General features: G+C 38.7%; 3 protein-coding genes across 3 annotated transcripts; 2 read left to right on the forward strand and 1 right to left on the reverse strand.

The window, feature by feature from the left end:
* The first annotated feature begins 9,337 nt into the window (after window positions 1-9,337).
* LOC117291493 (coatomer subunit beta-like) lies at window positions 9,338-34,255 on the forward strand. The gene is made up of 22 exons (XM_033773235.1): window positions 9,338-9,430; window positions 11,106-11,221; window positions 11,491-11,609; window positions 12,431-12,711; window positions 14,112-14,319; window positions 15,540-15,677; window positions 18,277-18,396; window positions 19,089-19,196; window positions 19,782-19,928; window positions 20,824-20,969; window positions 21,520-21,668; window positions 22,342-22,450; window positions 23,319-23,439; window positions 23,582-23,653; window positions 26,249-26,404; window positions 28,238-28,327; window positions 29,030-29,119; window positions 29,816-29,960; window positions 30,689-30,808; window positions 31,291-31,436; window positions 32,099-32,188; window positions 33,711-34,255. Exons 2-22 carry the CDS (start codon window positions 11,131-11,133, stop codon window positions 33,933-33,935), a joined length of 2,871 nt encoding a protein of 956 aa, XP_033629126.1. The 5' UTR covers window positions 9,338-9,430; window positions 11,106-11,130; the 3' UTR covers window positions 33,936-34,255.
* Window positions 34,256-38,053: 3,798 nt separating this feature from the next.
* Window positions 38,054-66,448, forward strand: LOC117291546 (inner centromere protein-like). The gene is made up of 14 exons (XM_033773337.1): window positions 38,054-38,361; window positions 41,776-41,929; window positions 42,195-42,314; window positions 43,045-44,958; window positions 45,101-45,271; window positions 45,703-45,760; window positions 46,227-46,352; window positions 48,590-48,699; window positions 52,463-52,706; window positions 56,611-56,816; window positions 57,747-57,873; window positions 58,285-58,484; window positions 59,591-59,700; window positions 65,530-66,448. The coding sequence occupies exons 1-14, from the start codon at window positions 38,355-38,357 to the stop codon at window positions 65,703-65,705; spliced, it is 3,723 nt and encodes a 1,240-aa protein (XP_033629228.1). The 5' UTR covers window positions 38,054-38,354; the 3' UTR covers window positions 65,706-66,448.
* A 7,930-nt stretch (window positions 66,449-74,378) lies between these two features.
* On the reverse strand, window positions 74,379-87,807 carry LOC117291494 (ras-related protein R-Ras2-like). The gene is made up of 6 exons (XM_033773236.1): window positions 87,463-87,807; window positions 84,197-84,284; window positions 80,416-80,518; window positions 78,437-78,545; window positions 77,063-77,181; window positions 74,379-76,176 (listed from the first exon to the last, which is right to left on the reverse strand). The coding sequence occupies exons 1-6, from the start codon at window positions 87,565-87,567 to the stop codon at window positions 76,089-76,091; spliced, it is 612 nt and encodes a 203-aa protein (XP_033629127.1). The 5' UTR covers window positions 87,568-87,807; the 3' UTR covers window positions 74,379-76,088.
* Between the last annotated feature and the right edge of the window lie 56,372 nt (window positions 87,808-144,179).

Below are 144,179 nucleotides of genomic sequence, written 5' to 3' on the forward strand. Positions count from 1 at the left end.
AGAAAACATGTCCTGCTAATGTTCGATTGTAATCATGAAAAATAGATGAGTAATAAATAGATTCAAAAATCTATATAAAAGAAAGTGATTGTCAGTATTTTTGTTAATTCACTTACAAAAGAAAAATAGGTAATACTATAAAAAGGATTTCGAAAAATATCCTCGCGGTCTCCCCTCATTACCAGTTTGTTGACGCATTTTTTTAACCAATTCTAAGTTTGTTTTTTTCTTAATGTTGGTCAACTACCCTGTCTGCCCTGATTAAACTACGAACATAAAACCCAGCCGTATTACACCATACTCGTAAGACTGGTAACGATTTAATTTACTGTGAAGTCTACAGTGTTGGAGAGTCACTGAATGGGACAGCAATATCATTTATCATGCAAGTAGTTCAATAGGTTCGGATTACAAAAGGGTTGGCGTGGAAATTGTTGAAATTAGCAGACCCGTAATGTAGATTTATTACTTAAATTTTCGGACGTACATTGTCGTCAATTAAACTTTGCCGAAAGTTGGCGAAAGTTTCATAAGTTTGTTACTTAAACGTTTCATTATATGCTGTATAAGAGAACCAAGTTAACATATATACTGGGTTGTCTTTTCCAGACCCATATTTTATATATTGTTGCATCAAACTTCTTCACCGCCATCAAGGTTTTACCGAACCCTATGAATAAAGGTCCACCTTAATTTCATTCATCGTGACCGCTCGGCAGCATTCCTTTCGAAGAACCTTTTATCATTTCCTCCAATGCCGTGGTCGATACTGAACAAATAATGACTGAACAAGCAACCTGTTCTCAAATTGATCCGTAATTGATTAATCCATTCATTTACAAGGACTAGTCATAGTGATGCATGAATAATCAACCATGTGCTCTTCTTGTTGTCTGTGTATAGCAGCCACCTTAGAGTAGGTTTCTAACAAGTTCTTGTCAAAGGAGTAAAGTAGCCTCATGTAATAACGAACAAAGTGGGCCTTGAATTATTTAAAGTTCATTGAATATAAGTGTCATGAAAGAATAATGCCAGTGGCAACGTTACTGTTGCGTGCATAATATTATAAGATACAACTGAAGAATGTCTGTTTCGGTTTGCGAGGCCATCAACGCAACGTAATGAGATTAAAGAGTCAAACATAATGGATTACTAAATTTCAAAACAAGAAAACTTTGTGTAAACTATTTGTTTCTAATAATATTGGAACAATATTGCGCCATGTTACCACTAGGTAACAAACTAATAAAACGTAGGCTTATACTTGGTGTATAAATCACCCAGGATCACATGTGGAGGACATCGTAATTTGAAGACGGTTGTAAAACTGTTGTACCCCTGGACTAATCCTGGTCATTGCAAGATGTTCTTACTCTCCGAAGATTAAAACAAAAACAAACTGTTGCTTGTTTACTTAAAACTGCTGCAAACAATCAATACAACGATCACAAAACCATCACATTAAGTCAAACGGTAAAAAAAAATGCTTGTAGTGAAAAAGTTCTCGTAGATTGATGCTTCAATAAGCTGGTAGAATATTTCCCAAACAATTTGATACTATCCCTGATTCCCTGTAGAAACGGAACTTAAAAACAAAATCATATCCTAATTTGCCCACCCAAGTCAGCTGTATTTATTTTGATTAGCTGCTGTGAATCACATTGCTGAACTTCTATTGAATTGATTTGCTGTAGGCTACGTCATTCGTAAAATAATATTTTCTAATGATGTTTCAGACTTTGCCCTACGAAGATTATCTTTTAATAATTACAGCCAACAAAAACTAATCCTCGTCCATCCTGTTCAATTCACCAATCACCCCCACCAGGATTTAAGCCTACCGGGTTAACGATTTGATTTATCATTGATTTTACTTTGTTTCTCTCTTTGATGTAATTTTGGTGCGTTTTAAACTCATATCTTAAGTTTGTAGGTATAGGGTTCCCGGTAAAAAGTCTACTGCAACCCTCGGAAGGTCCCCGCCGTTGTCCAGTGGCGGCCGCAACGGGTGACTGGTCCACTACTCGTGTTCTGTGGCTATGCTGAACAGTACGATATGTCATGATCACATTTTTAGACACCAGCGATCAGCAAACAAACCCACCACGAACTTTTGTGTTTTTGTAATCGATTTCAGCCAGGGGCATTTGATCTATAAAGTCACTGTGTATCGATGACACTAGTAAGCCGGTATGGGATGTGGCCTGTATCCTGGCCATGAAATGTTCATCTACGCTATAATGATTGGAGAAAATGAAGTTGTGTTAGTCTTTTTGTGAACTTATAAATATAAGAGCTGTGAGAAGTTTTGTGATAAGGACGGCATCTTCTGAGCAAGAGAACATCATGGATGAGGCATCTCCAGAACCCGGTCACCTACCCCCTGACAGGTAAATACGCAACATTATAGTAACGTCATTTATAGCGACAAAAATACTCCGTTATTTTACATAATCTATCTAGTTTTTGTTCGCTTAGGCCAAGTAAGTTTTTGCAAAATAAGGTGTTTAGCTTTTGGTAACTTTATTGAAGCAATCAAAAGGAAAAACGCTGTTATAGTAGTTATTGAATTAAACGTTGTGGATTAAACGTTGTGGATTATCCACAACGTTTAATGCAATACCTACCATAACAACGTTTTATCTTTTAAAACAAAATAACAATGTATATTACTTTATAAAGCACTTGGTATAGGATTAAAGGAACAAGCTCAGGGTTAAAAAAATGAAACAAATAGATAGAAAACAATTGCCACCCAGTAGTGGTATACATCGAGAGCATATAATATATAACTTTTCTTGGGCTAATGCTATTAACAGCTACCTAAACGCTGCATTATGGTCAGATACATTTAAACACATTTAAACACATTTAAAAAATAATGTATATGGAGGCTAATGACGAAGATATGAAATGAAACGACTTTGGCAAAGTGTTGATTGGCGAAAGATCAAAAAAGTAAATAATACTAAAAACAATGCATAATGTCAGCATTATTTTCACACAAACCAGATAAATGAAAAAAAGTGAACGTCCTTTAAACTTGGGAATTCTATATCAAGTTATAATGTTATTATAGCTGATTACAAAAATCATCTGAAATCGAAGGGGTTTATGAAGTTTATGTCTCTGAATATGTGAATTCAGGTATCTTGACCAAAATGCAGAATGAAACGATGTTGTAGAATTGACAAACACCTCATGTTTCTTAATATTCATTTTTTTCCCACAGCATTCAGGAGACGATTTCCAGACAGTGGCTAAGCAATCTCCGAGACGAACCGTCTTTCCAAAGGGGACTTGAGACAGGGTTGTTTCTTCAACAATTTACCAACAGTGTCAACCGCGCCCTCCACAAACAAAACTGTACATGTGCCGGGAAGACATACACAACAGATGAGCTACGAACATTGAGCAACCCCGCCCTCTTTGCTTCAAACACTGGTCTGTCTAACACAGGGAGACATACAACAACACTTCCCCCCATTGATGATGTGGCAGGCGTTAAAAATGCAGCCATCGAAATACAGTCTGCAAGCAATTCCCCTTTAAAGGTTCACCTTGAACGTGAGAGCAAGAAACTTACTGGGGTAACTCTGAAACAGCGACCCCAGGTATCGAAGCCTCTTGGAGGACTTCGAGCTTCAGAGAAAGAAAAAAAGGAATTGAAACTGCCGAATATCATGGACATCATGGACATCAGTGGAAATAACTGGAAGATTATACAGGACGGCTCCAAAAACAGGCACCCCAGTAGAGCTGCTCGATTTGACAGTAAACTTTTTGAAGAGCAAAGTGCGATGGGAAATCGGTCCCCTCCAAAGACGCCTGGGGCTTCAGTAATGGGGCATGCTGGGGAGGGAAGTCACCAAGGAGGTAGGGCTAACGGGACAGCTTTGAACACACCTCTTGCTGTTACGGTGCCTGTCGCAGAGCCGTTCAATTATACAGAAATTGATAATAGGCCCACTTCAAAGGAAACATCAGATTCTCCAGCTTCGCTTAAATTGGACGAGCAACCAAAATCCCCCGGTGATTATTTACCAGAACTTGAACCAACTTGTACCCTAGCGCATATAAAACAGTCCCCACGTCTCACTGCCGAATCAATCCAGTCTTCATACGACGAGGCTGAGCGGAAAGCATTGCTTTGCCAACTGAACTCAGCAGTGCGAACAGGTAGAATTCCTTATTCTGAGTTCTTGAAAAGGGTATCTCTTCTTGCCCCGAGTTTTAAACTTGACAAAGTTCGGGATAAACGGGTTCGAACCTCAAGTATGGAACAGGCGATACCTGAGCTAAAGAGGCAGGCTACTCGACACAATGGAGACCAGTGGACACAAGAGCAGAATATCCTCAACACAGATTCAAACGGCACAGTTGCAAACACTCTAGCGAGCTCAAGCTACACTGGAATCTATGCCAAAGAGCCAAATACAAGGTTTCCACCAGAGTTGCAAAAGCTGTATGCTCGAGGTGGGCTCAAAGTAACTACCTTAAAAATTGACGTTGGAGAGTCACTGCCGGAAAATTTCCTCACCAAAGATAAAGAAGAGCTTCGAATCTTGTATCCGATGTATGACTCACGTGTTGAACTAGAAAGGGAAAAAAATGTCGCAAGAATAAACTCATTACAGTCAAGAGACAAACCTCAGGGCATCTACCCTATGAGAAACAAAAATGGCATTTCAAGTGATATGTTTTTATTCCCGTCCAATAGCACCTTTCCCGCGCAAAGTGGTGCTGACGATTTCAGACTTAAATTTAAGGTGAAAAGGGGCTCTGATGCTGGGCGAGACCGAGACGGTAAGATCTATTTTATTCACGGGAAACAATCTATATCAAAAGAAGGGGAGGTAATTGATCTTCCTCCGACGAGTTCATTGAGACGCATCAGCGGTTCAGACAGTCGAGATGGCTTAAACCCATCTAGAAACTTTCCAAGGCAGCCACCGACAACACCTGCCGATGAACGTCGTCAAAGCCATGATTTAGGTAGCGAATTAACCACCAGGCCGATCCCCACCACCATCATTGTCAGCTCTGCTGCTGACGAGAACTTTTCAGAACACGGAAAACAACTTGAGAATTCGACAACCAAAAGTCTGGGTAGAATTCAGGAGGATCCGCTTGATGCCGTCTCTCATGCAAACACTTACGGAACTGACCTTCATTCCAAGAGATTCGCAGATATATTTGAGGAGAGTCCGCACGAAGGTCCGACACCTATTGAAGACCCCATCAATGTTATTTTCCCAACTGGAACATCTAGTAGGAATCGTAAGCGAGTCTCGTTCCATCAAGAGAGGGCTGGGGAGACAGATGGGGATGACACCGACTTCACAAAGTCTCGCGAGACCTTGCAATCTATTGCCACCAACGAAAAGCCCTCAACGCCAGATCGTCTCCAAGTGGCATACACCATAAGTGATGATCGTATTACGCTATCGGACGGCCAATCAGCTAGTCGAGGCGACGAACTCAAACCAGCAGTTAAATTATTAGAAATTGACGACAGTATAAGTGTAGGAACTTTTGAGTCTCTGACAAGAAGACCGGTTTTATATCAAGATTTGCATATCTGGAACCGGGACACTAATGGCGTTCATCAGACTGCTGTTAATAATACATCACTCAGTGAAATTCAAAATCACGGTCCAGTCTCTGTTAGTACAAAGCAAGTTGTGTTTGTAAGTCCTGCCCATAATATACAAGAAAAATAAGTACATAATACTATAGTATAATGATAATAATAATAATGTAAACCATGTGGTCAGTTGCCATTCTGGTATGCTCCTTACTCTATGCTTAGAACATTATTATTAAAGACACTGGACACTATTGGTAATTGTCAAAGACAAGTCTTCTCACTTGGTGTTTCTCAACGTACGCATAAAATAACAAACTTGTGAAAATGTTAGCTCAATTTATTGGTTGACGAAGTTGCGAGATAATAATGAAAGAAAAAACACCCTGGTCACACGAAGTTGTGTGCTTTCAGATGCCTGACAGGGCACACTGAAAAGTGAAGTATCTTTGAGAGAGGATGATAGTGCTCCTCGATTGATCCAAAAAGCAAATTAATGTATGGGTAAAAGCCAGAATTAACATTTTTTTTCTCCGATGCAAATTTAACATAATTATTATATCGTTTTGGTACCCGCTGCCAACACATAGAATTCAAACTGCCTCTAGCTACCGGGCAACCTCTGTAGTCTAGTTGGTAAGACACTGCTCTAGAATTGCAAGGGTCGTGGGTTCGAATCCCACCCCGGTAATATGCCTGTGATATTCTTGTCCACAGGACTCGGGAAAGTACTGAGTATACAGTGCTAACACACATCGGTCTATGGGTACAGGACTCGGGAAAGTACTGAGTATACAGTGCTAACACACATCGGTCTATGGGTACAGGACTCGGGAAAGTACTGAGTATACAGTGCTAACACACATCGGTCTATGGGTACAGGACTCGGGAAAGTACTGAGTATACAGTGCTAACACACATCGGTCTATGGGTACAGGACTCGGGAAAGTACTGAGTATACAGTGCTAACACACATCGGTCTATGGGTACAGGACTCGGGAAAGTACTGAGTATACAGTGCTAACACACATCGGTCTATGGGTACAGGACTCGGGAAAGTACTGAGTATACAGTGCTAACACACATCGGTCTATGGGTACAGGACTCGGGAAAGTACTGAGTATACAGTGCTAACACACATCGGTGTAAGGGGAAAGTACTGAGTATACAGTGCTAACACACATCGGTGTAAGGGGAAAGTACTGAGTATACAGTGCTAACACACATCGGTCTATGGGTAAAAAAAAAAAATTAAAGGGGCACACCGGCTCACCGTTTACGCAATTTAGTGGTGTAGATTCATAACTAATGTTTTTTATAGATGGTTGCTGTACAAAAAAATCATCAAAACGGCACGTTATTAGCGAAAGATGGTTTTAAAAATTTAACATCTAAACAAAAAAAATACACATTAAAGGAACAAGTTGCCTTGGATCGGTCGAGTTGGTCTTTGAAAAGCGTTTGTAACCGTTTGTTATAAAATGCATAATATTATGATTAGAAAGATATTATGATCCACACAAGTATTACTCGAAATTGCGTGGTTTTCCTTTTAACTCGTCGACGAACACGGCCGACCGTGTTAGTTCGCAAAGTTAAAGGAAACCCACGCAATTTAGAGGCAAATGTGTGTGGATCATCGTATTCTACTTTTACAACATCTTTTTAACCATATGCATTTTATAACAAACGGTTACAAACGCTTTTCAAAGACCAACTCGACCGATCCAAGGCAACGTGTTCCTGTAATTTAGTCCTGCACTTTTTAGCATGCTGAGGCAGTGCACCCAACGTTTTTTTATAGTCTTTCTTCGCAGTCGTGCACAACTTGTGCCACACTATATGCATAAAAAGGGAATGTATTAGTGTGGTGATCACTCTTAGAATGATGGCAATATCAACTATTGGTTATAGAAACCTACAGCAGTTTTAGACAATAGGCCTATAAATCATTATAAGAATGTTTTTGTCTTCGAAGTAATTTTGGTTATGTAAACACCAGTGGTAAAAACATAATAAGTTTGTATGCACCTACCTTTAATCTGAGTAACGCTTCTCAGATTGTGTATTCCTGTTTGGGATTATTCTTCCAGGTAAACATTCGCTCCAGATTTTGGCGATATCTCAAAAAGACGACTATCTTTTGAAATGAAAATTTCACATGATTGCATGCGTCATCAAAGGTATACATTGCCTTTACAATAATGCAGTAGACTTAAATACTCACTATTATAAACTCGTACGAATGAATTTTGTAAAAAATGTTCAATTATTTTGGGATGTTTTCATGAACTTATAATTTTCATTGTGAATAAATTAATTATGCAATCAACCCATTGTATCCATAGAGTTGAACATAGTAAACCATTCCAATTTTTACGGAAAAAATGCCTGGTCGGGGCAGAGGGTGTTGGGGTGGGCACGGGACAGGGGTGGTCAGCCGAAACATTTGCAACTAATTGCCTTTGTGTTAAAACTTTAAAAGTGGAGGAGCAGATATGGGTGACATGCTGTGAAGTGGGTGCGGCGGACGAGCCCAGCTCCTTATAATCGCCCGCTGGGAGATGGATAGCAATAAGAAACTAAGACCAAAGATGCTTGTCGGAGGGAGGTATTGCCCCAGAAAATCTGTTAACAGGAATTTGCTGTAACTGTAAGGCAGTGCCAAACGATGAAATGTAGCTGTATGAAGGCTGGCATGTCATGTGTGTCTGCATGTGAGTGTGCTGTGGACATTGCTCCAATGGAGCAGAAGTAGAAGAGGAAACTGAATTCAAGCCGATTGTTTTGGCCAAATTTATTGACCTGTAAGTTCCCGGTAGTTTTACTGATCAAAGCATTGCACTTCCACTTAACGTGTCTTGAACCAAACTGAGCCTTAAAATAGTGTGATACACTTTAATAGATACATAGTAACGTGTAATGATAGTTTACAAAAATTACATTGAAATTTGTGTAATGACCTCTTTGATCGCCTGTAAACAAGCGCCATGTCTTCAGTCATGCTTAACTTTTCACAGGATGATAAAATGACAAAATAAACAAGCACATACAGAATTTAAAATTAAATGTCCTTTCATTTGATACCAAACACAACATACTTTAGGCAAATTTGGGGGTAATTAACCTCCAGGTTTTAAACCCCCGGGGAAACACCCATACCTACCAAATATCAGTTGAAACCAGCTTCTTTCCAATTTTTTCCCCAGATTTGCTGGAAATGTTGCTAATTTTGGGTTACTTACTGAAGAAAAGTGAATTAAAGACCATAGACACTATTGGTATTGTCGAAGACCAGTCTTCTCACTTGGTGTATCTCAACATATGCATAAAATAACATCCTGTTAAAATTTGAGCTCAATCGGTGGACGAAGTTGCGAGATAATAATAAAAGAAAAAACACCCTTGTCACGCGAAGTTGTGTGCTTTCAGATGCTTGATTTCGAGACCTCAAATAAACTTGAGGTCTCGAAATCAAACTCGTGGAAAATTTCTTCTTTCTCAAAAACTACGTCACTTCAGAGGGAGCCGTTTCTCACAATGTTTTATACTATCAACCTCTCCCCATTACTCGTTACCGTAAGTGTAGCTGCCAAGGCAATTGTTATCCGACGTATTCGTTTTGTTTACTGGACCTCACCGCTCACCGCGGCATCAAGCAGCTGACTACCAACCCCACTCGCTGTATGACCCCGCTCCCTCGGGCGCCCCACCCACTCTAAAATTATATGCGCCCTCTATTGACATTTACAAAAATATTGTTCGCCAACGTGTCATCGCGTACAAAAACAGGATATTCGCAAGACTGAGGGGCTTTTTATTCAACATAAATACTCATTTTTGGTAAGTTCTTTTTATTTTTCTTGTTTGTTTTTAAACAACTATTTTGTGATGAAACGTCATCTGGCCAGGGCAGTTCTGTTTGATGAGTGATACTTAGCGAATACACCCCATCCAAAAAGCCGACAGTGCCACCGACAGGCGACGCACACACTCGGCTCAGACTCAGACTCGGAGATCTGAGAGAGAGGCAGTGGTGGGCCAGTTTACGGACAATGTTAAACCATGGGCTAACTGCGCCAAAATAGCAAAATGGGCAAATTTAATAGATTACTTTAACAAAAATCCATGATCTTATGTTTGTATGTTTCCAATGGTTTAGTTTAGAGGTTTGTTGTACAAAATAATTAATATAACAACACTAACTACACTACAGCAACACATCTTAGTTTAAATTTAATTAATATTTATAATTAGGCAGATCCACTAATTTTGAAATAATCTGATGAAATTAATTTTGGCATAGGCATAGCTGGATATGTCTCTTGTAAACATTCAATTTGACGCCTCATTTGTTCGGGTCGGGTCATGCCAGGTCAAAGTTCAAAAACTTTGCAATTGTTTTCATTGTGTTTTGTTTGGTAATTAAGTTCAAGCATACCTGTTGGCCAAACACTATATCAACACACGCATAGCGCGACCCCAACCCGTTTGGAAAATCCCAGCTGTATCACTGTCTTGAAAAGGCAATCGCGACAGACCACAATGACCAAACCTTTTGAAAAAACAATCATTTGATAGCTTAATTTCAACTATTTTGAATTGTCATTCAGACAACAATTGTCTCCATTATAATTCCAATTTTGCACTTTTCCATAAAATCAATGTACAAATGTGCACATAGGCTTACCAGTCTTTCTTCTCCACCAAAAAATTTTGTCTGATTTCTCTGCGATGGGCATAAAAGGTATCAGAAAAAGGCCATAGGCCTAATTGAAAGTATATCTGGTTATTCTCGACTCATGAATGAACTGTGTAACATCAAATAAAACAAAGGGCATCCTCTATTGGTAGTGACCGTCCCTACTTTAATTCATTTAAATTTATACTAAAAAAACGGGTTTGTGCCTTTTCCAGTCAACTTGCCCCCCCATTACTCCTAATGAACCTCATAGTTCTAGGAGTACCCCCCATCATCCCATGCCCCCCCCCCCCGACTTCAATATGCTACATTATGCTATTCATTTTTATAGGTCATATAAAATTATGTTTGGCGCACAAGATTGTAGACGCGAGTCAACGTTTTAAGCTTAAGCATTTAATAAACAGTATTGAAACACTCGAAACTCAAAACTAATCAATCAATGGAAAGGTCAATAACGCCTTTAAATGCATGTGTAACAATTACCTCCGCCCCAACAATTGACAAGTTTATTTTCTATAAAACCCCCACCTCGGACAAAGATATTGATAAAATGGGGACACCGCCAACATAAGGCCAGAAAGCTAAGTTACAGGCCACGTTAATCCGGTAGTCAATGGTTCAAATCCTACTCGGGTCAATTGGTCTTTGTTCAACCCCAAAACAGTATGCTGAAAACAAGATCAAATGTTTGTCCTGACCTGTGTGTAGGTTTTTCATTGTTGGACTGTCAGTACATTGGCTTAAGCTTTGACAGTCAAATTTTTGCATAACAGTAATGCCTTTGATTTTCTTTTCTTAATTTACAAATTGTAGACTTGCAGTCACCACCAGAGTCAAGATGGCGTCATCGGAGCACCCCTCTTATACATTGATCAACATTAGCATGGATGTAGAGCCTCCCAATGAAATAGCCCTCAAAGGAATCATTGGTGAGTTTGGAAACGACTTTTTGTTAATTTTGTTTTGAAAGTATGACATACATGTAAATATCTAGATCTGAAACTAAGTTTTTATTATGTGAAAGCTTTGAAAGCTTTTTGTGGAAAGATGTTGGTTTATTGAATATAATTTTAAAGAAAATTCTTCTTTAAAAAAGGAACAAATAAGCTATACCACATTGTATTATTTGGGCATAGAGACATTATCCAAAAAGTATATTCAATGATTTCACTGAAATATTTGATGGTTTGTTCCTCAGAGAATGGTGACACAAAGGCAAGGACTGATGCATTGAAGAATCTGATTTACATGATATTGAATGGAGAGAAGATGCCAGGCATGCTAATGTCTGTTATTAGATTCCTCCTCCCTATGCAGGTAGGATTGATGTCCAAATCTCATTCCTAGCCCCAAGCAGCCATAAGTTAGCTGGATTGCCATTTCCAGAAGGTGTACCTTTGACGCCCAGTCAGAACACCTGTGTCCATTAGCAAGACACGTAACTGTTGCTTTGTCCTTCGGATGGGACATAAAGCCGTTGGTCCAGTGTGTTGTGTAATGCACGTAAAAGAACCCAGTGCACTTTATCAAAAAGAGAAAGGGTTTGCTCGGTGTTCTTGGTTTGATTTGCAGCATATTGCGCCACAGCACCTTGTAAACCATAACATGATGCTAAGTAAAATGGGTAGGTCTCATAATTCAAACGTAGTCCCACACAGTCCCTGGCTGTGCACTCTGTAGAATAACAGATTTTGGGGATGAGTGTACATATACACCTAAAATCTAAGCACAGAGTAAGATTATTTATTAGCAACAACCAATATGAATTGATATGGAATAGAATGTAGTCATGGTAGCGGTCAACATGATTTATAAACCACAGTGCACTTGACATGTATGTAATAAACTTGTGCGGCGCATCTTTTAGGGGATGGCTAGGGGGTTAGAGTGCCGGGGTTGAAGGGAAAGCATTTGGGGTGATGGTTGTCTTGAAAGTAGAACTCTCAGTACTACTCACAGTCAAAACCTTGCAATCTTACATTCACCTGTTTTTCTGTGTAAACAACAATGCATAATCCCCCCAAAACATGTTATGCCAAACAAACTGTAGGATTGTTGCTATTCAAAATTTACCTGTAGTTTACACATACTTTGGCTGTAGTGGAATCAACCCCTGTATTGAACTGTTTGTTATTCAGGACCACACCATTAAGAAGCTTCTCCTGATATTCTGGGAGATTGTTCCCAAGACACACCCAGATGGCAAACTCCTACAGGAGATGATCTTAGTATGTGATGCCTACAGGAAGGATCTTCAGCATCCTAATGAGTTCATCCGAGGATCAACTCTTCGTTTCCTGTGTAAGCTGAAGGAAGCTGAGCTTCTAGAGCCTCTAATGCCAGCCATTCGACTCTGCTTGGAGCATCGTCACAGCTATGTGAGACGGAATGCTGTCATGGCCATCTTCACCATTTACAAGTAAGATATTGTTGCAACAAAGTGTCACATAGAGTAAAGTTGGAATATTCAGTGACTGGAATGAGTCCCAGTTCTAGTTGAGATTGACTTGTATATAACCAGTGTTCACCATTAACATTGGTCTGCTGGCCAAATGCACGATAAAACACCCATGGACCAGTCAGAATTCTCTTCTGGTGGTCAAGCTGGCTAGTTCAGTGTTAAAAAGCATCACTATTTTATTTGAAAGATTAACCAGTGAAAGAAAACTAACGGACTAGTGAATAATGACAAGCTAACTGGTCCTGCTGGCCAGTCACTAAAAACATTAGTGCAAGCCCTGAAAACTGAATGTTAATCAGTTGTAATAAATACAATCAGATATAGATCTATGTTGAGTTGCAATAGACCGATCCAGTAGGCTCCGCCCACGACGCGCGTGTGAGCAAAAACACGTGGGGCTCTCCAATGCCTTTCTGCACAACTCTGTCGCGCGTGTCAAGATACGCGCACGCATGTCGGACCTTACTTGTTGGACCTTCGTTGCGTTGTGATTGGTCAACACGCAATGGGGCGGAGCTTAGTGGATCGGTCTATTATCTTTGCTGATGTGTAGCAAACAAAGTCCGAAGTCTCTGACACTGTCCTTGTCCTTGAGTCTATCCAAAGACGGTGATTAATATCAACATACCGGCCTTGTGGATGATATTGAATGGTCAGATAGTAGGAGGGTTGACTGTTTGCAGTCCACACAATATCATATTTTATGCTGCCATATGTTATCTACCATTCAAAACCTCAGTGGTTGATATTTGGAGAGTTAATTTATTTGTAGAAATAGAAGATTGGAAATCAATCTCATTTAAAGGGAAGGTAATCGCCCTTTAATCTAATGGCAATACAAACTGACTTGGTTATAAGTACATCAGCCTTTAAACTAATGGCAATACAAACTGACTTGGTTATAAGTACATCAGCCTTTAAACTAATGGCAATACAAACTGACTTGGTTATAAGTACATCAGCCTTCGATTGTATAAACCATTTTGAGAATCATTTCACTTTGAGTAAATGTGGTTTTGGAACCAGAAACCAGTTTTACTTATAAATTCCCTAAAATTTGAATCTCAGATAAGTTTCTCGGATTGTGTATTCAAATTACGGATTATTCTTCCTACGTTTTCATAACTGCTCCGAATTTGCAGCGATATTTAATAACACGACCACCTTTTGAATTGAAATTTTCACTGTTTAGTTTTACTATATATCAACATTAATATAGGTTTACAACAATCAAATGGTTTCAAAACCAAAAGTATATTTTCCCGAATTCTGTTTACACATATGTAGTGTCACAGGACCATGTGGCCATGACAAACAAAATATTTGATCTAAATTTCATTACATGTATTCTTTTGCAGGAACTTTGACTTCCTTATCCCGGATGCTCCAGAATTGATCCACACCTTCCTAGAGCAGGAACAAGATGCTTCTTGCAAACGGAATGCCTTTATGATGTTAATCCATGTTGATCAAGATCGTGCACTGGATTACCTAAGTACTTGCATTGATCAGATTCATTCCTTTGGAGATATTCTACAGCTGGTGATTGTAGAGCTGGTATACAAGGTGTGTATAACGGGGGCAGGGGGTGCTGATTGTAGAGCTGGTATACAAGGTGTGTATAAAGGGGGCGGGGGGGGGGGGGGGGGGGGGGCTGATTGTAGAGCTGGTATACAAGGTGTGTATAAAGGGGGCAGGGGGTGCTGATTGTAGAGCTGGTATACAAGGTGTGTATAAAGGGGGCGGGGGGGGGGGCTGATTGTAGAGCTGGTATACAAGGTGTGTATAAAGGGGGCAGGGGGTGCTGATTGTAGAGCTGGTATACAAGGTGTGTATAAAGAGGGCAGGGGGTGCTGATTGTAGAGCTGGTATACAAGGTGTGTATAAAGGGGGCAGGGGGTGCTGATTGTAGAGCTGGTATACAAGGTGTGTATAAAGGGGGCAGGGGGGTGCCGATTGTAGAGCTGGTATACAAGGTGTGTATAAAGGGGGCAGGGGGTGCTGATTGTAGAGCTGGTATACAAGGTGTGTATAAAGAGGGCAGGGGGTGCTGATTGTAGAGCTGGTATACAAGGTGTGTATAAAGGGGGCAGGGGGTGCTGATTGTAGAGCTGGTATACAAGGTGTGTATAAAGGGGGCAGGGGGTGCTGATTGTAGAGCTGGTATACAAGGTGTGTATAAAGGGGGCAGGGGGTGCTGATTGTAGAGCTGGTATACAAGGTGTGTATAAAGGGGGCAGGGGGTGCTGATTGTAGAGCTGGTATACAAGGTGTGTATAAAGGGGCAGGGGTGCTGATTGTAGAGCTGGTATACAAGGTGTGTATAAAGGGGGTGGGGGGCTGATTGTAGAGCTGGTATACAAGGTGTGTATAAAGGGGGCAGGGGGTGCTGATTGTAGAGCTGGTATACAAGGTGTGTATAAAGGGGCGGGGGGGGGGGGGCTGGGCTGATTGTAGAGCTGGTGTACAAGGTGTGTAGAAATAAGTTCAGAGTGATGGAATAACACTTAGCAGGTATAACAATAATTAGCGTGCATGCAGCACAGCCATAATATCTAAAATGCCATTTCTGAAGGTCACCAATTTTAGTTTAAGAATTTGGCTCTTGTACACAAGAAAAAGGTACCGTTATTGTTGAATTGTTTTCCTTTGGGACATCTGACTGCAGGTAAAATAAGTTTTGTCAGTTTTCTAACGTCTTATGTTTGGGCTTTCTAGCATAATTATTGCATGCACAGATGTGTAGAGATTCTATTATATTATTATGACTTTGTAATTGTGTGTAGGTATGCCATACCAATCCATCGGAGAGAGCCAGATTCATTCGATGTATCTATAACCTGCTTCAATCATCAAGCCCTGCTGTACGCTATGAAGCAGCTGGAACACTAGTCACACTCTCCAGTGCACCTACAGCTATTAAGGTCTGTGTCTATGCTGTGCAGGATATTTTCCCACTTCAGTCTGTTTTCCGATTTTGTTTCCCCGCATAAAAATCATTAATACTGTTATGAGTAATGCATGATAAGTCTATTAGAATCTACACCATGTGTACATATACAGGTCAGCCCTTGTACTTCGAAAACTATTCCTACTTCAGACATGCCAACTAGTACGTTTTTCCCGTATTTCGTACGGGTTTTTGTAAAAAATACGGGTATACGAGTTTTGCAAAAAAAAATAAGGTTTTGAGCATCGCCACCGCAAAAATACAATTTTATCCCAGTTGGCCGTCGTGCCCTTTTTTAACTCAAGTTCAATATTTTTTATTGACACAAAGTTTTCGGCCGACTACTTGCGGCCGATAATGATTATCCAGTGAACTATATTATTCCACGGGGGTATTCCTTATTCAACTTTCACCACACATCGAGCGAGCACAACGGAGATTCCAATTTATCTGACGTCCCGATTTCACAGGGAACCAGTCTAACACAATTCATTGAACAACAGAGGGCGCTGTTGTCAAATGCCCTTATATGGTATCGGTCGTTTTGTGAACGGACGAATCGTGTTTGCAAAAGAATTAAAGATATAGAGCGCCTGAAGCGAGATTTTTATAAGATAAATTTAAGAACTATGCCCCCAAATACAACAAACGAAACTTTTTGGGATGATTTTTTTTTGTTTTTCGTCTTCTTTATTGAAATTAAATTGGTTTCGTTTTGTACTTGTCTTCTTTTGACAAAGAAAATGATATTTAATTAATTGACAAGGGTTTCTATATGAAATAGGATATGATTAATCAATGTCTTTAAGACATAATTTATCATTATCTTTTTTTTCATACAAAACCTGTTCCATTGGGTTAACCACCCGTAGGGAAACCTCTTTTAAATTTTTTAAATTTTTTAAATTTTTGTATTTTATTTTTATTTTTATTTTTATTTTTATTTATTTTTCGTCAAGTTTTAATTAACTGGTTTAATTAGGCTGTTTGATAACTAAATGCCTGTCTCGGGGCTTAAAACTACGTTTACGCGTGTTTAAAAAAAATACAGGTTTTTGATGCAAAATACAGGTTTTGGGGTTTCAGAATACAGTTTTGTGATCCCAGAGGTTGGCATGTCTGCTACTTTTTTCCAAGGACCAAATACCATGCCTGCTATGCTTGTATACTTTGTCCAAGGACCAAATACCATGCCTGCTATGCTTGTATACTTTGTTCAAGGACCAAATACACTGTACCATGCCTGCTATGCTTGTATACTTTGTCCAAGGACCAAATACTATGCCTGCTATGCCTGTATACTTTGTCCAAGGACCAAATACTATGCCTGCTATGCTTGTATACTTTGTTCAAGGACCAAATACACTGTACCATGCCTGCTATGCCTGTATACTTTGTCCAAGGACCAAATACTATGCCTGCTATGCCTGTATACTTTGTCCAAGGACCAAATACTATGCCTGCTATGCTTGTATACTTTGTTCAAGGACCAAATACCATGCCTGCTATGCTTGTATACTTTGTTCAAGGACCAAATACCATGCCTGCTATGCTTGTATACTTTGTTCAAGGACCAAATACCATGCCTGCTATGCTTGTATACTTTGTCCAAGGACCAAATACCATGCCTGCTATGCTTGTATACTTTGTCCAAGGACCAAATACCATGCCTGCTATGCTTGTATACTTTGTTCAAGGACCAAATACCATGCCTGCTATGCTTGTATACTTTGTTCAAGGAACAAATACCATGCCTGCTATGCTTGTATACTTTGTTCAAGGACCAAATACCATGCCTGCTATGCTTGTATACTTTGTTCATTTACAACAATGGTACATAATCCTTTGCATAAGAAAACATGTTATTATGTTAACAACTTCTTTTCTGTTACGTTGGATTTGACAATTTTATTGTGAGATATGTCCTTCCGTCCTGGCCAGTCAAACTGCAGCGGTAACGAAAACGTTAAAGATTACGACGCAAAGCGAACACACTCTTTTGGTTGAATTGCTTTGCGCAGAATACGCGCACGCTTATTCATCCAATCGAGGGTGGCACTGTTAATGTGATCGTTATTGTTTTTGTTATTTCTGCAGTGTGACTTGCCATTAAGTCTGAGTTAAAGAAGAGAACACATGGAGTGATCTATTAAAGTGTCTGTGTAGTTCATTGATAAAGGGTATCATTGCAAGCGTCTTCTAACTGACATCAGAATTGAAGTAAATCTATCATAGTCTTCATTAGTGGGCGCAGATCTTATCCTAGTAACAACTGCATTTGTGAAAAGCCAATCGGTAAACAAAACAAAAGTTCTCGATAATTCAGTTGTCCAAACTCTTTATTCTGCCAAATTTTACTTCTTGATTTGCTTTTGTGTTGATGAAAAGTACTTTTGGTTTTCAGTTGCCCTTCACCCTCTAAAAAAATAATAATAATAATAATTAAACCGAAAGTTGCAGTTAGGAAATTGTAAAGCATTGTTAAAAACTTGACATTGAGGTATATTATTAAGTACATGTAGGCTTAGTTTCATGATCAATAATTGCAGATACACTTTCTATCCTTATTGCAGGCAGCAGCTACCTGTTATATTGACCTGATCATTAAGGAGAGTGACAACAATGTCAAACTCATCGTACTGGATCGACTCATTGCTCTCAAGGAAGACCCTGCTCATGAGAAAGTTCTTCAGGTAAAAACATCTCCTTGATTAGTTAGAAGGTGCTTTATGGTTCCTTCCACTGAGACACTGACTCCATAGTTCTTGGAGATGGAGACTTGTAAAATGGGAAACAACTATGAGTATTTAGGGATGTTATGTTCGGCTAGAAATGCCAATGACAGTGGTGAAACTCTGTTAACTTTGTCAGATGTTCCTAAATTTTAAGTTTGGATAATTACCTTATTCCTAATCTTTATTACGTTATTTGTTTTGCTGATGGTTGTTGTTTGAGTTACATGTGCATAACATAAGAAATTGTCTTAATTTTTGTTGACTTTCAGAATACACAATACTTCAATTATCGACAACAAAATAAACAATCAATGCTATTGACGTTTTCTCAAATTCTTTACTGTTGATTGTACTACGGTTTGTTGAAGCTTTTTGTCTGTAAGTTGTGTAGTATAAGAGACATACTAAATTCAACAAATTGCCAACTCTCCCTGATTCTGCAGAAAGTTCCCTGAAAATAAACCAATCTTTCCATGTTCTGAAGAACAAATTTGAAAATCTCCCTGATTGTGGAAACTTCTTATCTATTATGCTGAAACAAGTCTCTGACTATCGTGCAAATCTCCCTGGTTGCAAGATGTAAATGTTGGGCGCTCTGGTTATACAGGTTGCAAAACTCATTGTTGACTTTATCCTGTTTTGTATACTAGGATCTTGTAATGGACATCCTACGTGTTATCTCCGCCTCTGATCTGGAGGTTCGTCGTAAGACCTTGGACCTTGCTATGGATCTGGTGTCATCTAGGAACGTTGAAGAGGTAATAGAAATTAAATCATGTTTTTATCTGAATAAACTAAATAGTGATGTGTTATTTATTTTTGTGTCAAATAAACAGGGCAGCATTAATAGCTAAAATATGGATTTGACTGCAAAATATTTGTCAGCTCATCAAGTTTGTACTCTGGTTGGATTTTGAAAAGAATCCAACTAGCGTGTCTAGCTGAGTTGATAAGAGCACTCGACTCAAGCTCTGGTGTTTCTGTTGAACTGAGTGTGGGTTTGAGTCCCATTTGTGTCCTTTAGCAAGACACTTGACCATAATTGCAGCGCCCTTCAAATTTGAAGTAAAGTCGTAGGTCCTGTGTGTCGTGTAATGCACGTAAAATAACCCAGTGCACTTATCCTACTGACAAGGTCCTCGCTCCGGTGTTCCTTGTCGCAGCATAATGTGCCACAGCACCTTGTAAACTATTACATGGTGCTACAAAGGAGGTCTCATAATTCAATACATACTGTAACTCCACATACCTTGCAGTGCTTTGATACACCCTTAGTGTGTGAAAAAGCGCTATAAGAACCTATTATTATTATGAACTACTTGTAACACGCTCTTATTGTGCAGATGGTCCTTGTGATGAAGAAAGAAGTCAGTAAGACACATAATGTTGGTGAGCATGAGGACACTGGTAAATATCGTCAGCTCCTTGTTAGAACACTCCACTCTTGCAGTGTCAAGTTCCCTGATGTTGCTGCTCAAGTTATTCCATTGGTATGTAAACAGTTCATGTGTAGTCATCCCACATCTACCAGTTCATGTTCTACTACGCCATTTGTTGGTAGCATAGTTTTTGCATAAATGTGTGAATTGATTGAATATTTTGAAGGCACTGGACACCTTTGTCAAAGACCAGTCTTCTCACTGGGTGTATCTCAACATATGCATAAAATAAGCCTGTGAAAATTTGAACTCAATTATTTGTTGAAGCTGCGAGAGAACAATGAAAGAAAAAATCCATCCTTGTTGCACCAGTTGTGTGCTTTCAGATGCTTGAATTTGAGAATTCGAAACCTTAGCTGAAGTCTCGAAATCAATTCAACTATTTTTGTGAGAAATGACTTCTTTCTAAAAAGCTACGTCCCTTCATAGGGAGCCGTTTCTCACCAATGTTTTATACAACTCTCCATTGCTTGTTACCAAGTCAGTTTTTAAGCTAACAATTATTTTGACAATATTTTAGTAATTTCAAATAATGTCCATACCTTTAACATCATGAAATACAACTTTCTAAGTAGATAGACAATTTACAGTACAATTTGAAATTTTTGTTAGAGGTCTCTTTTACTGCCGGTTTTGTTGTGAATCTGAATACATGTATCTAGTAAAAGAAAAAAAGAAGAAGCCATAGATGTTAATTGAAAATCATAGTTTTTGTGGTGAAGTCTACCACATCTAATTCAACCAAGAGGACACCAAGGCACATAATAATAATAATAATAACAATAATAATAATAATAATAATAATTATTTTGCTGCGCTTAGCTAATTTTGGTGCTTAAGCAGCTCTGTCGTGTCTGTGAAGTTTGGCCCATGCCTTTGTTCAGCAAACAATAATGTTCTACACAGTATTTAACTAACAGTCAATTGACCTCCTTTTGTTTGATAGTTGATGGAGTTTCTTAGTGATACTAATGAGTTAGCAGCAGCTGATGTCCTTGTCTTTGTCCGTGAGGCAATCCAACGCTTTGAGCAACTCAAACCATTGATTGTCAATAAACTCCTAGAAGTCTTCCCTTCAATCAGGACTGTCAGGTAACTACTCTCAAACCATTCAATACCAATGTAGTTTCTAATCAATTGTTTTATTTAGTTAACGGCCTGACGTTTCGCCCCTCGCAGAGTCTTTCTCAAAGACTACATGTAAATGTCGCCTTCGAGAAAGACTCTGCTAGGGTTGAAATGTCAGGCCATTAAGTAATTTTGAAACTGCTTACCATCGGTCCTTTTGGTTGGTAAGCAGTTTGCAACAGCTAATTCTATTTTCACACATATCCTTGTAATTTGATGCGTGAAACACTCTTCACGTGTCATCCTTTATTTTGGTATTATAGGGGTGCTCTTACCTCAAGGCAAACAAATACATTGGAAATGGAACATCTGCTTGAAATGGTTCGACCAGCTTTCACCAAGGGACAATGCATGAACTCGATGTGTCATGTAACTCACACAATAAACACAATATATACACAGAGACTCATCCAGCCCTGCTCTGGTAACAGTGATGATGGACAAGTTATTACCCAATTAGGTTGTTACTGGGTTGAGATTGAGGTGATAGGGCATTCTGATATCTGTCTTGCAGGATTCACCGTGCAGCCTTGTGGATTCTTGGGGAGTATTGCACTACGGCTGAAGAGATTCAGAGTCTAATGAATGAGATTCGGAACTCCCTGGGTGAGATTCCCATCGTGGAAGATGAAATGAGGAAAGCTGCAGGAGAAGACACTGAAGGTATCCAACATAACATTCAATGCTTTATGAATGTTGCTTTGGAAAAATCAGACAAACAAAGATTAGAAAATGGTAGCATTTCATAAATAGTAGTTTTAAGGTAAACCATTGTATTAAGTGATAGTTTTTGAAGGGAGTAGGTGTTTTGGAATGGAGGAGTGGATCCTAATATTATAAGCAAATGTTTACAATAAATACAATTTATAGGATTTGAGGCAATGCATGGTGAGGTATTAATATATATTTGGTGTGCGGTAACAACATATGTGTATCTACTTGCCAGGTAGATGATGGTCTATTGAGAACTTGTCTAGCTTTATATTCTTCTACCGCTGAGTAGATTTTTGGAATTCGGGAGATTTCTCACTTCTGATAAGAAATGTCCTGATTTTTAACTACTACCTGGGCGGAAGGTAGAAAATCAACTGGGACTACTACTTTAGCTTAAGTGGATCGAGGGGACTTCTCATTTAATATGAACTTCACTACCGCGGAGTGAGGTCTTAATTGGTCTCATTGTCTTGACTAGCTAAGTCTAGTCATCGTCTGGATTTAATTATGATGCACAACTCTATGGAAATCAAACTGTTGTCTCCAGTCTCCACAAAAGACTGGTAGTTTCAATCGTTGTCCAAGTTATTACAGAAGGATCAATATTTGTATTTGTTAACAGAGGAGACTGTCACCATCTCAAGTCAGAAGCGTCAATTGACTGAGATGGGAACGTATGCTACTCAAAGTGCCCTCAGTGCAACAGCACCCAAGAAAGAAGCTGAATCCAGGTACACAAGCATTTTGCTTTTAAAGGCAGTGGACACTATTGGTAATTGTCAAAGACTAGCCTTCACAGTTGGTGTATGTCAACATATGCATCAAATAACAAACCTGTGAAAATTTGAGCTCAATCGGTCATCGAACTTGCGAGATAATAATGTAAGAAAAAACCACCCTTGTCACACAAACTTGTGTGCTTTTAGATGGTTGATTTCGAGACCTCAAGTTCTAAATCTGAGGTCTTGAAATCAAATTCGTGGAAAATTACTTCTTTCTCAAAAACTATGGCACTTCAGAGGGTGCTGTTTCTCACAATGTTTTATACCATCAACCTCTCCCCATTACGCGTTACCAAGTAAGGTTTTATGCTAATAATTATTTTGAGTAATTACCAATAGTGTCCACTGCCTTTAAGTAATACATACTAAATAATACATACTATTCATATATAACGCTATATCACACCCCATGGGCTTATCAAAACGCTCAGTATGTTTTTTCCTGCAAGGTATGTGGAGCACGTTTTGTATGAGAAATTTCTTTATTAGGTGCTGTGGTGCAATATGCTGCCAGACAGGCGAGGAACACTGGGGCGATACTCCTTCTCTTTTCGATAAGTTCACTGGGTTCTTTTATGTGCCTGACACAACACACAGGACCAACAGCTTTATTTCCCATCTGAAGGAGGAAGCAATAATGGTTAAGTGTCTTGCTTATAGACACAAGTGTCTACAGACACGCTTGAGCTTGAATACCAGATTGCAGTTGACTTACTAAGGCTGGAAGAATACATCATGGACTCAATTGTAATGTACTATTTTATCCCCAGCTATCACATTATCCCAAAATAATATCTTTTTGTTTTCCTGTGTTCAGGCCTCCATTGCGTGGTTTTCTTATGGATGGTGAATTCTTTGTTGGAGCATCCTTAGCCACAGTGTTGACCAAGCTGGCTCTACGATTCATTGAACTCAACAAAGACACAAAGAAACAAAATGTATGTATAGAAAGTGAATACAGTGCAAAGTTATTTTTGTTGGTCTGCATTAGCATATTAAATGAAAATGTAATTAGATATATCCCAGACTGCTTGTTTGAGTATTGCTAACTTGTATAACTTTGTTGTTTGCTAATTGTAGGCATTCCTAGCCGAGGCTATGCTGATCATGGCAACTGTCATCCATCTTGGAAAGTCTGGACTTGCCAAAAAAGTAAGTTGAGTGGAAATGTTATGTTTGTAATGCATGCGCACTCATATTCGCTACAGCATGTAAAGCGGTAACTGCTTCGCATAATTTTACGGTTTTTATATCAACCGACATCAAGGTGATTTTCACCCATATTTTTGTTTAACTGTCTAAGAACGATTACCGTATTTTCCTGCGGATAAGACGCGTCTTATCTGACTTTTTAGACCCCAAAAACATTGATGCGTCTTATCTTTCGGTGCGCCTTGTCTGCTGACGATTGATTTTTTTTGGGATGATCACTGCGTGAAATAAAAAATACCTTCATGTCCAGTTCAAATCAACGATCTTTGTGTGAAGCAATAATGCGGTCGAACAAGGCTATTCAGACACTGAGACCGTATTTTCGTTCGAACAATGCCGCAATCCCCCAGACGGTCCAATTATTCCAACAATGCTGCAACGTGTTTATTTCCCATGACCGTGCTTTCATTCCATTAATGCCGCAATGCGTCTAGCTTTCGGTCCAACAGACGTCGGCGGTGGACAAACGTTTTTCTGTGTGGCCGGGTATTCGTTCCGAAAACGAATGACAGTCAATAACTTCATACAAACGTCATTCACCCAACCGCTATTGTGTGGTAAACTTCGAGGGTTTTTATTGTAGAGAACAACGATCTCTGAAGTGTGCTTTAGGCTGAACATATTTTAAAAGGATGGGGGTAATAATTTATTTTTGTATTTGCCTCTTTTTAGAACTTTGTGATTGATAAGTGCTTTGGGAACTTAACTGTCATCTTTGGTAGGACAAGAGTTTTATATTATTGTTACAATAAACGTTCAAATCGTATTAATATTTATTGCCTCTTTTTAGACGTTTGCTTTTAAAAAGTATTATGGGAACGTAGCATTATCTTACTAGGATATGATTTGTATTTGGTTGTAAGGCCAAATAAAATAATACAACACTAGCCAAACAAATTAGGGAAGAAACCACATTTTATTTTATTGAATTATTTTATTGCTTCAAAACTTCGGGTAGGAACGGTTGTTAAAATCATGTTTGCCCTTGCATGAAACTTGCCTGTAAAATCAACGATGTCCAAGTTCAGACACGAAAATCTCTCAAAATGACACAGATAATTATCCCAAAAACACAACCGTTCCGAGGTCTGTAAATTCAATCACGCAACACAAAAGCAGATATCATGCCTAATAGTCGTTGTTACTGTGCGTGTGACAATAAATACAAGAAACATTGAACGCTAAAGGGCGTTTGGAACAATGTAATAGCGTGAGGTTAAACGCCCTCTATTGGTAAAAATTACGCGAACCAGCAATAAACGCATTGAGACAAGACTAGACGTGTCTGGGCATGCTTGGGATCCGCACAGTCACGTGGGAATTTTGGCGCATTTCCAGGCAGCACAAATGCGATGGCGCAGTGCAACCTGTCGGCGAACATCGCTCAATACGGTGCCCACATGTCTCCAACATCTGTTGTGCAATCTCGAGATTGAGCAGCGCAATCCACAGTGTACATGTGCATATTAATGTGCATGCAGCGACATCCCGGCCGGAGGATACATTACTACACACACACGCTACGTCCGTATGTCGTTGCAATGTATCTGTGATCAGCAAGGATCCTCGTTGTGGGACGTCGGATGTCCAGGGAGGCATTGTGTTCATGTTGCAAATAAAATTAACTTCAGACAGTGCGTGGACCATGGTTTCTGCCCGCCGATAATTGGGCCGAACTTTATGTTACTTACAATATACAGCGTTGGCTGATTGGATAAAAGTCGGTATACGTAGGTTCTCAAAGGCAACAAATTACGTCTTTGTGTCAATGTACCGACACCGGGTGGCGCCAGGTGTTCTTTTGTGTGCGGTTAAACGTGCGCCTTGTGCGGCGGTGCGCCTTGTCTGCTGACGTTTGAATTTTTTTGGGTCATTTTAGCGTCCTGCGCCTTGTCCGCCGAGCGTCTTATCTGCAGGAAAATACGGTACTTGAAAACCATGGATACGGCTGTAACAGCCGATGGTGTTGAAAACAAGTCAAAAAGTGGTAGAATACAAGATCGAATACGATCATCGCATCATCTATTCTTGCATGTACTAATACTAAACCCAATGGTTCTCATTTAATCCTTTCATTTAGATGAAATTGATAATCAATTAATGAGTTGGCCATGCTGTTTACATGGCTTCCTAATTGGGAAATGTAGCAGCTTCCAAAGCATGGTCCTTACACAACACACAGGACCAGCAGCTTTACAGCCCAAAAGGCCTTAACGTGAGATGCTTTAAACACCAAGGACCTGATTTACATAGAACCACAAGCCTGTTTCTTACACAGTGGAATACAAATGGTGTTTCGATCTGGGAATATTTATGATGAGCAAGTTGAGTCACGGTGTAACGGCAGCGTCTCATCTCTGTAATTAATCAACTTTAAAAAAACATTGTTTTTCAAGTTTGTTTGATTGTTTTGAAAAATGGTGCCTAATGTGTTTGTTTTATGTGGTTTAATAGGAGCATAATGCAATAATCCTAAGCTACTTCACTTGTCCATTTTGATGGATTGATATAAAGGAGATTTTATATTGATATCAGAACATTACAGATGATGATTTGGACCGCATTGCAACCTGTCTTCGAGTCCTGGCTGAACGTCATTCCCTGATGTCAGAGATTTTCAGTAAAGAATGTCGCAACTCATTGCAAACATTGATTCTAACCAAACAGGCTGAGGAGAAAGAGCAACAGAAGGTGAGAACCTTAAACAGACATCAAAGACTGAGAATCCCACACAAACATCATGCATTTAGCATGTTTGTCTAGTGGAGACAGAGACTTTCAATCACACATGCATTATGTGTTGCTGGTCAAGACATGATGGATTGTTGAACCAACCTAAGAACAGATCACAAGCAATAAGCCAATCTGCAATAATAATATAACAATAGTAAACAGTTCTATGGATTGTTGAACCAACCTAAGAACAGATCACAAGCAATAAGCCAATCTGCAATAATAATATAACAATAGTAAACAGTTCTATGGATTGTTGAACCAACCTAAGAACAGATCACAAGCAATAATATAACAATAGTAAACAGTTCTATGGATTGTTGAACCAACCTAAGAACAGATCACACGCAATAAGCCAATCTGCAATAATAATATAACAATAGTAAACAGTTCTATGGATTGTTGAACCAACCTAAGAACAGATCACAAGCAATAAGCCAATCTGCAATAATAATATAACAATAGTAAATAGTTCTATGGATTGTTGAACCAACCTAAGAACAGATCACAAGCAATAAGCCAATCTGCAATAATAATATAACAATAGTAAACAGTTCTATGGCGCTCTGCAATGAACGCAGCGCCTCACAAGAAAAACAAAATGGCATAAGTAGAAAACATTGCAAAAGAAAAATACTAGTTGCTCTCAGTGGGACACAAAACGTTTTGAGAGACCACTTGAAGACCGAAGTTGACACCGCTTCTCTGACGTCACAATCTTCCACAGTTTACATTAGATGACTACTAATCCTACTTGATGTCTAGGGGCCAGTTTGACCCATCTTATGTAGTATTATGTACTTCAATCTGGATTAAAATGATCTAACTCTTGTACCTTAGAAAAGATCATTATCTTCAAGCTGACTTGAAAAGTTGATTCTGATTGGTCAATCCATAGCAACAAGGAGTGCGATATATAAACTTATATTGAGCGGCCCATATCACACCCTGTGTATTGTGTGTTCTAACTCTGTGTTTTGCACTTTTAAGCCCGGTTCATACTTCCTACGAATGCGAATGACGTGAATTTGACGTCATAACCCTCATTTCGCAGCGATATTCACAAGTGAGTTGAATTGAACTCAACTCAGTGCGAATTTCGTTGCGAATTTGTGGCGTCAACATTCGTATCGCATTTGCATTCGCAGGAAGTATGAATCGAGCTTTAAAGCTATACGCAAAATGCAGCATTTGTCTATTCGTGTGTACACAGAGCAGTGCGTCATTACTCTTTACTACGTCAAGTTTGCTTGAAGATAAATTTGTTATCACACTTGCACTTGTTGAATATGAAAAATATAGTGCTTCAGTGTCCAATATTATCCAACAAGACTGAAGGCCAAGTTTGATATGGGACACCGAAGCGCTTTATATTTTCCGTATACATCTGGCGCTTGTGTGATATTAGCTACATGTACCACCATTTTTGTTTTTGACATTTCTCTTTGTATTTTGAAGTGAATACCTCCCCTATTTTTTCTTACATCTATCTCCTTTTCAGATCTTTGACTCTAATCTTCAGTTTGTTCAATACTTTCTTGATGATGAATACTAAAATAAAGTAAACCTTGAACAGAAAAACCAAAATAAGAGGAGGTTTGCATTGCCACTGTGTGATAAGATCTGAAGAGATTTGTATGCTCTGAAAAGAGCCAATGATGAAACACTGTCCAGTACGTCTTTGAAATACTTTAATATCTGATTCCATGTTATCTTTACTAAACCCCTTTTAAAGTTACTGCCCAAGTCAAGAAGGTGAATTGTTTAAATTCTGTTTTGTTTCCTGTGTAGGGATCTGATAAGAAACAAGTCTCAGTTCAAGCGGATGATCCAATAAATTTCCTTCAGTTGATTGCTAAGGCAGACAATGGGAGTACAGAGGTATGTATCCTTCATTATATACCTCATATATAGAATCCTCTAATCTGATTGGTTAAAAATGGATTCATGGAAATAGCTATGCCGGCTTTTCGATCAAGATGACGTCATAGTTGACTTTGCCCGGAGCATACATGTAGTCAATTGACTGTGCTCGCTCTGAAAATAACTGTCACAAATAGGTTGCTCCGTGTCACCATGGCGCAACCTTTCTTCGCAGACGACCTTTCACGTAGCCAGTGTTGTTGATTAAAAGAATCTTTATTAGGTATTATAAATTAAATATCGACTGCTTAATAATCGGGAAACAGTTAAAATTATAGGCCCTCGGTGATGTCAAACCATGGCTATGCTCTCAGCATTGACATCACCTTGGGCCTATGATTTTAACTGTGCCCCTCATAGCAGTCAATATTTCCATATTATAACCTAAAGAATTAGATTTGAAGTGACAAATGGCATGATATTCTTTCTTTACTTCCACTTCATGTAGGGTTACTTACGATATTTGAAAGTAAGAAAGTATTTTATTTGTGATAAGAGTTTGTAAACTCTCTGTGAATAGAAAGTTTTATTCAAAAGTTTCCCCAAAACTACTTTGGGTTACCATTTTATGTTGGGTTACACCTAGTGTTTGTGATAACACAAAGACTGAATTTCTAGTACTATTTGTTATTAACATGTAAATGTACTTGATGTTAACAGGACCAGTTGACTATGAGTCTGTCTCTGGCAACTATGGGGGCTTCTGCCAAAAAGGAGATGCATGATATCAGTGCATCCAAGTTGAGTAAGGTAAGATATTATGAAGATTTCAAGTTGCTACTTCCAAGACGTAACAGTTGAAATGCATTCAAGAGAATCCTTGGCGTGTGATGGCCTAGCGGTTAAAAGCACCGGAAATAAGCTCTGGTGTTTCTGATCAGCAGAGTGTTGGTTCGAATCCAAGTTGTGACACCTTAAGCAAGACGCTTAACCATGATGGTTAGTCCTTCAGATGGGACATAAAGCCATTGGTCCTGTGTGTTGTGTGACGCACGTACAAGAACCCAGTGGACTTGTTCAAAAGAGAAGGGGTTCGCCCCTGTGTTCTTTGTTAGATTGGCTGCATATTGCGCCACAGCACCTTGCAAACCATTACATGGTGCTATGTAAATGGGGTAGGTCTCATAACTCAATCGCGCCTTGATGGATATGCTCGCTACATACTATTACTATTATTATTATTGAGCCCCATGTGAGACCTTTCATTCATTTGATTTCCCTTGGGTTTTGTAGATTTGAATGTATTCGACAGGCCTGATAAATCACGACATGTTAAACTATTTGCATTTTTTGGAATTTGTTTGATAATACTTATTGAGGAAGGTTTGTAAGCTTCTGCTGGTCAGAAATTGACTATTTGGTTTGTTTGATCACAGCTTGCACACTGACATTCAATTATATAACACCATATATTCTATCTTGTTTTGTTTGTTTCCACTTGATCAGGTCACCCAACTGACTGGTTTCTCAGACCCAGTGTATGCAGAAGCTTACATTAATATCAATCAGTATGACATTGTGTTAGATGTACTGGTTGTCAATCAAACTGCCGATACACTTCAAGCTTGCTCATTGGAACTAGCTACTCTGGGTAAGTACAGCACTTAATATTGGTTTGCAAATTCAGTCTTGAGGAATAGGGCAAACATAATGCTTGGAATATTGCAGTAGCAAGAATAGAGCCCAATCAAAGAGCAGAAAATGTATATACAAATTCAGTTTGCTCTGCAGAAAGAAGGCAAAGCCAAATACAATCACCATCAAGACTTGTTGTTTTGGCTGATAATCTGTCTTTGGAAATGTTAATTTTGCATTGGGGATTAAGTATATAATTTCTGTTTGAAACCACCTTTACCTTTTATTAAGCACTACGTGCTGCGTACTTTCCCTGAAATCTATGAACAAAATCCACACAGGCAAATCACTTGTGTGGGATTGGAATCCACAACCTTTGCCTTGGTAGAGCAAGTGTCTTGCCATTAGACCACCGAGCTAGTCCGGTGGATAGAGGCAGTTTGAATTGTATGTGTTAGGAGCATGTTCTGCAACAATGTTAATAGATGTTTATTTTGCATTGGGGATAACGAATTTGTTTTTACCCTTACATCTTTTACCTTTACCCTTACATGAGTAGGGCAAAAAACAAATGACATATATGTTTTTGCTTTAAGTTAGTCTTTATTTTTTGAGCATGAAAGTTGACCCAGGAGGTGTTCTGTAAAGTGACTTGGTTGCTTTTGTCCGAAAGGCAATATAATCATGAGTTATACTATAATTTTAGTGAAGCAGTTTATCTGGAAGGTTTATTTTCCCGCTCAGGTGATTTGAAACTTGTGGAGAAGCCTCAGCCCTTGACGCTTGCACCTCATGATTTCTGCAACATCAAAGCAAATGTCAAAGTAGCCTCCACAGAGAATGGAATCATCTTTGGAAACATTGGTAAGGCTTAAAAATTAACTGAACCTAATACCTTGAATTTTTGTTCTTGAAGGGGCACAGCAATTTTTCTTCTGGTAGGGGCCACTTCTATGAGGAAAAAATCAATTGAATTGGAACATTGAAACAAAAAGCACAGGCACTACGGTTATTGTCGTGTCTGCCGTGGGTTATTTCGGCGCCTGGAACCTAATAAGTGTACATTTACATATTACAAACAATGTGAAATCTCTCCAACATCATTGAAGTCCTCATTGATTGGATGGGTTCTTTTATTGTTAATTATTTTTGACGAGTTTATGAAGCAATTTTTTTTATTTAGTTCATTATATTGTTTGCATTTTTAAGTTGCAAGATGACATATTTTATGTTTCTCTGTTGATTATTTAGTTGGTAAGCTTACTCTCTTTCTCTGCATAAAGTGAGGTTAAAAAGACGGCTTTGAGACTTCTATTAACAAGACTTGATGTGATTTCTTTATTCAGTGTATGATGTGTCTGGTGCTGCTAATGATCGTAATGTTGTCGTCTTGAATGATATTCACATTGATATTATGGATTACATCATCCCTGCTTCCTGTACGGACCAAGAATTCCGCAGTATGTGGGCTGAGTTTGAGTGGGAAAATAAGGTAGCAACTATGCATATGTGATAACTTTTCTGTCATTTGTTAATTTAATTTTGTTTATGAGAGATCGCAGTACAGCATTAGGCCAAAGGCCACTACAAAGTGATGGCTACACTTTACCAATATGGACTATTTAACCCCAATCAATTACCACCTACTCCTGGTGCTGAAACAGGGTTATTTACCCTTTTTACAGTCTGTAAGGATGTAGGCATTGGTATCATCCACTAGGAGCCTATCTGGTAGAGCAGAATGCAGAGCTTGGGTCCAGTGAACTAGACGTCGCGGCCATGACATGCCATCACAATGTCTGGATGTAATTATTAACTGACATGATCGACCAAACCATAGAGGGACATTACAAACAAATTCTGAAACAGATATAAAGAAATTGTCCACCATTTCTCAGTTTGAAATCGTTTGTTCAGTGAGATATCATCCTGTATCAAATGTTTAAAGGCCTTGATTAGCATTGTAAAATGTATTTTTTTTTATTATTATGAAATGTTACAATATAAATAACTTTGAATGCCAAGTTAGTCTTGCCATTAAGTTGGTCTAAAGTGATATTGAATAATAGCCTCATCCTCCACTCTTTGTCCATTTATACGTTTCTCTGTAGATATTTTGGGTTAATTCTTGTATCATATCTTTCATTTGTTAAGGTTACCGTCAACACCAACATCAATGATCTGAATGAATACTTGAAACATGTCCTGCGATCAACCAATATGCGCTGCTTGACTCCAGAAAAGGTAAGAACTCCTATCAAATATAGGTAACTGGGCAATCTCGGTGGTCTAGTTGCTAAGATACTGCTCCACAGTGCAAGGTTGTGGGTTCACATGCTACCGGAGTAATATGCCTGTGATTTTTTTGGCAGAGCTCTGGTAAGTACCGAGTATACAGTGCTAAGACACATACGGTTTGTATGAGTAAAAACCAAAATTAATATTCTTTGTCCCCAATGCAAATTTCCACCTATTAACTCGTATCAAGTTTTATATTAACAAAATCCAGGATCTTGAGTAGTGAGATTTTAGATGGATGTTCAAGGCAGTGTTTCAAAACGGCTTGTTAGGGTTTTATTTTGATTACCAATCGTTAATGGAACCATTCCCCTGGGGATTGGGGTTGGAGTTTTTAAAATCTTTTTTTACAAAAAATTGTCCCAATGATTTAAAATTTTTGGTAAAAATCAGACAAGGTACTGACTAAAGTTTAATACGTGCTACCGTGCAATCATCGATATTACTCCAAAGGACCACAGTGATTTACACTTTTGAAGAGTTGGTTGATAGTTGGAGTATCAGGCGCGTTGCTAACGGCATGGTAAATAACATCACTCTAATTCTTATATGACATAATAATTGCACCTTTTTTGAGATGGCATACAAAGATATGAGATGGATATAATAAATAGATAGAGATGGAGATTATTTTTTTCTTTACAATCCGAGGAGGTGTCCTTGGTCGGGATCAGAGATGGATCGGAAAGCCACAACAGGCAAGGCTCAAACCTACCAAGTCTCACGCATTAGGTGTGAGACTCATGCATTAGGGGTCTGTCTCACGCTCACACGCACAGCAACCATTTTCTCACGCATTGGGGCCAGACCGGAAAAAATAAAAATAAAATACGACCGTATGCGTTGCCATATTGCGCACATGTACACAAAAAACGCAATGTACAAGGTTTGCACAGTCTTCAGATTGCACGCAGTTTATCAGAATCATCAACTTGAGCTGCCGTACAAACATAGCGCAAATTTGTTGATTGCGCACGCTTTTGCTCTCCCAGCAGATTCAGCAGACAATTCGGCAGAGTGCAAAACACACATTGCACACATAAGCTTGGGCGATATCGATTTATTTTATTCACGATATATCGCCGACAATATATCGCGATATTTGATATAATCGCGATTAATTAAATTTGACATCATCAGTCTTCCAACTCCAAGTGAAAGTTGTAGAAGAGACAGTCATAGCATAAGAGAGGTGTTCTAATGACCTATTCTTCTGGTTTTACTCCAAACCTATGGGGTGCAAGATGTCTCAGGTAGCAAATACATCGCGATATTTAATCGATATCGCGGTATATCGCGATTATCGCGATATATCGCGATTATCGCGATATATCGATATTTCGATTAAAACCGATATCGAAATCGTTTCCAAATTAATATCGCAATATTCGATAATATCGTGATATCGCCCAAGTGACTGAGATGCCCATTTTCCTTCAGTGACAGTTGTTTCCTTTTTGTATTGCAGGCCATTTCAGGAGAATGTGGTTTCATGGCAGCCAACCTGTACGCTCGTTCCATCTTTGGTGAGGATGCCCTTGCTAATGTGAGCATTGAGAAGCCTAGTAACTCGTCCCCTGAGACTGCAGTATGTGGACATATCCGCATCCGAGCTAAGAGTCAAGGGATGGCATTGAGTCTTGGGGATAAGATCAACCTTAGTCAGAAGAAGGATAAAGGATCTCGATCCTAAAGCTGGTCACACCTAGCTGGATTCACTGCACTTGCATTGACACAGAAGCATGTGATTGTTATTACACGTCTGATCTAACCTGAGTAATTATCAACAAACATTGAAACTTTTTTTCAAACTATTATTTTTATTTTATGTTTTTTTGAATAGTTTGTAAATGATTTGCAAAATTTTGTGATTTTAAAAAATTGGTCACTTAATGGTATGAGCGGCCTAATTATAACATCTTTTTTCTAAAATATCTACAAGCAAAAATTTATGAAAGTCAAATTAGCCATGATGCCTAATGAAGTGAGAAAGAAAATACTATTCGAGAAGTGAATATTTGGGAACCCCAAAACACTCGATGTTGACCCTTCCCCCAACAAGTAACTCAAGGAAGGAATCGTGATAATAGAATGTGTAGTCTTGGTGTTTAGAGGACAAGACATGTGCAGGACTGTGCCATAGGGTTTAGTCCGGTTCATACTTCTGCGAATGCAAAGTGAATTTCGACGCCACAGCCCTGTTTCGCTGCGAATGTTTCGCAGGAGTTGAGCACATTTCAACTCTTTCTAATTATTCTTTTGCGAATTTGTGACGTCAAAGTTCATATCGCATCTGCATTGGCAGGAGTATGAACCAGGCTTTATTGAGGGGGTTTATGGGGTAAGGTTGGCTATTTCATGCAACATTGAAGCCAAAATCTGGGTTTATTTACCATTTTCTAGTCATAATGTCTCCTTGGTTTGTCAGTATAACCAACTGAGCCATTTTGTTTCAATTTAGTATGCTTTGGGTTTAGGGGATAAAGAGTTTGGGTGGTGGAAATGGAGGTGAGGTTTTCTTAAAAGACTTGAATTTGGTTTGAGAAACCAACATGCATTGTGCCTGTGGTTGGTGTATTGTGTTGTGTATGTATCAACTGTTGTAGTTTAATTAACCTGTACTCTAGTTAAGTATTTGAATCCTGCAAAGTGTGTTTACTTGAAACATTCTCATATTTATTTTGAGAAATATATTCAACTAGCATATGGGCAACTTTTAACATACAATTGAAACTACATGTATAAACCTCATACTGTTTTCACAAAATCATGTGCAGCCGTGTAGTTTATTTCAGTTTTGTTCTAATTATATTACAACATTAAACAACTTTCCAACCAGTAGACCTATTGTTTCTTCCTTTTAAAGATTTTGGGGGTCAATTTTGCCCTTCTGGTGCGTCTTCTTGGCATGGTTATCCTGTGATATTTGATTCTTTCTTTTTATAGTTTTATGCTCACTGTCTTTTCCTGTCTTGAAGTAAAAACGTCCGATAATGTTTCAAGTCCATTACCTGTCATAACCAATAGCATTGAACAATCTCATATTTACCTCTAAAATAAAGAATGTCATTATTAAATGTACTGAGCTAGTTGTACTCTGAAAGGAAATAAATAAAATATAGGAAAAATTACACAAAATAAAACCTAGGTGATATGGTGTATTTTTCTTTTGATGTTTTGTTAGCACTGTTGTATTTAGTGGCCTACAGTATATACAGGTATTTACCTGTGCAGGCTGAGCTAGTAGTTCGGAGTCTGTTGGAGTCCAACCAGGTACACACAACTGGCAAACACACCTCTTTGTTAAGGCACTTGATACCTTTGGTAATTGTCAAAGACCAGTATTTTCATTTGGTTTATCCTAACACATGCACAGAATAACAAACTTGTGAACATTTTGACTCGGTTGGTTTGAAGTTGCAAGAGAGTAATGTCAGATAAAACATGTCCTTCTTTCTAAAGTCTTTAAATATTGCTTGGCACTTTTCAACATATGTAAATGACATGGTACTTAATTGTTTGGCTAGTACCTTGTTAATGGTAATTATCAAAAATAATTATTAGCATAAAACCTTACTTGGTAACGAGTAATGGGGAGAGGTTGGTAGTATAAAATGGTGTGAGAATTTGCTCCCTCTGAAATGACGTAGTTTTCGAGAAAGAAGTCATCCACGAATTTGATTTCGAGACCTCAGAATTTGAATTTGAGGTCACGAAATCAAGCATCCAAATGCACGCAACTTCGTGTGACAAGGGTGTTTTTTCTTTCATTATTATCTTGTAACTTTGACGACCAATTGAGCTCAAATTTTCACAGGTTTGTTATTTTATGCATATGTTGAGATATGCAGTCAGGAGACTGGTCTTTGACAATTACCAATAGTGTCCAATGTCTTTGCAAATGTGAGTATGGTCTAGCTACCTTACCAGGGCAAAATTTCATAGAATTGTAGGTGCGTTTATATGCAGAAAGGATGCGACTTAGCAAATGGGAGGAAGTATGGTATTTGGCCGGTAACTTTATTCTACTTAACACATTGTTGTTCAGCAACCTTTTGAGCTTAAAAATAAAAAGCTGCTCTGTGAAATTAAGCCCACAATGACATGACCAAATCACCAAAGCCTACAACAGCCTAGACTTGATGACAAGTCGTTAGGCGCTGCCTATTTGTCTGCCTTTCATGCAACAGTCACAGTGCGATGTTACACATGCAACAGTTGTAGGAATTGCGACTGACTCACACACACATACTGGGATCGAGGGTGTGTGTATCGTCCCCGCAGCTACACCGTGCTGTAACTACACACCGCGCTTAACAATTACGGTCTTGACTTCAAGACTAACAACAGCCTGGGAGAAAGTTTTCTCTAATTTTTCTCAATGGCTCTAGTGTAGAAGGAGGCCCGGTTGCAAGTAAGTTTCTGTAGTATGAAATTATTGGCATCCTAAGTAAAACATTTTCCTGATTTTTCCAAGGATTTACTTTTTGAATCGATTTAAAAGCAGCACTCCATTGGCAATTATGGGGCTTCGTGTGTACAAAAAAACAAAATTGTGTGCGGCCCCCCCCCCCAAAAAAAAAAAGTAGGGACTTTTCGTTTTCTACGACGGGTAAGATGACATTTGGCGTCATCTGCGCATGCGTCGGCTTTGAGGACGCGACGGTCGTCCCTCAATTTCTACGACAGTACTGCTTTGAATGAATCTAAAACGACAACGAACGTTTAGCTGAACATTAATAACAAATGAAATAAAGCCCCATTCAGACTAGACTTTTGGACAAGTCGTAAAATCGGCCCCACGCGCTGAGATAGTGGTCTCGCGAGATCACTGCTCTCGCGCGAACTGATGGCTCCCCGATTTCGACTCCTCAACGACTGGTACAAGCTGACAGCGGTACGTATTTCATGTATTCCAAGTACTCAAGTAAAAACGCGGTATACCTTCACTGTTGCCGCGGAGACAATCGTGCAGACGAGTCCATTTTTATAAGAGGGTAAAAATAGTTTCTAATACTGTAAAGCTTGAACCGGAGGGCATCTGTGAATCTTTTTTATTTTGATTCAACTACTTTATTAGTTGATTAGGGCCTAACTTTACAAAGTCATTTTCAAATGCATTACTATTTATCTGTTTAATATCCGTGAGCTGCCTCATGCAAATAAATAATGCCCACGATCAATGGTAATGGTCCAATGCAGTCCTTTAACCCGATGTGTTCTGCTCGGACTGTGTATAAATTAAACTTGCTATAAGTCCCTAGACAGTACGTTACGTCAAATTACCAATCAAAATGTGTTTTAAATATGACACCTGGACAAGTTGCAACATAAAATATAGTTTGTATTACTACCAGTCCCAAAATTCATTATTTATTTACAGACAAATGTTTTTTTATTTTAAGTTTTCATCTAAAAAGCGATTTTGAAAACCATGGTCGACATGTGGAAGTTTGATATGTGAGTCTTGTGGACAAGTTTCACAGGGCAGTCGTGTGCGGATCGCAGAGATTCCGGAAAATTTTCAGTAACTCTTTTCAGATGTCGATGTATATGCTCTATGGTTTGATAGCATATACATGTTGAATATTCATTAATTTAACGACATCGACCAATCAGATGCGTCCGTAAGATTTCGGCTGAAGTGCCCATAGGCTGTGCACAAACTGCTGTCAGCTTGTCCAAGTCGTTAATGAGGAGTCCAAATCGGGGAGCCATCAGTTCGCGCGAGAGCAGTGATCTCGCGAGACCACTATCTCAGCGCGTGGGGCCGATTTAACGACTTGTCCACAAGTCTATATTCAGACCGGTGCGCAGTGACTGAACCGTCGCAGAACCATCCGTCAAATAGAAATCGAGCTCCCGGAGGTTTGACAACCTTTATCGATTGTGGCGTGCACAGTATATCGGCGTACGTGCGACAAAGGAGATCGAACATCTTGGGTACGAAACGCTGTACTGGCTTTGGAAACCTGACACCAACTACACGGGCATAACAAATCTGACGAATACGTCATAGGAACAGCACAATCTGATTGGTTGGTACTCTTCATGCCGAATTTTGAAAGGACACACAAGACGTCCCCGTCGACCATCGACGTTTTTCTTTGCGATGACAGGTAAGTTTTTAGCAAAAATTCCTTTATTTTGAAACAATTTCTTCTTATTGTGTAGTAATACTATATCCCATGACAAAATCATATACGCTGTGACATTATTTTTGTAGTATATTTAGCATATACTTAGCGCGATTGATTAGATTTTAATTTAAGAACGTACGGCGGACAATCAGATTCAGAATCAGCAGAGGCCGTTTTATTTTTAAAACTTAGTGCATCTACTTTTTTGGAATGGAAGAAATTTATGGGTAAGCAAATGGAAAAGTTTCCGTATGGGGAAAAGTTTCCGTATGACGCCACCACTTTTTCATTCGATATGAAATAATATAGTATCTAATTTACCTCAATGATTGATAATGATATATCCCTTTTTGTTTGTAAAAATGAGTGAAAAAGTGGTGGCGCCGTACGGAAAGTTATCCAAATAAAATAATATAATGTAGTATCTAATGTACCTGATTGATATATCCCTTTTTGTAAAAATTAGTGAAAAAGTGGTGGCGCCATACGGAACTTGAAAGTTATCTGGTTGGCATGGTTGGTGGATAAGCCTATTCGCTATTGCAGCTGCGCATGTCCGTTACTGCTGACAACGCAATTTGTTTATCTCCTACTTGACCTTTTTACAATAAACCCGGGTATTGTCAAAAGGTCACGGGAGATAAACAAATTGCGTTGTCAGCAGTAACGGACATGCGCAGTTGTAATAGTGAATCGGCTTATTGATGACTCGATAAATATATCAATTTTAATAGGATTTTAAAAAGTGCTTTTGTTTCTTTGCAAATATTCATGCACCAAAACATGTTTTGAGTACATACATAATGAACTGTGGGTGTCCTTTTTAAAAGTTAAATAAAAACTAACCCGCAATGTTGATGAAATAAATGAGTTAATTTTGAGGATCATTATTCATACAGGTTTACACTATCGATCAGGCTAATAGACCTTATGCATTGCATCATCCAGCCGCCATCTTTGAGGTCAAACGGTGACGAAACAATCAAAACGCACATAGATTGACCAATGAACAATCTCCTTTTGACCTCAATGCGGGGGCGCCGTACTGAAATGACGTCATGTGCATAAGGTCTATTGTTTATTAATTAAAAAAAATATTTCGAGAGGGTTTTGATGAAAATTTTTATGTTTTTGTACTAAAATTGAAATCTCCGAAAATGTATATTTTTGTTATTTTATTGAATCCCCGCAGTAGATTTGAAATATGTGGAAAGGTTATTTTTTTCTTTATGCAAATCACTTATTTATGTTTTATGATGTTACGGGAAACAGTCAGGGTTACGGCACACGTACGGCGTGTGCCATATCCGTTGTTAAGGAAACTCATTTTGTGGAATATGGTATGCTGTTTAGTGTAGCCTGTTCGTCGGTACGCAGAAGAATCAAAACAAAAGCACCCGCTTAGCGCGTTAGCACCGCTGAACTACTTCGTGTATGTCATGTAATCCTGACGTCATATCAATTCCATAATGAATTTGACAAAAATTTTAAAGTTTGCCCCTTTTTTGACACCGAAAAAAATGTGTTCCCCAGTTTCCCGCAGTAAAAATTAAAAAACCTAACAACTGCAAAATTCTTCAATATACTAAAAATATCCTGTTTTGTTGATTAACTGCAGAACTGTAATAAAATCTGATAAACGTAATAAATAATATGTCAGATTTGTTTCTTATTTCCCAAAACCAAACATTGCTGGTCTGAAGTGGGGGATAAGATTGTTATTTATGAAGTATTTGTGCGTCAAAGGGGGTGTGGTGTTTTACTGTCATGCCTTGTGATATCTCCGGATTATAATCTAACTAGTTCTAGTAGCCACTATTATGTCTTAGGACAAAAATGTAATTAAATTTGTTTAATATTATTTAATGAGATTTTTGATTTATTTTGCACGTCATACTAGCATCTAAATATTCAATAAAATACCAACCAATGAAAGTAATAAAAACATGAATCGCTCCAATGTCGTGCATGCATTAGCAGTGTATAAAATGGCGGACTATCTTTCGCAAAGTAAAGCTTAAACTTTTTAAGGTTTCAACACCTGATGAAGTGCAAGTGTCATTGTAAAAAGGTTGGATAGATATATTTTTTTAAATCAGTTATTTTTTATTGTAAACAATTTTCTTGTTATAATGCTACTGAAAACCCATGGCACCAGGATAATTAGAAACAAAACCCACAAACTTGCAGGTGACAGGGCCTTTTCTATTGCTGTTCCCCTTGATTATGGAATTCTTTACCCAAAACCTAACCAGAAACTCCCAACAGTATCCCAGCCTTCAAACATGCTCTCAAAATCCACCTTTTTCCCTCTTCGTAGCTGGTCGTCTTTGTCTTTGTCGTGCACATCATCTCCTTATATAAAGGAGTAAGTTGTTTACCCTGAGGGCATTACAAAATTTCATAGCTGGAGGGGTGTTTTGTTGAAAGAAATTATTGAAGAATTATAATTTTTGCATTTATTTTACCTTTTGACCAAGAAGTGTTGATGTTTTTTGACCGAAAAGGTATTTATGAATGGGAATTAAAGTGTGTTGAATCGGTTCTCAACTAGTGGTTATTATTAATCTGATGAATTGTGTGTTAACCGGGCAACTAGCCTTACCTTTTAAAGACAGGCTTGGAGACAGGCGCTTTTAAAAAGGGTCTACATGTATGTACTTTTTCCTAACACAAAACACAATGTCTACAGATTTACGTTAAACTTACACAGTTTGAAGATTATTATAGTAGAAAGCTTCCCTTGAAATTTTACTTACTGAGGTGCTGTAGTTTTTGAGAAATGAGTCAAACAAATAATTTTCGTCTCAGTTTAAGCATGTAAAAACGTACTAACCAGTTATGCGATGGTTTTGGTATTGGTTAATGGGATTTTACATGCTAAAATAGTTTTCGTCTTCCTGAGACGAAAATTATTTTGTGACTTATTTTACTCATAATTATCTCAAAAACTACACAACCTCAGTTAGTTATATTTGAAGGGAAGCTTTCAACTATCATTATCTTCAAACCCTGTTAGTTTTTTAAATGTAAATCTGTGGACATTTTGAAAAAGTTCCCGAATCCTTTAGTTTGTTAGTGGCTCTAACTACAGAAATACACTGCACAACATGTGGATGCTGGGAGGTTTAAACCCTGTCCAAGCCTTCCTTCCTGCTATGATCCATATCTACACGAACGGTGTGCACCTGACTTTTTTTAGCAAGCAGCAAGGCATCAGGAAATAGCTTGCAAAAGTTTGTCTAAGAATCACCATGTATTATTAATAATTTGTGTCAATCATTGTGTTTGTCCTACATTGTTGCCAAAAGGATCTGAAGTCTGGAAAGTAATTTTTTGTATCATTGACATTTATATCAACTATTCATACCAATGTTCTCTGTTTTTTTATAGCAATGCTACCATCAGCACTTACCATGGACGAACTACCAGGGTTCTCCCTCCACTTGATGGCGTCAGCAAAAATACTTAAATTTGAAGAGAGTTGGAACGCTAATATGAAATGGTTGGCTGATGTTTTAGAGGATGCAAAACATCAATTTGGCAGGTAAATTTAGATCACCTTTTTAGGAAACGGTTTCCTGGTTGGAGTAAAGATTTTTAACATTTTTTATTCTGCTTACAATAAAGAAGAAATCCTCAAAGTCAAAAACATTGTTTTAAAATTGGTTTCCTTATAAATTTTATGTGGATAATGATGCTTGTTATTTGAGCATGTGAGGCGAGCAGTGTGATGCATAAATGTTCTCTTTAATCATTGCTGTTCAGAAGTTCACATATTTCTGTGTCTTTTCAAATTTCTTTAAAAACAGAGAAGAGGTAGCCATCTTCCCTAAGACACCGGCTATGAAAAGGAGACGACAGCGAATCAAGAGGGTGTCTACTATACACCCAGATAATGTAGAGAATCAGCTTCCAGTCAGAAACAAGAGGTAAGTAATCAGTATGCTGAGTTTATTGCATACGTAAATTTTTTAACGTTTGGAGCTGCATTATTTCCCAAAAATGACAGATTTGTGAAGAAAATATGCTGACCAAAACCCTCCTCAGAAAACTGTTTGCTGCCATGGAGTGTGAATCTGTTGAAATGAGTGGCTTCTTGCTGGTAAGATTTGAGTTATAAAGCCTTGAAAATTGTCTGCCCCAGAAATGGACCCTGATATCCAGGACATCACTGTAGTACACAAAATGTAAGGCCCCCAGTGCTAACTGACATGCTCTTGTTTTGGTATGATTTTCAATTATTACTTTTTTGCCCTTGTAATATATTATTTAAAACAAATAAATAGCCTGAAAGTCTATTAATGTAAAGCCGGCCTACACTGCACCATATACATGTACAGGTGAGCTTTTCTACTCAATCAAATGTTCCTACCTTTTAACAAATATCACGCCTCCTAACTTTTCAATGACTGGCCAGCAGATCCAGTTTGCTGGTCATTTTGCTGGTCAGACAGATTTGTCATTAGTCCACTATTTCAAGGTTTCTTTTTAAAGTTAATCATGTGACGTGTATTTTGAACTTGTACGATGTACAAACAATCATGTCCCTGCTAGGTGATTTAACTGGCAATTGGACCACTGTTAAGAGAGAACCCTGATGTGTAGATAGACTGTACATGTATCTAATTTATTTTGTCTTTCCTGTAATTATTCTAACAGAAGCTGCAGAGCATCTATTCTGTCTAAGGATCTTCAATCCATTGCTCCAGTACGAAGGAGCGCCCGTGCCTCTCGCACAACAATCACCACACAGAACAATGTCAAACGCACGACCCGTTCAAGATCCACACGCGCCTCCAAGAAAGTCACTATGTTGGAACACCAGGGCAGCTCAGAACAGATACCAGTTGCACATTCAACCGACACAGGAAGTTGCACAGATGACACAGAGGATGCAGAGAGTGTCTCTTCAAGCAGTGAGGTCAAACCAAAGCGTTCAGAGAAGATGTCAACAAATGCTCCCATGGAAACTGATGAATGCAAAACGAAAGTAACATCTGGAGATGACGCTATTGGTGTCCTCAACTCCCCAAACCAGAAGATTTTAAAGCGTAGCTCCGGAATGAGGGCAAAACAACAAGCAAAGAAATTGAGACTAAACAGTGGAGAAGGCATCTCAACTATTTCCGATACATCTGATGATTGTGATGCTGGCAAACATCGACAGAGCATTCCCTCAAGTGGTCAATCACAACCTGACTTAGTTGGTCCTACTGAGAGTTCCCCCTCAAAACGCCCTAAACGAAAGAATGCTGCGTCTCGCTACAAAGACCATGTTAAGCGGCTCATCAACCGCCATGAGCACCTCATCTCAGAGGTGAGCGCAAGCTCGGATGAGGAATTTCAGTCCCCAAACATCCCAAAACGTACATGTAAAAATGGCAGAAAACCCAAACAAACAGCAAAGAGTGTGGAGAGGCATTTGAAATCACAAACACAAGAAAAGGAGGAAATAGTTACAGAGCAATCAAATGATAAAGCTGTCTCACAAATTAAAAAGACACATCTATCAGAAAACAACTGCCCTAAACAGTCCATCCAAACCAACAATGAAGGTGAAATAATTGAGATACAAGACAAGCCGTTTGAGACTGTATCCCAAAGCAAAAGAGGCTCATCAGTAAAAATCATGGAAAGTACATCTTACCCCCCAAAAGAGCCAGAAGTTAGCCAAGATTCAGAATTGAAACCATCCATAGATTCGATCTCTGAAGATGAAGAAGAGACGCACATGGAAGAAGATAGTCTAAATCTGCCGAGTGTTGCTAAAGATAGCCTGGAGCAGCCTCGTATTGCTAAAGATAGCATAGAGCAGCCTTGTATTGCTAAAGATAGCATAGAACAGCCTAGTGCTGCTAAATCAAGCTTAGAACAGCCTAGTATTGCTAAAGATAGCTTAGAGGAGCCTAGTATTGCTATAGATAGTCTAGAACAGCCTAGTATTGCTAAAGATAGTCTAGAACAGCCTAGTATTGTTGTTGATAGCTTGGAGCAGCATAGTATTGCTATTGATCGCTTGGAGCAGCATAGTATTGCTATTAATAGCTTGGAGCAGCATAGTATTGCTAAAGATAGCTTAGAGCCTGATCCCATCAAGGAAGAAAATGAGAAAGAGATCCAAAAGAACAATGTCAATCAAGATGACCATTTCCAGAACCAAGGCAACATGACCATAGACAGTCTCGATCAACAGAACATATCTGAGGATAGTCTGTGCCATAGTAATATCTCCCATGACAGTCTAAACCAGTCGTCTTTGCATCAAGGCTACCAGAAGAACCTTCGTCGCTCCACACGTCGTTCCTCAGCAGTGGTGAGTCATTCCAAGAAGCGTTCATCTATGTATAACCATCGTACCTCTATAAGAAAGTCAGTGCGAAAGTCTTCAAGGTGTCTTCACAGCACACGTGCAAGCACTCGATTAAGTAGACGACCTCATCTTGAGGAGTTGCCCCAGGATCCCAAGTATAGAGACAATAACAGTGATGTTGTCTTAGTGGATGCTTTCATGGAAGAGGATCCTGAGAGTGGAACCCCAGAGATGAATCCTACATGTACCACTCCATCTAGGAGGTTAGTATGTTTAGCCAGATCACTATTATATTAATGTTGGACTGATACACAACTAATTCGCTGTCGTGCTTAGAGTTGAGTTTGCTGTAATACATTGCATTGTCAGAATGTTTTAATATAAGAGTCATAATGTTTGTTTCAGAATGTCAATGCGCCATTCTTCGGACAACCAAGGAACACAGAGAATTACCCGTGCTACATCCAGGATGGCAGACCATGTTGACCTTCCAAACTCCATTGATTCAACATCATTGTCTCAGACACCTGATTCTGACAGGGAATCCCCAAGCCGGAAATCTCCTGGTGCATCTTGGTGAGTCTATTTTCAGTCCAAGTTTGAATCATTCACCTTGGAACCACCCATGGTTATTTACTTTTAAGTTATAAACCACAGGGGAACTGAAAGTATTGACAAAATAAAGGGATGGATTGCCCAGAGTGCTGGCAAGTTGAATCGGAGGTTGTTGGTTCAATTCCTGCTCTAACGCCAATTTATTTAATTTTGACAAAGCACTACTTACTTAATCATAGTATGAAATGACTTTCATACCTGTACAAGATGGGGGGGGGGGGGGTGAATAACAAGTACTTATGTTGAATGATACATTAAGGACAGTTCATACCACTTGTTTAAACGCAATCTCTAATTTGAGATATCATCATTGGTGATTCAAGACAAATTGTATTTTTTACATCAACTAGGTTTTTGATTTGTAATTGTTTGTTTGTAAATTGTTCCTACAGTTCTTCAGATGAAGATGTAATCAGCAACACACCCTCCCCGCGTTGCCCGAAAGATAAGGTAAACCAAATATAGCAAATACTTGCATGACATTGCTTCCCTAGTTCTTTTAGTTTCCTCTGTTATCTTATTTCCGGGATGTTAAATAGCAAAATGTAGATACTAAAAACACAAAACAACTCGACCTATACTTCTGCTCAAAAACAAACATTCATAATTCACAAGCGAGCATTTTTACATACATGTATCCTCAGTATTTTTGAGGGCCTTTGATCATGCCCTGCAACAAACAAGTTAAAAATTACAAAATCGAGGAGAAAAATATCTAATACTAATTTTCGAACCAAAAACTTTTGATAAATGCACAGAATGCAAAACAGGGCGTTCTCTCAATCAGAAAAAAAAATCAATGCTATTCGCAGTTGAGTATCTGCTAGTTTATCATTTAAACTTGTATCAACTTTTTATGTTTTTTGATACTCAAAGAGAATACATTTCTTGTGTCCTTTGTTTTTGTCTGATTTAGATTGTACGACCACGAGGAACCTTTTTGTCTTCTACCAAGAAAGAATCTAGCAAGTACATGAACAATCTGCATGGCATGGTATCATCCTTTATCAAGAGAAACACTCCTCAGAAACTCACAGCAACGGTAACAGCACCTAAATCGCATTTACAGTGTGCTTAAACTAAATCCCCAAAAAGTGAAGAGGGCGATTCCATGAAAAGGTGGAATTTTCTTAGAAAAATGAAATTGCTCCCAGAATTGAATTTTTATCTTTATATCATTCCAAACATGTCCAAGTGTCAGAGGATTTTTTTTTATTCTGTTCGGATATTGTTAACTGTGAACAAATTACTTTTCCAATAGTGCACTTTGGTTGGAAAAAAAGTAATGTTTTTTTATGGTTTTATCAATTTGACCTATTTTTATAGTCAGTATCAATTTTCTTTAAAAAAGTATAAATGAGAGCAAGTATGGGCAGTATTCTTTCAGAAAAAATATGTTAAATTTCAATATAACTCAATGTACACTTGTGTCAACACTTGGTTTGAGGTACTCTCAGAGAGCGTAATGCGTGTTACCAAAACACACCCTTTTAAATATAATTACTAAACAACCTGGTTTCAAATGCTGCAACTTTTTATTTTCTTCCTACTCATGTAAAAACAGTAAAAACTTAGATGAATTCTTAACCACCGCTTCACAATGAGCCTCCGAAAACTGTAACGCGTGTTACCATGTAACGCGTGTTACCAATGTAACGCGTGTTACCAAGCCCAATACACTGTATACAATGGTCAGATATATTCCTAAAATATTCCTGCCACGTTCCATGGCCTGGTACGCAAGCACAATGTGAATGAGGTGGAATTACTCTTCAACGTCCCACGGCAAAGGACATGTCGATAGAATGGGGGGGTCAAATTAACGATTATAAGCGTGGGGAGTTGTTTTTTGTGGTTAATGATTGGGATTATTTCCGTGGTGAAGTAATGCAAGTAAGTGAAGAAAATGACTTCAGTGTTTTAGGTATGCCCCCTGCTTGAAGGAATTGGAAGTTGGCAAGTTCTAAAGATGACAAAACATTTTATTTTAGGAATCATATTACAAATGAACTACAAATTTTGGGATATGTAGAGCAACTGAAAAAATAAATAGATAAAAAGGTCTATAGCTACTATTTTGCTCTTCAAATATAATGTGCAACTGATATTGGTTGATAAGTTTGAGAAATTGTAACTCAACAATTGAAATAACATCAATAATGTAGCAAGACAAATTGTAACGCGTGTTACCGTAATGCGTGTTACCTTAAATTTTGTGATATGTAGAGCAAAACGTTAAGAAAAAGGTCTATTTAATTTTTTGCTCATTAAATATGATGTGCTACTGATATTGGTTGATATTTTTTGAAGATTTGTAACTTAACAATTGGAATAACATAAACATGTAGCTTGGAAAAATTGTAACGCGTGTTACCGTAACGCGTGCTACCGACTATTTTGCAATTTACTAAAAAAGTTACACTTGGATTATTGTAATTATTTTGGTATGATAAACCTTAGCATAGTACTTGATGACAATAGAAACAAATTTGTAGTAGACTGGTTAGTTTTAGGACAAAGTTGAAATGAAGTCCGGTATTTTTTTGGTCTTTCCATTCAGCGTAACGCTTGTTACCGATATTCGCAGAGCTCTCTCAGCTAAACCAGTTGATCTTTCACTTTTGTGTGAACATGGGGATCTAGCCTAGATATTCAGGTTTTACAATACAAAAGATGAACACTGAAATCAAAGTAGTCTTGCAGCCAGAGAATGGAGAATGATGAAGGACCCTCAAAAGCGTAACGCGTGTTACCGCGGAATCGCCCAAATGTGTTCTTTTCCTTTCTACATTAAAATGTTTGATGATGGCTGATTTATCCTGGTGTCCTAGTCTGTTGTGTGGAGGATCTGGCAATAAAATTTGATTATTCCATCACAACTAGAGCCAACAGGAAAACAACTTGAAAGTGTTCAAATTGTATGTTTTTATGGTCTAGAAACAAGCTCAGAATGCATTGATTGTTTCTGATTACATACTTTTGAGTTTGTTAATTAATAGACCACACTGGTTAAATATGAAATGGTTTTGGGTTGAGACATCTTCTCTAGAAGCAGAATGTCTTGGGTTTGATTTCCATTTTGCCTTCTGCACAGTATCCATAAGGACCATGGCTAGATTAGACTCAAATCATTAGTTTCTTTTTGGTATCCAATCCAATCATAATTTGCTGCAGACCTTTCATTGGTTATTTTCAAGGCTAGCCCCTCAAAACAAATGTGACTAGCCTGCTACTTTCTTGACTACTCGTGTGACTAAATCACTGATTTATCGTTTTCAGGAGCGTCAGCGGGAAATGAAGAAACAGATATTGAGTAAACACAAACGGGAAGAGGAGATCCGACGAAAGATGGAGACTGATAAGCAGAGACAACGAGAAGAGCAGAAACGGTGAGCCAGATTTCCTGTATCATTGAAATATCAAAATAGAACAAGGCTCGATTTCACAAAGTACCAACATTCATCTTAAGATGAGTTGTCAGTATCACCATAGTGATTCAGGGTTCGAAATTAGCAGTCGCCCGGTCGCCAAATGCGAGTGAAAATTGCGGTGGGCGAGTGTAAACCCTTTCTCACTAGCCCGCCATGCGAGTCAAATAATTATTCCTTTTCACATATAAATGAGGGTTCAGTGGCAAAATCCCACAGAAAACTTTTACTAAAGCTTTTAAACTAGTAAGTTTGACAATTCTAGATACTTGCTAGATTTAATTTTGCCGTGATCGTGACTTGGAATTGCTGTCGTTCGTTTCAGAAAACACGTACAATCAATTGAAAACACGATGCACAAACCACATGGTGCCGAGTATCCTTAGGCCAAACAAAATAATATGTGTTTCCGGTTACCCGACCGACCCTAGAAAAACACGCCGACCCTACGGAATTTTATACATTTACAGACAAAATAAAATAAAACAACCCCGATCCCACTCCCCGTTTGACAAAATACCGCATGATTTTAACTTTATTATATTTGATGTTTCCTTTTTTCTAAAATGTTTTCACATTTAAAATAAAGCATTAGAAAATACACATTTTCTTACGAGAAAAGACGTCGTTGATCCATGGTTGATCAAGTACTAGTATTGCAACGACTGACGGACGACGTGTGTAGCGTGTGTTGGGAGGTCGCAGCATGCATTTACACGTGCGAGTTCGTAATGCTAGCAATCTGTTAATTGCGCTGCTCAATCTTGAGATTGCACAACAGATGTTGATTGAGCGATGTACGCCGACGAGCTGCGCTACGCCCTCGCATTTGCGTCGCCTGGAAACCCGCTAAAATTCCCACGTGACACGTCGATTCTTGTCTCAATGCGTTTATTGCCGGTTCGCGTAGATTTTACCAATAGAGGGCGTTTTATCTCACTGTATTGCGTTGTTCCAAAACGACCTCTAGCGTTCAATGTTTCTTGTATTTTGTTGCCGCACGCAAAGTAACAACTACAGGCGTAGAATCTGCTTTTGTGTTACGTGAAATTTACAGACCTCGGAACGGTTGCTTTTTGGGGTTTATTTTCTGTGTCATTTTAAGAGATTTTAGAGTCGAACTTGGACATCGTTGAATTTACATGCAAGGGCAAAAATATTTTTAACATTGGTTCCTACCCTAAGTTTTGAAGCAATAAAATAATTCAACAAAATAAAATGTGTTTTCGTCCCTACCGACCCTAATTTTTTGGCCGGTGTAATAGGAAACACATATATTATTTTGTTTGGCCTTACAGTACTTGGTCGCCCACTGGTACGTCCATGCAGTGTGCACAGCACATACACAACACACACAGTCGTCCAAAGTCCATTCTGACCAACACTCTGCATGCTGTGATTGGCCGTTTATGGCTGTTGATAATTCCATATTCATATGTTCTTCACTAGACTTCAATGCAGTACACGTTCACGAACGGAGTAAATAATTGCCGCACGTTGTGCATAATGCCTGTAGACTGTGCACAATGAACAGCCTTGGAGGAATTCCAATAACATGGACAACTTTTGCCAACAGAGGGCGTTGCGGGCAAAGTTCATTGAATTATTTCTCGATGTGTGTTGTTGACTGATCGTTGATTCATGAAGATTTTGTTGCAAACGGAGTTCAAAACATGTTCAAATCAACCGACCCCCTAACCATGAAGTCATTAAAGTTGTTGTTGATGGAAAAGGGATAAAGGGAAAAGGGATAGTTTAAGGTAAAAATTCAGACATAAAATCCTCCAAAAAAGCAATTTTAAGGGCTTCATTTTCGTGTTTTTTTTTGTTTTTTTCTTTTTAAAAATTTTATCTATAAATACATGCGGGCTAGTCAAAAAACCTGTTGACTCTCCCGACGGGCAATTGAAAAAAATAGTTAAGGGAAACCCCTGTGATTTGTATTGTGACATCACACTTTGCTTTACAGTTCAGGGCTCGAATTTGGGGAAAAAATCCACAAGACCGCAGGGCTTGTTGCTCAGAATTTTTACTGGACCGGAAGATTTTTTACAAGATCAAAATTTTATTAGGAAAAAAAAAGTTAACACGATAAAACAGCATGTAGGCCTTTTCATCCCTTAGGAGGCTTCTTTTTTGCTGTGAAACCCAATCAATAAAGTTCCATATACCTACTTCACGTCATTCTCGCCGCCTCAAAAAAAAAAATCCGATTTGACAGGCAAATCACCAACAAAACACTGCAACGTGCAGCATTCATAAAAAGATCGTCGTAAAAATATTGACCAAAAATTTGACAGCAGTAGTCAGAAGCTCATCACTGTTGGTAGCCATACTTAGCAAGACGTTTGGCAACAAGACCTTACTTTTAATCCATGCAACATAGGGATGTGTGGTATTGCAACCAGACCTTCTTAATGCAAATTCAACACTCCTTTGTAAGGTATCAGACTTTACACATGGTCAGTGGTAAACAAACATCGCTGTACTAAGGTGTGCCGCCGCGCCGGGTACCAACACATCACTCCCTCGTCCCCACTCGCTCACTCCCTGGGTGCATAAACATAAATGGTTTGAGACTAGATGTACAAGGTGTGGGCATGAGTAAACTGAATGAAAAACTTGTATGCAGCCTGATGCCAGTGAAAAAAGGACGGATTGACGTTCCGCAGGCGTGCTCAGAACACTGATTTGACGACAAGCAAAACAAAAACTTTTATTTTAAATGAGATTGAAATACATTTTTTAATGAAAGATAATATATTTCATATAATTATTTGTTATAGTAACTAAATTAGTATGCATAAAAAACACAAGACCGCCGGACTTGTTCGGCATAAAGTTTACTGGACCGAAGCTAAAATCACTGGCCTCGTGCCTGCGGTCCAGCGTGAAATTCGAGCCCTGCAGTTAAAATTGCTTCACACTTAAGATCAATCTCAGCTCTTTATAAAATAAATGAAAACTAATCATCATTCCACACTCACTTTCATTTGGATTAGTTAACATTGATATTGAGAAGGAAAATTAGGATTTGTGATTCTTGCCTTATTTGCACCATAGTAAAGGTTTCATGTGCAAAAAGAATGGAATGGAGTGAGGTTAGCACTTGAGAGTATCAATATTTTGACAGTCAATATTTAATGAATCTGAAGATACACTTTTATCTGAAAACTTCATGAGTACTTAATATATAATATAATATCGAAGTCTTATATAGCGCATGTATCTACCAAACAAGGTACTCAAGGCGCTGAGTGTATACAAACTTTCAGAAAGATAGGTTATTGCAGTGATGAATTCTGAGACCCAATTATTTAGCACCTTATAAGGGTTTACAAGGTGCTACGGCGCATTAAGCAGCCACAACCAGGAACACCGGGGCGAACCCCTTCTCTTTTCAATAAGTGCACTGGGTTCTTTTACATGCGTTACACAGCACATGGGACCAACGGCTTTACGTCCCATCCGAAGGACGAAGCAATGGTTAAGTGTCTTGCTCAAGGACACAGTGTCACGGCTGGGGATTCAAACCCACACTCTGCTGATCAGAAACACCAGAGTTTGAATTCGGTGATCTTAACCGCTCGGCCACGACACTTCCACAACTTTAATTAAACTGAGAAGCATCTTTTTTATCCCAGCTTTATTATTCATGTTTAATTCTTCATACATCTTGATATATTGTATATATAATTTATTATTTTTTTACAACTGGTTACAGGAAGCGGGATGAACGCATCCGGAAGGTTACAGAAGCCCGGGAGCGCCGCGTGGCTCTGCAAGAGCAGAAACGACAAGAGCTTGAGATCAAACAGCAGCAGTTGACTAAAATGTCTTCCAAGCAGAGAGAGGATAAGAAACAAGAGGAGATCATTAGAAGACAGATGCAAATAAAGAAAAAGGCTGAGGCTGAAGAGAGACGTAGACAAGAGGAAGAAGCTAGACTCCTTAAGATACAAGAACAGGTGAATAACTCAATTGAAGAATATCAACATCTCTAAAGTTCAGAAGGTGTTGTGGGCTGTCATGGCCGTAGTACTTCATTGCTTTAAATATAATTTAAAATAACAAACATGATGCAATAGCATGCACAGTCACAATTTTTACAAAAGGATACAAAAAGTAGTCTTTGAGTTAATAGTACACTTTGATCACGAGGTTCAATTTCTGGTGTCCAGAGGATAAAAAAGAAAGGCTGAATAGTTATCTTAGTTTATTAAAGACAATGGACACTATTGGTAATTGTCAAAGACTAGTCTTCACAGTTTGTGTATCTCAACATATGCATAAATCAACAAACCTGTGAAAGTTTGAGCTCAATCGGTCGCCGATGTTGCGAGATATTAATGAAAGAAAAAACACCCTTGTCACACGTAGTTGTGTGCTTTCAGATGCTTGATTTCGAGACCTCAAATTATAAATCTGAGGTCTCGAAGTCAAATTCATGGAAAAATACTTCTTTTTCAAAAAATGCGTCACTTCAGAGGGAGTTGCTCCTCACAATGTTTTATACTACCAACCTCTCCCCATTACTCGTCACCAAGTATGGTTTTGTGCTAATAATAATTTTGAGTAATTACCAATAGTGTCCACTGCCTTTAAACTGTCTAGATTCTGATATCATCAGAGCAAGCAGCTTGTTTGAAATGACAGTCTAGGTTAGTATGGCATGAGTCAAGGCTTAGTAAAGTGACTTGAAGATGGTTGAAGTCCCAAGATCCTGCCAGCTTTGCTTGTTTTCAATACTCTCTGGCTCTACTTCGGAATCTCGTGCCATCAAGTCGACTTTATAAGGCAAATTCAAGATTCATGGTTTCTTTCATTCTAGTATGTCTATCTGGAAGTATCGATAAGCACTATTAATCATTTCATGGTATTTTGGCTTGCATTTCAAAGTATACCTTGCCACTTTTTGTTCTTTAGCAGCTCTATGAAATTGGTTCAGGAGAATGTGGCTTGGTATTGCATAGTACAGGGATGCCAGTTTTCCGGCTATTGCCGGAATTCCGGCTTTTTCAAATTTTCCGGCGCTGTGTTTCATCGGGCCGGAGAAAAAAAACAAAAAAACTTTTCCGGAGCTCCGTATTTCATCTGGCCGGAGAAAATATATTTTATTGAAAACAGATTTCCGTTGTTCCGTTTTTCATCTGGCCGGAGAAAATGTAAGTTTTGAAAAAGATTTCCGGCGCTTTGTATTTCATTTGGCCGGAGAATCCATTATGTTGCTGCCGTCAACTCGCTGTCAACTAGCCAACTCAACCACTTCCAAGATGGCAGGTATGAACTAGTCTTGACCTAACGTCTTGACCTAACGCCTAACGACCAACTAACATAAATTACACATGCAGTACCAATCATTCACGGCTTGTGGCAAGACTATTCCAAATGCAGGAAAGCGCCCTCTGTTGTCCATTTTGCACAAGCCTGTGAAAAGAAAGATGGCGACAGATGGCGACCGACGGCTTTGTAGCACAGAGATACTTTTTTCACGATCAAAAACAAAATTCTTACAATCGAAATGTAGCCTAGAACTTTTCAAATTCTCTTTTAGCTTATAGCAGACATGCCAACCTCTGGGATCACAAAACTGTATTCTGAAACCCCAAAACCTGTATTTTGCATCAAAAGCCTGTATTTTTTTTTTAAACACACGTAAACGTAGTTTTAAGCCCCCAGACAGGCAAAATAGAGAAGGTGTGAAGGCCATTTAGTTATCAAACAGCCTAATTTAACCAGTTAATTAAAACTTGAAGAAAAATAAATAAAAATAAAAATAAAATAAAAATAAAATAAAATAATATAAAAAATTAAAAAATTTGGTGGTTAATCCAATGGAACAGGTTTTATATGAAAAAAAGATATTGATAAATCATATCTTAAAGACATTGATTAATCATATCCTATTTCATATATATAAACCCTTGTCAATTAATTAAATATCATTTTCTTTGTCAAAAGAAGACAAGTACAAAACAAAACCAATTTAATTTTAATGAAGAAGACCAAAAAAAACCCAAATCATCCCAAAAAGTTTCGTTTGTTGTATTTGGGGGCATAGTTCTTCAATTCATCTTATAAAAATCTCGCTTCAGGCGCTCTATATCTGTTGTGTCTTTATTTTGGCCAAAAATTCTTTTGCAAACTCGATTCGTCCGTTCACAAAACGACCGATACCATATAAGGGCATTTGACAACACTGGTTCCCTGTGAAATCGGGACGTCAGATAAATTGGAATCTCCATTGTGCTCGCTCTATGTGTGGTGAAAGTTGAATAAGGAATACCCCCGTGGAATAAAAGAGTTCACTGGATAATCATTATCAGCCGTAAGTAGTCGGCCATAAACTCTGTGTCAAACAAATATTGAACTTGAGTTAAAAAAGGGCACGACGGCCAACTGGGATAAAATTGTATTTTTGCAGTGGCGATGCTCAAAACCGTATTGTTTTTGCAAAACCCGTATAACCGTTATTTTTTACAAAAAAAACGTACGAAATACGGGAAAAACGTACTAGTTGGCATGTCTGTTATACTATATAGTTTTATGCATCTTTTGTGGATTTTAAATTTATTTTGGAGGAGTTAACGGCGAGTTGGCGTCACCAAGCTAGATGACAGTGAGTTGAATTGGACCCTCCCAATAATGTGCGTTGCTGATACCGATCGAAAAATTTAACTGCAAAAGAAGTTTTATATTCAACTGATCCTCACATTAATATGAACCCATCAACATTTTTTGTTTATTAATTTTGGTTTTTTTACCCATACACCGATGTGTGTTAGCACTGTATACTCAGTACTTTCCCGAGTCCTGTGAAAAAATATCACAGGCATGTTACTCGGGTGGGATTCGAACCCACGACCCTTGCAATTCTAGAGCAGTGTCTTACCAACTAGACTACCGAGGTTGCCCGGTAGCTAGAGGCAGTTCGAATCCTATGTTTTGGCAGCGGGTACCGCAACTATATAATAGATGTTAAATTTGCATCGGGGATAAAGATTATTAATTTTTTTTTTTTTTTACCCATACACCGATGTGTGTTAGCACTGTATACTCAGTACTTTCCCGAGTCCTGTGAAAAAATATCACAGGCATGTTACTCGGGTGGGATTCGAACCCACGACCCTTGCAATTCTAGAGCAGTGTCTTACCAACTAGACTACCGAGGTTGCCCGGTAGCTAGAGGCAGTTCGAATCCTATGTTTGGCAGCGGGTACCGCAACTATATAATAGATGTTAAATTTGCATCGGGGATAAAGATTATTAATTTTGGTTTTTTTACCCATACACCGATGTGTGTTAGCACTGTATACTCAGTACTTTCCCGAGTCCTGTGAAAAAATATCACAGGCATGTTACTCGGGTGGGATTCGAACCCACGACCCTTGCAATTCTAGAGCAGTGTCTTACCAACTAGACTACCGAGGTTGCCCGGTAGCTAGAGGCAGTTCGAATCCTATGTTTTGGCAGCGGGTACCGCAACTATATAATAGATGTTAAATTTGCATCGGGGATAAAGATTATTAATTTTGGTTTTTTTACCCATACACCGATGTTTTTATTTTTTGTTTACGTTTTGAAATTTGTGATATTATACAAATGGAAAATTCAAGACTAAAATCAGACTATGCCTGCCTTTTTGGCAAGGGGGGGGGGGAGGATGGTCAGAATTTTCTTTTTCTTTATGTTTTATTAAAAAAGTGCTGTTATGTTTTTTATAGTTTTTTGGTCTGGGGGGGGGGGGCGGTGACCCCTTTTCCTTCAAAAAAAATTTCAGGCTCTGAAGGAAAGAGCCACTGGCATCCCTGATAGTAGCTTTATTGAAACTTCATTGTAAAGATTGTTTGCTGTTTGTTTTCCTTTTTCCAGGAAGAGGAGCAGAAGCGTCATCGTGAGATGATTCTTCGGAAGAAAGAATATGAGGAGCAGGAGAGACAGCGTCGTATAGATGAGGCAAGACGCCTTCAGGAGCAACGTCGTGCTGATACGCAGAAACAGAGGCAAGAAGAGCAACAAAGAAGACTTGAACAAGACCTAGCCAAGGAACGAGAAATGCAACTTCTCAAAGAAGAGAGGTTAGTATTCTATTGCTGTAATGAAGTGATACGGCCCTCCTCAAACAAATGGGCCTTATCACTTCATTGAAAATAATCATTTATATTAGTAATACCCAAATTTAACATAGATGCTAAAAGTACTTACAACTACTGTTAGATGTTTTTGAAACTATGATTGATCTTAATGGGACGAAAGTTCATGAAAAGCATTTGCAACCGTTTGTTATAAAATGCACATGGTTAGAAAGATGTTTTGAGAATACAATATAATGATCCTCACAAATATGCCTCGAAATTGCATGGTTTTCCAACATCGTGAACTAACACGGCACGCAAATTTTTGGATTCAAACGACACAATTTTGAGGCATATCAAACTATTGCAGTACATCTTATTACAAAAAAATGAACCAGCTCTTTTTAATACTATTATGGATATTATTCAAATGGGGGTCTTTTGGGATGCTAGGTGGCAGCAGACTAACCAGGTAACTCCATTGTTCTCTGTGATGCACTCGGGCTCAAAAATACGTAAACAATGGTAATGGGAGACTTTCCAACGCTAGGTGGCAGCAGACTTACCGGGTAAATTTCCATTGTTTACATAGTTCTAAACATACGCATAATTCTGGGAACAATGGCTTTACCCGGTAAATCTGCCGCCACCTATCGTCACAGAAAGTCTCCTATTCTACCAGTAAGTCTGCTGCCACCTAGCATTCCAAAGTCTCACATTGATAAAAACAAGTATAAGCAGTTTATGTTATGTCAAGTGGCCTTCACATTACTAAAACATCTTAAAGTTATCATCAAAGCCCCAATTCGGGTTTCTCAATCTAGAAAGGGGGAGATGTGATTATTAATATCAACTTTGGCAAGTTATTGAGCTGTGCAATGATTAGTCTTATTCAAGTTATATAAATGATGAAACTATTACATTGTGCTGCAGGGAGCAAGAAAGAAAAGCAGAGATGGAGCTGAAGAGGGAGATTGAAAGACGAGCCAGGGAAGAAGCATTGGAAAATGAACGTCGTTTAGAAGCAGCAAGAATAGCTCGAGAGAAAGAGAGACTAAAGGTATACTTCATTGTTCAAATGCATTTCTTATGACAACAATTTACAACCCTGAGAAGACCTCAAGTCTTTGCTGATTGTATGTAAAAGCCAAGTCCATTTATGTTTTACTTTTCCTGCATAAATCATTAAAGTTAAACTAAATCATTGCAACTCTTATGGGTTCCTGGTAGTCAGTAACCAAGTTCATTGCTTTAACAACTGAAGGAAACAAACTCAGCCACTTTAACGGGTCCCAACGCTCACAAACAGGTGAGACATGCACAATCTATACCAGGCTTTATAGTTGTGTACTGTATTATTTCAAAACAAGCGCGCAAGCACTTGGAACATGCATATATGGACAGTTGTATTGTTTTGTGAAACAACACATTTTTTGGTTTGAATACTAAATTGAATATGTTGTACTCACAGGAACAGCGACATTTAGTGGACATGATGCAAGCAGAGCGTAAACGTCTAGAGTGTGAGCAGGAACGTGAGCGAGCAGAGCATGAGCGATTGAAGGCATCCATCTTAAAGCACAACACCAGTGCCTGTCTGAATACTACTGTCACTAAAGACACATCAGTATTGGAGGGATCTCCATCTTCCTATAACATGACTCCACAGAGGTAGGGCCTAACAGCAATAGTGTTGGCCTCATTTTGTTTTCACTGCAATTCAATTGTTGATCACAATTGAATTGAATTGCAGTGAAAACAAAATGAGGCCAAATAGAAATATTGTTTATGGTGAATAAGGCGCTCAAACTGGCAGGAAAAAAGGCAAGGGAAGCCATTTGGTTTTAAAGACACTGGACACTATTGGTAATTGCCAAAGACCAGTCTTCCCACTTGGTGTATCTCAATATATGCATAAAATATTAAACCTGTGAAAATTTGAGCTCAACTGGTCACCGAAGTTGCGAGATAATAATGAAAGAAAAAACACCCTTGTCACACGGAGTTGTGTGCCTTCAGATGCTTGATTTCGAGACCTCAAGTTCTAAATCTGAGGTCTCGAAATCCAATTTGTGGAAAATTACCTCTTTCTCAAAAACTACTCCACTTCAGAGGGAGCTGTTTCTCATAATGTTTTATTCTACCAACCTCTCCCAATTACTCGTTACCAAGTAAGGTTTTGTGATAATAATTATTTTGAGTAATTACCAATAGTGTCCACTGCCTTTAAAGCCATTAAACACTTTCGGTACAGAAAAAAAATCAAAAGCTCACAGATTTACAAATAATTTACAGGGTTTACAGAAGGTAATGGTAAAAGACTTATCTTGAAATTTTATTCCGTGCAATACTTTACTTTTTGAGAAAACATGAAAACAATATCAATTCTCGATAGCGAGAATTACGGATTTATTTTAAACACATGTCATGACACGGCGAAACGTGGGGAAACAAGGGTGGGTTTTCCCGTGTTTTTCTCCCGACTCCGATGACCGATTGAGCCTTAATTTTCACAGGTTTGTTATTTTATATAAAAGTTGTGGTACACGAAGTGTGGGCCTTGGACAAAACTGTTTACCGAAAGTGTCCAATGGCTTTAAACAAGAAGATAAGTGCAGAAAACTGTTGTATTTAATTTGGTTTTCTTTATTCCTGTGTTCAAGTTCTTTGTTCTGAGCACATACAGCTTTGTATGCTTGAATACATCAATGTCTATTTCTGCACAGATTGTTTGCTGTATTACTTAATTGTTGTCAATCTTTTGTACCCTCATCTAGAGTTGTAATACCTTCAACAGCAGAGAATTACAACATCGATGATTTACACAGTGGAGACTCAACAGATGAAGAGGATGCTCCAAGGAAAAACATTCCCTCATGGGCGCAAGGTTGGTTGCTTTTTTACATGGTTGTTATAAGTATTCTTTTTTTTTGAGAAAATAGAAATAGCTGTTGCAAACAACTTACCAACCAAATGGACCGAGGGTATAAATGCAAAAAATAGTTAATGGCCTGACATTCCGACCCTAGCAGAGTCTTTCTCGAAGGCTGAAAAAGTTTATTCTTTTTTTTTGTAATAATTATATAATATGAGATGGCTTTGAGGGGGATACAAGAATATATTGCACACGCTATGACAATATTGCACGAGTCTAAGACGAGTGCAATATTGTCACCCGAGTAACATGCCTGTGATATTTGTTCACAGGACTCGGGGAAAGTACTGAGTATACAGTGCTAACACATCAGTGTATGGGTAAAAACAAAAACTATTATTCTTTATCCCCGATGCAAATTTAACATCTATTATATTATTATTATTATTATTTCATTTTATCACAGCATGCAAAAGAAAGATCTCATTTTCCTTTGTGCCGGTAACTCCTCGAGCCGGGCTACGTCCCGTAGCCTAAGATCTCAAGGGTCTTTCTCAGGATCCTCGCTGTTCCCAAAAGCGCTGCCTTCTGTAATAGATCTACCCTCACATTTGTCCCTATTTCATCTAGATGTTTCCCCAGTGCTTTGGGAATGGTGCCAAGTGCTCCAACCACCACGGGGACTACTTTTACCTTTACCTGCCAAATCTTACGAAGTTCCCTGGCCAGGTCCTGGTACTTCTCGATCTTTTCCATCTCCTTCGAAGCTACCCTTATATCACCTGGCACCGCTATGTCAATGAGATGACACATCTTCTTCGTCTTATCTAATAGCACAACATCCGGACGCCTATGTTGTATAACATGATCGGTCTGAATGTTAAAGTCCCATAGGATCTTGACCTGGTCGTTCTCTACAACTTTCTCCGGAACATGGTCGTACCATTTCGCAAGTACTTTGACACCATACTTCTTACACAGATCCCAGTGAATCACCTTGGCCAGCTTGTCATGTCTTCCTTTGTACTCCGTCTGGGCCATCTTACTGCATTCGCTAACAATATGAAATACAGTCTCCTCTGCTTTATTGCACATTCTACACATAGGAGAGACGTTTGCTTTCTCTATCCTTGCCTTCATTACATTTGTCCTTAGAGACTGGTCTTGCGCCGCAGTAATCAAGCCCTCTGTTTCCTTCTTTAGTTCTCCACTCTTTAACCAATTCCATGACTTGCTGCTGGCCACTTCCTCAGTACACCTCAAGAACCGGCCATGAAGTGGTTTGTTCCTCCAATCTTGATGTCTTTCCTCCTTCCTTTCCCTCTTGTACTCTTTCGGCCCCACTTCGTCTGCCCTCGTGTACCTTTGTGCAACTTTCAACAAGCTCTCCTCGGTCCTCCTGACATGACAATGCAAGCTTCTGCACTCGATGTTAACACTGTCCGCCACGCTAAGCAACCCCCTTCCGCCCTCTGACCTCGGAAGATAGAGTCTACTAACATTTGACCGCGGGTGTAGCATGCGATGCATGGTCATTAGTTTTCTTGTCCTCCTGTCAGTGACATCTAGATCTTCCTTAGTCCACTCGACAATACCCGCACTGTACCTCATCAAAGACACGGCCCATGTGTTAATCGCCTTAATCATGTTCCCCCCGTTTAGTTTAGACTTCAAACATTTCTTTACACGCCTGATGTATTCTGCCTTCAGCCTTACCTTTGATTCCTTGTGAAGGACATGGTCCGATTCAAGTACACCAAGATACCGATAACTCTCCTCCTCACCCAAAGCCCTCAACTGTGCACCATCTGGCAGAGCAATGCCATCGGAATGTACCCTCTTCCCCCTCTTCATGGTCATTGAAGCACATTTCTCCAGACCGAACTGCATCCCAATGTCATCACTGAAAATCCTGACGGTCTGCACCAAAGAGTCGATCTCGGCCTCATTCTTCGCAAACAACTTCAAATCGTCCATAAAAAGCAGATGGTTGATCTTACATCCGTCCTTCTTCATTACATAACCTGCACTCACCTTCCTTAGAATCATCGACAGGGGCATCATCGCAAGAACAAACAGCAGCGGAGACAGAGAGTCACCTTGGAAAATACCTCTTCTTATGCATACCTTGCCCAGATTATCATCGTTGGCTGTCAGATTTGTTCGCCACGTCTTCATGCTCTCACCTAAAAGACGTTTTACTGCATCAGCCACTCCAACCATATCCAGACATTCCATTATCCATGTGTGCGATACCATGTCATACGCCTTCTTGTAGTCAATCCACGCCATTGCCAAATTAGTCTTTCTGCTCCTGCAGTCCTTCAGTACAGCCTTATCGATGATAACTTGATCCTTCGTACCTCTGGACCGCTTCTTACAGCCTTTCTGCTCCTCCGGAAACAACTGCTGGTCATCCATATGGCGATATAGGTCTTCTGCAATCATACTGGTCAAGAGTTTATACATCACAGGTAAGCACGTGATTGGTCTATAATTACTGGCAATGTTACCTTTCTTGACATCCTTCATGATCAGCACTGTTTTTGCCTCAGTCATCCAAGATGGGACCTTACCCTGTACTAGACAGTCTTGCAATTGTAGGGCCATTCGCTCATGCAAACTACGGAAGTTCTTCAACCAGTACCCATGCACATGGTCCATACCCGGGGCTTTCCAATTTGGCACCTTCTTTATCTGTCTCTTAACCTTGTCCACGTCAATCTGGAACCCTTCTTGCTGTTGTACCCCTCTCAATTCATCTTTCACATCTGTTAGCCATTCCGCTTGTCGGTTGTGTTTTACTGGTTTGTCCCAAATACCACCCCAGAAAGTGTTTGCCTCTGTTGGTCTCGGAACCGCTTGCGTGCTGTCAGCCTTCCCATCCAATTCCTTAAACAACTGACGCTGATTGGTGTTAAATAATCTATTCTGGTGAAATTGTCTAACCCTGTCGTCATACCTCTTCACTTTTGCAGCCTTAGCCTTAACCCTTTGCTTAATCTCCTCTATTACAACACTCACACCCTTACGTTTGACGTTGTACTTTGTCATAATTGTATTCCTTAAGTCTGAACTATTCAATAAACCCTTATTCATTTGTTCTATTCTACTGAGATCTCTTCGCAAATCTTTAATTTGACCCTCCAGCCGACGTTTCCACCATGGTGTACTGTTCCCTTGTTGAGACACCTCTACCCCTAACTTTTCCCCTACTACAACTGCCCCTGCAAAAATAAGACGGTTAGTCCTTGGGACCCGGCGCAAAGCTGGAATACTCCACCCGTTTGACCCCTTCGCCGCTTCCATCACCTCTTGAAGCCTAGCCTTAATCTGCACTTCCTCCTCCGTGAACTCTACGCCCTCCTCATCGTCGATGCCATCATCATCCTGACCATTTCGCAACCCTGGCTGGTTCACCTCATCTTCACTCTGTGAGCTAGCAGCAGCCGCCTCCTCCGGTATTTGGTGGTTAACAATATCTGTTCCATCACTTTCAGCTTGTACTATCCTCCTCATCTCCTCAATTTCCACATTGGTTAACCACTGGTTCCGTTTGATAGTACTTATCTGGTCTGCAAGACGCTGCTCACTAATCTCAAACATTCCTTTATCTTGCCATAGGCTTATCATTCTCCTTCTGTATCCTCTCTTGTCCGGTTCACTCTTAATATAACAGTCCATCGCAATTTTGTTATCGTTCTTACTCCATTTTCTCCTGGTTCCACCACGAATCCCGTTGTGAGCAGTTTGGATACGATCTGGTAGCACCTGCTCAGGCATACCAACCAGATCGGGTGAAGGACTTCCTCTCTGGGAGTTTGTCACTCTTTCACCGTTGAATTGATGCTCCATAGCACTCATTATTAACATCACAAAACTGTGAGAAAGTTTATAGTTTCAGGGAGAATTACATACAGCAACGCTGTAGAATATCCAACCCTACGAAGACTTAACACTGGTTGTAATCAAGATGTTCCAAAGGACGCGGATGATGCGCGCCTCCGTTCACTGATTCAGTACACACGGTGCGGTCTACGTTGTAGAAAGTTTTTCGAATACGAAAAAAATCCAACCTTTTTCCACCAAAAATAGCAACAAGGTGTTAACTAGTTGCCTTCAAACTTACCCTGCGGTGTCTACCAAGTAGTACCAACAAGGAGTTAACTTTTGGTGCAAAACAAACAGCGGGAAACAATATTTATCTTCTATAGAATCGAGAGCCGATCTGAAGCAGTGTTCCTTGTCTCGTCGCCATTTATTATTATTATTATTATTATTATTGTTATTGTTATTGTTATTGTTATTGTTATTGTTATTGTTATTGTTATTGTTATTGTTATTGTTATTGTTATTGTTATTGTTATTGTTATTGTTATTGTTATTGTTATTGTTATTGTTATTGTTATTGTTATTGTTATTGTTATTTTTATTGTTATTTTTATTGTTATTGTTATTAATATCAGGCTGAGGACTTGATCAAAGCACTACCTCCATGATCAAAGCAACACTATTTTGGCTCACCTGATTCCAGATTTTCAAATTCAATTTTATTATGTTTTTTTCTGATACATTATCCAAGTTTCAAATCGCGTTGGAAGATTTTTATTTCCGTCAGGTAAAAGCTCTCAGAACATGTACTGCTTGTTTTGCTTTCAAGGTGTTTTCTGCGTCTTTGTTCTTCAAAATCCTCATCGGAAACCGAAGCGCATCTCGCGCCGCTTGTAGAAGCAGCCATCGTTGTTGATTATTATGTGCAGCTTCGTTCACTGGTTAACAACAGTGAGCGTTTGCTCTTGACTACATGGGAACCAGCGAAACTTGTTAAAATTCCCGGCATTCGGGAACTTTTACTGACACAATATTGCTGTCATCCGGGGTACTTTTTACGAAAGCATTCAAAACACTGATATATTTTTGCCTATGGAAACCTGATATAAATAATAATATGTAATATTTTAAATGACTATTTTTGTAAACTGTACATTTCAGCTTGTAGGCGCTGTATAATTGCAGTGTTTTAATCAACCATGAATAATAATAAAAAATGCCTGCATTCAACTTCCTATCATGTGCTCTCTGCTTCCAAATAAACAAAAGTACACAGTATTCCCTGAGGTAGTCTCTCCATCTTCAGGGGTGGATTGCACCAAGCGGTCTTAAACCAGTCTATGCGCTATAGCCGGCTAACTTGAGACGCACTAAGACAGTCTTTAATTATAGACCGGTTGCAATAGCGCGGTCTATAATTATAGCCAGTCTTAAATCTTAAGCCTGCTCGGAGCTGGCTATAATCGGTCTTTGTTTTTTGTTTTTAAAGATGGCGCTGCATTTGTTAGTTGCAGATGATTTGAAAGAGCTCTAGGATTAGATTTTATTTTAGAAATAGATTACACACATGGGAGGCATTATGATGAAGATCAAGGTGATTGTATCGTAAATGTATGTTCTCAAAAGTGAAAATGATACAACTCACAGATTTGATATCCGATGATTTAAACCAAAGCAATAACAACAATGCCGTACCACCAGTGCCTGCAGAGTGCTAAGTATTATGGGACATTTGTTCGTATTTCATTACTTTTCAGCGACTTATCTAAGACCGGCTTATTGCAACAGGCTTGATGACTGACTAAGCTAAGATCATCTAAGGCAGATAGCCGGCTATAACTGACTGGTCTTAGACTGCTGACTAAGACTGTTTTATTGCAATCCGCCCCTGCTCGGACAGAGAGCCATCTGACTTGTCGTTTTGGTTCCGTCTGTTGTATGCCTATCTCTTGTGTATTCATGTTAAAAGTATCTTGTATTGGTGACATATTTTTGTTATCTCTCTTCCAGGAGCCCGTCTGAAGAACGCATTAATCAAACAGTGTTACAATCCACCCCCAAACCTAGAGACAATGTTTGGACCCTTTGATCCTCCAGACTTAACACTGATCTTCTCTAAGAAGAGAGCTCGCTACATCAAAAGAACCAGCTCGGCAGTATGGGACTCACCATTGCTCAAGGTCTAACAATAGGTAACACTACTGGATTTAGATAATCTTTTAAATTTGCATGAAATATTTGGTTTATTGTGCAAAGTTTCTTAGCTTTGAAGTGTCATTTACTTCAGTGTGTATATACTATGGGATGTTAGTGTAACTAGAAGAAGGAATCATCAGCTGGAGTAATTATAATCTCTTGAGCAGCATGAGTTTTATTGAAGGCCAAATCAAACAAGGAGGTTTGGATTTTGGTTATTGAGATTTTGGATTTAAGTATAATGTAAAATATCTCATGGGAGTTTTTTGACTGGTAGAGTTATGAACTGAAAACTTTATAACTTAAATGTAAATAGTTAACAAAATAAAAGGAGGAACTGGTACTGTCCAAAAAGCACAGGGCAAGCTGAAGCCATGGTTGGAAAGAAGAAACAAGGCAAAGAAAAATACCCTCTATTTTAAAAAACACCAGCATAATTTCTTCTAGGTCTGACACTTTAAATTTAAGTAAAGTGACTAAAAGTTATGTGATTTTTACAAGATTGCAGGATGATTGAGTAGCCCTGCTGGATTTTTAATGTTGTATTTTCATGTAAAAGATCTTGCACAACTAAAACATTGACTTCAAGATTCAATTTGATTAATGGAGTATTTAGTAAAATGTATCATGGTGATAAAATATAAAAACAAACAGCACCTGACAATACCCATCATCATTTCATGTGTACATATATGTATAGGTATCGTTACAATTAAATATTTGTCAAGAAAAAGTTAAAGTAACGCTGGGAAATGGGAGCAAATAATTACATTGTTTCCAGAACAGTATAATTTCCCAATCTTAGTGAGAGGATGTGGGTTAGCATTGTAGTAGCTGCATTAACCTTCCCTATACATGTACAAACAATGCAAGTCTCATTCATATACAAACATCTTGGTGAACCCCTACGATTCATTAACACACTGGAATGTTGACAGACACAAGGCTAGCAAGTCTTTTGTCAGTGCAGTGAATATAATTATACAATATTTTGTGGATGACAATAATATAAGGCATTTACAATTAAATATATGTGTTTGATACCTGTAGTGATGAAATGTTTTAACAGCATACCATTTACAAACCTGCTTTTAGGTCATCATTGAAGACTGTTCATAGTATAAAGGGTTTTCACCAACCAGAAATGTACAGACATAATTAATCAATTTAGAAAGTATGCTGTTTTTTATTTAGCGACATTTTTCTGTAACCTACTGTAAAAGATCAGCACCTTGGAGATCACAATATAAGTGTAAGTAGGATTTGAAACTTTGCATGGTGGAAATAAGATATAGAAGGGTTTGCGGTAACACCATGTAATAACAATCTCTAAATGAGTTGGGGTGGTTCTGAAAAGAACCGTTGGATTAACTCGACGTTTCGATCAGTATGCTCTTCATTCTCCAGAAGACGATCAGAGCATACTGATCGAAATGTCGAGTTAATCCAACGGTTCTTTTCAGAACCACCCCAACTCATTTAGAGATTGTTATTACATGGTGTTACCGCAAACTCTTCAGTATAAGTGTACATGTAAAAAAAAAAACAGTAGTATTTGTGTTATAGGTGGTAGTAAAAGTTTGTTATAAACCAAAGTACACAAAAATAAAATTTGAAAGTCAATGTAAAAGATTGTGCAGATTGTCTTTAAAAGTCTTACCAATTAATAATTTATTAATCCCAAGTACATATTCTGTGACAATTTGTCACAGTTTTTTTGTGAACCATTCCAGGCAGGCATGGTATTCTTACTACTTTAATATGATTGCTGATTTTTTTGTGACCTCAGAAAAGTCAGTCAAATTGTTTTTAAATAGCCTGGAAAGTCTAACCTATTCCACATATACTGGTGAATGTACATCGGTCAGCCCTTGTAATTCCATCGAAGCACCAATCATCATGCCTGCATAGCAAAAGTTCTGTTATAGAGACCTGCAGCTGATTTCACAAAACGCTAGGATTAATCCTTTCTAGAGTCAGAACAAGTAACCCATTTTCCCGTCCTGCGTCCCAACGTCTATGGTTAATGGAAGTTAACTCGGTTTAAGTCCCAAGATTAATCAAAAGTTAGGAAGAGTTTGATGAAATCAACGACTGGTATTATATTGGACTCTTGCATGGCATGCAGTACACTTAGCACCCATACCCTGGCTGGATCAAAATAACACAATGGAATCGACTCCCACAACGTTGAAAATGATAGGCACACATTGACAGTTAAAAGTGGTACAATTCATCCCCAATAAAAAATCAAATGATTCTTAAAAGGACATCTCGATCACCCATATCTGGTCTCCATAAGATACATGCTATCATGCTGGAGTCAGCCCCCCCCCCCCACTCCCACAAACACGTACACAAAACCTACGTATTCTCTTACTTCTATAAGTTCAGTCAAGGTAAAACCAACAATATCATAGAGAATGCAATGACGTAAGATGTGGAATCTTCAGTTTCAATTGAAAATTGAATGTTATTTGCACACTTTCCCTATAATATTTGCATGCAATTTGACACCGTTTACCATGGTGTGCGAGTAGTCACTCTTGTACATGTGATTGTTGTACCCCTAATACATGTGAGCATAGAATATTGCATGCTGTATCTTAAAAGCATTCCTTGACTTGAAAGTACATGTAGACAGGTAGACCTGCACATTTTTGCAATGGATTTAATGTGAAAAAAAAAAAAAAAAATTATTTCAGCAGCAGGCCAACCTTACTAAGAATATTTCACTGTGTTGTCTTACTGTCTGTAAGTTAACCTTGGGGCTATTTTTGTGAAATAACCCAAAATGCGGTTGAAACCTGAAAAGAATTGTAAGGAAACAGCTTTGTTTAGTATTTAATCTTTTCTTTATTGGCAAGTTTGCTGGAAGATAAAGTTGTTTTCCAATAACTCTTCAAATATGAAACTAATATAGGACACTAACATCTATGTTGCATTATGGATAGGAAGCAATATTCATTCCCTTTGTCTTTAATCCACTTGCACTTGGTTTAACTCATATTAATTTTAAGCAAACTTAAACCCAGACTCTGAACTGGCAGTCCATTTTCAACTGCTCAAACACTGCATATTGCCTTCAAATGCACACTAAGTTTGCTTGAAGGTAAATTCGTTATAAAAGCTTGTCTGTATCCCATATCCAACTTGGCTTTCGGCTAAATTGATATGGGATGCAGAAGTTCTATGTGTTCCCATACTCCAAGAGCACTGTGTGATAACTACATTATACCACTTAAAGATGCTATGTAAGATTTTTGACCGATTTGACCCAACAATTTTGATTTAAAATTCAATAGGTATTTTGATGGGGGTCAGGAAAGTTACAAGCTTTCATTTGAGCCATTGCTTGAAAAAGTCCGCCAATTATAAGTAGCAGTAAAATAAAGTGCTCAAAATTAGTTTTTGTCGGGATCCCGACAATATATCACGTGAACAATTCTTATGTGTTTTATAAGAAACGTTTTAAATTGTTGTCATGGTTCCTGACCATTAAAAGTAAAATTTAAACTTTTTTACATTAGGGCGGTTGATACTCTTTGAAATACCATTCACTCAAAAAAATCTATTTTTTAATGGTTGGGCAAAAAATCTGACATAGCATCTTTAAACATGACCTACAAATAATTCAATACAAGTATACATATTCCAAACTTTTTTTGCAAAAACTAATTTAATTCCCCCATACCTCAACAGAGAAGTTTTTTTTAAAAATACATCAAACTTCTATGGTAAAACAAAAGTCGTTTTTGATTACTTTGACAGAAGATGTCCTATAATTGAGATTCATAAAATATTAATATAACTTTTTACATGTACATACTTTGTTATTTCTACTTAAAATTGTTTTCTGAAAGGTAGATATTACTAGATACAAGTTTGGCAACAACTTCTAAAAGTCACAATAAAATAACTACTTTATATAGGAAGTCTAGATTAGTAAAAAGTAAACGTGATTGTAATATTTGCAAACATCGAATCAATTACCAAGTCGATTTGAAAATATTTTGTGTTTATTATTTTCCCTGTAATTAAAGGAACAATTTGCTTTAGATCGGACGAGTTGGTCTATAAAAAGCGTTTGTAACCGTTTGTTGTAAAATGCATATGGTTGGAAAGATGTTGTAAAAGTAGAATACAATGATCCACACAAACATGCCTCGAAATTGAGTAGTTTTCTCTTTACTTTGCGAACTAACACGGTCGGCCATTTATGGGAGTCAAAAGTTTGACTCCCATAAATGGCCGACCGTGTTAGTCAACGAAGTAAAAGGAAAACCGTGCAATTTCGAGACATGTTTGTGTGGATCATTGTATGTTACTTTTACAACATCTTTCTACCCATATCCATTTTATAACAAATGGTTACAAACACTTTTCAAAGAGCAACTCGACTGATCCAAGGCAACGTGTTCCTTTAATAATTACATTTGGCTTGGAAACCATTGCTTACAATGATTTACTGACTACAAAGTCTAACTCTGTGCAGTTTGTACAATGTGCCAACAAGGAAGGACTCTTTTAAAGTGCTGGTATTTTTTTAACCTTGTTCAGTTCACAAAAAGCACTACAAGCAACATAGGAATATTTGACTAAAATAGGTCATCTTTCTTTGCAATTTGTTTTTCTATTTAAGAGAAATTAAGTCCCTTCTTGATGAAGGGATCATATTGAACTTCTTCACAGGGTAATTTAAATTATCAATCAACAACTCAATCAACAGACCAACCAAACCCCAGCCAACCAACAAACCAACCAACCAATAAATAAACCAACCATTGCCAATAAATAAATCAATTACTGGACATTCACTGACTGAATGACTGTTGACTTATATCCATTACTATCTGCTTGATCAACAATACAATTTATGACATGCTTACTGTATTTTGTTATCAATAGAAACCATGGAAGCACATCAGCAAGATTAAGTATCTTGATTTTTGCAGCAAATCATTATCTTTTTAGTCGTTTATTTATAAATGTAAATGTTTGGCATGGCCCCAAACATTGTGTTTTTAATACAACATATTTAGCATCACTACATTAACAAATTTCCTTCATAACGGTGTATATTTTGTATGGATTCCATAAGGATTGAAATGCTTAATATATTGACAATATAAAGTGGCTAGACTGTCTTCTGACTAGCCATAGACTTCTATCAGCGAGTATTGGATTATTACTATATGTAGTTATGAATCTACCATCACAACAACCAAAACTAAATTTAAACGGGAAGTTCCAGAGAGTTGCTTAGTAGAAAACACCAGGAACCAAGTACAAACAAGACACCCTACAACATGTCCTGTTTCTGCTCCAAAAAGATGTAATGGCTGAGTAATTTCATTTGCTTTATAGCAGCATTATTAGCAATAAGAACATATCATAATCTACAATAACAATCAGACAGTAAAGTAGAATCCCTAATAAAATTAAGTAAATAAAATAAATTAAATTTACCAACTGAAAAGCTGTACATAATATATAAACATAAAACACATACCTGAAACCTGAAACATTTAGTGACACACATCGCGTCTCATTAATTACCAATACAAAATTCATTTTGTAAAAATGCTTAAAAATTATTTTAAAACGTTAAATGGCACCATGTGTTGAAATATTAGTTGATAAAATCTCAAGATTTTTAGCAAGTTTTATAGCTTTCATGCATACAAAATATTAATACAGTTGGATTATTCCATGCATAGATGAACAATTAAACTAAACACCAAGCACAAATAGTTTTTTTCCTACTAGAACTGATCACGAACACAATAAAAGACTTGCAAGAATGTTTGTCACCAAGAATCTCCAACACTGAATGTTAACTAAGACGATAACATTGATTTGTTGTTCAACATTACTTACTTAATAATGAAACAAGTACAAGTGGATTGTTCAAACTGCAGCTACTTTAAAGGCACTGGAAACCCTGGTAATTGTCAAAGAACAGTATTATTTCTTGGTGTATCCCAACATATGCATACAAATTAACAAATCTTTGAACATTTTTACTCAATTGGGCATCGAAGTTGAAACAAAATATTGAAAAAATAAAATCACCCTTGTTGCACAAAATGTGTGTGCTTTTAGAAGTTATAAAAGGCTTCAGGCCTGAAGGCTTTTAATATTGGAGTGAGAAATTACCTTAAAAAAAAAATAAAAAAAAAAGTTACTTCAGAGGGAGCTGTTTCTTACAATTTTGTTAACAATCCACAGGTCGTCATTGCTCATCACCAAGTAAGTTTTTATGTTAACAATTATTTTGAGTTACAAATAGTGTCCAGTCCCTTTAATTTAAAATTCATAAAGGATGGGTCTGACGATGATTATTTTAGCTGATTCCGATTGGCGAGTACATAATGTAGAAATAAACAGATTGATGTCAGACAACAAATAATTAAAGAGCAATAAAGGCACATTCAAATCAACCGAGCAATAGCTTGGAAACTTGTAGCACTACTACCTGTGCTAATTTCATCCTAACAACTCTCCTTGTCCAAGGAGAGCTGATGGAATTGGTTAAGTCCTAAAAATTTAATCATTAGAAAGAACCTTCACTTATTCATCCCTAAGCCCTAATCATTTGTATAATTCAAGAAAAAGTAACTCTTTAAACTTACACTTTAAAGCTTTATAATAACCACCAAGCTGAGCCCAGTGTAATGGAGCTGCAAGTAGAAAGGTATGTCTTGAGTTCTGTGAACAAAATCACAGGCATATTACTCGAGTGGGATTTGAACCAACGACCTTTTGCAATTCTAGAGTAGTGTCAGTGTATATGGGTAAAACCAAGATTAATATTCTTTATCCCGATGCAAATGTCCATTTATTAAATAGACTTGATCACCTAGGGATTGCCAGCTTCATGTTACAGATTAATGCAAACTCAGCTTAGTAGCATGTACAAACATGGAATCAAACTACATGTATGCTAGCAACCTCAGCTTGGTATAGCATGTACAAACACGGAATCAAACTACATGTATGCTAGCAACCTCAGCTTGGTAGCATGTACAAACACGGAATCAAACTACATGTATGCTAGCAACTTCAGCTTGGTATAGCATGTACAAACATGGAATCAAACTACATGTATGCTAGCAACCTCAGCTTGGTAGCATGTACAAACACGGAATCAAACTACATGTATGCTAGCAACCTCAGCTTGGTATAGCATGTACAAACACGGAATCAAACTACATGTATGCTAGCAACCTCAGCTTGGTATAGCATGTACAAACATGGAATCAAACTACATGTATGCTAGCAACCTCAGCTTGGTAGCATGTACAAACATGGAATCAAACTACATGTATGCTAGCAACCTCAGCTTGGTATAGCATGTACAAACACGGAATCAAACTACATGTATGCTAGCAACCTCAGCTTGGTAGCATGTACAAACATGGAATCAAACTACATGTATGCTAGCAACCTCAGCTTGGTAGCATGTACAAACATGGAATTAAACTACATGTATGCTAGCAACCTCAGCTTGGTAGCATGTACAAACATGGAATCAAACATAGTATAAGAATCTGCAATGGCTACTTTGTGTTTTTCCAAGGCACATATTTCTTTAAAAGATTAAAAACAAAGGCAAAAGAAGCATCATCTATTGGAAGCAGAGAGTAACATTTTCACTACATTTTACTCACGGCAATGGTGCATTCCTTTGAAAAAGAAATTTATTCAATATTATACCAATATTTTTGAGCCATTAAAACTTCTAAATTTAAAGTTTATCAGACATTTTGTGATAGAAGATTTAAATAGCATAGTACGTGTTCTTCAAAAAATCTATTTCAGATATTTGCAAAAATAACCAGATGTAGACAAGGTCTGTTTTTATTGCATTAGTTCAAAACAGCATTTGTTAACAAATTATACTTTATGATTGATTCTGAGACTTTAATAGGTAAAAAATAACTTTTTTTTTGACTTGCTACAAACGAAGGAATAATAGAAACTTAAAAAAAACAAAAAACCCTTGCCTTTTGTTGTTCTAATTCATCTCCATAATGCCAAGAAATTCCTGCTAGATTGCTGTGAAAGTTACTAATACAAACAAATCAGGACGAAACAAGAACTTTAAATAGCTCACAGGTTAACTTAATATAATGTAAAAATTCCTTACAACGAAACCACTTTAGAAATAAAGAACGGTATACATCTCATGTAACCACGTACAATATTCATACTACTTTAATCCAATTTCTGCTTTGCTTGCCCCAAGAAATAACGAAAATTTGGTTTTCATTTTGGTAAAATGAAAAAGGTAACAAGTTTAACTATTTTCCGACTTGCTATTTTCTTTAACCCCCCCCCCCCCCAGTTCCATGACCATTGGTGTTGCGCGGTCACACACAAACAACGTTCTGATCTATATGCACGGCAAACTGTACATGCTTAATTGTAATGAATGAACATAGAGAGCCCTTTTTATGTCTGATTCACGGATCATCCGGATTTGTCAATGAGGGGAGAATGCTAGTCACAGCGCCCTCTATGTTCATTCATAACAAGCGAGACAGTTTGCCATGCATAGATCGGAACAATGGTTGTGTGTGACCGCGCAACACAAATGGTCTTGGAACCAAGACTACCCCCCCGCTACCCCCCGCCCCCCCCCCCCCCCCAAAAAAAAAACCCACCTGAAAACATTAATTATGGCAAAGTTTGGTTTTCTATACAGTATTAAAGAAAATGAGTTGACTACACAAGAGTATAAACTAAGCTTGGGCGATATCTCGATATAATCGAAAATAGCGATACCATTTCTTAGACGATATCATATCATCTTGATTTCTTGTTAATCGAATTATCGGCAAATCGTGGTTTTGATGAAGTATCTTGATGTCTTCCCTAATTGAGACGTCTTGCAACCACGAAGGGCTGTTTAACAAAATATATGGTGTAACTGAAACGCCCATGTTCAACACCATGGGTAGACAGTACACCCCACAAAGCCATACCCCGATTTGTAAACCATACAAAGTATTGAAATTGGGCATCGTAAGATGTTATAATTTTTTGTCTAAAATATAAATCGCGATATAATTGAATATCGCGATACTTTTTTGACGATATATCGTGGGAAAATAAATGCAATATCGCCCAAGTTTAGTATAAACCAATACACATGACATCATTTGAGCAGGACAAAAGAAGGTTGCTTATTTGACAATCCTGTGCACTGTGCGTACAAAGATGTGCGTTTTCATTGTTGGTCAAACCATTGGGAGGTCAGATATCTTGTTGCACTCACCCTTGCCTTCTTTCTTCTTAAATGTTGTATTTTTAGAGGAAGGTACACATTTAGTGTTGAGAAATGGGACGTCAACAAATTTTTTTTCTTCATCTAAGATACTGAATCATGGGCAGTAATTGCTACAATACAGTAATATGTGTTATCAATAACTAAACTTTTAAACATAGTGCAATGTTTTATACAAAGAAACACCTTAACCCTAATAAACTTTAAACATGTACTTTTCTGATGTTTCATGGAAACCATACCCTTGAAATAAATGTATCATTCCAGAAACTATGTACCTGCCCTTTAACCTTTTGTAAGTCAGTATTCAATGATCATCTTATGGACTTCCAGAATATTTTAGACATTCGCCGTGAGCCAGTTTGGAAAAATTGGTGTGTATCAATGAGGTATCACGACGGCCTAGCCGTTAATAGCATTGGATTCAAACTCTGGTGTTTCTGATCAGCAGAGTTTGCATTTCGAGTCCCAGTCATGTCAACTGTGTCAATAACCAAAACACCTAACCAGAATGCTTCAACCTTCGGATGGGACGTTAACCTTCTGGTCCTGTTTGTTGTGTAATGCATGTAAAAGAACCCAGTGCACTTTTTGAAAAGAGAAGGGGTTCGCCCCAGTGTTCCTGGTTTGATTGGCAGCATATTGTGCGACAGCACCATATCAACCATGACATGGTGCTATGTAAAAGGAGTAGATCTCTTTTCAAATGTAGTCCCACATTTCTTGCAGGAAAATACTGTATGTTAAAAAGAGCATTGAGCGCCATTGAGTGACGAATATGCGCACAATATACATGTAAGAAGCCACTATTATTATTTTGATTATCATTGTGTATACATGTACACACTTGATGGCATTTATGAAAGTCACTGGATTGGAAGTGGTTTTGCTGCTGAGTTAATACAGCTTATGATCAAAACTCAAGTCTAATAAGCTCTTGATACAGAGTATTAATTAAAGTTGATCCCTGACTCCCAAACAACCAAAGTCTGTCAAAAACATGTAGCACTATCATTACACAGCATCCTTACCTGACTCAATTATTGCCACAAACTAAGTAGACATTTATGGAAGGATGGCTTTACAATAGTGCACAGCATGATTGCTTATCACTGCTACTCTTGCTTGGTCGTTGCAGCATAGGTGGGTTCTCCTCTGCTTGAAATTTTCTAAAGAAAACAATTCAATCAATACAGTAAATTTAAATCACATTGCATTGACACTTAAATGTATAAAAACAATCAACAATTATGATAGATATCCTAAGTCTTCAGTGTTTTTATACATTTGTCTAAAAAAAATAATCATCAATAATTGTAGTAGTTATAACCAGCATTTAATTGATTCAAAACAAAACTTACTCAACATTTATTAAGACAAACTCTCTGAAATGCAAAACTTTCATCAAATTCAAAATGAGTGGATTAAAATCAGTATTATTGTACAAAAGTGCTTTGCTTGCACTTTAGCAAATTTAAGACGTAATCAACACATAATTGGATGTGCAGCCAGTGCAAGTAATGATCATTAACAAATGTAATAGATACTTAACGGATAAATGGTTGGCCAAAAGGAGGATGATTCTAAGATATCAGAATACAATAACATTATTAATTGACATTTGAGAGTTTGACTTAGGAGGAGATATGACATTTCACCATCTTGAAAATTAAAAACTACAGAACATGTTTACTGAAATTGATGATTGAGTACACAAACCACTGCTGCTTAGCGGAAACAGAAATGACTAATAACAAATTACTCACTGGTTTTTCTATGCAAGTTAAGGTCACTTGAAAAAGGTATTGGCGAAACTGTTATATTTTTCTTTCTGCAAAATTGTAGTGAACAGAATCTGGGAAAAAGCTAATGCTTGATATATGCAGAGCTTAGTTTTCATGGCTCTGTGATAGGGGTTCAATGCAGATCTACACTGTATGTCATTATGTATTACATATACATGTAAAGACTAAACAAGAATAGACTGCAAGTGATTCGGTTAAATGTTCACCAACATTTGAAACATTAAAAAAGTCAAGGCTCACTGTTTCGTACCGTATTGTTCTAACAAGTTGATGGAAAGATTGGTCCACATTCATTCTTGTCTTGGCACTTGCTTCAATCACCTCTACCTTGAGCTGCTTGCCTAGTTCCTGTGCTTCTGATGACGACACCTTAATACAATAACATGGGGCAGGAGCAACCAAAATATTCAAAAGATACACGTCAAGACTGCATTACTTTATTAAAGTTCTGTAGTTGTCTGACCGGTTGTTGAAAACTGAAATACAAATGTTTCAAAATGTACATGGTAGATTCTTGATTTTATCTTTAATTGCTGTTTGAAAATATTCACTGAAGGGCTGTTAGAGTGTAATGGTGCCAATAACTATTGATACAGATTCTAAACAAACAACACATTCTTGTCCTACATGTAACCCATTATTCAGAGATTGAAACTTTGAATGTTCACCAAAAAGTCCATCTAATTGGTGCGAAGGTTTTGCTCAAACAGGCATCATTAAAGACATTGGACACTATTGGTAATTTTCAAAGACCAGTCTTCTCACTTGGTGCATATCAACATATGCATAAAGAAACAAATCTGTGTAAATTTAAGCTCAAGCTCAGTTGCAAGATAATAATGAAAGAATTAAACAATTTTGTCACACGAAGTTGTATGCTTTCAGATGCAAGTTGATTTCGAGGCCTCATCTAATTATGAGGTCTCGAAATCAAACCCGAGGAAAATTACTTCTTTCTGGAAAACTTCGTTACTTCAGAGGGAGCCAATTTGGTTGTTTGTTTTGCTCATAAATCTGTCAATGCTAAACGGAAGTTTTCAAAAATAGATGAGTGTCAAGACGAAGTCAGCTCCTTTCTACCCTGTAAATTTGGCGAGGCTTGATGCGGTATCCAGGGAGGAGATCCAATAACATACACACACACGCACGCATACACACAGACATGATTCAGCTAAATATAAAGAGAAAATATGCTTTAAGGCAACTGTCAAAACGGCAGTACCTTCTAGTGTCAGTTTGATGACATTGTGCTTTGTAGAAGACAACAACATGTATGTATCGTTTACTAATACTTTGTAGTAGGTTAAATGCCAATGACCTATGCATTTACAAATCAACTGAAAGTCTCAGCAAATACGTGTACGATGTCACAGGCCTGATCATTCACAGAGACAACGGAAGGGGATTGCCTCCATGCCCCCTGGTCATTGCCTTGGAGCCCTTGAAATGATCACAGGTAGAAATTTATAATTTCCTCACAGAGCCTATTAAATTGTAGGGTGCCCTTTACCTAGGAGACATGCCTTGGTACCCTTGCTCCTTCAAAAAACAAAGCATACAGGCCTGCGATGATCTTGACATACAACATTGATTGAAACTCTACAAAGTGAAAATAACAACTTACCGCTCGTTGGTCATTCAAATCTGCCTTGTTAGCCACAAGGATCATGGGATACTCATCCCGATCTTTGACCCGCAGAATCTGCTTGTGAAACTTGATTATTTCCTCAAAACTAGAGCAAACAGGAAAGATGAAGATTTATGAGGACAAATTATTATGTGTTCAGATTGCATTTGATGCTTTTTCATACAATAATCTAATTTTACATGACATTTTTCAAAACACATGTTCCAAATAAGTATGATATGTTTACCACATCATTTCAAATGAATGATCCTTCAATATGGGGGGGGGAGGGGTGTCATTAGCAAATAAGGAAAGATGAACGTTAATGCCAATATGTGCCCTGATAGAGTTTTATGTGGGCTTCCTTAAATGCACAGATTTGTCATTAGAAAAGAGAATTTACAGAATACAAAGAACATTTCTCCCAGTCAGCATGTTTCCTTAAATCAAATTAGAATTCAAGTCCTGATTACTCTTAACACACATTGTATTCATTCAGCGCTGTTTCGATGAATCAGTCAATTTGATTGTTATTCTGTGTTAACTTGGATCTTAGAGTGGAAATTTGATCTTCCATAAATATCAGAACATTCTATTTAACAATGGTCCATTGGCTTAAAGCCATTGGACACTTTCGGTAAACAGTGTTGTCCAAAGGCCCACACTTCATGTATCACAACTTATATTTAAAAATAACAAACCTGTGAAAATTTAGGCTCAATTGGTCATCGGATTTGGGAGAAAATAACCGGAAAACCCACCCTTGTTTCCGCACGTTTCGCCGTGTCATGACATTGTGTTTACTATAATCCGTAATTCTTGTTGTCGAGGAATTGATAATTGTTTTCTCAAAAAGTAAAGCATTTCCTGGAATAATATTTCAAGAGAAGTCTTTTACCATTACCTTCTGTAAACCCTGTAAGTTATTTGTAAATCTGTGAACTTTTTTTTGTTCCTGTTCCGAAAGTGTTTAATGGCTTTAATGTCAATTACAAGTGTTACTAATAGGCAAATACGGGCCCAGTCAAATGCTTCTGGAATATGAAGCATACAGAAGTACAAGCCTGTACCAGCATCATGTTTTGTTTTTAACTTCACCCAAACATAGATCCATTAAAAGATCATGATGAGGAAGTTGACCAATGATACATTTATAGTTTTTGCTTCCAGTGTATGACTACATTGTATTTCTTAGAAACAAGCAACTTAGTAGGCCTACTGTACATTTTAAAAATAAATCCTAAGCCTGTGAGCCATTTGCATAGTCAACCTGTAGGTCTTACATTGTACATGTGTTACAATAATAATCTTGTTGTCTAACCAGTTCATGCTAAAGGATTAATCAATCTTTTCCTGTTACTTGTGCAGGATTATTTTCAGTCAAAAAAAAACCCCCAACTTTTCCTGTTACTTGTGCGGAATTATTTTCAGTAAAAAAAAAAACCTTTTTTTTCCTAGCCATATAATTTTGTGTTGTTGATATAATTTAATAATGTCCCCCATTCATTGTTTACCCCTTGCTTTTTTCTGTATGCTTTCTAACCCCATTCATGTATTTCCACTTCACTGCTTATGTTTCACTTAGTTACCTGTTCATGTTTGTTGTGTTGTCTTTTAGCCTCGAGAAAGACTCTGCTAGGGTCAAAACGTCAGGCCATTAACTATTTTTTGCATTTATACCCTCGGTCCATTTGGTTGGTAAGTTGTTTGCAACAGCTAATTTTATTTTCTCATAATTTAATATTCCAAGAAAACTCATATAAGATACATTTTCTCATGGCAACTAAGCTTATAAAATATATTTCAATTGCTAATTTTTGTTTGATTGATTTTCACTCAAATCATCACGTGAGCACTGAGACTCAAACTTGGACTCAAGTCATGGCAACGCACATGTATCCATCAAACTCAAGGAATACAATGGATGTGATTTCAGAGAATGTTGGCAAGACCGAGGGAAACTTTTTGACGTGTACCTTGTTCTATTGGTAAGACTGTACACAAGAAGGAATCCATCGCCAGTCCTCATGTACTGTTCTCTCATTGCATTAAACTCATCTTGGCCTGCTGTATCCAAAACTAAAGAACACAAAAAAGAACAAATCATACAGTATTAATGTCATTTGGCAAAGTTGTACAGTTGTACAGAACAAACAATACAAATTATCACAAAGAGAATAGCAGGGCTTATATAACACCCAAGCAGATCCTTGCCATTAGATTGGAGGATTGTCCGTCACGTGTTAGCAAATAAAAGTACTATTGCACGCTACGTCACTCAGCGTGCATTTTTCGATCCATCCGAAAAGTACTATTGCTCGCTGAGCAAAAATACATCACTGCATGCGCGTGTCTTTGGTAACGCAGCAGGGTTACTACAAGGCACATACTAGCATTCGGCAATTGATGTCTCAAAATGTCAAACAGGCCGACCCAAAACGGGTGTAATTTCACAATAAAAAATTGTAGGCCTATGGTTTGTCTATTTTGAAAGTTGTATCCTACAATCAAAATGACCAAGCTCTACTTGAATGTCATATAAAACAAATAATGAATGTTTTTAGTTCGTGCAATAGTGCAAAATGTTCATTCATTGAAAGATGAAATGTTCCATTCAACTCGGCTCCGCCTCGTTGAATAGAACATTCCATCTTTCAACTCATGAACACATTCACACCATTACACTCATAAACATTCATTATGTGTATAATATGGGATTCTTACAAATGAATTTAAGATTTGAACTAAATAAAAAAAAACACACATTATGCTGTTATTTGTAAAATTCACAAAGAAATTGTTTCTTTTAATCTATATGTAATAAGGAGCTTTCTCCTAAAATGTAGGTATGAAACAAATCACTATTGCAATTTTTTTCTTCGTACCATCACACCCTTTTCATTTTTTAATGATTTACAATACATTATCCATGTTTTTATTTTTTTAAAGCATTTTAAAATTTTCAAATGTTGACACCTGGGATACAATTGGTATCAGAAATGAAGTCCACACTTTGGATTAATTGGCCAAGCTCACTGAACCTGTTACAAGGTAGCGAGGACAGAATCACTTTTGACAGATGCCAGGGGCAAGTCAAAAGTGCACCCCATAACAACTTGTAGGTTCAAAATAACCTTCTAGGGACCATGAATAGCCTGCAGGTGTGTACACTGTGCACTGCAGGGCTTAAAAGTTACACCAATGATCACAGATCACAGGCCAGTGAGTTTGGAGTCAGGCCAGTAAACTGACAACTGGACAAGATAGCTGTCTTGGATTTTTCAACTGGAATACTAACATCTCACAGTACATGCTGTGTTTTGCAATTGAAAATCTAAGGATGTTCAACCTAACATATTGATTTTTAGTTCAGTCTGAAAGAAAACAAGCTCTTAAGTATACTCATACCGAAGATGAGATAAATGAGATGAATCTGCTCTTACTCCATTAAAAAAAAAAAGTGAGCTATACATACACAAGCACCAACTGAATCATAACTCCAGTCATGCCAGTACTAGTACATGTACACCTACAGCATGAACAAATACTGGAAGTGCAGGAGCAGCTATACTGTGTCTGGTTTTCTCATGTAAGGCGCAGAAAGTAGGCCTACATCGTAATCAAACCTTCATGATTACAAAGAAGCAAATGACGGGCCACCCATTCCTAATGTTACACAAAACCATTCCCTGTCCACTTCCCATTGACAATAAACATTATCTCCCCCGACCCCCCTCCCCCAATGTTGACAGTAACACTAAGGCCTGCGTTAAAGGACACACTTTTGTCGTGTCGAACTAAAATAATTGGAAGATGGTTAATTGAATTTGACAAAAAAGCGTAGTTTAGCGCAAATGTTTTATTTGAGTTTGACACTGTCGTGTAGCACGCCAAGCCCTGGTCGGGCAATTTTTAGTGTCACAGCTCGAATTGTCATCATGTCACATGGCTCTTTAGCAACATTTTTTGTGCGGCAAATTATTTTAATAAATTTGACGTTTGTCACTGATTCTTTTTATTGCCGCACTTTTGTCGCTAGAAAATCAATTGAGTTCGACATGGCAAAAGAGCGACGTTTAGCGCAGGCCTGAAACAGACCGCCAATTGGAACTAACATTGAAAGGGACAGGGGGGACAAACAAGATATGGCCAGCATTGTAGCTTGTTGACAGCTATGTAGCCTTGAAGTTTACACACAAATTGTAGTCACAGGTTAGCCAAGTATGAGATTTGACCAAATTGTAGTCACAGGTCAGCCAAGTATGAGATTTGACCAAATTGTAGTCAAAGGTCAGCCAAGTATGAGATTTGACCAAATTGTAGTCACAGGTCAGCCAAGTATGAGATTTGACCAAATTGTAGTCACAGGTCAGCCAAGTATGAGATTTGACCAAATTGTAGTCACAGGTTAGCCAAGTATGAGATTTGACCAAATTGTAGTCACAGGTTAGCCAAGTATGAGATTTGACCATACTTTCTAACCACGTAAGGTCATATTTCCAGGTATGGAATACTCCAGTTGAAACTAACTGTTATCCTATGGATTCATAGTATGTGGTGACCACTCAAGGTTGATTCTATTTACATGTAACTCATGTGTTAGAGCCTACCTGACCTGGCCTCTGCTTCATTTGAACATGAGGACAGCTTCAAAATGGCTGATAAGAGCAAAGGTTTGGGGTAATGTTCTGCCATATTGGATTATGTTAGTTGAAAACAGAGAATCACTTAAGGAGAGACAAACATGCTCAAACTATAACACCCCTGGCACATTGTACAACAAAAACATCATCACAGCAGTTTGTGACATAGTTTTATTTGCACTCATCAACAGTATCATGAATTCCATATGCCAGAAGCAAGCCAATTAACATTATGACACATTCTCTGAGTTTTTGAAACTGTCTCATCATTGCAAGTTATTTCTGAAGGAGACAAAATCAATTTATTTGCTGGTGAAATGCTACATGCAAATAAAAGCAATCTATTTTACTAAAAAGATTTACATCCACACATTCATGAACATGACCAAACACTGTACAGGTTACTGGTAACAAGCTGTGATAAAAAATGTTCAAAATCTTGCTACATAGCCTAAAGTACGTGTTATATCATGCCCACATCATCCAAAGCACCCAACATTCAGATTTCAGAAATCATACTTTTTCATTTGGTTGGTAATGATTTTGCGTGTCAACATCAGCACTGGTCACCATGCAACCACAGTCAAATCCCAAATTTTCAAATAATATGTACACAAACGTATGAAGGCAGTAATTTCAAATTCCATGTGCAAAACTCTGAGAAAAGAAGCATCTTTCCAGTCAAGATGACCAAGGTTTGTTTGTTTGTTTAGATGGTCTTCCCATCAAGGGAACTTGGCAAAATCGACAACCAACCGAACTTGACAACCAATCTCTCTCATACAAACATTGGTTGAACGTTTTATATTAGATGATTATTCATTGCACAAAGCAAGAAAATGTGATTCATTAACTAGACGACAATATTTATTCTAGTCATTGTGAAGTCAGCGGTTCGCTGGGGGATTCAAATCCCAACCTTATGATTGCAAGTTCTGCAGTCCAACAACTTACCACGGTGATTATTGTACAGAGAGTAGCATCAAAGTAATGGAAGTAACCACAAAATTCGCTATCCAGATCACGATCATGACCCTAGATAATTCTTAAAAAAGTGTAGTAATTTGACTGAGTGTTGTTTTAAAAAGCTATGAGCTAAGTGACAAATACTTACTGTCTAACTTTGCGACAATGTTATCAATAACACATTGCTTTGTGTAAGAATCTTCAATTGTGGGGTCGTACTCTGCGACAAAACATGACTGAAAACAAAGAGATAAAATGTTACATAAAGACATCAGGAGTGGGTTGAGTTTTTTTTTTATAAAAGAAGAATATTATCCAAGTAGATCCTTGGCATTTGATTGGAGGATTGTAGGTTACCATGCCTTTATTTTGTACACCATTGCATGCCTACTACATTTAAGCGTGCCAGTCCCGTGCATTTTGCTGTGCTATCTTTTTTGCACTCTGCATTGTAGACTAATTTTTCTGGCCGCTGAAAAATTGTTGTGCAATTATTAAAAGCAGTTACTTTTAAAAAGATTGCCGCTTGTATGCTGCCATGGAATGTGAATCCAGGAAAATCCAGGTTACGAAGCATTGAAATTTTTCTGTCCCAGAAATTGGCCCTCATTCATATCAAGGACTAAAGAATAAATCCTTTATTGTAGAGCTAGGGGAAGCCCAGGTTGGACTCCTCCCTTGCATTTAACCCCAGCGGTCGGGTTTACATTTAGCAATTACCCTTGTTTACAGAGTTCCTCAGGGTTCCTGATTAAGTTCACTATATGAGACATACGTGGTTTCATACCAGAAGTAAGTACATGTACATGAATCCATGATGTAGCCTGTACAATTACGTATGACACTGACACTCTCTCAACTGGAATGTGTTTATAGTTTACTGTTATACTAAGGGAATCAATGTGTGGTGAAGAGGTTTTTAACCAGTGGTTTAAACCCGTGCCGAGGCCTGAACTTGATAATTATACTGAGACGAAGTTGAGGTAAATTATCAAGAACCAGGCCTCGGCGGGTTTAACCCACTCGTTGAAAACCGTTAAAGGAACACGTTGCCTTGGATCGGACGAGTTGGTCTATTTAAAGCGTTTGAAACCATTTGTTATGAAATGCATTGGTTAGAAAGATGTTTTAAAAGTAGAATACAATGATCCACACAAGTATCACTCAAAATTGCACGGTTTTCCTTTTACGTCGCAAACTATCACAGTTGGCAAAAATTTTGACTCCCATAAATGACCGACTGTGTTAGTCGACGAGGTAAAAAGAAAACCACGTAATTTCGAGGCATATTTGTGCAGATCATTGTATTCTACTTTGACAATATCTTTCTAACCATGCATTTTTTAACCAACGGTTACAAACGCCTTTTATAGACCAACTCATCCGATCCAAGGCAACGTGTTCCTGTAACAGTGCAAGCCACCAACCAAGGTCATTATCACGCAGTGAAGACCGGGTTCGAACACTGTTATTCCCATTAATAATTATCTTCTTAACGAATTAAACGCCAAAAATTGTCAAAATATTGAGACTTTTCTCTCGGCGATACATGTTCAGGGGCCATATTTGAGCTTTTGATGGTTCCCATCTCATTTGTGCGTTAATCACATTACTGATCTTTGAGACCAGTGGCTCTTTTAAATATTATGGTCTGTTCAGTGCCTTCACTGGGGTTGAAGGAGGCAAATGATTGCCTTTTCTTTGTGCGTTAAAACGCGCCCATGAGCTCAGCGTCCATATAGCATGTCGCTGTAAACAAGACCATGAACAAATGAGTTTACATGCGCCCACATGTTATCTCAAATTGATACAATTTCAGCGCGTACGTGCAAGTGCGCGAAGTTGCAATGAAACTAAATAAGCAGGCGATAAGTGCAACACGCAAGGTTTGCACAATGTATGCTGATTTATATGTAGGGGCCACTTATTCGCTATTTTCCAAAGCCGGTCTTCATACCGACCGTTGACACACCCCCACGTGACCTGGTTATGACCAATCATAGACTTGAAACCGTCCAAGGTATTTATTAATATAAATTCATGTGTAAATTGACAAATTGTTCATACTATGATTCTGCAGTCTTCATGAAATATCTTAATTAACAAACAAAAACAGATTTTAACTCATTTATATTCAAAAACTGAAAGACTTGACTTGATTGCTGTGATTAAAAAAAAATGTGGACAATAGATTTGTGCATCTTTTCCGGTCGCACTAAATACTAACAACTCACGACCCCTCACGACAACAATTTGTAAATGCACTTTAACAGAACATTTGAACGTAATTCAACCGTTAAATATGTGCACAAGAGTCAATGCATCTAAATCACCTGCAAACTGTTGCAAAAATTGTATTTTAAGCTGTAAAAAAGGTGTTTTTTATCCCTGAAATATTCGCCATGTTGTCTTTCAACGTACTATTACACTGCAGGAGGTAACGATTCTATTACACCACAGGAGGTAAGGTAATTTCTGAGGGCTGAGTTTTATTTTTTCGTTTTGGTTTTAGCTACTGATTTTTTCTTTCTTGTTAGAAAGTTAAAAGGGGGAATAATCATCTTGCATTGTGTCACCCCTGCGGTATAATAGAATCGTCCAAGTGTGTTGAAAGACACCATGGCGGATATTACCGTTCGTTACTAAATTCAGGTAAAAAACACTTTTTTTTACAATTAAAAATACAATTTTTTTAACAGTTTGAAAATGACTTGGGTGCAAATGACTCTTGTGCATATATTTAACGGTTGACAACTGTTCCGTTAAAGTGCATTTAAAAATTGTTGTCGTGAGTTGTCGTGAGGGGGTCGTGAGTTGTCGGTATTTAGTGCGACCCATCTTTTCTACAAAAATACACATCTTATAACTTTCCGTATGGCGCCGCCTTCTTTTCACTCATTTTTACAATGAGATACTATATTATTTCATATCGAATGAAAAAGTGGTGGTGCCATACGGAAACTTTTCCAAATACACATCAATTCATCATCACATGATCATGATGACAGATTCATTGCAACGTCAAAATATAAGGTAAAATAATGTCCAAATAAAGACAAAAGTGTTACACATCTACAATTTTACCTTCTGATGACACACACTATTTTTTGATAGAATTAAATAAGGAAAAGTTTCCGTAGGGCGCCACCACTTTTTCATTCGATATGAAATAATATAGTATCTAATTTACCTCAATGAGATATCCCTTTTTCTAAAAATGAGTGAAAAAGTTATCTTTAAATAATATCATATCCCATGTAATTGTTAATGTTTGGCCTACTTATTTGTAGTTTTTACAAGCACACAATTAATAGACCATGATGATTAGACCATGGAAGACTAGCAGCAGTAGGTGTATGAAGCTGAATTAAACTGTAGTAAAACCTCTATGTTTAGGTTCGGTTGTTTACATACCTGAATAAACTGTATCGTGATGGCACTTTTACCAACACCGCCACCCCCAACTACGACAATCTTAAGAGTTTGTATGGTCCCGTCACCGGCAGCATTGGTCGACATGTTGATTCCAAATCATTCAGAAATATTGCCCAATAATAGATAACAATTTCTTAGCGCTATGTAAAGTGCACCGACTGTGACTCAAAACTTATGACCTACATGTTATGTTCCTTATTTAGAAGAGATTCTACTGGGTTTAAGGAGTGTGCTGTGCTGCTGTAGATGCAAGTTCCGTGTGTGTTGTGGGAATAGGATACACTTTACAACAGGATGATCCGGAAGTGTTTCTTCGCGTGTATATATCGGTTGGGAACACACAGCACACTGTACATGTACATGTACATGACAGTACTAACCCGTGTACTATTCCTCCATGTACAATGTAATGTACATGACAGATCGCTACATGTAATGTACCCGACGTTGTGCATGTACGTTGTGCATGCACATGTACATGTACATGTATATCTGTATGCATGTACATGTATGCGCGCTGCATGATTTCAAGCTGCACCCTTGTGATTACGTATGTTAATTTATGCAGTTATTCGTTGGGATATTTCGACGTTCATATAAATCGAATTGTGGTGAATGAACACATGAAGCAAGTGCATTACTTGACACTGCCAACACTTTGCTCCTGTATCCTGCCCGCTTTTGCTAATGCTACTTTCATGGATAATATGCTTTAGCGAAATGTGCTTACGAACGGAAATATTTGGCAATCGCTCAAACTCCGCAACATTCGCCGTGTCTTCGTAAGCGTGGTAAACACTGGTAACAAATTTGGAACGTTCACAAATTATTCCCACCTCCTTTCGAAGATCGGTCAATTTATTATTTACAAACCGGTTTCTAAATTTTAGCGAATAGTGCGTAAGACGGTCATTCGCCGTTGATTTTCGAAAGGCAAAGGCCAAGCGTTGGTTAGCATTCGTAATATATTCGAAAGATATTGATTTGCAAGGAGACATGGGCGTCAATCAGGGGGGGGACCGGGGGACATGTTCGCCCACCTTTTGGAGGGTCGGGGACACAATATCAAATGTCCCGCCCTCCCCCACCTTTTTGACCACCTTTATCATGAAGCCCAAGTTTTGCACTGTGTAAGACGAAAACATGTGTCCCTTTATGGGCATTAATCCTGTGGGCAAATGATAACACAATATCCCCTCTCTAAATTGGCCCTAGATTGCATCACAGAGCATCTAAAATGCAAAATTTTCCCGGGCCCTTAATCGGGCCCGCACCCCGAGCCGTAAAGGCTTCTCACACGCATGCTCCATCATTGACAGATTTGCACCTCCCCCCTTGAAAGAGTGGAAGGGACGTGTACCCCACCCCACCCCACCCCATTTTCGAAGGGTGGGGGACACAGTATCAATGTTCCCCGTGTCGTTTGACTACCTTTAGTATGAAAATCGTGTTTTGCACTGAGGAACTGTGGAGCACTGGAACACAAATATTCACACAGCTCATTGTTCTGTTTCGTTTGCCATTTGGTCGCTAAATGGCCTAAAGATTGCACCACAGAGCATCTAAAAATACAAAATTTTCCCGGGCCCTTGAGCGGGCCCGGACCCATGCCTTAAAGGTTTCACACTCACGTGCTCACTATTTGACAGTATTTTCCCCTAAAACTTGGTTCATAGAGCCGCACTTGAAGATGCTGTCAAACCAAAAGGTTCTACTGCTGCTCACATTTTACAGATGTTCTGTTCCGTTCTGTATGCCTCTTATTGGCCTAAGATTGCACCACAGAGCATCTAGAATGCAAAAGGTTTTGTACTCGTGAGATCACTCTGGGACAGGTTTACCCCCCTAAATCTTGGTTCATAGGTCCGCACTTGAATATGCTGTCAACCCAAAAGGTTCTATACTGCCTGCTCACATTTTACAGATGTTCTGTTCCATTCTGACAGATTTGCCCCATAAAACTTGGTCTTAGGTCTGGTGATGATAGGGATGAAACGCCGTCTGAGCATTAGAATGCAGAAACAATATTGATATAACAAAGCTATAATTGAGTTGCTTTTTAGGTACAATAACCATGATAGCGAGAATAGGTGCATCATAGCTTGAAATAGGCATTAAATTCCAACATCTGAGAGGGGGAACATCACCCCTCAGATTCACTAGATTGCACCAGAGAGCATCTACGGGCTAAACAAAAAATCCGGGGCCCTAAAGCGGGCCCCGGATCCCACGCCTTAAATGTTATGTCCCCCCACACTTCAAGACGGATTGACGCCCCTGCAGGGAGAGGACCTGTCCAACCGCCATTCTGGACGAATTCAACGCGAAATTCAAATATTCATCTTCGCAAGAACATTCGCCACTCTGTGAGAGCAGCAATACGAAGCGCTTCCTGTTTCAGCGAATGTTGTGAAGACGGTAATTCGCCATCGATTTTCGTAAGCATCGGTAAGCCATTTGGTTGTTGGTAAACCGCGCGTGTTATATGCGTAAGATATTGGATAAGGAGAGGTCGAGGGACGACCGAGAACATTATCACTATCAAAGTGCAACTTTTGGGCAAATTCATCGCGAGTTTTAAATGTTCATATTCGCAAGAATATTCGCCCAAGTGTGCAGAAGTAGCATAAATAATTGACCGATCTTCGTAAGGATGTGGGTAATAATTTGCGAACGTTCCAAATTTGTTACCAACGCTTACGAAGACACGGAGAATGTTGCGAAGTTTGAGCGATTGTCAAATGTTTCCGTTCGTAAGCACATTCGCTAACATTTTCTTCCCAGTGTGAGAGTAGCATTACAAATGGAATTAATTGTCTTTAAACTAATTTTAAATAGCGATAGCCTGTTGCCAGCTTATCCCCTTGTGGATCGAAGTGCGTTTCCTTCGACAGGAAGACAACTAAAAAAAAAAAAAAAAAACATTATTCTGAAAATTCCATTATTTTGAAAATTTCTTTTAAAAACATGTAGGCTTATTCGGAGAATATAGTCCGCGAAAAAGTTTCTTCGTTTCCTAAAAAAAATAAAAATAATAATAATGTAAACCACTTAAAAAACTGTATGGCAGATTTGATAATAATCATGCTTCACCCGTCTCCGTCGCCATTCATGATCATTGTACTTCGTCATTCGCCACTTTTCGTGTAGTCACTTCTGATGAAGTGATGAAGATGATCAAATCTTGTTCGATTACCTCCTGCAAGCTGGACCCTCTGCCATTATCTGTTTTTAAGGAGTGTTATTCTGAATTGCTGCCAGTCTTCACAGAGATTATTAATAGATCTTTGTCTTTTGGTCATTTCCCTGATCATCTTAAGGAGGCTTGCATCCTGCCACTTCTGAAAAAGCAACTTTTGGACCCAGAGTGTTTGTCAAGTTATCGTCCTATCTCTAACTTGAGATTCATCTCCAAATTGATTGAGCGTGCTCAACTTCATGACTATCTCCATGAAAATAACCTCCATGCTAAAATGCAGTCTGCTTATCGTCCTTTCCACAGTACTGAAACTGCTCTTGTTCGTGTGCAGGACGAAATCTTACGTGCACTGGACAACCATAAGGAAGAAATCCTCGTGCTGTTAGATTTTTCAGCTGCATTTGACACTATCAACCATGAGCATCTCATCCAACGTTTATCTTCACGCTATGGAATAACTGGAACTGCCCTTAACTGGTTCTCTTCTTATCTGAACAACAGAACCCAGCATGTTCTCATCAATAATGTTAAATCAGTTCGCCATCATCTCTGGTGTGGTGTTCCACAAGGTTTTGTAGCTGGGCCACTTGAATTTATATTGTTCAGTGCACCCTTGCAAGACCTCATTGCTGCCCATGGTATTTCTAGTGTTGCTTACGCTGACGATACCCAGTTTTACATTACATTTGATCCAGCTGATCGCGCTTCTGCCATTGCAAAAGTTGAAGTGTGCATTCAAGATGTCAAATCTTGGGCGTTGTCAAATAAACTTGCTTTGAATGACTCAAAAACTGAGATTTTATTTTTGAGATCTCGTTTCGCAAAAAAGATTTCGCCGCCAACAATACAAATTGCCCAGTCTGTTATTGACCTCGGTGTTATTATGGATTCATCATTGTGCATGAGTAGACATGTTGATAATGTTTGCAAAGGAGCTCTCATGGCTATTAGGAAAATATCACAAATTCGCCGCTACCTGGATGAAGCAACTACTCTTCGTCTTGTTCATGCCTTCGTCACTACTAGACTTGATTCCTGCAATTCACTTCTGTATGGACTCCCCGATAAAGATCTTGCTAAAATTCAACGTGTACAGAACACTGCTGCTCGCCTCGTTTCTTGTCTGCCTCGTTCTCACCATACTACACCTGTACTAATGCAATTGCATTGGCTCCCAGTTAAGTTTCGAACAGTTTACAAAATTCTTCTGTTAACTTTCAAGGCTCAAACATGTCAATCTCCTGCTTATTTATCTGAACTTGTTCATCATTATTCCCCTACTCGGACTTTACGATCATCTCAACAGTCATTGCTTTCTGCTACTAGAGCTTCTTCCATTTTTTATGGCCACAGATCTTTTTCTTACGCCGCACCGTTTCTTTGGAATAGTCTTCCTGTGCATATTCGCCAAGCTAATACTTTACAATGTTTTAAGTCCTTGTTGAAAACTCATTTGTTTAAAGCTTCTTTTTTGTAATTTGCCTATTTGTATCTTGTATCTTTCTCTAATTGTTTATTTTGTTGTTTCTTTAATGCGCTTAGAGGCTTTTGCATTAGGCGCTTTACAAATTGTCTTATTATTATTATTATTATTATTATTAGTAAACAAGATTATATACGATTTCAAAATGTTTCCAGTCGGTGGAGCAGCACGGCTGCCTGACCGATGGCCACTATATTGCCCCGAAAACACTTTGCACATAAAACTTAAAAAAACACGGAACGTAGAAATAGTCCAACTCAATGTTAAAACACACTGCATTGATTTTAGGCTATTAATATTTAGAGAAACCACAATTTAGACCAACTCAAATCTGCATTTGAAAGGGTACAGATCATATGAATCACGGCCACATAACAATAAAACATGTCTGTGATCACAATTCTTGACAGAATGTATTGAATAGCGCCCTCTGTATATTGAAAGTATAGTGCACTGCTACTGCACAAATATTTGCCACTGTCGTTTTTAAGGGGAATTTTGTTGCTTCAAAGAAATCGATTTAAAAAACATCAGGACAATTTTTGAGGAAGACAATTCAAATGTGCATGACAACACTATTCTTTCGCGTCGCGTAGGCGTCGTTTCTTTGCAACAGTCGTAACCAGTCATTAAAAAGAAATGAAAAGAAATGAAATGCCAACCGCTAGCCTACTTGCAGTGGCACTTCGGCACTTAGGTAAGAGCGCCCTCCATGTTGACCGAGTTCAGTTCGGTACGCATGGCCAAAAACAGAAACAAGATTGCACTGGGATGGTATATAAATTTACATACGTCGATTTAGTTGAAGGACACAAAAACATTCGACATAAGAATGAGTGAAAGTGACTAATGGTCGTAGATGACAGCGACGGAAAACAAGAATTTGATTAAAAAAGGCGTGTCATCGACAGCAAACACAAACAAACTGGATAAACCCATAGGACATCTAGCTAGGCCTAATTACTCGTTCTAAGATGTGCATGGTCTTACGGGCATTGAGTCACAAGGCTCAACATTTTTGTTAAATCTTCCAAATATTTCACATAATTATTTCAAACCACTTGTCACATTCGATGCCGCAATTTTTTTTTGTTTTTTTTGAACAGTTCAAGTGTTATCTGGGGTTGGAGATGTGAATTGGGATTGGTTGGAGTTATGGTGGTCTTTTTTGGGTATAATACATGATAGTTCCCGATACGTGCTCCAATTAACACTGAATTAGTTGTATACTTTGCTTCTTTTTGGAATAGTTAATGATCTATTTAATTTTCTATAAACAGCTGTTCACCACACTTTACTGCAAGGTCTATAAATAAAATAACACAATACTAGAATTATATCTGTATACACACTGCTTGAAAAAACAATGAAGACGTTGATGTAAATCTATTACAGCTACCAATGCTCGTCTATATCCGTATGAATGAAGACAAATATCAGTCTAGGGCAGACCCTCTGGTCTTCCAAAACTTCCAGCCGCCATGTTTAACGCAAAAAAGCCTCAACCCCAAATGAGTGTATTATCCATTATTTTGGTATTTTGTTGACAAGCATTTATCTCAACATATGCATAAAATAACAAACCTGTACAAATTTGAGCTCAATTAATTGGTCGTTGAAGTTGTGAAAGAATGATGGAAGAAAAAGCACCCCTGTCGCACAAGTTGTGTGCTTTCAGATGCTTGAATTCGAGACCTTACAGTTGAGGTCTCGAAATCCGATTCAAATATTTTAGTGAGAAAAACCTTTCTCAAAACTTATACGTTATACTTATACTTATAGGTCGCCGTTTCTCACAATGTTTGATACCACCAACAGCTCTCTATTGCTCGTTACCAAGTAAGTTTTTATGCTAACAATTATTTTAAGTAATTACGAATAGTGTCAGTGCCTTTAACTACCCTCTAGGGTATGCGAGTAATATTGAGTGCGCCCTCTATAATCATGTAACATCAACATCGAACATACAGCCAAGACCAAATTGAATTCGAAGCAGGAAAACCACATCACAACTATTTCGTTTGTATTGTATATTTACCAGTGTCGAATACCTGTATCAGGTTCACCGAACGCGACCCCTCCTGATCCAGCTACACAAACACAGAGGCTGAACAAATACTCAATGAGCAAATTTGTCTTAAATTTGTATTTGTTGTTTTGATATTAGTGCGGTGTGGTGGTAATTCTTTATACATTTTTTTATTGATGTTTCAAGACATGTGTCACTTCCCCACGCCACAAAAACAACATTAAAAATAATTCTCCAACTGTGTCAATACAAACGTGCATAACTATTATCGAAACAATTTTTTTAATTCATAAATCTCGATCAACTTCATTTTGACTCACCCTGCACAACTAAAATGCTATACTTTACATTTGTGTTGTCAAGTAGACAGCTTGCAAAATGAGTACCTTTATTAAAACAGACATAACTCTTCTTATAATGAAACTTCAGTGAATTTCTTACAGTTTTTGTTAACAAGTGGGAGCGAGTGCCTGAACGTTTGAGTGTCATGTGTTTTATTTTGACAAAGACAAAAATCACCAATTCCGGTTATCTTCTTTTGACACACCCTGTAGTTTTTCTTTGTGATTCATGTTTAACGTCCAAATAGATACTTGTTGGTTCACTCTTCCTGGTGTCTCTGTATTCGTGCCCCTGTATTTACAGTGTTTATAACTGATTTCTTTGAGTTTTCACAACTGATGCTCAACAGTCACCACTTTCATAAAATATGAGACTAGTTGTACAAGTTTAAAAGTCGGTGTTGGCAATGGATGGACCTGGGCATACAACGACCTACACATGAATACTCGTTATAGAGTTGGGGTTCATAACGAACAACTATTACTATTGGACAATCACCCTGGCCCAACCGTTCGGAAGATGCTTTCCCCGATACAGAGGAGCATAATGATTCAAACTTTCCGGGTGCATCTGTGTGCGTTGTCCAGCTGCAGCTTGGCTAATGCCCGCCCCTGCGCATCATGGCCAGCATTGTGGACTTCCTCTTGTGTCATGTGTTTTCAGTAGGATAACAGGACAAATTTTCACAATAAAAAACTGAATGTTTTTTTTATCAAATCATCTATCCAATTTTTTTACAATAACACTTACACTTCATGGTGTGTTGAAGTTTTTAAAGCTTTGGTTTTACGTTGTGAGAGACAGTCCGCCATTAACAGTGCTTTATGCATGCACGACATTGGAGCAACGTCATATGTTTTCACACCTTTCATTGGTTGGTATTTTATTGAATATTCAGAAACTAGTATAGCGTGAAAAATAAATCAAAAGTATTTTTCAATTACTACTTAACAAATTTAATTACATTTTTGTCCTAAGGCATTATGGCTACTATATTATAATCCAGAGATATCATAAGGCATGAAAGTAAAACACCCCACCCCCTTGAAGCACACACACTTCACAACAATCCGTTTTCCCCCATTTCAGACCAGTAATGTTTGGTTTCAGGAGATAAGAAACCAATCTATGATATTTTCTCTTTAATGTAGACTCAATATTTATTACGCTTATCGGAATTTATTACAGTATGTAGTTAATAAATACAAAAATATTTTAATTTTTCCCCCATATTGGCACACCATAGAAACCCAAATAGTAACCACCTCACGTGATCCATCTAGTGACTAAAGCAGAATGAAACTCAATCTAGCAAATAGTAATTCTGTTTTGAACTTTCGAGGTTGGATGATGTTTCTTTGACTCATTTGAATGTTGGTATAATAATGCACTAGTGATTTGTACCACAAAACAATCATTTTATGTTTGAGCATAACCAACGACAGGAAACTTTATTCTCAGTATGATTAAGCCTAATAAAAACACAGACTGCATAGCTTCTGTCACCAGTGCAGCTTGCACAATCTCGCGGTACACGGGAATCAAAGTTGGGGTTCGAAAACATATGAGGGTCGATAAACGTATGACGCTACGATACGAATCAGATTGCGGACGAGCCCTTACAACTTTAGTTGCTGGCATATTACTGCCCATGCATCCACCACATGTGGTTATCAGTGCCAATGCTCGATCTGACCAGGCCCAATTTCATGGCCCTGCTTATACCGTAAGCACAGAATCGGCGCTTACTAAAGCAGGGAATTCTGTGCTTATGGCAAGCGTATTTCACGGGTAAGCGGCAAATTTTGGCTTCTGCGCGTTAGGCATTCTACGCTAACTACAAGGCTAGCGCAGAAATTCGGCGCTTGCACGTAAGCGGGGAATCGTGATCGCAAGCGCAGAATGCAGAGGTAAGAAGAGCCATGATATTGGGTCCAGATCTCATTATCTTTGGTTCCAATATTGGCACAGGTGTAGCGGTTTCACACGGCGGAAGACTGAAACCGCCACACCGGACCGGACTTCCCCGCCCCAATTACAAACACTTGATGACACAATATTGGAAGCGCGCTTGGCATAAGACACTTGGTGTTAGGAGACTCACTTCAACATCAATGTTCTTGAAAATTTTGCACTGTACCTCGTTTTGAGGCACTTCCAAAGAACTGTCTCAGTGAACACTGAACTTGTCAAATCAGATAATTCAATGGGTATTGTCCCCCTTAGCCAGTCTAACCATGCTGTTCAAGCTGCCCTGGATCGGCCTGGATAGCAGAGACGAATTTCTAACATTGGACAAACCCATGGTCACAACGTCTCGAGCCGAGTTCGGCCCGAGTAGCGTCAACTATGTATATAAAACCATGCCATGCCAACAATCCCAATAAATAAGATACAAGAAACCCTACCGATGTTTCTTTATAACCCACAAGTTCTTCTTGAAACTTGGCAAAGATTGATAAAGACCGACATCAGGTGGGAACGAGTTCCATGGTATAAAGATTTGTTTCCAGCAAATCTGAACGTTCGTTCACCTTTACAGTTCCATGTTCCGAGTACTGAAGCATTATGGTGTTATTTTTTTTTGGGACAAAGTACAACGGTCCAGAGAAACAACTTACTAAGTTTATCCACCCAATAAACTGACTCGAAACATTGAGTCATTTCTCCACTATTCCTTGATTAATATTAGCCCTAATGTTTTGTGTACTTACGCTAAGTATGATGTTGTACTTTAGCAACCTCGTTTAGGCGTTCCTCTTGGGATATCAGTAATGATGTTGACACGGCGAGGGTGTGCTTTCTTCATGTCTTCATGTCATGTCTTGATGATCTAATCGAAAACGAAGATAGCCTTTTTGGATATCTTAAGAGATTAGCAGGCTTGTTACCAAGAAGCTCCAATGTTAGGCTAAATAGTAAAAGAACAAGCAATCTTACTACACAATTAATTTGTGTGCTTTCATGCATGCCCAATAAAATACTTCAGGCATACAGATCCTTGTCATTTGATTGGTGGAACTTACTTCACATGACATTCACTATTCACATGACATTCACTAAAAAGACCTATTCGCCCATGGGGAATAGCATTTCCCATTCAACAGTTAGGATCATCCTTGTTCACAATGTTGTTCCCAACGCGGCGCTGCTATATGATTTTTGGTTGTCAGTAATTTGTGTGACTTTTCATAATGGTTAAAATACATCAAATGACAAGGATCTAAATGTCAGTTATATAAAACAAATATTGAGTGGCTTTAATTCGTGGAATGGGAGGAATATTATCGCTGAAGGTAAATTGTCCGTGGTTTTTCGGGAACCTTAAAAATTGTAGAGCAGCAATGCTCTCTGGAAAGAACAACTAATCTATAGTTCCCCATGACATCTTGGAATCGCTGTAGCTCTTCAATACCACCGAGCGTTCCTTCTACAATTCCAGCCCTTCTATGGAGAGCAGTAACCAACGGCTCAACATATTTTTTCCTATTTTTTAGGATATACTTTATTACATTACCGGTCTTCTCCTGGAGAGCTTGACCGATCGCGATGGCACGAGCAAGGCATGTGTTCGTACCATCATCTTAAATTTTTACAATACTATGTTTTGAAGCCAGCAATTGCTCTAACTGTAGGAGTCTAGCGGATGTATTACTTTTGCCACCCTTTTGCAATTTCATGTGTACAAAGTGTATAGTAACGGTCTCGTCAAATCTAATAAACTGGTAGCTGTTTAGTACATTTTGTATTTTTTCGACCAAACGCTCAGCCGTTAAGTCTTCCATTCTCATAAATGGAAGAGAAACCGGAAAACTTAAGATCGGTGAGTCGAAAACCATACGCACTCTGTCGTCAGATGGAATGCCAAACCCAATTTTACTTATAATGCTTTGAATAATATTACCTAAAAGAGGTATAGCCTCATTGAGATTTACATTTTCCATGTTTCTAAAAGTTATGTTATAGTCATAAGTATAAGCCTGAAAGTGTTTGTTCAATTTGTCACTAATTCTTACTAGTTTATAGTACTCCGAGTAGAAGTCCTCCTCTGGCTCTTTCTCCACTCGAAGCCTCTTGCTCGGTAACCCCTCGTCGTCGTCCTCATCGGTCCACTCATCGCTCTCCTCCCATCCCCAGTCCGCATCGTAAATAGTGGTTTGATCGTTCAGCATGGTCTCCAGATCAAAATCGTTCAGCATGGTCTCCAGGTCAAAGTCAGAAATGAGTCTTTCCTCGTGAGGTCCACGGTCGACTTGACCAACACCACTCGTACCCGGTTCATCGCCAACGCTCACTCGACCCAGTCCGCTCGTCCCCGGTTGATCGCCTACGCTCACTCGACCCATTCCGCTCGTCCCAGGTTGATTGCCAGAGCTAACTCTTGAAGAAAGTCCTCCACCCACCTGATTACTATTCTCTTCGCCAACAGAGGAGATATCAAACTGGGTCCATGTCTCTCGCAGATCATTCCAGTATACGCCCAGCTCTTCTTCGGAAATGGCGCAGGACCCAAGTTCCGACATCATTTCGCTGGTCTTCTGGCTGGTCGATGTAGGGATGTTCTGCCTCGGTTTCACTCATCTGCAGCTGATACATTCGCTCAGAAATAGCTACTTTTTGAGCGAGAGGCAAATCCATGAACTTCAAAAGTACCTCACACTCTGACATGCTCAGAGTACTAATATCTGCCAATTTGATAAACATGATGAAGGTTGTTTCGGTGTCACTTCGAAGGTCTGGTCAAAATCAAAACTTTTTGGCGGAGTCACGAAGGAAGGTATATCAAGGTGATATATATTTTTTTATCTATGGAAGGGACGCCGGAATCGTCTTTTAAATAACTTACGCAATTTTCTGCGACTCTAATTAGTTGCTACTTGTAAAAAATGGTCTTTATATAAAACTGACATCATCGTAGGTAACGCGAAATCCAATGCTCTCATTGGTTCAGGGATTTACAGGATTTACAGCTTGCATACTTCTGTCTCATTAAGACTTTTAACCATAACTTACGTAATGGTACAGTTTAAATTGTATTAAACCTTTGGTTCCCTAGCCCCACTCCTTCCTGCCTTTTCCAAACCCTATTATTCTCTTATGGTTACGCAAACTCTCCAAATGATTGTGAAGTGGTGTTTTCAATAACAACCTTTCACCCGAGTATGCTCAGGGTACACCCAAACCTTTTGTTCAATGTTATGATTTTTTTTTTGTATAGTGGTTATTGATCTCGCTTCCAAACTCTAGTGCATATTTCTGTCTTATTAAGCCCTTCCCTCTCATTGGCCCATTTCAAATCAAACTTACAACACTCTCGTGCATATTTCTGTCTCATTAAGCCCTCCCCTCTCATTGGCTCATTTCAAATCAAACTCTCTTGTGCACATTGTTAGGGCTTGTTACCTGGGGGTCTAAAATTCATTTTGCAACGATGGATGCTGACGGTAACTGCACAAGCTGGATGATGTATGCATACATCAATTTTAATTTTAGTATCGCCGACAAAACCAGTCATGTAGCGTTGCTAGAAGGGCAACGTCAACGCTGCAATGAACTACATAGGATCTCGTTGGCCATCAAGAACAGGGAGTACGAAGAAGACGTCGACTACATAACCATCGAGTCGGCAATGGTACAGGCAGCATTTGTTTCCAACACTGCTTACTTCAACTACCTGGAGAGCTTGCCAAAGGGTTTCGAAAAAAGGAGGCAGATTCGCAGCGCCCTCAACCCTTCGCCAGGCTCTAAATCAGGTTGGTTAAAGTACGTACGTGCCTTAGCAGAACATTCAAGATCTAAATGTAGGAGAGAAGAGGCTGAACGTAGGAGAGAAGAGGCTGAACGGAGAGAGTTAGCCAGGAATTTCGCCATGAAGTATGGGCTGCCGAAGCATTTTTAGGCATGCAAAACCGGCTCTTTTAAGAGCCACCACCATTTCAAAAGAGAGATTTAATCACTGTCTGTTATACACAGGTTAAACTATATAAAAATAAAAATGCGTTTACTTTTTAATTTTTATTTATACCTTTTTTTTTTCTTTTCTTTTTTATAATTTTTATAATTTTTATAAATTTTATATATATATATATATATATATATATAAAATATCAAATAATAAACCACAAGGGAAACTGACTGGGAACATTTTTTTTAAATGATTTTGGATTGAACAAAGAAAATTGACTAAGGCGGGATTTGAACCAACGACCTCCGGTTTAACGTGCCGGCGCTCTACCAACTGAGCTATCTAGCCCTATGTTGGTGGTCTCCCAATTTTGTCAATATCTTTGTTCGGGGGTGCCTGTCAGAAGCCATTAAACCGCAAACTGCCGTGTAGCCAGGGATCACACCCGGGTAACGATACAACCTGGGAAGCGGCAGACAGGGGATCACCTTAAGGGGATGCGACTTTTTTATATCAGATATCAAATAATAAACCACAAGGGAAACTGACTGGGAACATTTTTTTTAAATGATTTTGGATTGAACAAAGAAAATTGACTAGAGCGGGATTTGAACCAACGACCTCCGGTTTAACGTGCCGGCGCTCTACCAACTGAGCTATCTAGCCCTATGTTGGTGGTCTCCCAATTTTGTCAATATCTTTGTTCGGGGGTGCCTGTCAGAAGCCATTAAACCGCAAACTGCCGTGTAGCCAGGGATCACACCCGGGTAACGATACAACCTGGGAAGCGGCAGACAGGGGATCACCTTAAGGGGATGCGACTTTTTTATATCAGATATCAAATAATAAACCACAAGGGAAACTGACTGGGAACATTTTTTTTAAATGATTTTGGATTGAACAAAGAAAATTGACTAGAGCGGGATTTGAACCAACGACCTCCGGTTTAACGTGCCGGCGCTCTACCAACTGAGCTATCTAGCCCTATGTTGGTGGTCTCCCAATTTTGTCAATATCTTTGTTCGGGGGTGCCTGTCAGAAGCCATTAAACCGCAAACTGCCGTGTAGCCAGGGATCACACCCGGGTAACGATACAACCTGGGAAGCGGCAGACAGGGGATCACCTTAAGGGGATGCGACTTTTTTATATCAGATATCAAATAATAAACCACAAGGGAAACTGACTGGGAACATTTTTTTTAAATTTATATATATATATAAATATATAATATATCAAATAATAAACCACAAGGGAAACTGACTGGGAACATTTTTAAATGATTTAGGATTGAACAAAGAAAAATTTACTAGAGCGGGATTTGAACCAACGACCTCCGGTTTAACGTGCCGGCGCTCTACCAACTGAGCTATCTAGCCCTATGTTGGTGGTCTCCCAATTTTGTCAATATCTTTGTTCGTGGGTGCCTGTCAGAAGCCATTAAACCGCAAACTGCCGTGTAGCCAGGGATCACACCCGGGTAACGATACAACCTGGGAAGCGGCAGACAGGGGATCACCTTAAGGGGATGCGACTTTTTATATCAGATATCAAATAATAAACCACAAGGGAAACTGACTGGGAACATTTTTAAATGATTTTGGATTGAACAAAGAAAAATTGACTAGAGCGGGATTTGAACCAACGACCTCCGGTTTAACGTGCCGGCGCTCTACCAACTGAGCTATCTAGCCCTATGTTGGTGGTCTCCCAATTTTGTCAATATCTTTGTTCGTGGGTGCCTGTCAGAAGCCATTAAACCGCAAACTGCCGTGTAGCCAGGGATCACACCCGGGTAACGATACAACCTGGGAAGCGGCAGACAGGGGATCACCTTAAGGGGATGCGACGTTTTATATCAGATATCAAATAATAAACCACAAGGGAAACTGACTGGGAACATTTTTAAATGATTTTGGATTGAACAAAGAAAAATTGACTAGAGCGGGATTTGAACCAACGACCTCCGGTTTAACGTGCCGGCGCTCTACCAACTGAGCTATCTAGCCCTATGTTGGTGGTCTCCCAATTTTGTCAATATCTTTGTTCGTGGGTGCCTGTCAGAAGCCATTAAACCGCAAACTGCCGTGTAGCCAGGGATCACACCCGGGTAACGATACAACCTGGGAAGCGGCAGACAGGGGATCACCTTAAGGGGATGCGACTTTTTATATCAGATATCAAATAATAAACCACAAGGGAAACTGACTGGGAACATTTTTAAATGATTTTGGATTGAACAAAGAAAAATTGACTAGAGCGGGATTTGAACCAACGACCTCCGGTTTAACGTGCCGGCGCTCTACCAACTGAGCTATCTAGCCCTATGTTGGTGATATCTGATATAAAAAGTCGCATCCCCTTAAGGTGATCCCCTGTCTGCCGCTTCCCAGGTTGTATCGTTACCCGGGTGTGATCCCTGGCTACACGGCAGTTTGCGGTTTAATGGCTTCTGACAGGCACCCACGAACAAAGATATTGACAAAATTGGGAGACCACCAACATAGGGCTAGATAGCTCAGTTGGTAGAGCGCCGGCACGTTAAACCGGAGGTCGTTGGTTCAAATCCCGCTCTAGTCAATTTTTCTTTGTTCAATCCAAAATCATTTAAAAATGTTCCCAGTCAGTTTCCCTTGTGGTTTATTATTTGATATCTGATATAAAAAGTCGCATCCCCTTAAGGTGATCCCCTGTCTGCCGCTTCCCAGGTTGTATCGTTACCCGGGTGTGATCCCTGGCTACACGGCAGTTTGCGGTTTAATGGCTTCTGACAGGCACCCACGAACAAAGATATTGACAAAATTGGGAGACCACCAACATAGGGCTAGATAGCTCAGTTGGTAGAGCGCCGGCACGTTAAACCGGAGGTCGTTGGTTCAAATCCCGCTCTAGTCAATTTTTCTTTGTTCAATCCAAAATCATTTATATATATATATATATAATATATCAAATAATAAACAGGGTAGATGGCCTTAGCTTTCGATCCAATCTGGACCTTCTTCAGAGGCATAAAACAAGTACAAACAAATACATATCCATTTATAGAAAAAGAGAGGGGGAAAGGGATTGAGGAAAGGATCCAGAAAGAAGCGTGAAAATGACAGCCAATCAAAGTTCCTATTTCAGAAACAATAATGGTGGCTATGAACCAATAGGAGTGAAGTGGCGAGAACAAAGGATGTTTAGAATGAAAGGAAGGGTTACTGGACCATAAAAGTGGTAAATGTATTGTTCGACAACAATGCAGGGAGACATGAAAGGGTAGGATTAGAGAGCAAGTTGCATCATGATGCAACTAACAATGGTCAATTAATAAGAATAGCAAGATCAAAGGTATGATGATTTTAAAAATAGGTATGAGGGACCTGTGGAAAAAAAGGGAGGGGGGGGGGTTACTTACATCAGATAGTTACAGTGATGAATTTATAAAAACAACTTTAAACTAGGTTAATTTATACTTTATGTACAGAATATATACAACATATAAGTTCTTAGGCAGAAGTGAAGTGGAGGGTAATGAGAAGTTATTTAACACCAGTGTTTATGTTAAGTCCAAAGGGTTTGACTGTCTTGAGTTGGTGAATCCAGTGTGATTCTCTATTCTTGCGGTGTGTGTCATCACCATTGCAAGCTTCAATCACCAGAAGTTCAACATCAATGACACTATGATTGGGGCTGTTGAAGTGGATAGAGACTGGGTACGGTTTCTTAGTCTTTATGGCAGAGACATGATTCGCAAAGCGAAGACTAAGTTTGGTCTTAGTCTCTCCCACATATTGTAGCCCACATCTCTTACATGATATGACATAGACTACATTAGACGTGCTGCATTCAGAGTCGGTCTTGATGTTGTATGAAGAGCCAGTGGTATGACTCTTCACCTTAAGTGAGGGCTTAATGTGCAGACACGTTTTGCATTTGGAACGGGTACATTTGTGACAGCCCAGTATATCTGTCGGGGGTTGTGTTTGGACTGTACCTGGGGGAAGTTTGGCCCTGACTAGTATGCCACCAAGGTTCTTAGGGCGGCGGAATGCAACCATGGGAACCTCAGTGATTGCTGAGTGTAACCTGCTGGAGGAGTGAAGTATAGGCATGTTATTATTGAGAATTGAGGGAAGTTGGGGTAGTTTGGGGTGGAAGGTGGTGACCAAAGCAACTCTATTGGTAGGAGCTTTTTTAGCTCCCGTGTTAGTCAACAGAGTATGACGAGGTACGTTGAGAGCCCTGTTGATAGCAAGTTTGACCCTACGTTCGCTGTGTCCCCTAGATACAAGGTGTTTCCTTAGCTCTGATGAGCGCCTCTTGTACAGGGTATCTGTGGAACAGATACGCCTGATACGTAAGGCCTGACTGTAAGCAATTGCCTTCTTACAGTGACTAGGGTGACAGCTATTGGAGAGAAGGTACTGGTGGGTGTCGGTGGGTTTACTGTAAACATCTGTGACAAGGCCATTAGGAGACTTGGTTATTGTCACATATATATATATATATATATCAAATAATAAACCACAAGGGAATATATATATATATATATTTTTTTTTTTTTTTTTTTGGTTTTTGTTTTTTCTTCTGCATATTTCTGTCTCATTAAGCCATTCCCTCTCATTGGCCCATTTCAAATCAATCTCACAACACTCTCGTGCATATTTCTGTCTCATTAAGCCCTCCCCTCTCATTGGCCCATTTCAAATCAAACTCACAACACTCTCGTGCATGTTTCTGTCTCATTAAGCCCTCCCCTCTCATTGGCCCATCGTTTGACCTCATCCATAGTCATATGACCTCCCTTATCATTATTCGTTTATGCACATATTCATGCCTTATGAATAATATAACAATAGATTGTCTCATTAAGACTCATGCCATCCTTTGTTATGCTAATTTAAGCCTTTAATCCTATTGTATTTATGAATATATGAATAATATACCAATAGATTGTCTAGTTAAGACCCAACACACTACTGACGAGTAATGGGGAGAGGTTGAAGGTATATAAAACATTGTTAAAAACGGCTCACTCTTATAAGTGACATAGTATATGAGAAAGAAGAAATTTTCTACGAATTTGATTTCGAGACCTCAAGTTTAGAATTTGAGGTCTCGAAATCAACCATCTAAACGCACACAACTTCGTGAGACAATGGTGTTTTTTTCTTCCATTATTATTTCGCAAATTCGATGACCGATTGAGCTCAAATTTTCACAGGTTTGTTATTTTATGTGTATGTTGAGATACACCAACTGTGAAGGCTAGTCTTTGACAATTACCAATAGTGTCCACTGCCTTTAATTCCACAATTGATGTAAAAACAGAGTCGAGAAGTAAGAGAGGGGCTAATTACAAAACTCGATCTTTGCGATATAAGAACGTTGACGTAATAATAAGTAGTGTAATTCACCTTGAGAAACTCCTTTCTGAATATTGCGACCAAGGGGTCACATTCAGCCCTCAATGAAACAGTATTATAGCTCAATAGGTATTGGGTAACCTACTACTAATCGTATTGTGAACATTGCAATAAACTCATAGACAAAACAATCTACTTTGGAAAGATGTTAAGTGGAAGTTTCGTGAAAGCTAAACAAAACGTCTTATTATTCGCTTCAGGGTGAAATGGTTCGATGATGAAAAATACAAATTAGTATGTTTTGGGCCTTCTTGAATTGCAAGAAGATAATGAAAGAAAAAACACCCTTGTTGAAATGCTAATTTGCTATAGGTCTAAATATGGAATTTCGACTTTTTGAAAATTTTGACCGAAATTTTGAAGGAGTACACACATGGGGTGTTTACAAGCAGACTGTTTAGAACAGTCCGATGTCACGATGCATGGTTTAAAAATACAACCTCTGAGAACCATGCAAGGAGTTTTAAAAGTAACCGACGTTGCTCATAATATAACTTTAGCAAACGCTCTGTTTTGAGCAAACGCTCTGTTTTGAGCAAGTTGCAACATAAATGAGAGGCCAATTTCGGTCCAAATGGGCGCAACACAATAAGCAGACTACTCTGACATCCCTGCGTTTTTTGACGCAAGTGGTTTCAACCCTCTCAATATAAGGCTCTGGCAAATGCCAATTAAGAAGAACAGTTTGCTCATTATGTAGCTGTCCGAAGTAATCATGATAATGCCTTGCAACAAGCTTGAACCAACACGGGCAGTAATTTTGTTATTCGAGAGGAAGAAAACACATTTTCCCCGGAAGCCTTAAAAATTGAACCTGGAGGCTACACATCAAATCAAATCATTGCTAATTTTGCTATTAGTTGGTAGGCGTGCAAGCACATCTGTTTGTAAAAATCTATTTTTTGTTTTCTTTTAATTTAAAGTTAACGAAAACGAGGACGATTTGTAACCAGCCTTTTTCACAGAACAAAAGTATATTCGAGCAATTTTAAATAAACCAGCCTGGACAATATTTGTCTGATTGAATCCTTTTACACGAGGAAGACCTATAGTAATGGAGAGCTTGTATAGCCCCTGTGTCTAGTATATTACTAGTCTGATTGAAGTGACCTTGACACTTCAAGAAAGAAAACAAATCGATCTAAATCAATTCTGATACAAAAGCTTTTATTTTGACAAAATACCACTTCCAGGTGACTTTATTACAGTATAGCGCATTCTACAATAACCGTCTCAGTACGGTTTTACATTAGCGCTCTGGTCATTTGGCCAATAACATCCCTTTAAACTTCTCAGTCCCCTGGGGAATACGGCTCCGGTTGCCTTTTTAAAATCAATATCAACCTCTACCCTCACAGACAGGTACCCATTTATGTTCTCCCTATAATCACGCAATATGGCCGCCCATTTTTTCTGCTACCCTGTGAAATACGCTAAGGCTTAAGCAATTTTTTCTGCTACAGTAAGCACGCAAATTTGCTTACCGTTAAGCAGCGCTATGAAATTGGACCCAGAACTTGAATTCGATGTGTGATGGGCCCATACCCAACTTACACTGCTCTAGAATGCAAAGGTCGTCGGTTCGAATCCCACCCGAGTAAAATGCCTGTGATTTTTTCACAGGACTCGGGGAAGTACTGTGTATACAGTGCTACATACATCGGTGTATATGGGTAAAAAAAAATTCATATTCTTTATCCCCGATGCAAATTTAACATCTGTTAAACAACTTACACATGATCCTCGATATTCTGCATGCACGGTGTACACGAATACCATGGTGCTATAAATACAAACACATCATACGAAACGCCTGATCTTAGGTTCGAAGTATATGAATCACAATAGACCTTAGGACTGATGACGTCATTGTTAACCACTTCGCAGAAGGATGGCAAACCAATGTACCTCTTCTAAAACTATCGGAAAAGCAGTTACAGCAGCAACGCAGTACATAAACTGTGACGTCATCAATGCAGAGGTAAAGCGTAATGCAAGCTGTGGTGGTGACCATGGTGTTTCGTACTCCTTAAAGGAACTTGTTGCTTTGGATCGGTCGAGTTGGTCTTTGAAAAGCGTTTGTGACTGTTTGTTATACAATACATCTGGTTAGAAAGATGTTTTAAAAGTAGAATACTATGATCCACATAATTAATGTGGATCGAAATTGCGTCGTTTTCCTTTTACTTTGCGGACTATCGGTCGGCCATTTATGGGAGTCAATTGACTCCCAGAAAAGGCAGACCGAGGTAAAAGGAAAACCACAATTTTGAGTGATACTTGTGTGGATCATTATATTCTACTTTTAAAATATCTTGACACATAATATGCATTTTAAAACAAACGGTTACAACGCTTTTCAAAGACCAACTCGTCTAATCCAAGGCAACGTGTTCCTTTAAAGACAGTGGACACTATTGGTAATTGTCATAGACTAGTCTCAACAATATGCATAAAATAACAAACCTGTGAAAATTTGAGCTCAATCGGTCGTCGAATTTGCAAGATAAAAGAAAAACACCCTTGTTCACGACGTTATGTGCTTTCTGATGCTTGATTTCGAGACCTCAAATTTTTAACTTGAGGTATCAAAATCAAACTAATAAGAAAATTACTTCTTTCTCGAAAATTACGTCACTTCAGAGGGAGCTGTTTTCACAATGTTTTACATCACCAACCTCTCCCCATTACTTGTAAGCAAGAAAGGTTTTATGATGATAATTATTTTGAGTAATTACCAATAGTGTCCACTGCCTTTAAATGGTGTTTCGTACATCCAAAATAGTGTTTCGTACATCCAAAATAGTGTTTCGTACATCATCCAAAAGGGCAAATGACACATGAGGAAAGGCAGCAATGGCAATCTTTGATATCAATACACCGATTGCGCTACCAATGGCAATCTTTTATATCAATACCATGAGGCGAAGCAGCAATGGCAATCTTTGATTTCAATACACCGATTGCGCTACCAATGTTTACATGTGATCACGTGACCTATAGTGGGTGTATAAAAACAAAGCTACACAGTAAAGGCTAGGAAGACTCGTATACCGATGGACCATAATCGGCCGTATTTTCGACAAATAACACTTTTAACTATTAAAACGAAGCCCTGTTTTATGAAGTTGAATGTCGTACTGACATTGATTTAAGTCACATTTGCTGTTTGATATTTCCAGTATTCTATTATAAAAGAGGTTTCTTTTGGGAGTATGGTTAGACTACGTAAATTACTGAGGTTTGAGCGAGCTCACGCGCCGTGGATTTTGCGATGTGCACGGCGTGAAGTCGTGCTGTGATAAAGTAAACCGACTCATACCTGACAGCTACCCCTTCAAATCAATTAATTTGAGGATGAAAATCAAGGTATTTTCAGTATTTTCAAGAGAAATTTGTACGTAAAAAATGGCTTTAACAAGAAAAAAAACTAGTCACAAAAATACGGCAAATTTTCCCGTTTTCCGCTTGCTGCCATATTCTTTGATGTCATCGTCACCCGTGCCGGAAAACCATGCTGTCCAATAGTGATATTTTCGTAATGGGAGTTTTGGATTAACAGTGGAAATCGCTGTACCCTGACTGGACTAGGTACGATCCGGTCTCGCTTTTAACATTTCTAGGTAGAATATGATATAATCTATCCATACAATGTAATTGGGGACCGTTGCCGACATTCATAACGGGAACATTTGTCGTGTTTTTGTGACTTGTTTTCTGTGTTTTTGAAGCCATTTTTTTACGTTCAAATTTCTCTTTTTAAAATTTGAGTTGCACCGATTTTGTTTGTACATAACGAAAGATATTCTCTTCGTTTCAATATACTTCACATTATTTTGGTTGAGACTTTTAAGAATAGGCTGAAAATGACCGAATTCCAGAAGCCCTTTTGACTAATTAATATTCACACAGAGGTCACGCACGAAAAACCAAGCATACTCTGCAGATAAGTCACAAAGGAGATTAGCGGGTAGACTGGTGTTTGTTTACTTTATAGGTCACGTGACGCTCGGAGCGCAATCGGTCTTTGTTGCACTGCTCCATACAGCATTTCTCACAGGAATGGTCATAAATAACAATTTACCTAATGAGCAGGACAGTTGCACCCATTACCAGCAATTTCTATAAAGCTGGAAACGACTGAACAGTGGGAACAATAACGGGAACGGAAGATCACGTGATTATTAGAGCCACTTTGTGGTTCTAACTATCACGCGACTCTACGTTTTTTTATTTTACAAAATGTTCAAAAACGGCTAAATTTGATGTTTTTTTTATTTATTTTCTTTCTCCATCCCGGGAAGACCTTAGAAGTCATATCTAAGTATATTTTGTAGCCTAAATAGCCCAATTCAGCCGGTGTGCCCCTTTATTAGTGTTTTGGTTAAAAAGACAAGTGGTATACGAAGGTCCGTCTCGGTGCAGTACCGGTAATTCAGGGGGAGGTGGGCGGGCTTCCCCTGGACAAAATCTCTAAACATTTCGTGGAATAACATTAATAATTTAAAGGGGCGTTTAATAAAGGCAAAATTACTTTATGATTGATTATTGCAACAGCTTCGTTAGTATTTGATCCGACCAACGTGTATGAAAGATTCATGGAACTAAAGCACGTGTTGACGTATACGGAAAAGTACTTGTTTGGAAGAGCTAAACTCGGTATGTCATTGTAACAGTGTTCAGTGCAGCTAGTATAGGCCTTCTACTCAGTATGCAACGTTAGAAAAGAGATTTCCGATGTGTAGGCCTTATATTAATTATCACTAAATCGGACGCGTAAAACGCATGCAGATTTGACACAAAACTGAAGATGGAAAAAGAACCAAACATGATAAGACATTATTATATTTCGAAAAAGGAGGAATTATAATTATTTGTCCTTAATATTTGCATTACAAAAACGTCTGTTCTCCATCTTTAATAGATAATAGTTAAACTGATACGTACATTTTTTTGATTACAAAGAAAAATTCAAATTTATTTCATTTAGACATATCATTTCAGATTTTTCCATAATGACCCATAACGGTGGCAAAAGTCAGCCCATTAGTTACAACGACCAGCTATACAGCACTGACTTTGCCGCATAATGCGTCGAAGTTCAGTGAGGCATAACCAGCCTCCGAGAAAATGCCGTCACATCAATCTCCAATGACCATCCCAGTCATTTATAACATGTATGCAATTAATTTGTTTCCTTTATTTATAACACTTTTATTTAAACTGTAACTCAAAGTCAATTGTTGATGAATTCTTAATACTTTTTTTTAAATTCATACATTGTACATAAATTTCACGGAGGGTGGACTGCAAAGGGTCACGGATGATGTGAGTGGCAGCATCTTCAATCATTGTCATTGTTGCAATCGAAGGTTCCCCATTGAGAGTGTGACAGCAGATGTATCATCTGCTGTCAAGAGTGACCACATAAACACCAAGTCAGCGCAGATGAATCCCCCCCCAAAAAAAAAAAACGAAAAAAAAACCAAAAAAAAAACACACGTCACATTGCGAGCCTAAGCAATTAAAAGAAACTGCCCATATGTAAAATATTGTGCGAACTTCGTTTCCATCACTGTGGCGAATATTCTTGCGAATATGAATATTTAAAATTCGCGATGAATTCGCCCCAAAATTGCGATTGGATAGTTAGTATTTTCGGGTCGTTCCTCAACCTCTCCTTACCAATATCTAATACGCACCGTTTACCAACGTAACCAATGGCTTCCAATGCTTACGAAAATCGATGGCGAGTGACCGTCTTCATCACAACACTCGCTGAAAATTATGGAAGCGCTTCGTATTGCTGCTCTCACAGAAAGGCGAATGTTCTTGCGAAGATGAATATTTGAATTTCGCGGTGAATTTGTCAATGTACATGAACGACATTCGTGTGTTGCATGCCTATTTCCGACAGTTTCCGGTTCCGTTCGTGCGCATGTGCGCATAGTCTTGGTGCAACACGTTCTGGTTTTCCTTTCACACACAACGCGGCCAACTCACCGACAGCGCCTGCATCGCCCGTAACAAGAAACGTCTTGCATCAAGACTAGCGCGGAGTATCCGTTCACAACCGGTTATAAACACTGGTCATTATCAAAGGTTTAAACGCGCACTCCACCAATGGGAATAGCAAAACTGTCTGAGGTATTTATGGATAGCCATGAGTGCAACGGTTCATTCTAATGCTATACTCTCACACTTGTGCGAATATGAATATTTGAAATTCGCCCAATAGTTGCGTTTTGATAGTGAATATGTTCTCAGTCGTCCTTAAACCTCTCCTTACCAATATCTTACGCAAAATACGCAATGGCCTACCATTGCTTACGGAAATCGATGGCGAATTTAAACCGTCTTCACGACATTCGCTTAAAATTAGGAAGCGCTTCGCATTGCCCCTCACAGAGTGGCGAATGTTCTTGCGGAGATGACCATTTGAATTTCGCGTCCAAAATGGCGGTTGGATTGTGAATATTTTCATCTCGGTCTCAGCCCTCGATCGTCTTCGGTCGGCTCTCTTCTTTCCAAATCTTACGAATGTATCACGAATGCTTACCAACGCTTGCCAATGCCTTAAGATTGTATAATACCATTCGCATTGCAAACAGGGCGGATCCAGGATTTTCCAAACGGATGGCGTGATTTTGTTTTCAGAATAAAAGAACGCGTCAGGCAGGTGAAGGAACAAACAAGCCTGCAATCCCTGTTAACGTTCCCTGCTAACGTTCCCTGCTATCTCGTGAAATAAGCTTGACGTATTTAAAGTGCGGAATTCTCTGCTTCCGTAAACGCCGATTCTTTGCTTACAAAGTAAAGCCTTGAAGTTGGGCCCTGGAGGTTCGTTTACAACATTGCACATTTGTGAAGACAAAATCCTGTGTAGGAACTTTTTGTATCACCTGGTATTGAGCATTCTGACAACCCGGGCTATTTTATTTTGTTTTGGATATACTTTATTTGTCTATACGTGATCAGAGTGCTTTTTTAATATTACATTATATCCAGTCAGACTGACTGTAAACCGTTTTCCTGACAAAAACTTAGGCATATACTTTTCTCATTTTGAACTATTCCTAACTCTCCTAACTGGATCATTTAACATTGCTTTGTTCTTTAACATGATAAATCAAATGATGCATGGTCTACGTTGACGCAGTAACATTCTCCAATCAGTATAGGGCGATATTCTAGAGGGTATTCTGTATTGGAAAATGATAATATTCAAGTAAGAATTGTGTTTAATTACAGTCTGCATGGTGTCAATTTCATTCGAACTACGTGTTCCATCAGATCATCACACATTATTAACCACATGTGCACTGCCTGTGCGACAGGAGACTCTGTCCCCCGGAGATTCAGTGCCCCCCCCTATTATGGCAAACTGTGTACAAACGTCTTCTGATAGCGCCCTCTTTTGAATCCTCTTCTAGAGAGCTTTCGTAAGGCGACGGGAGAAGCGAGGAGACGGTAAAACATTCTGAGCGTGTTTTTTTCCCTTCAGGGAAGATGAGGTCATTAGCATCAAGTTTTACCTACTTTCTCACGTGGTGCAGTTCCAACTAAGCATACACTCAGTGGTGGTGTGAATAAAAACGGAAGACCTTATGTAGGCCTAGTTGTATGTAAGATACAAGTAGAGGGCACTCTTGACACTATGCTAGGTTGGTTGCCATGTGAGCAAGAAAGCAAACCACGCCAATTTATGCTTAGTGGCCTTATCTTTCATGGGAAAAAAATACCCTACAAGGGATTACTAATTAAAGGGTGCGTTCGTTTAGCTTCCCTGGGTCGACCCCAGTCTGACCCGGTTCGAACAGCTTTGACGGGGCTCACCCGGGTCAGCCCGAAGTGCCCTGCTTGTGGAGTGGGTCACTTCGGGGTGACCTGTGGTGCATGCCGTCACCGCGAGAGGGCGAGTGTGATCGTTCGATTAGCTCTTGTCAGGGCCTCCCCGATTGAGCACCGCGGGGTCAAACTGAAGTAGTAGTCTCCGGTGTGCAAAGATTGGGAACGATCTTTGGTGAAACAACGTATGGTCTCAACGCCAACGTAGTGTCGTCGTTTGTACACGTTGTTATGTTGGGGATCGCTGCAGTGAACTGTGGTAGACTTGATTCAAGCCCCGACGTCAACATGTAGCTAGTGTGGCATATTCATGGTTTTGACATCACCTTGCACCTATAATTTGTAATTATATACCACATTAATGAGGATTCTATGTATATAGAATCCTCTAATCCGATTTGTTAAAAATGGAGTCATGGAAATAGCTGTGCCCCCTTTTTCTATGAAAATTACGTCATTAGTAAACTGTGCCCGGGCATAGTCAATCGACTTTAAGTACAATAATGCACATTAATTAGGTAAAAACATTTTAAAATACAGCAATGAGCAATATTAATAAATACAGGAAGAACAAAACCCTGCTGGAGCCCTAAGGATTGCCTAAGAGAAACACAATTCCCGTATAGGGGCTCTCCTCTCCAGCTGATCCCAAAGAGATCCTCGTATGCACAATTAATTTATGGCATTTCCTTCCACGTTTATTATGTAACGTCAAATTCTTGTCAGAATTATCAGTTTTTGTCATGAATGAATGACGAAACGAGATAGTTGAATGAATGACGAAACGAGATAGTGTTTGTGTCAAATTACACACATTTATGCTGCCTTTGAAGACAGAAACTTCTTTTGGTAACGTCGCACCACGAGTCTTGTCAGTGAAATAACAGCGGCCTAAGCTAAAAAATAAAATAAGTTTAGCAATAGAGTAATGCTTTGAAATGTACCTATGTCGTTAATAAATCGACTTTGTCATTGATCAAGTGTTTTACTAGAATTTTAAGCGGCAAATAATAACCACTTAGACATTTTATAATGAGTATGTATAGGGTAGATGGCCTAGGCTTTCAATCCAAATCGGACCTTCTTCAGAGGCAGAAAACAAGTACAAACAAATACATATCCATTTATAGAAAAACGAGGGGACATGGAGTAAGGGAATGTAACGAACTGAAACTGTGCGCCCCGCCGGTGCGTTGGAGTGGCCCCGCCGGATCTTGGAGGACAACGCTCCCACGGCAGCTGGCTTGAACTTTTGGTGAACTGTTCTGTGATTGGACGAACTATCGATGATGTATAACATTGTATAACATAATTATAAGAGATTATCCAGGTGCGCGGACCGGATGCGTTGTTTTGGCGCCTTTTCTAGCAATGTATTGTGTATGATTAAGATGTGTGGACAGACCAAATGTTGAGTTCAGTGAGTGAGCATGGAATAAGTTGTTCTTCTCGAAGTATTAAATAAATCAGTGTGTTTCATATTGAACGGAATTTGAGTTCGTTTGTTTTCTGTCTGCGTTTGGCTACAGAGCAAACAAGGACCCTGGCAGTACGTTACAATGGTGGCAGCTAGTGGGATATTTTACTCAATTCAATGTTGAACACGGCTGAAGTATGACGACGAAATATTCATCATCGGCTGATATCGTGGACGCCATCTTTGGATTGATGAGTGACATTCGGGAGTTGGAAGCCTCCTTGGCACGGCAGATTTATGAGTCAGCTATTTCCACACCTGAGTATGGACAGAATCCTTGGGACACGAAACCAGTCGTTGATGCGTACCACAGAAGATGCTTCGAGAAGACGATTGCCAGATTAGAAGCGACGTGGAGTAGTGGTGACTTAGCCATCAGTGAGGATCAGAGTGCAGGTAAGCACCACGCAAACCCGTCCTGTGGTCCCGTGGCTGGCGCTGATGTTGGGCTTTGTTGTGTGGATATGGCGACCACAAGTAGGGAGGCCGTTGCGAGCGGTGAATGCCCTACTGTTGATGTGGTCCCTAGTCCCTCGATATTGCCCTGCATGGCGTTTGCCAGTGGGATTGCAGTTCGTGGTTGCGATGGATTTTCCAGCCCCGATCCAACTGCTTTGTCCCTCAACTTCTCGTCTACACTTCCACCGGTGTGGAAGGCTTCACCATCAACGCACACTGTTCCGCCGTTGTGGACGGCTCCGCCAGTGCAACTTGCCTCGCCGAAGCACACTGATCTCATCATCGACCAACAAACTGACAGGACACAGACTACGACATTGGACAATCAACTGCAGAACCATCATGTTCGGGTGACGGCAGCTCAGCTGGAGCGGCACTATCCACCAGCAAAAGCAGCCCCGCCGGAACGAAGGACGGCACCGCCGGACCCCCGGATGCATGATGCATCACAGAAGCTGAAGAAAGGATACGGACTGGTGCAGGACGCATCACAGAAGACAAGGCCGAGGAGAGTACAGGAAGTACTGCCGAAGACAGGATACCTGTTGGTGCGGGGAGCATCAACGGCTTGGTATCCGCCGGTGCAGGGAGAACCACTGAAGAAGGCCGCTGTAGACAGAGTATCCGAAGGTGCAGAGAGCACAGCAGAAGACAGGGGATCCGTTGGTGCTGGATACACCGCGGACAGAGCAACTACCGTTGACGGGAGTGTCACAGACATGGGACCAGTTGGCACTCCGGACAGATCATCCGCCGGCACACAGATTGGGGATCCGCCGGCACCACAGACAAAGGACCCGCAGGCATGGACGGAAGACCCGCCGGCATGGACGGGGGATCCACCAGCACAGACAGGGGATCCGCCGGCACCACATACAGAGGACCCGCCGGCACCAACAGAGGACCCGCCGGTACCACAGACAGAAGACCCGTCGGCATGGACAGGGGATCCGCCGGCACAGACAGGGGATCCGCCGGTACCACTGACAGGGGATCCGCCGGCACCACAGACAGAGGACCCGCCGGCAATACAGACAGAGAACCCGCAAGCACGGATAGGGGACCCGCCGGCATGGACAGAGGATCCGCCGACACCAACGACCAAGGACCCGCCGGCACTACACACGGAATCCAAACAGAATGTGTCAAGTGTTCGACCGTATGGCCCAAGTTTGCGGCTGAAGGCGCCGAAGCTAGAACAGTTTACGACGAACAATGACTGGAGAGAAGTCCTCTCTTGGATGGACATTGTTTTGTTTTGAGGATCGAACACTCAACTGTTGTGGAACACTTTGTTGTTTTGTATAGTAGGGTCGTCGTCATTGGTCTGTTGTATCTTTGTTTGATTTCTGTGTGACCAGTTTGGGGACCAGAAGCAACATTGATCAACATCCTTTGAGGACACCCATCATTGTTTTCTAGTTATTGAAATGATTTTGCTTTTAAAGTAGATAACAAATAAACCTGTAAATAATGTGTTGTTGAGGGTAGCCCCGTCGATTGTGGATCCTTGCTTGATTCTGTGTCCCCAAGTTGTGGAATAGAATCGTCATCGATCACCATTCCCCGAGGAAACCCCATAAATTGTTTTGCTTTATGAATGGGCTGCTGTATTGAAGCTGTTGCAGCTATTCCGGAGAATAGGCTGATTCTAAGGAGGGGGCAATGTAACGAACTGAAACTGTGCGCCCCGCCGGTGCGTTGGAGTGGCCCCGCCGGATCTTGGAGGACAACGCTCCCACGGCAGCTGGCTTGAACTTTTGGTGAACTGTTCTGTGATTGGACGAACTATCGATGATGTATAACATTGTATAACATAATTATAAGAGATTATCCAAGTGCGCGGACCGGATGCGTTGTTTTGGCGCCTTTTCTAGCAATGTATTGTGTATGATTAAGATGTGTGGACAGACCAAATGTTGAGTTCAGTGAGTGAGCATGGAATAAGTTGTTCTTCTCGAAGTATTAAATAAATCAGTGTGTTTCATATTGAACGGAATTTGAGTTCGTTTGTTTTCTGTCTGCGTTTGGCTACAGAGCAAACAAGGACCCTGGCAGTACGTTACAGGAAGAATCCAGAATAGCGGGAAAATTATAGCCAATCAAAGTTTCAGAAACAATTGGTGGCTATGGACCAATAGGAGTTAAGTTGCGAGGACAACTCAAAAGAACAGGTAGGGTGTGGGAAAATAAAATGAATATGGTTATAACAATTAAAAACAAGATACAAACAAATAATTATAACTAGACATTAGGTGTTTGTGAACAAACACAAAGCTGTTCCGTGTTATTTTGCTCGGATTATGTGCTTCAATTACCAAGGAGTCTATAACTGAAAAAAGGTTGAAAATGTTGAACAGTGTCTTGAGATAAGGTGCCACATCCGGTTGACCCGGAAGTAGAGGTCAAATCGGGGTCACGGTAACCTAAGGTTAATCTCCAATGCCCAAGGAGTCTTCAACTTAAAAAGTTTGAACAATCATTATTGTCCCACTTCGGGTTGACCCGGAAGTAGAGGTCAACTTGAGTTCACGGTTTTTTAAAATTAATTTCCAATCCCCAAGGAGTCTTAAACTACAAACAGTCTACAATCGGACGTGTACTTCTTGAGATATGGTCCCACTTCCGGTTGACCCGGAAGTACAGGTCAACTTGAGGTCACGGCTTTTCAGTAACTCCTAAGGGGTCTAAAACTGGAAACAGTCTAAAAATGGGCCGTTTACTTCTTGAGATATGTTCCCACTGCCGGTTTACCCGGAAGAAGAGGTCAACTTGAGGTCACGTCTTTTCAAAGTTTATTTTTAAGACTTAAGGGGTCTAAATCTGAAAAAAAGTTTGAAAATCGGTTGAATAGTACTTGAGATATGGTCCCACTTCCGGTTGACCTGGAAGTAGAGGTCAACTTGTGGTCACGGTTTTTCAAAATTAATCTCCAATCCCCAAGGACTCCATAACTACAAACAGTATATAAATCGGCCCTGTGCTTCTTGAGATATGGTCCCACTTCCGGTTGACCCGGAAGTAGAGGTCAACTTGAGGTCACGGTTTTTCAAAGTTGATTTATAACGTCTAAGGGGTCTAAAACTAACGAAAGTTTGAAAATCATTTGTATAGTACTTGAGTTATGGTCCCACTTCCGGTTGACCCGGAAGTAGAGGTCAACTTGAGGTCACGGTTTTTTCAAAGTTTATTTTTAACGCCTAAGGGGTCTAAAACTGAAAAAAAGTTTGAAAATCGGTTGTATAGTACTTGAGATATGGTCCCACTTCCGGTTGACCTGGATGTAGAGGTCAACTTGAGGTCACGGTTTTTGCAAATTAATCTCCAATCCTCAAGGAGTCTTTAACTACAAGCAGGGTAGGAATCGGCCGAGTACTTCTTGAGATATGGTGCTACGAAGATTTCCCAATTAAATATGCAAATGAGGGTCACGTGATTAATTAATTAAGAATTTCAACCTTTTTAACATTTTAAGTAAAGCTTATGTTCTAAGCTTCATTTTGGTATAATAAACTCACTCTTTCGTATTATAGTTTAGGAGATTAGGCTTAAAGAAAAAACGTGTACAAATGCATTTGGCGAGAAACAAAGAATAATAATAATAAAAATAATAAAAATCTCGACGAAAACAATAGCTGTTCCGACTGGATCGGAACAGCTAATAATGGACACTTTTAAAGCGCCGCTCATGGCGCTTCGCTACAAAGCAACGAAAGTAGCATAACATAATAAGAAAAATAAACTTAAAAAATGCTTCTCTATGAAGATGAGTTTTTAAACTGTTCTAGAATATGTTGAGTGATTTGGAGAGTTTTACAGTCTCCGGTAGGGAGTTCCAAAGCCTTGGTGCTGCGATCTGAAAACTTCTCTCCCCCATCGATGATTTGTCGCTTAAATGGGATCACCCCGAAGGGATACACTTAGACATTTTATGATTCTCAAGGCGGCCACCACATAAGTGAGGTCACTATTTTGAAACCCCCCCCCCCCAAAAAAAAAAAAAAAAAAAAAAAAAAAAAAAACATATTTCATGTTCAAGGCAAGTGTTTAGATGTCCACCAATCATATTTCTGTAGAAATCAAGTGGATAACAACATTATGAAGAGTAGGATTTGAAACTTTGCATTGTGGAAATACGATATAGAAAGGTTTGCGGCAGCACCATGTAATGACGATCTTTAAATGAGTTGGGGTGGTTCTGAAAAGAACCGTTGGTTTCAACTCGATGTTTCGATCAGTATATATAATAGACTCTTAGGTCATTTATACCCTCAGTCCCAAGGCCAACACACCCTCACTTGTTCCTACTGACACAGTTCAGTGAGCACACACTCCCAACATACTAGCCCAATGCTCCAGAGCAGGATCCAGTTTTACCATGCATCATCGAGTTTCCCGCCTCCTTTTCCCACATCACCAGCTAATCCGCACCAACAGTACTTAAGCAGCATCAGAGTTTAGCTTTCTCCATAGACGACCAGGGGTGGATTTCACAAAGAGTTTGGACTAGTCTTATCTCGAGTTAGGACCAGTTACTCGTCCTAGCTTAGGACTATCCATGCAATTTGTATTTCTCCTGAGACTAGTCCTAAAAGTAAGAACTAGTCCCTACTGATCGAAGGTGATCGAGTTGAAGCCAACGGTTTCATAACCAGCCCAATTCATTTATAGAGACTATCATTGGTGTTACCTCAAACTTTTCTATAAAATAACGGTTATCAATCAATATAGGTGAACGTAAGTCTTTTAGTAAAAATGTCATTCTCAGTAATTATTTGACTTTCTCCCGCCCTTACTGAAGACTTTAAACAGCCTCTAGAGGACGCTGTTATCAATTTCATGAATGATAACAAAGGGTTTCACCTTAATAAATGCTGGCAGTTAATTAGTCTCATCTCAAACCTTTGGACACCATGTTAGCCATTTACCTCTGTGCTGATGGGCCCAAGTTTTAGTCCTCTCTCGACCACTTATCCTTGTTCATGTGCTTCGGATTTCCCATTGTGGGGTTTTCCTCCCACATCTATTAACTATTGCTCATCATTTTTACTGACGACTTTAATGCTAGATGCGGAATCAAATAAATATGAAAAAGTAATAATTTATTTATGTCCACACCCACCCATCCGCACATATTTTGGCCCACATAATGGTGTGGTTATTATATACACCCACACCCCTTGGTCCCCTTTTAACACGACAAATTTAAGTGTCTGCGAGAAAAAATCCAACTGAATGTCGGCAGTTAAATTTGATATCTTTCCCCGATCTTACGCGCTACAAGGTAATTACATTGGGTGCTTTCACTGTCACTGATCACTTGACCAACCTCTCAGTGTGGCAAGAATTAACATACCTTCACCTGATATGGATATCCCTCGTGGTACTTGAATGTTTAATGTTAGGGGCTCAGCTGAGCATTCATTTTTATCATTTTCAACAAACAACATAAATATATTGATTGAATATACCCTAGCAAAAAATAGCGCACAATGACATTACTGGGTTTAAAATGTCATGGGACTGTGTTGATTCACCTAATCTTTCGGAATGTCTAACTACAATCAAAGACAGATTCATATTCAACTTTCAATGTTTGGTTCCATAGCCCTTCATGAGAACATTTTGAACAACATTTGCATTAAGTGCAATTGACTCTTTTAAGGCGAATCTCGGCACTTCGAGAAATAAGTCCCTTTTTAAAGTTTGTGTAGACTTTTTTGGATAACTTTAAGGCACTGGACACTATTGCTACCGATAATTACTATGCAAATAATTTCTAGCATAAAACCTAGTAATAACGAGCAATGGAGAGCTGTTCATAGTATACAACATTGTAAGAAACGGCTCCCTCTGAAGTAATTCTCAGTAAAATATTCGAATTTGATTCGAGACCTCGGCTGAGGGATCTGAACGCTCCTGTGACATGGGTGTTTTTTCTTTCATAATTCTCTCGCAACTTCAACGACCAACGGAGTTTAAAATGTAACAGGTATGTTATTTTATTGTTATGCATATGTTGAGATACACCAAGTGAGAAGACTGGTCTGTGACAATTACCAAAACACGTCCCATTACAAAATTATTGTTAATCGAACATTTTGGCGGAAATCCTTTTAGATACAATAAGATATCTTCCTTATTTGGATAGATTAGGATATAGAACGATCACTGCAACCATCTTGAAGGTATCGAAAAACAATCGTTCTCGGAGCAAATACAATGGTGAATGTTCACAGCTTTAATCTAACCCAATCAGAAACTAATTTATTTAAGAGTGTTTTTTTTAATAAAGAATAACAATATACTTCAACGCTCTTTGAAGGCCAGCTTTTACGGATATTCTCCTGATTGCCTTTGAGTTGCTTGTTTTTCTATTGATGTAAGTAAGACATCCGTTTACCTTTAAAAATAATTAAAGCAAATTTAACACAATAAAAAAACGAACCGTCCAACCATTAAACAACGCACCACGCGTCACTATTTTCTATCAACAACAATAAAATCAGCAGCAGTAGCATCAGCAGCAGCATCAGCAGCAACAGAAGTAACAACAACTGCAACAACAACAACAACAACAAAGTAACATCGACGACGACAACGACAACGATAACGACAACGACAACGATAACGACAACAACAACAACAACAACAACAACAACAACAACAACAACAACAACAACAACAACAACAACAACAACAACAACAACAACAACAACAACAACAACAACAACAACAACAACAACAACAACAACAACAACAACAACAACAACAACAACAAGTAAATAGACACAGTTACGCTCTGCGTTTCGAGCATGATACCTATTTTCTTCATGACTTTACAATAATTGATGGGGAAAATGTCTTCCAACGCCATAACGGTAAGTGTTGAAACCAAGCAGAGAATTAAATTTGAAAGACGTGGGAGGGAACTAACCTTGACATAAAATGTCACGTGATATTAGCAGAACCACCAAAGGATTCGGTTTCTTTTTAAGAATCTGAAAAACAAAATAGAGGTTTTGTAGGTCAAAGCATTATGATTAACGGGCAATTCAATGAAGTAACGCATTAGCAACAGCCTTAAAGGCAAAGCCAAATGCTTCCGTTTACAATTACTTTCATTTTACGAACAATGTGATTTTTATTTGGAATTGTGAAGTTTCAGTACTGCATGCACGGCAGAGGCATTAACAAACATCTTGACTTTTCATCTGGCAGCGTGGGTGAGCAAATCTTGTGAAGGAATTCATATTTCCAAGGGCATTGTATCTGTTCTCAATCTTGTACCTGCCACAAACCAATAATACAAATTGTGAATCTTAACTTGACAAGTGTGTCGAGGTTCTGCATGCAATAAAATCAACAATATAAACTTGTGGGAAGTAGGGCACGTTTAGTTCAGTTTTAAATATTATCCAGCAGTCCAGATACAGATCTAACATTTTCAGCCGCACCATATCTACATAATGTATCGGAAAATGAAGCATCGGCTTCAAGTTTCAGGCTCTCGTAATTATAAATGTGTGAGATTTGCAATATAATAGAAAAGGTATATACTTTTAAATGGATCCTTCTGCCTTCTTCACCTTTGAGTACGACCAATGTCGCAGACTATCTGCCCCTCCTTCACCCCATGTGATCCAGACACCTAACCTCACCCACACTGAGTCACCTTGAGGTCTTTCCAAGTCGACTTCACCCTCCAAACCCGTCTTGTTTTCTTAGTAATTTCCCGAGTAAGGTGTCGATTGACTTGCAATGCACTGTGTGTCACTCATTGCCGGTAGTCTGAGGTACCCGGGTTCAAAATCAGAGCATTGAAGTTAAGATGACGTAAACCGTGCTTGTCAATCAAATGAGAAACTGCCCGAATGGGATGATTTCGGGTCCGTACCTTCTTGAAACGTGACACCTAAGGGCCTCGATCAATTCTCAAGGATGGGGGAGTGAGTTGGTGCGACTCATTGGATGCTATCATTCAATTATTACTATCTTGCTGTTATTCCCCATTCGACGCCTTATTTCTCTTCCGGAATACTTTTTCCAAATTGAAAGGTTTAATTATCTCATGCAACTTTAGCTTGATGGCGAGTTGGCATCTGAGACTCAAACAACTAGATCGCGTTGATTCCATGGCGGTAATAAAGCATTACGACAGTATTCTCGTTTATGCTAAGGTTAATGGTGAGACTCGTTCCAGAGTTCCTTTAATTAAAAAAACAAAACAAAAATACGGTGTTTCAAAAACTACAAAGTAAATGACAAAAGCCCAGGATCCGCCAGAGGTATATAAATTTTGCAATGAACGAAAAACAACGGTCATCTATGAACGGTGAAGTAGTCTGTGACGGCTATTATTTTGACCGTAATAAATAATAATAATAATAATAATAAGACTTGTAATGCGCACACCCACCCTGCTGGGTGCTCAAGGCGCAGGACTAATACCTTATGATACTTTGAGACTTTCTTATGTCACGTAAACTTTCCTTTCCTTTCCTCTGCAAACATTGTCGGAGAATGGGTAACCGCCCCAATAATACCCACCCCAACTCGCAAAAAGAAGGCCTAATTGATACAGGCTAACTCATCTCCTGAGGGATGACTTCGTTATAGAATGCATACGCAGAATGTTCAGTTCCTGATCTAATTTATACTAAACAACAGTACACAACGCAATAAATAAAATGGCTTGAGGTAGTGAAATATGACAACAAAACAAAATAAAACGTATACTTCTCCTGACTAATTTATACCACAATTACTGACAAGACACGTAACCAGGATTGCACTGCATTGGGCATACATTAAGCGCTTCTGCGTCCCATAACGAGGCCGCATCCTCATCATCGTCATCTTTAATTTCATAAAGCAGTTTACCCGTAAGCAAATTTGTGAGCTTACTCTAGCAGAAAAAAATATGTGCGTATGCATAGGCTAATGTTCATACCATAACTAATAAAGAGCATCCTCTTGTCATTATGTAAAACAGTTCAGAATTGAATCGGCCCATATTAGGGTCACTATTTGCATCCACATCTACAGCAGAGTCCCTCTTCAGAGAACATCTAGGATAACTTCTCAACTAGCAAGATCCTTTTCCCAAGAACCCCCAAACATCTGGGTAGGACAGGCAACACAATAATAAAATATTATTATTATTATTTTTTTTATTTTTTTTTACCCATACACCGATGTGTGTTAGCACTGTATACTCAGTACTTTCCCGAGTCCTGTGAAAAAAATATCACAGGCATGTTACTCGGGAGGGGTTCGAACCCACGACCCTTGCAAATAGAGCAGTGTCTTACCAACTAGGCCACCGAGGTTGCTCGGCAGCTAGAGGCAGTTCGAATCCTATGTTTTGGGAGCGGGTACCGCAACGATATAACAATAATAATAATAATAATAATAATAATAATAATAATAATAATAATAATAATAATAATAATAATAATAATAATAATAATAATAATAATAATAATAATAATAATAATAATAATAATAATAATAATAATAATAATAAGACATTTGTAAAGCGCCTAATGCAAAAAGCCTCTAAGCGCATAAAGAGAAACAATTAAATAAACAATGAGAGAAAGATACAAGATACAAATAAGCAAAATTACAAAAAGCAGCTTTAAGGAAACGAGTTTTCATCAGGGACTTAAAACATTGTAAAGAATAAGCTTGGCGAATATGCACAGGAAGACTATTCCAAAGAAACGGTGCGGAGTAAGAAAAAGATCTGTGGCCATAAAAAATGGAAGAAGCTCTAATAGCATAAAACACTGACTGTTGAGATGAACGTAAAGTCCGAGTAGGGGAATAATGATGAACAAGTTCAGATAAATAAGCAGGTGATTGACATGTTTGAGCCTTGAAAGTCAACAGAAGAATTTTGTAAACTGTTCGAAACTTAACTGGGAGCCAATGCAATTGCATTAGTACAGGTGTAATATGGGGAGAACGAGGCAGGCAAGAAACGAGGCGAGCAGCAGTGTTCTGTACACGTTGGATTTTAGCAAGATCTTTAACAGGGAGTCCATACAGAAGTGAATTGCAGGAATCAAGTCTAGTAGTGACGAAGGCGTGAACATGACGAAGAGTAGTTGCTTCATCCAGGTAGCGGCGAATTTGAGATATTTTCCTAAAAGCCATGAGAGCTCTTTTGCAAACATTATCAACATGTCTACTCATGCACAATGAAGAATCCATAATTACACCAAGGTTACGGGCAAATTCAGATGGTTCAATGACAGACTGGGCAATATGTACAGTTGGCGGAGAAATCTTTTTTGAGAAACGAGATCTCAAATATAAAATCTAAGTTTAAGAGATGTTAAACCCCCGATGCAAATTTAACATCTCTTAATAATAAAATAATAAATTAATAAAATAAAACTAAACAATTACACCTTTTAAGCTTTCAGAACTTCATAGAAAACGTCTTTAACAGCTTAAACATTATCAGTCAGGCCGTTGGATGTAAAAAAAAACTGGTGTAAAAGGTTGCAAAACCGGAGAAATGTTGCCGTATCGAACTGGACTGCATTTTTAAGGATGCACTCCGTCACCTTCAAACAAAGATGATAAGACTTAATGTTATCCAATTATATTACGGTTTTATGAAAATATTAAAGACAGTGGCACTACATTGGCAAAAAAGCAACGGTACCCCAACTATTTACAGTTTAATGAACTATTAAAGAGAGTGTGGTCTGGTGTAGTGTCGAATACTAGGACATTCAGGATTCATCACCGAATGGGAAAATATGCACTGTGACGAGTAACACCTTCGTTCTTTCGTTTTAGTTTATTATTCCTAATGCAATCAAAATATTACAGTTTGTACAACATATCTTACATTATAAGTGTCATTTTGTTTTCGAATCCAATGCCGAAATCATAGTGTAGCTCAGGTGTTCAAAATATCAGAATGAGCCACATGAAATATCTGATGACGTCAGAGCTTCCAACCAACACCAATGCGATGCGTTTTGACTATTTACTTGACATGGCAAAGCAATCTGCACACAGACTTCAGTTCTAAAGGGGTTCGATTTTCTTGAAAAGCAATTTTGTTCTTGTCTAAAGTTAGTGTCACAGGGAAACAAATGACAAGAGCCGGTAACTGGCTTTAGAGCCCTCCACTGCCGCAGTACTGCCACTCCATAACATCAACTTGGTGGATGGCCTGACCGAGATGTTCACGAATGTAAGGACACACAGTCAATAACGTGGAAGTAAAGTCGATACTAGCAATAGGAGAATTGGGGATTTAATACTAGTCCCTTGTTGGCCCCCTACCATAGGAGAATACATTTAGTAATGACCCCGCCCTAGCTCGCCCCCACCGAAAACCCCCCAATTAAATAGACAAGATTTACCACAGAAAAGGGGTTTGAGTGACGTGCTGGCGAGTGCGTTTTGCAACCTACAAATCAAAGACAAACTGAATGGTTTTGTAAAGTAGGTAATTCACAAACTGAGACTTCAAGCAATGAAAACTAACTCATCCTAGTCGGGAAAGTTTCGTGTATTGTTTTCACTGAGACGAAAACAAAATGATTAAAAGCGGCATTCAATCAGGAATAATATAGCACCAACTACATTGACGTGATCGACGCGCAGCATTATGTGTTAAAAGGTCAGGTCAAATTTTCCGGAAACTACGAAGGCCCATTAGTGCCAACAACAAATAAAATTCAAATCCGTTATTACGGATTCGCAATCCGTTATTACGGATTAGTAATCCGTTATGACGGATTTGTAATCCGAAATTACGGATTCCCTCGAGGATCCCCCGAGGGCGCTATGTGCTGGTTACTCAGCCTAGAGTGCAGTGGTTTGATTGACAAGAGCTATCGACTGGCGTCCGCCATTTTGTGGAGTCAAAGATTTGACACCACCAAAATGACGAACAGTTTTACTTCACGTAGTATAGAGAAAATCACACAAATGGCATTGAGCGTTCATTACATTATACTTTATAAACATCTTTCCAACCATTTAAATTTACTTCATAACATTCGCCAAATCCAGGGCAATGTGTACTGTTTTAAGGGACCGATTTCTGCAACGTTAAATGTTAAATGTTCAACAAAAAATAATAATAAAACAACTGTTCATGTTTCCATCATGGTTTATTGGACTTGAAATCATAGTTTTTCTGTTAAGCAAATAACGAGCGTTTTCGTAAATTTAAAGGGTATGGATACATGTAGATATATCATGACAAAAAATGCTTCACGGTGGAGACTCGACTTGATGTATTTCATTAAAACTACTCAGATATAATCAATGTCAATTTTGCCAACCAAGTGATGTTAGTTTGATTTTTATCCTTTTAATTATTTCACTCTGGGGACTTTGGGTCACCCAGAATTAATGGAACTACAACTGTCTTCTAATCATTGTTCTTATGACAGTTATATAAACGAAGACCTTCTCTGAAGCATCTTCCTTACACTTAACTCCGTCGGGATCTAAGATTCCTAAAAAGGCGGCGGACAGTTCCCTGTCCAAATTGCGAATCCGTAATATTATGGGGTTCGTTATTGCATTGTCTAGATTTTTGTTAAGACACACATGAGTGTAGTTTACTACGGAACCCCATTAGCGCCAGTAAAAAATAAATTTCAAATCCTTTATAACGGATTAGCAATCCGTTATTACGGATTATGAATCCGTAATAACGGATTACTAATCCGTAATAACGGATTGCTAATCCGTAATAACGGATTTGAAATTTATTTTTTACTGGAGCTAATGGGCTTCCGTAGTAAACTACACTCATGTGTGTCTTAACAAAAAACTAGACAATGCAATAACGAACCCCATGTTGTAGATAAAATTTGGATTTTACTTTATTAGGTCACCGTTGTTTGTCTTAACACTCACTTTTGTTAAGAGTCTCGGAAACACATGGCGGCGAGCTTGGTACAGCGATAATTACGTTTGTGCCCATAATAAGGACTAATCAAATAAACAAACAAACAAACAAACAAACAAACAAACAAACAAACAAACAAACAAACAAACACATTTATGAACTTGATGACATACATATAGATTTCAATTTATTTTGTTGACATGTATTTGAAATATCTGAATCAGCAGTAAGAAACCGTAAATTCGCACCAGTTGCAGTCAGGTTCATTGGCGTAATACTGGAACTACCAAGCTCAGTGCTTGTTTCGCGTCAGCAATAACTATTGCTTTAATCTGTGTTTAATGTTGTGTGTTTGTGTTCTCAACATTTTATTTTATCACAAGTTAGCTCTAAACTGACACGCCTTCGAGTACAATGTATGTTATTTAATTACATATCATAGCTCAGTATTGATCGGAACATCACTTTTCAACCATGAACTGGGCTGATAACTATGGGACCTCACAACTTCAACCTTTGTTTAAACAATAGAGAGGCGATCATGTTATGTCTTACACACTGCACATAAACGAATGGGGCTTATATATGAGAAACTGTCAGAACAATATCTATTAAATTTCATTGTTGACAGTATTATAAAACAGGGTTGGACATGTAGCTTTTGGTTCGAGTTGAGCCACTGGATCATGCACCGGTACCTCAATGGTATCTCTTAGCCATTGCTAACTCACATTTGTCTTCGCACTGTGAACTGCATGCATCGTTATTATTTCAGTTGGCTTTGAGGCAAGGCGAAACTGTAACTGTTCCCTCACCAGGGAACTTCGTCTATTCAGCGATTGTTGGTATGCCCCTCGCTCTGCGACTGACAGGTCCATATATCAATACTTATTTGATTTGACAATAATTTCATCAAATTATAACTAACCAATAATAGAGTATTTAAGTCACTTCTTGCATGACGCAAGTGTTTCGCAGAGTGTTTTTCATGAACTAGACAGTCAATTGGTCACCAAGTGCCACGGTCAGTAATGGTCGGTCGTGGTTGAGCATCATTACATGCCGTCTTATTTACCACATAACAAGTATCCACCATCATTCACCTTCTTGGGAAATGTCTCAGTCACGTGCGTCAGTGACAAGAAAACACAAATTCCCCCCGTGAGGCAAATCAATGGAAGAGAGGGACGTGTAAACGTACAATATACACATAGAAGTGGGGTAGGATTTGTCATAAAGGCCGTGTCCATGGACTCGCAGATCAAGGGCCGTTTAAAACCAATCCGATTACTAATGGTTGTATTCTCCTTTCCTGTGTGTATTACGTTGAGGGAAGATACCATGGATTAGGGACATATTCACAGACACGTTCACGTGTTTCTTCTCGGGTTTATCGCATGGAGTATAAAACATGGAAGAACGTGTTCGCTTATATTGAAATGTAGCTTAGATAATGGGTTTTCGTAGGGTCATAATAACGGTAGGGTGTTCGGAGGGTTGCAATAAAATATTTTAAGGCCAACTTTGAAAAACGCTTACAATTTTAAACAAATTAAAACCAAAGACCAAGAAAATCCCAGAAAACGTTTAATGTGTAATCTTGTTTGTTGTAACATTTAATTGTTGAATTGGAGCTCCAGCCTGTGTTTCCAAGTAACACTGTTGTTTTAATGATCTTTCAATGTGGTTGGTATTAAAATAGCAAAACAATCAGTGACTCACGGGAAATGGTCCTTTTGGCATCAATATACAACACTAACTTGTAAAGTTTGATTTGAAAGCTGGAAAATCGCTGGAAAAAGTGTTGGTCAGATTACAGAGAAAGGACAATGTGAAGATTATATTGAATAATGTGTTTTGTTTTGTTTTGAGCATTATTGATAACTGAAAAGCAACGATTGATACTGATCATTATCCTGATCAATGTTTTCAAGCTTACATTAATTGAAATTGTCAAATCTGACTCATTAAACTTTGAAAAACTTGTGTCTCCATCATCAGGTGACGAGCGTGTCGGTTCATTCATCCCAAGGATTTAGAAAGCTTTACAACAAGCTCCAAACCTCAGAATACCTGGCGTCTTTTTAACCTATAAAATAAAGCACTTGAGCATCGCTACGTTCTATATGCCGGGGGTAAGTATGTATTTTATGGGAAGTTCATGAAGGGGTTGTTATTGACTTCAACGGGTGGTGTTAACTGGTATCCATGTGGAATGTCCGAAAACGTGAACTTCTCTTGTAGTGGTGTGGGAGGAGGCGTGGACACACAAAGGTGTAGCGGGCATCTGCTTTGAATCCATACTTTAACAGAGAGTGGTCGATACACTTGACTATAGTCCACCTGCCACTTAGGTGCCATTTAACGCTTGGGGTGCAGAGGTCGTTGTATCAGGGAACAATTTTAGTGTGCGTCATGGCAGTACACATCATAATAGTCATTTCATAATAATATAGTGCTTGTAAATAATGGACATGCTTGGTAGAGTGAGTGATGTCATGAGGATGGGGTGTCTGCCAACTGGTTCATCATACTGTATTGGAACAGGCTGGCATAGTATAGCCCAGCCTGTTCCAGTACCGTATGTGCGGCACCATAATGTAGCCCGGACCTAAATGCAGCCCGAGCCCTAAATGTAGCCCGGACCTAAATGTAGCCCGAGCCCTAAATGTAGCCCGAGCCCTAAATGTGGAAGTGTCGTGGCCGAGCGGTTAAGAGCACCGAATTCAAACTCTGGTGTTTCTGATCAGCAGAGTGTGGGTTCGAATCCCCAGCCGTGACACTGTGTCCTTGAGCAAGACACTTAACCATTGCTTCGTCCTTCGGATGGGACGTAAAGCCGTTGGTCCCATGTGTTGTGTAACGCATGTAAAAGAACCCAGTGCACTTATCGAAAAGAGTAGGGGTTCGCCCCGGTGTTCCTGGTTGTGGCTGCTTAATGCGCTGTACACCTTGTAAACCCTTTTAAGGTGCTAAATAATTGGGTCTCAGAATTTATCACTGCAATAACCTATCTTTCTGAAAGTTTGTATATACTCAGCGCCTTGAGTACCTTGTTTGGTAGATACGTGCGCTATATAAGACTTCGATATATATATAAATGTAGCCCGGACCTAAATGTAGCCCGGACCTAACTGAGCCCGAGCTTTAAAGGTAGCCCGGACCTAAATGTAGCCCGAGCCCTAAATGTAGCCCGAGCCCTAAATGTAGCCCGAGCCCTAAATGTAGCCCGGACCTAAATGTAGCCCGAGCCCTAAATGTAGCCCGGACCTAAATGAAGCCCCAAACGTGCCGCACATACGTATGTAAGGAAGTGACAAGAGGAATTTGGATCGAACCTATATCTCAACCTCAACGTGTTAGGATGGTGGTATCACGTAGATAGGAGATAACCCTGTGATTAGGGTTGGCTGTGATTCTTATTAATAATAATAATAATAATAATAATAATAATAATAATAATAATAATAATAATAATAATAATAATAATAATAATAATAATAATAATAATAATAATAATAATAATAATAATAATAATAATAATAATAATAATAATAATAATAATAATAATAATAATAATAATAATAATAATAATAATAATAATAATAATAATAATAATAATAATAATAATAATAATAATAATAATAATAATAATAATAATAATAATAATAATAATAATCATAATAATAATAATAATAATAATAATAATAATAAATGAGATCTTTCTTTTGCATGCTGTGATAAAATGAAATAATAATAATAAACATTTCTATGGCGCTCCCACAATTAACACAGCGCCTCACAGGAAAAAACAAAATAACATAAGTAGAAAACAAACCAAAAGAAATTACAAGAGGCTCTCAGAATTTGGATAAAGAGACAAGAAACCACATCAGCTTTCCAATATTGAACTGCTTAGAAAACATTTGCGGGTGGAAAAGGTTGTCATGTTATATTTTCAAACGAAGTCTATAATTAGCTTGGGGGTTTGCGAACTAAGCACAGTCCTATCGTGCAAGTCCATGACTTTCGGCAATTGTACTCACATTTCTTATTATACATTATTCTGATCTTTGCTTTTGGTTGGTGAACTCAAGCGGGGCTCTTATTTCATTGCTTAGAAAATTAATATGTGTTTACCGACGGACCACATCGCTGGCAATCGATGAACCTTCAACTAAAAGACTGAAACCAAATCTTGAACCGCCCCCTAAAATTTATACATTAGTCAATCACGATGCACACACAGCGGCATGATACGATGTTTGCCGTGACTGGTCCTGAGAGTGGAGCCCTATCAACGGGAGGGAAACGGAACTGCAGCCTGTGGCCAAATACTCGTGGCAACAAGTCGGCTAATACTCAGCAATGATATAAGCCGGAAGGTGAGCTTCTTCCCAATTGGCGTTGCGTGACAGATGAATCTTGTATTAGGCCACAAGGCAACCAACCGGTTATTGGGTCGAATTGGGAAGGGCGTAGGAAAATGTGGTGGGAAATGCTCATATCAAACCAAAAACATATAGACTATAAGCTTACTCCCCCCCAAAAAAAAAAAAAAAAAATTAATAAATAAACCCCATATAATAATAAATAGTTTGCCCTTACAAACCAGTACATGTACATGTAAATCTCAGACAAATTGTGCTACCGCAAGTAATTCAATCACGAGATTTCTTCATCTTGCCCTGGAACCAATATTTGAGTTTTCTAGAGAAATTACATTTTTATGACAATTTGAACGAATCTGGATGTGTAGAATCTCTGAGGATGAATTGAATTGGTTAACTCACAAGCATAATGATTTCCTATACTGTAACCTGTGGTGCCTGATGTTATCTTGCTTCCATACTGTCATGTTAACCGCAGGATGTCGTTCACAAATAATAAAACAGTTAACGTGTTTGTTATGTAGTTAGTCTCAGTATTAAGACATTATCAGTGACGTCCCTGTCCATCCTTTGGTTACGCAACAATAGATACATGAAGAGATTGAGACAAACAATTAAATAAGTGAACACAATTTGAGTCTTCTGGACTTCCCAATGAGGATCAATAATCGATGCACACGTATCCCCTCTAAATAAAGGTAATATTGCGCAATTAGCAATGTTAATAATTCCCTTCAATTATTTCTTCTTAATGGAAGTGGCATTGTTTTGTTTTGAAATGCTGATCATTGTAGAAGCTAAGACTCCTACATTGACCCTATGCTCCGGGGCTGCGTAAAATAAACGTATCTGCTCTCATTAAATTCAACTTAGGGGAATCCTGCTGGGTATAGAGAGACGTAAAGTATTGTGGTAACTCGTAATAGACAAGACAGAAGAGAAGAAAGATCGAGTCAGACAGTGAGATTGGATTCTTACAGAACACCAACAAATAAATACAACCAACCTTTAAATGATGGCCCACCTCCCTCCTTGAAGAACATCGTAACATCTGCCATTGACACTTAAAGGCGACGAGAAGCCTCTAGTGAACAAGTTCATACAGAAAATGTCATAAAGCAGCTTTATGGGTTGGGATTTACTGACACGAAAATGTGTCTGGCCTAGTGTTATCACAGAATACGTTTCAATTCACTAATAAAACATCTTTTTCACGGGTAGGATTTGAAGCTTTGAGTTTGTTGCGGTTCTGAAAATAATTGGTGGGGTTACAACTCGACGGTTCGATAAGTAGGCTCTGGTTGTCTTCAGGAGAAAGCCTGACATCAGCGGGACAATTGTAGAAATAAAGCCGGTTAATGTGAAAAGTACGACACTTTAAAAGCCATTTGACACTTTCGGTCAGTATTGTCCAAGGCCCACACTTCGTGTATCACAACTTATAAAATAACAAACCTGTAAGAATTTATGCTCAATCGGTCATCGGAGTCGGGAGAAAATAAAGGGCAAACCCACCCTTGTTTCCGCGCGTTTCGCCGTGTCATGAAATGTGTTTAAAATAAATCCGTTGATACTGTTCTAATGTTTTCTCAAAAACTAAAGCATTTCATGGAACAATGTTTCAAGAGAAAGCTTTCACCATTACCTTCTGTAAACCCTGTAAGTTATTTGTAAATCTGTGAACTTTTAATTATTTTTCTGTACCGAAAGTGTCCAATGGCTTTAAACAATTCATGAAGTCGGGACGTATTACCATGGAGGAATTCGTTTACATGGACTCGCAATTATACATTCCACTAAAGCACAATGGCCACCATTTTGAATTTAAGAAAACACCCATACCCTAATTAATATATTCAGTAAAAAACCATTCATAATTCCAAAAGTTTTTGCTTCTTTCAATAATTAATTCTAGCTGTATTTGAAGTATAGTGGGAACCATTTCTCTAACACGACAACGACCATCTGTACATGCACTGACATCAACAAACCGCAAGGAACACATGAGGCAAAGGATATTCGACACGCTGCAGGTCAAATTAACTCGAAAATTACCCTTATTCGCTCAGCAGCAGTGAATAAGAGTGAATGGCTCAGAAATCGCTGGTACTCTGGCAACCCATCGCAGAGGCGAATGAGCTAGGAATTATTATGTACGACACGTGGCAGGTCTTGCTTCCTTTGTCTTTGTTTAATCTTGATTCAGCCAATAGGAGGCAATGTGATACAGACATCTACCAAATTTATTTATTATATCTCATTTATTTCTTTGCCGCGCTGTGGGTTGAATGATTCCACTCACAATGAGCTTAGCTTTCAAGGTTTAGACAGTGACAACATTTAAACGATATTTTTTTGTTTCTAATCCCAAACTTTCTTTAACCTGACTGGCGATTCTCAACATCCTTACGTTCATCTGCCAAACAATTAACGAAAACTACGGGGGGGGGGGGGGGGGGGTAAGGGCAACAATTGAAACAATTGCTTGAATTTGGTCTTTATTTTCAACAAGTTTCCAACTCCGCGCTTTGTTGTGCACGTGTACTTAAAAACTACTCATGAAAACGAAACCCTAGATTGGGCATTTTTGTCAATCGAAATTTCACAATATTACGGAAAAGAAAACCACTAAACTTCACATTAATGGGCAATTCCTTGTCCAGTCGCATTACACTTTTCTTTGTCATTTCTTGATCTTGGTGCTAGTAGTTCTATGTGAGATATTATTTCCACTAAGTTTATAGACTGATTTGTAGGCCTACTTGACACCCAAGGCTTTGAAGTGATGATATTATAAATGTTGTGGGCTTTGTGCTCTGGATGTTATAGCTTTGTAAAAAGCGCATTACACAAAAAGTATACATGGACAAAATACACTAGTCACAATTCAAAAGTTTTCTCAAACTAAAAAACGTTCGAAAGTTTTACTACATGCAACACACAACTCTTATGAGTATCAAACAGGATACTTATAAATAGTCAGCAACTTGAACTTTTAGGTATACATTGCAAAACCATGGTCAGTCGCATTATACGGTCAGTCACATTACAGTTTTACAGGCAATTTAGCCAATCATACATAGAGCCCAAGCTGAGTTCTTATTTGGCAAAATTTGGTTCATTCCTTGTCAATTAATTGGTTTCATATGTTAGCTATAACTTCCAAGTGGAAAGAAAGTTGTGACAAAAATGTGATTTTTTGGTGTAATGTCCATGTTTGCTTGGAATTGCCCTAATTGTAGAGTAGTGACTAAAGTACAAGATAAACCAGATTCAGTAATAACTTTGTTAAGATTCAATTCCTGCTTTATTATATATTCAAGAAGGAAAAGAGCCTTAGATGAATTTCGAAGGTGGGAAACTGGAGGGAGTGTTTATTGAGTCTAGTCGCAAAACAGTGTAAGTATAATAAGTATAATAAGTATAATCATGAACATGGGTGAGGATGGGGAGCCTATTGGAGACTGAGGGTAGCTATGATCCAAGTTAAATGATGGGTGCTTTGGATATAGAACATCCATTAGTGAGGAGTTAACCTGGGCAATGTAGGTTTTCTAAAACAACATTTAACATCGCACAACAAAATCACTAAAAAGTCTTAAAAACTTCCCCAAAACGTAGACCAGCTCGTAGCAGAAGCAAAGCAATTTAACAAATGACGGCAAGTAGGCAATATATCTAAACCTGAACAGAAATAAAAACAGAAAACGAGACCCACCCTCTCTATGAAAAAAAAGTAGAGGTTTGTGTAAAACTCACATCGTGACGAGTAAACTAAAACCCCACAGTAACTAAAAACTGGTAGTATTATAGTACAGTTATACAGAAAACAGAGCAGAAATTAGTTTGTCCTTGCTGAAACAATAATGGTCTTTTCATCTTGCGTTCACATCCGTCACTCAGTGATGCTCGAGGTGCTTCAACATTCAGCTTGCAAGGTTTGTGGGACTACGTTTGAATTATGAGAGCTACTCCGTTATAGCACCATGTAATTATTTGCAAGGTGCTGTGCCGCAATGCGGCCAATCAAACCAAGAACACAGTGGCGAATCCCTTCTACTTACTGTAAGTGCACTGGGGTCTTTTACGTGCGGTACACAACACACGGAACCAACGGCTTTACGTCCCATCCGATGGACGAAGCAATGGTTAAGTATATTGCTTAAAGATGAAAGTGTCACGCCTCAAACCCACACTCTGCTGACCGGAGACACCAGAGCTCGAATCCGGTGCTCTTAACCACTGGGCCACGATACGCCAAACACGGCTTAAGGAACAACGAACACCATTTTGCGGCGAGGAAACCTTTTGATTTTTATAACAGAAACCACGTGTCACTTATACAAGAACTTGAACGAAATAGACGGAAAGTTCCGCCTTTTGAAATAGTCTACGAAGCTCGTGACTTAATGAGATACACAAACCCGTAATTGTGTCATATTAGGCCTAATAGAATTGGTTTGTTAATCTTTGTTTCCCCCATTGAGCTGTATTTAACTTTTATTTTTCACCATTCACCTATTACCTTCGCCAATAGCAAAATGATGTAATTATCATTTAGTTTTGATTGTTAACTTCCAGAATAGAGCTTTCAAAACAGGTCTGCTTAAACACACAACAACTTCACACGTAATGCCTAAAAAAAAATTAAAAAAGCGAAAAGAGAAAGCGGAAACCATTCGTCGTGTACAATTGGGACACTGTGACGTCAGAGGTCTCAAAGAAGGCGTTTTACTCAAGCATTGAGTTCCGGAATGAAATGAAGATTATCTCTCGATACAGTTGGATAAAAACCCGCCAAGCTGCAATGTAGACCTCTTCCCCCTGTGTATCAAACAATATCGCTTGCAAAGTGACATGTTGTTGTAACATTTTTAAATCTCATTGTTAAGTGTTAACAAATATTGAACAAACTCAGCTGAAAAATATTTCCCCCATTAAATATTGATACAGGGGTTGTACATAAGGTGCTATGTTTCACTTATAGCACGCGCAGATGTTTTAATAGTGTTGATCCCAGAAGAATACAGGAGATTTAAATCAATTGTAATTTCCCTGAGATCTTCCGACTCCAGAAAAGATCTGACTTGGGAAGGATCTGGATTGAAGATGACACATCTTGGAGGCTGTCATTTTTTTTTGAAAATAAGAAGACAAAGAAATTTAAATACAAAAAGTTGGAGAGCGAAACACTCTCCGTAACAAATGCAATTGGAATTATTTGTGAGATATCAATATATGGTAAACAATTATCGTTTGCGGCATTTTGCACTAGATGGGCTGTAGAATCCGATTTCTTAATTTGACTACGATTCGAAGCTCGCAACTCCATGGTGTCTTCTTATAGAATCCGATTCCTTAACTTGACTACGATTCGAAGCTCGCAACTCCATGGTGTCTTCTTATAGAATCCGATTCCTTAACTTGACTACGATTCGAAGCTCGCAACTCCATGGCGTCTTCTTGTAGAATCCGATTCCTTAACTTGACTACGATTCGAAGCTCGCAACTCCATGGTGTCTTCTTGTAGAATCCGATTCCTTAACTTGACTACGATTCGAAGCTCGCAACTCCATGGTGTCTTCTTGTAGAATCCGATTCCTTAACTTGACTACGATTCGAAGCTCACAACTCCATGGTGTCTTCTTATGACATTGGTTGCTTTTGTGTGGGTAGGTTCCATTAGTATAAGGGGGGGGGGGGACGTTGATGTGGAGTGTCATCACTCGATTACACCCATGTGAGTTTATTCCATTGGAAATCTCGGTTAACAAAATGAGGATGATTTGTGGCTACATTAGGGTACATACATCGTTTGTTTTAAGCAATGATGAAAGATCACAGTAGTATTGGGTCATTAATGATAGGAACTAAATTTTATATGAAGCGTTGACTATTCCTGGCTCTTAGACGTGCCGAACTAATTACGCGCACGGGTCGACACGTAGACTTCTTTAAAGCCATTGGACCCTTTCGGTAAACAGTGTTGTCCAAGGCCCACACTTTGTGTACCACAATTTCTATATCAAATAACAAAACTGTGAAAATTTAGGCTCAATCGGTCATAGGAGTCGGGAGAAAACAACGGAAAAACCCACCCTTGTTTCCGCGCGTTTCGCCGTGTCATGACATGTGTTTAAAATAAATCCGTAATTCTCGTTAGAATTTTTATTGTTTTGCTTTTTTTTCAAAAAGTAAAGCATTTCATGGATGATATTTCAAGAGAAGTCTTTCACCATTGCCTTCTGTAAAACCCTGTAAGTTATTTGTAAATCTGTGAATTTCTTTTTTTTCTGAACCGAAAGGGTCCAATGGCTTTAAACAGCGTCATTATACACCCTTCCGTACACGCATCTAACAACAATCGCAACTTCAAGAATGAAAGATTGCGTCACTGACACCACCCCCCCCCCCCCGCCACACAAACACACACCCTCCCACCCCCATCCAAACCCACGGCTGAATATTAGAATCGGGAAGCACTGGTGCGGGTTTGCTGTGATTGGTCAACCGCTCATCTTCAACACGCAATATAAGCTTAACGACAGCACCCCGTCTTTTTATTTGAGCAGCGCTGATTAGTTGGTGACACTACGGGAACGGAAGAAACATACTGCCCGTTAAACGTTACGTAGATAGCAGGAATTACGTCAAGGTAAATACCACATTTGTTTTTCAAATTGTATTGTGAATTTTGCTTTTTCCTGGTTAAAATGACTTTGATTCAGCAAACAATTTTGATAACTTGTATTTATTAATGATGATACCACATTAGATGAAACATTAGTCCATATTGGGAATTTGCCGCTGCCGCTAAATTTATTTTATCAGAAAACCTCAGTCTTAATCCAAAGATGAAAAACCTGCGCATACATTTTAAATTCTTCTGAGTATCTTTTTATTCTAAATAAACAGAGAGGTAATCTGTATAGCAAACAATATTACCGAATAAAAGATAACATTATTTAAAAAACTAAAATATGACATGTTTTATTATGTCTGGAAGTCAACAATAGTTTGATATACATGACAATTGAAATAAACATACTTACACCAAACAAAAACTGAGCAAGACCTAGCTTTTAAAATTACTTTAAGGAGTATGCTAAATAATAATTAATCGCAAGCTGGATAAGCTAATTGAATGTTGGAAGGGACTTCGGTCGGTTAACCAAATCGGATTGTTATTATGATAATATCATAGTTAACATTAACAAATTGTACTACGACAGACCACTTTAAAAATTGAAATTCCAAGAGCACACGTAATGATATGATGTCAAACATAATTTTATTTGGTTCTCTGTGGGCTGTATACGGGCCTCATCTGCTTTGTGCAATTTAATTAGATCCTATAATAAATGGAGTTTTATAATGTAGTTACTCAATACAGCGTTTATGTTGGCTAATCAATGCCCTCTATTATAAAACTATATCAGTCTTTGGAAATGGGTTTAGAGTCGTCATTCTCATGGAGATAATTTACAAAGCTGAATTAAGACAGCTTTTTAGATTCATGAAACATCTGAAATGCCCTTGGTAGTTAATGACACTGGACACTATTGGTAATAGTCAAAGACCAGCTTTCTCACTTGGTGTATCTCAACATATGCATACAATAACAAACCAGTGAAAATGTGAGCTCAATCGGTCATCAAAGTTGCGAGATAATAATGAAAGAAAAAACACCCTTATCACACAAAGTTGTGTGCTTTCAGATGCTTGATTTCGAGACCTAAAATTCTAAACTTGAGGTCTCGAAATAAAATTCGTGGAAAAAAAAACTTCTCTCTCAAAAACTACATTACTTCAGAGGGAGCCGTTTCTCACAATGTTTTATACCATCAACTTCTCCCCATTACTCTTAACCAAGTGAAGTTTTATGCCGACACTTGTTTTTAGTAGTTACCAATAGTGTCCACTACTTTTAATCAGCCGTACGAATAATGCTATGGCTTATGCTGATGTCACTTCACAAAATATGTGTGCCATATCTAGAATATTCGGCATTATAGTGTCCTAGTGATGCTGGGATGATATCCTTATAGACCTGAAGTACAGTTACATAATGGAGACATATAGAGGTTTGATGCACCCCTATAGGTGTGTGATAAAGCGCTATTTGACCAGTCAGTATCAAAAGATCACTAAAAGTGACTTTAAAAAACCTTATGACTCGTAAACATTTGGATGATATGACTCAATACCAAGCACTGTACATCAATCGCAAATTTGAAAATTAAGTTACTATTAATACAAATCACAAAAAAAAAAATCTGTTCATTGTGTGGTGCGATACTTCATCACATCACATCACATCACATCTCGCATTATTAAGTACAATAAGACACAGCTACAACTCGTACTTAGCATGCCTGCTGATGTTGCCATGCCAACTGCGGGATCGAAATATTCAAAAGGCACAAACCAAAATAAAACAATATAAAACAAAAACGAATGATTTTTTCAACCCTAATGCAGACTGAACATATATTAAACGTTATTCTCTTTTCTGTTGATAATAATTTCAACCATGGAGTGAATTGGCTGGGTCCTAATTGTCTCTTTCTTTGCTGAGGTGTCAGATTGGTTCAAGAGCGTTGACAATAAATTACCCCTCGTATAAAGGAACATTGCAACTCGTCTATACACAAAACAGTGTCAAGCGTGACAGACTTGGCACTATCTTCATTCATGTGAAACGTCTCAGTGTTTCAGAGTAGTGTCGTAGTCACATTAGACATCTGGATTATGGGAAAACAATCCATCTATGAAAATAAATAATCCCCGGTCGACCCATTTTTTTTTTGGTAATTAATTTCACTTCAAAATCTACTTTTGTTGCCTTAGAGGAAAGAAATACTTGTAGTGTATTACGCAAACCATTAATCGAAACATTGTCACTTCACGTTTTAGATTGTAATCTACAGACACATAATTGACGGTTATACTTGCGCCTAACAGTCATAACCCCAGTGCTCGCAGACGGAGGAACCTCATCACATAAATCATATATTTTAATGCAGTCAATAATTAATAGGACTAACCAAACCTTGAAAAAATATGCTTAGACTTTTTATCGTCTTTCAGATATTTTGCAGGGACACTTATTGGGTCAGAGACGTGACAATATTTTATGCTGACTGTAACAATTGTTTAGTGGATTATTAAATGAGTAAAACTTACGTTATCAAAATATGCATACGGTAGAATTTCTTGTCTGGACAGATGTTAAATGGATTCCTACAGCAAGGACTTTGCTCAATGATGAATCATTCCTAAACTAGAATCATCACAATGGCTCAGTGGTTTATTTCACTGCCTTTAATTGCTACATTATGGAACTCGGTTCCTATCCCACTTGAACCCAGAGCCATGTCTGGGTGATTGTGTGTTCGGTCCATTCCTGATTCCGTGAGCTTTCCCTGTTGGCGCTTTCCTCCCACACATACCGAGCATTTCTTCTCACTTCCTATTCACAATGTTATTAGCGCTAATTGTGTTGTTGGATGTATGATAAATAAATACATCTACGTCAATGTCCCATGCTTAATCAATGAAATTGTCATAAAAACCAGGCGTCACTGGAGCGCGGATCTAGTGGATAAGAAAGTACACGGAGTAATTTGGGAGGTTTTTAAGCCGGATGTTTGAATACCCCGGTCCATACCCCAACTAAACTTATGCTTTTATTAGACCCATCTTCCTCCAGCTGCGTCTCCAAAACACTCCAAACAGAATTTGTGTTTCTGGCAGCAATGGTCGATTCGCAAGTCGCCCAAGAGGTATTGAAGAGTCGCTTTATTGGAAAACTGTCATCAGGATCATTAACGCTTACAGTGTCATGTCTGGGATAACAACTTGTTTGAAAAACGTGACTTCTGTTCAAATGTTTGATGTGTTTGCCTACATCTAAAGTTATTACTGTAGAAGATCGCAGTTGTCTGTTTCAATTACTAGCCATGGCTTCCTGTTTAAAGGTTTAGTTTCTTCGAGTTTCGACTGGATATGCGTATAGACCTCAAGAATCAACCATGCTATTACTTTTCATCACGGTTTTATATCCTTATTTTCTTTTGAAAGTTTTAATCGAACAAGTCAAACCCCCAATAACCCGTGCATATGCAGTTAAAAACCCGTAGTGAACGATCACACATCGATATATGGGGAGCGTGCATGTAGAGCGGAAAAAACTCTGCAATGGTTAACAAACTATCACCTTTAAATGGTTCCATTAAATACACGATGCTTTGTGAACGTAAAAGACAGAAATATGTTATATAAGAAATTAAAAGAAAATAACAAAACACCACACACAGACAGAAACACCCTGTTAATATAGTGAAGCCAACATTGCCTATTAGGCCTATATATTGATCTATCAACTATCATACTGCTATACCTAAATTAGGTTGGTCAAACTAATGATGATGTTCTTTGATTCTCGTAATGTGAATTATTATTGTGCCGTGTTTAAATAATCTTCTTAATTACTTTTTATCCGTAAAACTTTTTTCTTTGTACATGTGATTGGGGGAATGCTTAGTTTACCTCTTTGTGAGTGGTTTAAGTATGCATATTAGATAGTTAAAAAAAAACCGGTTCTTTACTTTCGTTGCGGGTATCGCATGAGACAAAATATGAAAGCGCTTGTCTCATTGGGACACTATCAATATAATCATGACACTTTAGCTAATGAGTAAAACCCAAAGCTGTGACAGGTTTGCTTTAGACTCTTCGCAAAGAACACGTATACATTCTGATGACAATATCATTCATGTTTATCTTATCAAAGTTCGGTACAAGACAACATGTTCACACTGTAATTGCATTCAATTCACTGTAACCAAAGAACACGATTCGTGAATGTTTCAGTTCAATTTTTAAGGCAAACCCTTTTTCCGTTGAACATAGGCTTGCATCCTTCATTCGCACCAACTTTGTTGCACGGTACTCTAATACAGAGAGTTTGTCCTAACACATCTCACACAATCCTTCCGGCTTGTTTACCAAGTGTACACATAGATTGATTGTGTTGAAAGTTGTTTGTCTATCTGTCCGTCCTCCGGACTACATTGCTTCAATCTATTGCAAAGGGATCTTCCTTTTTCTAAATCTCTCAAATCTAACCTGTGCATGTAACACCACGTATTCCATTTGCCACTTCGTGTAAACTCAATTGGTTCAGTGGTCTTGGCTTACAGTTCGTTGTCTTGCGTATTCATCGCGTGTGATTTTTATTTTCTTACTGATAAT

The sequence above is a fragment of the Asterias rubens genome, chromosome 6 (assembly GCF_902459465.1).
Source record: "Asterias rubens chromosome 6, eAstRub1.3, whole genome shotgun sequence".
Taxonomy (NCBI): domain Eukaryota; kingdom Metazoa; phylum Echinodermata; class Asteroidea; order Forcipulatida; family Asteriidae; genus Asterias; species Asterias rubens.

Excerpts from the sequence above, each read along its gene's own strand:
- LOC117291494 (XM_033773236.1), bottom strand. The coding sequence starts at position 87,567 with ATGTCGACCAATGCTGCCGGTGACGGGACCATACAAACTCTTAAGATT. Across the intron at positions 80,519-84,196 it reads CATTGTCGCAAAGTTAGACA|TTTTGGATACAGCAGGCCAA; the intron begins GTAAGTATTTGT and ends TGTGTTCTTTAG. Across the intron at positions 78,546-80,415 it reads AGTCTTACCAATAGAACAAG|TTTTGAGGAAATAATCAAGT; the intron begins GTACACGTCAAA and ends TGTTTGCTCTAG.
- LOC117291546 (XM_033773337.1), top strand. Across the intron at positions 56,817-57,746 it reads CAACTTCTCAAAGAAGAGAG|GGAGCAAGAAAGAAAAGCAG; the intron begins GTTAGTATTCTA and ends ATTGTGCTGCAG. Across the intron at positions 58,485-59,590 it reads TATAACATGACTCCACAGAG|AGTTGTAATACCTTCAACAG; the intron begins GTAGGGCCTAAC and ends ACCCTCATCTAG.
- LOC117291493 (XM_033773235.1), top strand. The coding sequence starts at position 11,131 with ATGGCGTCATCGGAGCACCCCTCTTATACATTGATCAACATTAGCATG. Across the intron at positions 20,970-21,519 it reads CCTTCAATCAGGACTGTCAG|GATTCACCGTGCAGCCTTGT; the intron begins GTAACTACTCTC and ends TCTGTCTTGCAG. Across the intron at positions 26,405-28,237 it reads AGGAGAAAGAGCAACAGAAG|GGATCTGATAAGAAACAAGT; the intron begins GTGAGAACCTTA and ends TTTCCTGTGTAG.